Raw genomic sequence first — 144179 nt, 5'->3', positions numbered from 1 at the left:
GGCACTGGGTTACAGTGAGCAAAACTCCCTGCCCTCATAAAACTTCCACCCTAGAGGAATAAATAAAAATGAAAATCTATATTATCTTAGTGTTAAGTACAATGGAGACAAATAAACCATAAGAGAATAAGGAGTAGTAATATTAGGGCAGAAGTTCCCCAGGGGAAGTCCCACTGTGAAGGATGCTACTGAAGCAGGGCTTCAAAAGGAGGTGAGGAGTTACCTAACCCTTAGGTATCTGCGGAAGAGCAGCGCAGATGCCCTGGGGCAAGAGCACACCTAGAGAACGCATGAGAAACAAGCAAAAGGCAGACGGTTCCATGCCCTATAGTCCTGGTGCGGTGAAGGATTTTAGAAGTTCAGACATGAACTGGAAAAATAGAACCTGATGAACAAAATGTGGGACAATTGAAACTGACTTTAGGGAAAGGCTGCAGTTCCCTTAATGACACATTCTAGGATAAGACCAGGGGAGTGAGTGTCTGAAGTAAGATAGCAGATACAACCATTAAAGAAGATTAGGTGAAGGGCCTGAGAGACAGGGCCATGGAAGTCTCATTGCTAAAAAGCTTTTTTTTGGCCACACCACTCAGCATGTGGGATCTTAGTTCCCTGACCAGGGATCGAACCTGGGTCCCTTGCAGTGGAAGCTCAGAATCTTAACCAATGGACTGCCAGGGAAGTCCTGGAAGTTTCATCTATAGAAATGTTAGGGTCACCAGGAATTAGAGAGGAGTGGTGTTGGAGAGGGAACCAGGGCCCCCTCTATAAGGAATTAGAGGGAGGGCCTGGAGATCAGTAGATGGTGGTGATCAGAAGGGGGAGAGGTCTGATGACATGAAATTTACATTTAGTTCAGAGCAGTTAGGGAGAAGGGAGGCAGAGCGATCTGGAGGCAGCAATAAGGAGCAAGGAGAGCAGGCCCAGTAGGGAAGGGCTGTTGGATGGAAAACCACTCGATAGAAGTGCAGGTGAACAGGATCTTTCAGGAGAGTCAAGTCACAGTGAGGTTCCTTGTCATCTCACTGGCATTTGGTGTGCAGATGGGCCAAGGATGCTAAAAGCCCTGCAAAGCATAGAACAGTCCCGTGAGAGGACAATCCATCTCGTCCAATAGTGCCCCCATGGCAAAACATGTAATCTGATTATGGAGGCAAGAGCATTCAACGTTCAAAGGAAAGGCTAAGCGCACAGAGGGAATTGCTGAAACCAGTTCCGGGGACCAGCGGGGAAATCTTTTAGAATTTGGAAAGGGGAGGAGATGAGATCAGAAAAGGGGGTATCAGAGTGAAAGTCGGGGGCTGAGTAGTGCCCCAGCAGTCCTAGGCTTCCTGTGCTGCTGCTGTTCAGTCGCTTTAGTCGTGTTTGATTCTTTTGTGACCCCATGGACTGTAGCCCACCAGGCTCCTCTGTCCATGGGGTTTTTCAGGGAAGAACACTGGAGTGTTCCTCCTCCAGAGAATCTGTGGTGACTGTCATAACCATGGCTGAAGGGGCAGGGAGATGGTCTTGCTGGTCTCAGGGCAGGTGTGGTGATGCAGCCGTGAGCAGAAGGGAGGGACATGCGGTCCTGGATCCACCCTGCATCCTTCTGATGCAAGTGTGGAGTCTCACTAAGGCTCTTCTAATCTGGAGCACCTAGAGCTTGGAACTGCCTCTTGGCCCTGAAGACTGGAGGAAGGGAGGTCCTACAAGGGCATTCCAAATGTCTCGATTCCTGCCAAGGCTAAGCTCTGTGTCTTTGGGCAAGTTACTTAACCTTGCTGAGCCTGTTTTCTCATGCATAAAATGGCCCCCAAAACCTACCTCACAGGGTTGTTGCAAGGCTTAAAATCAAAGCCAGAAAGCGTCTAGCCCAGTGTGTCGTAGGCGCTCGCTGCTGTCAGGCCCACAGCCGGTGGCTCAGGCTGCACATGCCTGAGTCCAAATCCTGACTCTGTCGCTCACTGATCATCTAACCTGGGCTAGTTGCAGAACCTCTTCGAGCCTCAGTTTCTCGCACATGAGATTGGGAGAGTAATTCCGGAAGTATAAGGTGTCTGGAAGAAGTACATGAAAGATGATGTAGTGAACTGTGAAGTTTTGCCTTCTCTTCACTGGAAAAGACTCCCAAGCATAACACGGTAATGTTCTTCTAACAGTCTCTCGAGTCAATCAGCAGACCTCTGTGTTCAGAGCCCCTGGCCTCAGGGAGAAGCTGGAACTTCTTTTGGGAGTTTTCAGGGCTGCTACTAAGGCCTTCCCAGGTGGTGCTGGTGGTAAAGGACCCGCCGGCCAATGCAGGGGATGTAAGAGACATGGGTTCAATCCCTGGATTGGGCCAATCCCCTGGAGGAGGGCATGGCAACCCACTCCAGTATTCTTGCCTGGAGAATCCCATGGACAGAGGAGCCTGGGCAGGGGGCTAGAGTCCATGGGGTCGCACAGAGTTGGACATGACTGGAGCGACTTCACACACATGCACTCAGGCCTTTGTTTGGTAGGCCAGAGCATGTCAAGGAGGAGGGCAAGATGAGCAGTCTAAATCCAGGGAATGAGAGGTGAACGTCCTGAAACAGGAGGAGAGGAGGCCCAGGGTCTGTGAAGGAATGGCAGAGGCTTAGCCTCGTCCTAAGGCCAACTCGGGGAGGGGAGGACGGCCGCCCAGAGAGTGCATTTGGAGGCCTCACTCCTGTCTCAGCCCACCACACTGACAGCTGCTTCTGCAGCCTGAAGTCACATTTTCTGTAAAGGAGTACATTACATTTTCTTCCCTATCTTGTATTTGGCTCAGAGTGTAGCAGTCCACCCGCATGAGACACAGTCAGACTGTTCCAGAGTCCAAGTCATCCTGCACACGGGTGTCCCTAGGGGTCACTTCACCCTCTCAGCATAGGTGATGGGGTGATGGCAGATGCTGGCAGTGCAGCTGCCTTGCCAGATGGTTCCGGGGGGAAGGGAGGGGAGGGGAGGGGGGGGAGGCTGGGAGGAAGGCCCCAGCATCTGGTGTGTCTTGCTTCCCTACACCCTCCCTCCAGCCTCAAAATGTCACACCCTTGCTTTCTACTCATTCCTTGGTGACTTGGGACCAGTAATTTGGGAAAAACTCACTGAAGGTTAGGTCAGTTCCCTGGGAAATGAGAATCATTCCTATGGCTTAGGATTATTGTGACTCATGTGAATAACATAAACCCTTGAAATGGATGTGGCAACTAGTAAGTATGGAATGAATGGCAGAGGCAGTGGTGGTGGTGGTCAGAGAACTAGTAGTACTAGTAACACCACTAAGATGACAGGTAAAGTGCAGGCTGGCTCAGATTTAACCAGTCCCAAGAGGCCTGAGGCTGCTGTTCAGCTCCCAGCTTTGCCAGACTTCGCTGGGGGAGTTGGGTTGCCTCCCTTCTCTGCCCTGGTCTTTGCACCTGTCACATGGGGACAGTCCCATCCACTTTAGAACAAGATCTTGCAGCTGGAAGGGTCCTTAGAGAACATCTGGTCCAGCCCTTTCTTCTCTGCATCCCATCTCACAGAGGCCGAAAGAAAAGCAGCCTACCTAATTCATGCACAAATACTCTTTCCAAATCCACAGAAGCTCAGTTTATTTTGTTTTGTTTACTAGTATGGGTTGGGAGGATTGGGGACAGCAAGGGGCAAGTGATATAGAAATGTGACATTCTCTTCCTTTGACAGGCTTTTAATTTACTGGGAAAATGAGATTAAATCCATGACGATAAAAAATTTTTTTAATGAGACATGTATGAGAAGTTCTCTGAAAATACTAAATACTTGCACGGACAAACTGTGCGGACAGGCCTGCAAGACAGCTCCCACTGACCCCACCCCTTGCCTAGTCTCTCCCACACCATCCCAGCACTGATCGATGAGATCTACAGGACAGGCAGAAGCGATGCTATGTCACACCTGAGATCAGGTAACAGAAGACTGCACCTTCTGCCTTGGGCTGTCTCTCAAGTCACTAGCTCTAGAAGAAGCCAGCTGCCATGTTCTGAGGACCATCAGGAAGCTCAGTGGGGAGGCCTGCATGGTGAGGGAATCCGAGCCACTAGCCAGACAGCAAGTGAGGCCTATGAACAACCCCATCCCAGGAATGAACTTGGAAGTAGACCCACCAGCCCCAGATGACTGCAGGACTGGGGTGACCGCTTGATGGCCACCTCATAAGAGACTGTAAGCCAGAAGCACCCAGTTAAATCTTGCCTGCATTCCTGTCCCACAGAAACTAGGAGACAGCACATACATGTTGTTTCAAGCTGCCAGAGTTGGGCTAACTTGTTATGCACCAATGGTTTTCTAATACATAAAAACAGACCACCACCATTCTTCATGGAGCACCGCTGCATGCCAGACCTGTGCTCCCCAAAGAATAGATAGCAAAGACTCAAGACAGAAGCACCAGCTAGGAATTATGACAGCCCTGGGCTGAGGCATACCCTGGATGGGTCTCCTGGGAGCAGAGGGTGGTACATGCTGATGGGGAGGACGTAGAACCCTCAAGAGAGCCTATCAAATTCACATCATGGTTTCTTCCCCAAAGTGAGATCACAGGGCTCATGTGTGTGCCTGCATGAATGTAGGTGAGAGAGGAACGTACATACAAATGTCAGGATGGGGCAGGGATCATCACAGGGGTCTTAGAAGGAGGCGAATTCTGAACGTTTCCACAGAACAGGAGGAATCTTCAGTTGTTCCCACGGGAAAGCCTGGCTGCCTCTGTGAACTAGGTTTCAGTCCTACCTACATCACATATGGGGTGACATCAGTCTAGTGACTTCCCATCCAAAAGTGGAAATAAACTCTCCAAAGGATGCAGTGAAATTCAGATGAGAAAATATACTTTGGAAACTATAAAACACTGAGTAACTTAAGGAAAATAAAGTGAGGTGTTGTATATACAGTCCCTAGAACACGGCCTGGCTCACAATATAAGGTTCACAAATCGCAGTGTTTTTTTTCCCCCTGTTGATAAGCTCGCCTCTGGTAAAAGAAGAAACAAGCAAGACAAGTGATGGCAGCAGGTGTTTTCTGACTAGCAGCCTGTGCCCCGTTGACACAGGAAGGCCCATCAATGCCCTGTCCCACCTCCACCCACCCTGTCCCTTCCCCACCAGCAGGACTCACCCAGTGGGAATTGGCAGGCTCTAGATCACACTGCAGAGACCAAGCAGGATTCGCTTGCAAAGCAGGGGCAACAGGTTGGGAGGGTTTGACAACTTCCTCTCACAGGGATCTGAGGAGACTGAGACCGCCAGAAGGCATGGGATGGAGTGATAAGGAACAGGAAGACTGAAAGGGCAGGAAAAGAAACCCAGAGTTTCCTTTAATCCCTCTGCTAGGGCCTGGATACTGATGATTTCAATCTTCACCTCTAGGATTAAGGGGGCAAGGCAACACACAAATGCACACTGGTGTGTTTCCGAAGAACTGCAGTTGAGGTCTGCCCCAGGTGGAGGTCGTTAGGGTGGGCACGAATCCAATATGACCGAGTCCATGTACAGACAGGAAATCTGAACACAGCGCAGACGCACATAAGGAGGCGGCCATGTGACGGCAAGATCAGGGTGATGCTTCTGCAAGCCGAGGAATGCCAACGATTGACAGCAAATCACCAGAATCTCCAGTGGCTGAGAATCCACCTTCCGATGCAGGGCACACAGGTTTGATCCCTGGTTGGGGAACTAAGATCCCTGATGTCATGGAACACTGCATCTACAGAGCTCTTGCACTCTGGAACCACAGCTAGGGAGAAGCACACGGGCTACAACAAATATCCCGTTGGGCTGCAACTGAGACCCAATGCAACCAAAGATAAGTAAATATTTTTTTTAATATGAAATGAATTTTTTAAGAAAGAGGAGGAGGCATGGAACAGAACCTTCCATCATAGCTATCAGAGGAAGCCAACCCTGCTGAGACCTTGATCCTGGACTTCTAGCCTCCAGAACTGGGAGATAAATTTCCATTGTTTAAGTCATTCGGTTTAAGGCACTCTGCTGGAGTAGCCCTACCAAACTAATACAAGAGCATTTGGTGTCATCAGCACAAAACCACAGGGTCAGACAGACCTGATTTGAACCTCTGCATTTGCCAGCAGCATGTCCTGGGCCACTTAGGTGCCATAGTGGGCCTGGGGTTTTTAACTGTAAAATGGGAAATTCCATACACTTTATGTATAGTGATTGAGAAGCAAGTAACAAAAGCAAAGCACGCAGTTAACAATGCCTGGCTCCTGGTAGCCACTCAACAGTGGCTTTCACTAGCAGAAATGATAGCTCAGCTCAAATTCCTTCACCTCTCTCAACCCCTGCACCCTCATGAGCAACACAGAAGAACCAGCTATTCTGTCAGTCTATGAAGATACCGAATGCTGTGAAGGCAAAAGGCTCCAAGACCCAAGTATAGTGGTTTTCTTTGACTACATAACAGATGGCCACAAACTCAGTAGCTTGAAAAATTACCATCTCAATTCTACAGATCAGAAGCTCAGAAGAACTTGGCTGGAGTCTCTGCTTAGGGTCTCACAAAGCCAAAATGAAAATGCTGCCCAGGGTGGGCTCTTACTTGGAGATTCTGTGCATTAATTGCTTCCGAGCTCATTGTAATTGTTGGCCAAATTCAGTTCCTTGCCTTTGTGGAACTAAGGTTCCTGGCTTTGTCCTGGCTGTTGGCTAGGGATCACTTTCAGCTCCTCAAGGTCTGTGATCTGTTTCTAGTGACAGCACCTGGGTTATAAAATCTGTAGGTTTTCTACACCAAGCAATTCCCCTGTTTTCTGTGGACACCAGCTGGATGTCCAACAGTCTAATTTAATTCCTGTCTTACCTGTGGAGGACTCCAAAGACTAAGGGCTCAGCCCCACAAGATGCCTCCACTTCAGACTCCAGTAACTAGCCCAGGCAAGCCTGTACTTCTAGCCACCCAACTAGCTATAAAGTTGGGGGGTTCCCATAACCCTCTCCTCAGGTTTGATAATCTGCTAGAACAGCTCACAGAACTCAGGGCAACACTACTTGTGTTTACTGGTTTATTATAAAGGTTATAAAAATGATAAAAAGAAAGCAGCCTGAAGAGGTATGTAGGGTGAAACCGAGAAGAGCCCTGAGCACATAGGCTTCTGGAGGGTGAGTCAGTCTCCCAGTAGTGGGATGAGCTCACCAACCTAGAGGATTCTGGATTTGTATGGAGGTTTCATTACAGAGGAAGCTAGATTCCCTGGTGGCTCAGATGGTAATGGGTCTGCCTCTAATGCAGGAGACCTGGGTTCAATCCCTGGGTCAGGATGGTCCCCTGGAGAAGGAAATGGCAACCCACTCCAGTATTCTTGCCTGGAAAATCCCATGGATGGAGGAGCATGGGAGGCTACAGTCCATGGGGTCACCAAGAGTCAGACACAAATCAGCGACTTCACTTTCTTCCTTTTTCATTACAGAGGCATGCTCGATTAAATCACCAACCATTAGTGGGTAACTCGATCAGCAGTCCCTGTCTCCTCCCTGGAGGTCAGGAGAATGGAATTGAAAAGCCCAACCCTCTAATCCCAAAGGAACCTCCCAGCATCCTGATGCTATCCAGAGGCCCATTAAGAATCACCTCCAGTGTGGCTGAAAGGGGCTTGATTAACATAAAATACTCTTCTCACCCTTATCACTCAGGAAATGATAAAGGTTTTGGATGCTCTTTGCCAGGAATCAGGGATGACAACTAATATATACTTATTATATCATAACATTAAAAGATCCTTCCACAAGGCCCCCTCCGTCTCGGCAACAGAGAATTGCCCTCCTGTCAAAACTGCCTCGTATTTCAGTTTTCCTGACGTCTTCTCCTGCCCCTAGCTGGAGAAAAAATGCACTGCTTTTAAAGAGCTTTGGGGGATGAGATTAAGCCCATTTGGGTAATCTCCCTTGTGTCATGTGACACAACCATCACAGAAGTAACACCAGCAAACAAAGGTCATAGACATAATCTTAAAAATTCTGCCCATCTATACAGCTGTTCTTGGCTGTACCACTGAGTGACAAGTCCTTGTCCCTTTTGGACTACAAATTCCCTTTAACTCTAATATCCTATACCCCGCCCCCACAATCAAATTATACTTTCTTAACTTTATAGGATGTGTCCTGGTTAAGGGTAACAAAGAAACCTTTGCTCTCTGAGAAGGTTTACAAACTAAATGCAACACTGTTCACCCTTTATTGCAGGTCACAATTGTCTGCTATCTTTAAAAATATTGATGCTGGGCCCCCATCTTCAGAAACTCTGACTCTCGGGAACTCTAGGCAAAGGCAGACACGGAGGACACCGCCTTCCCTATGGTGGGAGTGTAAATGAGGAGGGATGGGAGTCTTCTGTTTGTGTTTCGAGTCTTTCAAGGATGCGGTAGATAGGGCTGAGGGCAGTGGCAGCCGGACCCAAGTGTGCATCATAGCACAAGACATTCCTACAAGGCACATGATTTCAGTTTTGTATGTCTGCTGCTAGTGGTGTCTCTAGGTGTGAGCTGAGGATGTAAGTTAGTAAACACAGTTCTACATGGACTGAAACACTGTGCTCCAGACACAGAACATTCTGGGAGAAGCCTGTCTGGCTCCAAAGCCTGAGTTTACACTGTCTTGGAGAAAAATGAATGGAATGCAATTTTTTTTTTTTTTTTGTCTAAGTACCCCAAGCAGGTATATATGTGTGTAAATATATATACACATATATTTAGAGACAGACTATAAAATTTATATTTGATAACAATTGGATAGTGAAACAGTTACATTCTCTACCAAGTTCTTGTTATACAGAATTTTACCTTGTAGATTTTAAATGCATACAATTTACATGCTAAAAAAAATTGTGAAAAATTGTGTAATGGGAAAAAGACTACTGAGTGTCCCTTCAAAAGAATGTGAGGTATTTAGAGCACCTTCCAGGGTTATCTGATTCTGAAGAGCTCTGACCTTCCAGTGCCCTTGACTATTGTGCAGTGCTGTAGAGAAAGATGTTAACTTCTGGAAGTCTAATAAAATACAGTGATCCTCATTAATAAAAATGCCAAATTCTGTTGGATGAAGATACAGCAAAGTACTACCCTTTGCATGTTGAACAGTTTTGTACCTTACAATCAACTTTTATGACATTTCATTGTATGAAGGAAAAAAGTAAGTCCCCTTTCCTTTCTCTGGAGGAAAAAAAAAAGTATTTTCCTTTGAAGAAAGCAAATGGGGGTTATAGAACCAAGTAAACAGGGGAGTCATAGTGAGGAAGGGTGCAGGTAGGTCTTAGAAACTGTGAGTACGAGGGTCCTTTACGGTATCCTTTTCCAGGGACACAGGGCTCAGATACAGTTCAGTTCTGTCAACACCACACAGCAGAATGCAGCAATAAGGGCACCATCCATCTCTCACAATAAAACCGCACTGAATTCTGAAACGAATACAACGTTGTAAATCCAATAAAAATTTAAAAAGAGAGCAAAAAAACAGATTAGTGTTTATCACACTGAAGAGGGGGAGGCAAGTTAGGGACATGAGAGTAAGAGACACAAACTACTATGTAGAAAAAGATAAGCAATATTTTGTATGGCACAGGGAATTATAGCCATTGTCTTGTAATAACTTTTAATGGCGCACAATCTGTAAAGATGCTGACTCATTACATTGCATACCTGAAATTAATATAAAATTATAAATAATCAACTATACTTCATTTAAAAAAAAACTACAGTGAATCCAAATTTTTGATCTAATGTAAGCTGGAACACTATCTATCATGATAGAAATCTTTATTTGGGGGAGAGTCTTCTTTAAAAATACCTATACCATAAACTTTTAAGTTACAAATTGATGTTTCTCCACAAATCTGAAAGTCCTTTGACACAGAATGAACCCAAAGTACAATTGGGCAGTATCATTTATAGCGTATGATTCATTTAAAACTAAAGAAAAGTACTTGCCATTTTTCAAATTATAAATTAATTGACCTTTGATATTATTAAAAAGGTCTTGAATTCTTTGAACAATTCTTTGTTTAATTCAAGATCTTTTAACTTTTATAAAGTATTTTTTGGCTTCTCATAATTTCCTAACAAAGTTTCTATAACAAATATTTTTTTAACCATTTCTCCACCTAAAAATATTTGTGTATATGTTTATGTGCACACGCAAGAGTTCAAAGTTACAAGTTCAAATCCTGTTAAAAATTATTAAAAAACATTTTGAACATTTAATTTTGATTTCAGATAACTAATACTGTAAGGGTTTTTTTTCTTTGACTCGTAAGAGGAAATTTCACTATTATTGGCTTAACATGTCTCTTTTTACACAACAAACATCCTTTTCATTTTGTTCTGCTGTAGCAAATTGCAACTGCCATTCTTTGTGAAATTTGCAACATACCTCCTTCCAGTCTTTTAAAAAAACTCTTCTAGTATATGCTATTGAAATTTAGACTTTGAAACCTAATCCCCAGTGTGATGGTATTTGAAGATGGGGGCTTTGGGAGGTGATTAGGCCACAAGGGTGGAGACCTCATGAATGAAATTAGTGCCCTTCTAAAAGGGAACCCAGAGATTTCCTTTGCCCCTTCTGTCATATGTGAACATGAACCAGAAAGCTGGTCATCTATGGACACCAAATCTGCTGGCACCTTGATCATGGACTTAGCAGCTTCCAGAACTGTGACAAATAATTTGACTGTTTAAGCCATCTCGTGCAGTATTTTTTGTTATAGCAGCCTAAACCAATTAAGACATCATAGTACTAGTTTCTCTGTCTCCATTCAGTATTTTTTCCCCTGTGAGAAAGTATCTTTTTATTGTTAGAATTTAAGTCAGTCACACATTATTGCAAACATCTGGAACAGAGAAGAAAACATTTCAATTTTATCTCAAAAATGACTTCAAGACCAAGCAACAGGATTCCATAGTCAAATGAACAGCACGAAAGTGCAATGGAGAAAGGCATAAAAACACTTAGATTATTTAAGGTGGTCAGAGTATAATAACATATTTCACTTTATGTGATGAATGTACTAATTCTCCAATTATCTTCAGTTCGGGATCACAGATTAATTTTTCTTTTGACAACTGTTATGGTATTTTTCAGGTTTACACAATCCAAACAAGGGTTTTGCACAAGTGCAACATCCAACTCAAATGATAAAATGACCATAGCACATATAAAAGTGCTCCAGAGACAGAAGACAAAAGTTAAAAGAAGCGTTGATGCCGTAGCCTTGCAATTCTTGTATTTATCGTTACGGTTGTTGTTTATTTGCTAAGTTGTGTCTGACTCTTTTGTGACCCCATGGACTGTAGCCCACCAGGCTTCTCCGTCCATGGGATTTCCCAGGCAAGAACACTGGAGTGGGCTGCCATTGCCTTCTCCAGGGGTCCTTTCAATTTTGTATCAGTAGTACATCTTTATTTTAAATTTAAAATTTTGTTGATATGTATTATTCTAATTAGAAAAATGATTTTACATGGGAATGACTATAGCTCATGTTGTCTGCATAAAATGTTAAAAAATCATACTATATCAATACATAGGAAAAAATTGGTTGAACTGAAGCAGTCCATTGTCACTGACTAGATCAGTGATATGTGCATGTGTAACACCAGAAAAAGTGCCCACCCACGCACCACAAACATCATATATTAAGTGATGCAACAAGTAAGAGTTAAATTTAGTCCTGCTGAAACAATACATTTGTGTCTAATGGCAAAATGCTTTACACTGTTCTGGTTTTTAAATTAAATTTTAAAAAATCAGGTTCTCAGTCAGCCTTACTAAATTTCAAGTGTTCAAAAGCCACATCTGGCTGGTCGATATCATATTGATTAGTGCAGTTTAAAAAAGGAAGAGAGATTTGGGGACCTACCAGGAGATGCAGAATTTTGAATATGGAAAAAACACAAAAGAAGACTTTAGTTTTGTTGCTGTGTTATATGGTATCCTCCCTTTGCTGTTCCCTCAAAAAAATATACTTAAGGCCTCTGAATCAGATTAGAGATGGCTTTGAGTTACTGTATTTGTCTGCTTGGACCGCTATAACAAAATACCTTATCTAAAGTCTTCTTATAAAGACACTGATCCTATCAGACCAGGGCCCCAACCTTACCTCCTCATTTAACTTTAATATTTCTTTTCTCCAAGTATAGCCACAATGGAGCTTAGGGTTTAAACATATAAAACTGGAGGGGACAAACATTTACTCAATAAGAGTTATTCAGACTAACATTAGTAGGCATAAAATTTTATTTTATTCATTTATCATTTCAAATTTTAGCCATTTTAAGAATTTTGCTGACTAGAGGGCCACAGAAAGCTGGACCCAATGAGAATCCAAAAGCTGGTCCAGGGTTTTAAAAAAATATAATATCTTTTTGCACAATTTGGGCTAGCTAATATGTAACTAAAAATGTAACTTTCCTTTATCACTGTATTGGCTAGCTGGTTTGAGGTAACTTGTGCACTTCTGATTTAAATCCAGTCTTAGTTGGGAAAATGTGGAAGTATGGATTATTCTCCTCCTCTCTCTCATCCTAAAGTGGCACCTAGGCACACAGGAGGTTATGTAACTTCATGATGTGGTGGATGGGGGCAGGGTGGGCAACTGGCCATAGTTGTTTCTCTGAAGGCACCTTTCACTGAAGCCAACTCATCCATCTGTTCTTTGCTCCTCATCCCCTAACCTAAGGAATCCACTGTTCAGGAACCCTTGTCCTCGGACATCCTGCCTCTGGTGGATGTAGGCTGTTCTGTGCCTTTCCCATGCCCGCCACAAAGGCCCCCAAGCAGCCCACAGTCATCCTGGCTGCTACCTGTCCCCTGCAGCACGACAGGGCATCAGATCTGGAGTGTCATCAAAGGCTCTCCTTGCCTCAACTTGCCGCTGTTGCCATTTTGCTGTGACCAGTGTCCCATACCTGGGGCTCCTTAAGACTCTTGCAGTCTCTCTCAAATACATCCTTAGAAATGAAGATAGAAATTTTGTCTACAGAGGTCAATTATCTGAGGTTTCGCACTCCCTTCAACCCAATCAGGTAAGAAGACTGTGGGTGTCCTTCTCAAGAACCTGTAGCAGTGGCTTACCCTCACTCTCCTCTGACAAATTGTCTTCCAAAGTAGCATATCATTTTGCATTCTTACCAGCAATGAATGTGAGTTCCTATTTCTATACATCCTTGCCAGAGTTAGGTGTTGTGCAGTATTTTGAATTGCCGCCATCCCAATAGGTACGTAGTAGTATGCTGCATGCTAAGTAGCTTTAGTCGTGTCCAACTCTTTGCGACCCCATGGACGGTAGCCCACCAGGCTCCTCTGTTCATGGAATTCTCCAGGCAAGAACCCTGGAGTGGGTTGCCATCTTCTTCTCCAGAGGATCTTCCTGACCCAGGGATTGAACCTGCATCTCCTGTGGCTTCTGCATTGCAGTCAGATTCTTTACTGCTGAGCCACTAGGGAAGCTCCTTCATGTATTCCTAGAAATGGTAGTATTTTCTTGTTTTAATTTGCAGTTCCCCAGTGACATATGATGTGGAACATTTTGTCATATGTGTATTTACCATCTGTATATCTTTTTTGGTGAAATGTCTTTAGATCTTTTGTTTACTTTTTAATTGGGCTGTTTGTTTCTTATTATTGAGTTTTAAGTGTTAGTTCTTTGTATATTTTAGATACAATTCCTTCATCAGATATGAGGGAGTTTTCCCCAGGCTGCAAGCTAACAACCATAGTTTTATAGATGTTGGTAGAAGACACAAGATTTTGGTGTCAGAGACAAAGGACTTTACTACTCACAGCATAGCAAGTGGCATGAGCTTCTTGCTCACATTGGCTTCTCTTGCCCTCAGTTCCCTGCGAGATAATAGAGTGGTTTGGGGGGAGAAGTACTGCACACACAGGTTTGTGTCACAGCTGAAGAACTCCAGCCTCAGGAAGCCCAGATCTTTTCTAATGGGCTGCAAGGAAACTTCCTTAACTTTCACCTGAGAGGGAGAATCTGCTTTTATTACACTACACTCTAAAAAAAACAAACCTTTCCCTTTGACTTGGAGACACTCTATCTTCCAAGGCTGTGTGCTAGTCAAATGTCATTGGAAAGATTGTTTGGCACCAAAGCTGTCAGTGTCTTTGCTCACAAGACTGTGCAGAAATTGATCAAGAACTGTCTCCCCCTAGTCATAACTCAACACCTCTAAATATCTTGGTATGTGTGCTCTAAATAAATTCTCATGTATAATTACCATAACATTATCACAAATGAGAAATTTGACAATGATTTCTTTTTTTTTTTTGACAATGATTTCTTAAGTCACAACTCCAACAACTCATTAATATCCAGGCCATATTCAAATTTTTCCAAGTATGCCAATAACCTATTTTATGGCTCAACAAACAAATCCAAAACAGAATCCTATCAAGGTTAACCAATACACTTGGTTGTTTTGTCTCTTTAGTATATTTTTATCTAGCACAACCCCTTTGCCTTTACATTTTGCTATGGGGAAAAATTCACATTCCGAATTTGTCTGATAGCTTTCTTGTGATATTATTTAACCAGCTCCTCTTTCCCATGTATTTCTGATAAATTAGAAATTGAGTCTAGAGACTAGGTAAGATGCAGACCAAACCACCTTGGCAAAAATACTTCTTAGGTAATGTTCATTTTAAATACAGTGAGAAAGTATCACAGGAGGAGGCATTTAATGTCAGGTTGTCTTGCTACTAGCTTTGATTACTTGGATAAAGTGACAACTGCAAGACGTCTCCTTCAAAGGTTCATTCTTCTATTTGAAATCTATAAGCAATCTGAGATGTAATCCTTGTGTGTGTGTGTGTGTGTATTTAGTTCACAATCATGTCCAACTCTTTGCAACTCCACAGACTGTAACCTGCTAGGCTCCTCTGTCCATGGGGATTCTCTAGGCAAGAATACTTGAGTGGATAGCCATGCCCTTCTCCAGGGGATCTTCCCAACCCAAGGATTGATCCCTGGTCTCCCGCATTGCAGGCAGATTCTTGGCATCAAGCAAATGGCCGATTCCCCAAGAGGTTGTAGCATCCATTGAAGTTTCTTCCCTGAATTAGTTATTCGCTAGGGTTAGGCTTTGCTACCGATCAAAGCCAACCTTTTAACATAAAAAGAAGTGAGAATGAAAGCAGGGAAGGAGGAAGAAGGAACATTTCTCTTCCGTAAAAATGCGTTTCCAAAGATGGAAGCTGTGGCTTTCAAGAGCTCATTTTGGAACACTAAGTCAAGAATTTTACTCTGTTCTGAAAGGTCGCCAGCATCCACCCTTCTCTGCAGGTGTTGAACCTTGGCCTTAGTCCCAGAAGGAAAAATACAGGGAATATTTCAAATATTATCTGGCTATACTTAAAGAACCAACTTTTCCAACAGTGGAAGTAGAAAATCATCAGTGGATGCCAGAACCCAAGGGCAAAGGTTCGAGAAGAAACAGAGTATTTACACAGTCTCAGCATGCATTCCTCCAAATCACTTACTAATCTAAGAAGAAGTAGTAGCTCAAAGTTAACACCACCAAAAACAGGACACACTGAAGAAGCCTCCTGATGTTCCTGGGACACAACATCATTTATGTGCTACTCCTGCCTGGACATGGAAAACTCTGGGTTAAATCAGGCAAATCAGGGACAGGCTGGAATAACTCTTCTGTGCTCTTAAACAATGTGACAGTCAATGATGGCAAAGGAATGCTGAAGAACTACTGCAGATTAAAGGAGATTAGAGAGGCATAACAGATAAATACCATATGTGATTCTGGACTAGATCAGGGACTGAAAAAAAGAAGCCATAAAGGATTTTATTGGGATAATTGACAAGATTGGAATATGGACTGTAGATTAGAAAATAGTGTTACATCTCTGTCAAATTTCCTGATCTTGGGAATTGTACTATAATTATCCCCTTCATGGACCACAGCCTTGTTGTGGCGAATGGGCTTGCATAACTCATTGAAGCTAAGAGTCATGTTGTGCAGGGCCACCCAAGATGGATGTGTCATACTGGAGAGTTTTGACAAAACATGGTCCACTGGAGGAGGGAATGGCAAACCCCTCCATTCCTCTTGCTATGACAACCCCATGAACACTATGAAAAGGCAAAAAGATATGATACCAGAAGGTCAGAAGGTGTCTCATATGCTACTGAGGAAGAGAGGAGGGCAATTACTAAGAGTTCCAGAAAGAATGAAGTGGGTGGGGCAAAGCACAAATGACTCTCAGTTGTGGATGTGTCTGGTGGTGAACGTAAAGTCCGACGCTGCCAGGACCACTACTGCAAAGGAACCTGGAATGGTAGGTCCATGAATCAAGGTAAACTGGACATGGGTCAAGCCGGAGATAGCAAGAATGAGCATCGACATTTTAGGAATCAGTGAACTAAAATGGATGCGAATGGGAGAATTTAATTCAGATGACCATTATATCCACTACTGTGGGCAAGAGTTCCTTAGAAGAAATGGAGTAGCCCTCATAGTGAACAAAAAGTCCAAAATGCAGTACTTGGATGAAATCTCAAAAATGACAGAATGCTCTTGGTTCGTTTCCAAGGCAAACCATTCAGTATCACACTAATCCAAGTCTATGCCCCAACCATTAATGCCAAAGAAGCTGAAGCTGAGCAGTTCCATGAAGACCTATGAGACCTTCTAGAAGTAACATAAAAAAAGATGTCCTTTTCATCATTGGGGACTCTAATGCAAAACTAGGAAGTCAAGAAATACCTGGAGTGACAAGCAAGTTTGGTCTTGGAGCACAAAATGAAACAGGGCAAAAGCTAACAGAGTTTTGTAAAGAGAACACACTTGTCATAGTAAACAACCTATTCTGATAACACAAGAGATGACCCTGCACATGAACATCACCAAATGGTCAATACTAAAATCAGACTGACTGTATTCTTTTCAGTCAAAGAAGGAGAGGCTCTATACAGTCAGCAAAAACAAGGCCTGAAGCTGACTGTGGTTCAGATCATGAGCTCCTTATTGCAAAATTTAGGCTTAAATTGAAGAAAGCAGGGAAAAAACCACTAGGCCATTCAGGTATGACCTAAATCAAATCACTTATGATTATACAGTTGGAGAAGGAAACGGCAACCGACTCCAGTATTCATGCCTGGAAAATCCCATGGACCAAGGAGCCTGGTGGGCTACAATCCATGGGGTTACAAAGAGTTGGACACGACTGAGCGACTTCTGTGTATGTATGATTATATAGTAGACGATAGGAATAGATTCAAGGGATTAGATCTGGTAGAGTGCCTGAAGAACTTATGGATGGAGGTTCGTAACATCGTACAGGAGAAAGTGATCAAAAACATCTCCAAGAAAAAGAAATGCAAGAACACAAAATGGTTGTCTGAGAGGGATTAACAAATAGCTGAGGAATGAAGAAAAGGGAAAGGCAAAGAAGGAAGAGAGAGATACTCAACTGAATGCAGAGTTCCAGACAATAACAAGGAGATAAGGCCTTCCTCAATGAACAATGCAAAGAAAGAGAGGAAAGCAATAGAATGGGAAAGACTACAGATCTCTGCAAAAAAAAAAAAAAACACAAAAAACTGGAAATATCAAGGGACATTTCATGTAAGGATGGGCATGATAAAGGACAGAAACATTAAGGACCTAACAGGAGCAAAAAAGATTAAGAGGTCACAAGAATACACAGAAGAACCGTACAAAAGAGGTCTAAATGACCAGAATAACCACGATGGTATGGTCACTTACCTAGAGTCAGACACCCTAGAATGTGAAGTCAAGTGGGCCTTAGGGAGCATTACGAAGAACAAAGATAGTGGAGGTGGTGGAATTCCAGCTGAGCTATGTCAAATCCTAAAAGAGGATGCTGCAAAGTGCTGCATTCAATCTGCCAGCATATTTGGAAAACTCAGCAGTGGTCACAGGACTGGAAAAGGTCAGTTTTCACTCCAATATCAAAGAAGGACAATGCCAAAGAATGTTCTAACTAATATGGGTTCAAATGAGTGCTCACAATTGTGCTCATTTCACATTCTAGCAAGGTTATGCTCAAAATCCTTTAAGCTAGGCTTCAGCAGTATGTGATCTGAGAACTTCCAGATGTACAAGTTGAGTTTAGAAAAGGCAGGGGAACCAGAGATCAAATTGCCAACGTTCACTGGATCATAGAGAAAGCAAGAGAATTCCAGAAAAATATCTACTTCTGTTTTGTTTACTACACCAAAGCCTTTGACTGTGAGGATCACAACAAACTCTGGAAAACTCTTAAAGAGATGGGAATACCAGATCACCTAACATGTCTCCTGACACACCTCAAGAAGCAATAGTTAGAACCGGACATGGAACAACGGACTGGTTCCAAATTGGGAAAGAAGTACATCAAGGCTGTATATTGCCACCCTGCTTATTTAATTTTTATGCAGGGTACATCATGTGAAATGCTGGGCTGGATGAAGCACAAGCTAGAATCAAGATTGCCAGGAAAAATACCAAAAACTCAGATGATACCACCTTACTGGCAGAAAGTGAAGAGGAACTAGAGAGCCTCTTGACAAAGGTGAAAGAGGAGAGTGAAAACGCTGGCTTAAAACTCAACATTCAAAAAAGTAAGATCACGGCATCTGGTGCCATCACTTCATGGCAAATAGAAGGGAAAAAAACAGAAGCAGTTATAGATCTTCTTTTCTTGGGCTCCAAAATCACTGTAGATGGTGACTGCAGCCATGAAATTAAAAGATGCTTGCTCCCAAGGAAGGCTATGACAAACCTAGGCAGTGTATTAAAAAGCAGAGACATTGCTTTGCTGACAAAGGTCTGTATAGTTAAAGTTATGTTTTATTCCAGTTAGTTATGCACAGATGTGAGAGATGGACCATAAAGAAGGCTGAGTGCTGAAGAATTGATGCTTCAAATTGTGGAGCTAGAGTAGACTCAAGTCACTTGGGCTGCATGGAGATCAAACAATCAATCCTAAAGGAAATCAATCCTGAATATTTATTGGAAAGACTGATGCTAAAGATGAAGCTCCAGTACTTTAGCCACCTGAGGCGAACAGCCAACTCATTGGAAAAGACTCTCATACTGCGAAAGACTGAAGGCAACAGGAGAAGGTGGTGGCAGAGGAGAAAATGGTTAGATAGCATCACCAACTCAGTGGACATCAATGTAAGCAAACTCTGGGAGATAGTGAAGGATGGAGGAGCCTGGTGTGCTACAGTCCACGGGGTTGCAAAGAGTCAGATATGACTTAGCAACTAAATGACAACACTATGATTATGTGAAAAAATGTCTTTGTCTAAGGAAAGATGTATCTACCAAAGTATTTAGGGATAAAGGGATTTATCTCTAACTTACTCTCAAAATGATTCCAAAATACACATAGGCAAACATATAGACAAAAATGAGAACATGGGGCAAATATAAACAATTGGTGAATCTTGGTGAAGAGTTTGATTCCTGCATCTTTTCATAAGCTTCAAATTATAATTCTTCAACAATCAAAATGAAGCCATTCCTGTTTCTTTCATTTTCCTTATTCCCTGCTGTAAAATCCCATGGGAGAATGAGAACTGGTCTGGAGAGAAGAAACCTGATGATAATCCTCACCTCCAAACAGAACTTGCTGGAGTATCTTGGGCTAGATCCTTTCTCTGGGGCTCAGATTTTTTATCTGCATAAATGTGAAGTTTGCCTTGAAGGTTTTAGGATTCCAGTACAGGTTGCCAAGATGGAAAGATGGTTTTTTTGTTGATCACCTACTGAGGTTGTGCCACTCACGTGTCTATATGCTGCCTTCATCTCCAGTGCCCATCACATCTTTTCAGCTGCCTCTGAAGCTCCTAGAGTAGACTGAGTTTGTTGCTCTTGAGTTTCTCATCTCAGGTTGGACTGGGAAGAGGGATGCTGTTTGTTTCAAGTGATCCTAGTACTAAAAGGACCACTTTCGAGTCTTGATTAGCCAAGGTATGTCAGAGTGCCCAGGACTTCTGTGGCTGCTCTTTGAAGGGGAAGGCGGGGGTCGGGGAGGCCAAACAGACATTCATTGTTATTTGCTGGAGAGAGCTTCTGACTTCAGGGCATCTCTCGAATGAGGCAGGGTTGGGGTAGTGGGTGAAAGGGAGACACACCACTGCTCTGATCTCAGAGTATCTGGGTGGCTTTCATTCGTGGCCCTTTCTTCAAATTGCCAGACTGAAGGTGTCTCTGATTGAACATAAGTGAGAATTCAGCTTTCCCAAAGTTCACCACCACTGACCATAGCTATATTGCTGAACTAGGGGGAAAAAAACATGCGGAGTCTGGAAATTTAGCATGAATAGTTAATAATTAATTTGAGTATTTGTGGAAACTGCCACAGCTAAACAAAGCAACACATCACAGAGCCTTCTAGTCTGTGCATGAACCTTCCGACGGGCTCTCACACTCGATTTCAAGACATTAAATGTTCACATGATAGAAAGTCTATCACTTGTTGACTCAAGCTTGGAAAAAAGGCATCTCTCCATTCCTTGAGACTTTATGAGTAACCCATGGATTCTACATGAACATTCTAACCAACCCATGTTGGTAAGTGCAGCAATTAACTTTATCAGTTGTAAATTACTGACATTAAATTACCAATATGAAAACAAACCAGTATTTTTATCTTTCCCCTGCCTCCTCTCCCCAGGGGTCAGGAATGGGAAGAAAAGTTTGTTAAAAGTGATAGCAAAGTAGTTAATTGCAGTACTTATCAGAGGGTGCTGTTTTATTTAGACCTAAAAGTGACATCAATTCTGCTAGTCTTAAAGTTCTGTGCTCTGTGTATAGCTGAGTGCCTCTGCTAGTAGAGATATCAGCTAAGATCAAAGGAAGATTAGAGAGTACAGCAGATAGATTAGTCTTGTTTCTCCTTCCACTGTGATGTTGTATCAGTGAAATAAGACCTCCTGATACTAGTGGACTAGTATCTCAACTAGTAAGTTGAAGTTTCACAAATCTGGTTCAGTTTCACATCCTGTATTTCACAAGAAGCCTTGGTCATGTAAATAACAGAAGCTTACTTGCGTGAAATGCTCCATTCACAAACTTTCACATATACCATCTTATTTCACTCTGAAGATAACCCTGAGCTATAGGCACCACAGGCAACTACCTATAACAGGCAACTAGTTCTACCTATAAAATAAAATTAAAAAAAAAAGAGCCCAGAGGTCTTAAAGTGGCTTGTCTAAGGTCACAGTGTCAGTGACTAGCCAAGGTGGGACTAGAGCCCCAAGAACAAAGACTCCCTCTCGACTGTCACAGCTGATATTCTCCGCTAATGATTGCATAGGTCTTGCTTTGACAGCTGAGGACTTGGTTGCATAGGTCTTACTTTGCTGTCCTTTTCCCCCGGGGACAGCTGGAGTAAAGAGGATTTGGGAAGTGAAGTTCTGGCTGTGTAGATGATGTTCAGGAACAGGATACCAGCTGTGAAGGCCATAGTAAAGCCATGAGAATCCTGAGTCCCTGGCCAGGGATGTGGTCATCAGATCACCATGGGAGCAGGAAGCATGTACCTGCCAACTCATGATATCTAACTTGAAGAGGATTCTTTAAATTGAAAGATGAAGGCATCAGAGAAAAACAACTAGATAAAATGGCAATCATTCCCACTAGGAAACCAGAGGACAGGTTCAGCTATGGTACTAATGACCTCGCATGTCTTCATACCGATTTACAAAAAACAAGGAATGACCATAGCAAATGTGGATTTTAATCTGAGGGAACTACAGTCTTACAAGTGTCAAGGAAATCTGGTGGGCTGAGGACTCCATGAAAAGAAATACTTAGTAGAAGAAAGGTCATATGAAATGTGAAGAGGGTGTAGACTTAGTTGGAAATCCACGGACCTAAAATAGACACAGTGAAAGGCATGAGGCTGAGACAAAAACAGAGAACCAAAATTCTATCCGTAGAAGTACACTTCTTATCCAAAAGGTCACAGCAAACATTATTAAGAGAGACACACATCAAGACTGGAGAATAGATGAGAAAAGAACTCTAGTTTCTTTACATAAAGCAGGCCTATACACCAATAGGAAACTGCAGATCTTTTGGAGGGAAAATAGATGTTGGCAAAATTACAGAAATAAAAATAACAGAGGTTAGACAAAATTCCAACTCTAGTTATTTCTGATTTCACCCAAGGCATACACCCAAAATAATCTGTGAAAGTGAAGACTGGACACAGATTATGTTCAAGTTTTCCAAGTGGGGAGAAGGACAGATTCCAGAAACAATTCAGTTCAGTCACTCACTCGTGTCCCACTCTTGGCGACCCCATGAACTGCAGCATGCCAGGCCTCCCTGTCCATCACCAACTCCTGGAGTTTACCCAAATGCATGTCCAATGAGTCGGTGATGCCATCCAATCATCTCATCCTCTGTTGTCCCCTTCTCCTCCTGCCCTCAATCTTTCCTAGCATCAGGGTCTTCTCAAATGAGTCAGCTCTTCACATCAGGTGGCCAAAGGACTGGAGTTTCAGCTTCAACATCAGTCCTTCCAATGAACACTCATGACTGATCTCCTTTAGGATGGACTGGTTGGATCTCTTTGCAGTTCAAGGGACTCTCAAGAGTCTTCTCCAACACCACAGTTCAAAAGCATCAATTCTTCAGCACTCAGCTTTCTTTATAGTCCAACTCTCACATCCATACATGACAACTGGAAAAACCATAGCCTTGACTAGACAGACCTTTGTTGACAAAGTAATGTCTCTGCTTTTGAATATGCTGTCTAGGTTGGTCATAACTTTCCTTCCAAGTAGTAAGTGTCTTTTAATTTCATGGCTGCAGTCACTATCTGCAGTGATTTTGGAGCCCCCCAAAATAAAGTCAGTCACTGTTTCCCCATGTATTTCCCATGAAGTGATGAGACCGGATGCCATGATCTTAGTTTTTTAAATGTTGAACTTTAAGCCAACTTTTTCACTTTCCTCTTTCACTTTCATCAAGAAGCTCTTTAGTTCTTCTCTTTCTGCCATAAGGGTGGTGTCATCTGCATATCTGAGGTTATTGACATTTCTCCCGGCAATCTTGATTCCAGCTTGTGCTTCTTCCAGCCCAGCATTTCTCATGATGTACTCTGCATATAAGTTCAATAAGCAGGGTGACAATATACAGCCTTGACGTACTCCTTTTCCTATTTGGAACCAGTCTGTTGTTCCATGTCCAGTTCTAACTGTTGCTTCTTGACCTGCATACAGGCTTCTCAAGAGGCAGGTCAGGTGGTCTGGTATTCCCATCTCTTTCAGAATTTTCCACAGTCTATTGTGATCCACACAGTCAAAGGCTTTGGCATAGTCAATAAAGCAGAAATAGATGTTTTTCTGGAACTCTCTTGCTTTTTCCATGATCCAGCAGATGTTGGCAATTTGATCTTTGGCTCCTCTGCCTTTTCTAAAACCAGCTTGAACATCTGGAAGTTCACAGTTCATGGATTGCTGAAGCCTGGCTTGGAGAATTTTGAGCATTACTTTACGAGCATGTGAGATGAGTGCAATTGTGTGGTAGTTTGAGCATTCTTTGGCATTGCCTTTCTTTGGGATTGGAATGAAAACTGACCTTTTCCAGTCCTGTGGCCACTGCTGAGTTTTCCAAATTTGCTGGCAAATTGAGTGCAGCACTTTCACAGCATCATCTTTCAGGATTTGAAATAGCTCAACTGGAATTCCATCACGTCCATGATGCCTGATGAACTATGGATGGAGGTTTGTGACATTGTACAGGAGACAGGAATCAAGACCATCCCCAAGAAAAAGAAATGCAAAAAAGCAAAATGGCTGTCTGAGGAGGATTTACAAATAGCTGTGAAAAAAGGGAAGTGAAAAGCAAAGGAGAAAAGGAAAGATATACCCATCTGAATGCAGAGCTCCAAAGAATAGCAAGGAGATATAAGAAAGATAGCCTCAGCAATCAGTGCAAAGAAATAGAGGAAAACGATAGAACGGGAAAGAGTAGAGATCTCTTCAAGAAAATTAGAGATACCAAGGGAACATTTCATGCAAAGATGGGCTCAATAAAGGACAGAAATGGTACAGTCCTAACAGAAGATATTAAGAAGAGGTGGCAAGAATACACAAAAGAACTGTACAAAAAATATCTTCCCGACTCAGATAATCATGATGATGTGATCACTCACCTAGAGCCAGACATCCTGGAATGTGAAGTCAAGTGGGCCTTAGGAAGTATCACTACGAACAAAGCTAGTGGAGGTGATGGAAGCGACACAGCAGCAGCAGCAGCAGATATGCAGATGACACCACCCTTATGGCAGAAAGTGAAGAGGAACTAAAGAGCTTCTTGATGAAAGTGAAAGAGGAGAGTGAAAAAGTTGGCTTAAAGCTCAACATTCAGAAAACTAAGATCATGGCATCTGGCCCCATCACTTCATGGCAAATAGATGGGGAAACAATGGAAACAGTGACTGACTATTTTTTGGGGCTCCAAAATCACTGCAGATGGTGATTGCAGCCATGAAATTAAAAGACACTTACTCCTTGGAGGAAAAGTTATGACCAACCTAGACAGCATATTCAAAAGCAGAGACATTACTTTGTCAATAAAGGTCCATCTAGTCAAGGCTATGGTTTTTCCAGTCATCATGTACAGATGTGAGAATTGGACTATAAGAAAGCTGAGTGCTGAAGAACTGATGCTTTTGAACTGTGGTGTTGGAGAAGATTCTTGAGAGTCTATTGGACTGCAAGGAGATCCAACCAGTCTCCTAAAGGATATCAGTCCTGGGTGTTTATTGGAAGGACTGATGCTGAAGCTCCAATACTTCAGCCACCTGATGTGAAGAACTGACTCATTTGAAAAGACCCTGATGCTGGGAAAGACTGAAGGCGGGAGGAGAAGGGGACAACAGAGGATAAGATGGTTGGATGGCATCACCGACTCAATAGAGATGAGTTTGAGTAAACTCCAGGGGTTGGTGATGGACAGGGAGGCCTGGGGTGCTGCAGTCCATGGAGTCACAGAGAGTTAGACATTACTGAGTGACTGAACTGGACTGAACTTGTCATTTAGAATGGAAAATGACGATCTTCAGGTTGCAGCATGGGTCATTTCGGCAAGTCATGACAAGGTGATTTCACTTCTTGCAATGACTGACAAAGCAAGAATGTAGAGGACTTGCCAATTGCAAAATTTCTGACATTTTCTCATGAAAGTGGACAAAGTAGAAACATGGGTTGAAATGTTAGCAAGAAGATTTAAATCTGTAGCTTGTTGGGCTTGCCCAGAGTGTTGACTGATGTTTCCATGACAACTGGGACAACAGAAGAGAGTTCCCTCGTTGACTTCTAAGCTTGATCTTTGGCTTGTTTTGATCAAAATTTTTATTAATAACTCAAGTAAAGATATAGAAGCTGTAGTGTGTTGGTTTATGGGCACAGATCATTAAGTTTTTAGAAAATTTGTGAACAGGTTGACACATTAGCTTGTAATTGGTCGTGGTGGGGTATTTAAACTATGGAAAACTAGCAAGCACTGTAAATCAGGGCCCTCCCTTTCCCTCCCAAGAAGAACTGGTTGTTAAACATTTACTACCACACCTCTGAACAGAAAATGATATATAGTCAGGATTCATTTGACTAGAGCTAAAATTGCTTTAAACAAACAAACAAAACTCCCCAGCAAATTTAAGGAATTAGAAAGTCCACGTTGGAGCCTTGGGTGGAGTTGGACACCTGCTCAAATGATGTCACAAAGACTCAGTCTCCCCCCTCTGCTGCCCTCCCTTTGCTCAGCTTTCCTCCATGTTGGCTTCATTCAGTAGTAACTCAAGGCTTTTATCATTCTGGCATTGCAATGCCAGTGGAAAGAGAGCCCCTTTTCCTCAATAATTTAGACAAAAGACCCACTCACTTTGATGAAGGGAATAGAGCACTTTGATTGTTCAGTCCTGGGTTATTTTCCTATATCTGGGTATAGAGATTGAAAATGCTGAAGTGGCTGGCCAAATCAGGAGCTATCAGAAGAAAGAGAGCCGGATGCTGGGCATCCAAAGAATGTGTAGCCACTAAATGCAAGAAAGACTGAGGAATTATAATCCAGTTAAAAAAAAATAATCTCAGGATGAAAGAATCAATGAGCATAGAGTGTCAATTCAAGAATTGTAAGAGCTATTCTATAATTATTTAACTACTACTCAGAGTATTGTATTCAGTTCTCAACACTGCATTTTACAAGAGACATTGAATATTCACAAGAAAGTCCTAAAACCATGTATTAATATGTAGAAAAATGTGTTAACAATGGCTGAAGAAATCAGAGAATGTTTGCTTTGGAGGAAAGCAGACTTAGGAGCATACAGGGATCTCTGTCTTCAAGTGCTCAAAGTCCTCTTCTAACCCAGCATGTTCTCATGTGACTCTGGAGGGCAGAGTTGCAGGACCAGGAACAGATTTGGTTCAATATAAGAAACTACTCTCTAACCATGAAGGCTGCCCAACAACTGGATGGGCTGACTCAAATCAGGGAACTCTTTGTCACCAGAAATGCTCATGCAGAACTTGGATGACCAAACATCTGGAAAGGTACCAAACAGCCTGCTTGGTATGCTGCATAATGGGACAGCATTTTACATGGAGGTTAGACTTTAAAGTCAGTAAGGCAAAAATCACATGTAGCCAACCTCGAAAATTACCTATATAGAATGGTTAATATAGATCATAAGTTTATATGTGTGATATATATATATAAGTGTACAATGCAAAATTATAATTCCAAAAGATACATGTACCCCAATGTTCATAACTACTATTTGCAATAGCCAGGACATGGAAGCAACCTAAGTGTCCACCGACAGAGGAGTGGATAAACAAGGTGTGGTACATATATACAATGGAATATTACTCAGCTACAAAAAGGAATGAAATTGTGCCATTTGCAGAGATGTGGATGGACCTAGATACTGTCACACAGAGTGAAGTCAGAAAGAGAAAAACAAATATTGTATATTAATGTATATATGTGGAATTAGAAAAAATGGTAGAGATAAACTTATTCACAAAGCAGAAACAGAGACACATACTTAGACAACAAACGTATGGCTATCAAGAGGGAACCCTGGGGGTGGGGCAAATTGAGAGACTGGGATTGACATATACACTACTATATATAAAACAGATTAACTAACGAGAACCTCCTGTATAGTACAGGGAACTCTACACAGTGATCTGTGGTGACCTAAATGGGATGAAAACCCTAAAAAGAGGGGATATATGTATACGTATAGCTGATTCAATTTGTTGTACAGCAGAAAATAATACAACATTGTAAAGTAACTATACTCCAATAAAAATGTTTTTTAATGTACAATATAATAAAGCGCACAGTCTTTTAAGCTCTAGCATGAAAAAAAACCCTGAGAAGTGTGTAGGGACCCAATAGAACCATGACTGACTCAAGTCTCTTATTCACATTCATTTTGGGCACATACTGATTAAGTGTAACAGTGGATACCCTGTTGATAGCACCTCACTCTTCCCTCCCACTCCTCTACAAGCACATTTAATTCAATCATCCTGCTGCGTAATAAAAAAATTGACTGGCCTTTGTCCCTGGTTCCTGGGAGAAAGGCTTTAACTCCTTAGAATTCCCCAAGTAATAGGAGCATCATTTTATTTGAATTTCTTGGGTCACACCTGAGTTTATGCTAAGAGATGAGTCAGGATGGGGGCCGGTTACCAGAAAGACCATATGATGAGACTCTGGGGACCTGGAGCCAGCCCAGCTTCCAGGAAGGGAACGGTGACTGCAGATTAAGTCCAAACCCATAGCCACTGATTCCACCTAAGACTCTCTTTTCCACTCTCATTGGACAGAACTGGATCATAGGATATCCTTTAACCCAGTCTCTGGTTAGTGAGTGAAAGTTGCTCTGTCATGCCCAACTCTTTGCAACCTCATGGACTGTAGCCTGCCAGGCTCCTCTGTCTATGGAATTCCCAGTAAAACTACTGGAGTGGGTAGCCATTCCTTTCTCCAGGGATCTTCCCAATCCAGGGATTGAACCCAGGTCTCCCGCACTGTAGGTGGATTCTTTACCAGCTGAGCCACCAGGGAAGTCCGATTCTATCTATCACACCCACTAAAGACTAGAGATCAGCTAGTGTAATTCCCGGAGTTGAAAATACATTGATGCACTGAGTGGTGTTCCACCAGGAAGAACACATTTGAGACTCACCCCCTACTCGCCCAAAGCATCTCTTCATTGGACCAGGCCTGATTTGTATCCTTTCCCCAAAAAACTGTACTCCCAGTGTGGTGCTTTCCTGAGTTTTGTGAGTCTTCTAGTGAATTACTGAAGCTCAGGGGTTGTGGAAACTTCTGAATTTGTAGTCAGTGGTCAGCAGTGCGGGTAGCACCTGAAGGGTAGTCTTGTTGGGGACCATGCCCTTAAGTCTACAGATGTGTCACTAACTCTGTGTGATTAGTGTCAAAAGTACATGGCAGTACTCCAGCTGGCATCGGAGCAATCAGAACTTAAAATGTGGGGTGTGACTGTACAGTACCTCTAACAGTAATAACACCAAAACCCCAAATTCTACTTTTTAACTACAGACTAAACAAAATTGATACTTTCATCTTGGCGCACAGAAAAGCCATTAGGCAATAATCTGTTGCATTATGAAATTTATATTTAAAAGATGCAAGAAAACTGGACCCAGAGAGTCTCTGGCTGGTGCAATTTCATGTTTCTGACTCAGGTTACCAGAGAGCAGCTCAGATCTGGTGATGGAACAGCTTGTCCAAGTGAGGTCTGGCCAGTTAAGGAAGGAAAGCAGAGATCTTTCTAAACCAGAAGATTACCCCAGAGACCACTAGCACCATGGTTAAGAAGATGCGCACGCCTAATGGCTTAAAAGGTTGGCGAGATTTTTCTTTGAGAGATATGAGAATCAAGAATATCCACTGGCCATTTCACAGACATTTAGAGGGAAGGAAATTTGCTCGCAAGCTCTCTCGGGGTGGAAAGGACAATGCGTTCTTTTCCCAGCGCCTTCAGTCACAGGCCAACAGCGGTAGTATTCATCCCATACACAACGGCTATTCAAATCCCTTACTGTGCCCCCAGAGATGCCTTTGTCCCCCAGCAATGGGGGTGCAGGGAGTGAATTCCCAGGAGGTAGAATTGAGATCAAGAGAAGTTACAGGGGACCTTCTTAGCTGAGTGTAAGGAAGGACTTTCTGAGTGGAGGAGACTGAGAAAGAACTCCCTGTTACCAGCAGGTCACAGGCACCTCACGGGGTCAAGGGGATACACACACCAGATAAGGGATGAGGACCTCAGAAGATATTTCAATCTCTGCAGCTCTGACAGCTTCTGGTTCTAAGCGACTATATGTTCAAGGTAAAACCAGGGAGAATAATCTCACATAAGTGGACTTGTCCGCTGTGTCCTTACTACAGATATTTCAACAATAAATCCCAGAGTACCTCCTGTATGATGTTATTTAGGGCAGTTAAGGGAGATTTTGGAACTACTTCAATGCCACTTAAACTCATTATCTACTGCTAATTAAAATGATCTGTTTTGCTGTCACCAAGGAAAATCTTGTTAGGGGAACTGATGAGCTACAGCAAGTTCTCTGTCACTGGGCTGGAAGTAAACGTATGCTAACAGAACCATCCATCCTGTGTCACCGACAATTCTATTCACCAGCAAAAGAAAATTAACCTGGCCTTGTACCTGGCCTCAGGCAGGTTTCCAGGGCCAGCCAGGCATCTGGACCAGTTGAGATCAACCTTTTTCAACCTAGGATTCACATTAGAATCACAAGAACTTTCAACAATTCAATACCCAAGCCCCACTCCAGATCAATTAAATCAGAATCCCTGGAGATGGGTTCCCGGCATCAGTATTTTAAAGCTTCTTGGAATTCCAACATGCAGGTGGACTACCACTGCATTCAATGGTCTGTAAGGACCCCTCTCTCCAGTCCTGTGCCCCTCCCCATTTCCAGACTGATGGGGAATCACTGGCTCTGTTCATCAGTCTCTTGCACACACTAGTTATGAGTCTGATTCAGTGAAATTCCACACGAGCATCAAATCATGGCAGTAACTGTTGTTAAATCATAACCATGTCTTAGTTATTTTTGCATATGCTTAGCTCATAGTAGGTGCCCAGTACTCATTTGACAGATGCAGAGGGCAAAAATTCCATTTGTAATTTATCTAATCTCTGCTTCACTTTGAGTGGCATTTTAATCATGTTCCTGTTCTTTCACTCAGCAGAGTAAGAAGCATTAGTTACTAAAGTTAAATAAGATTCAACTTTAATAACAAAATAGCCCCCAAATAGTGGCTTAAACAAGAGAAGTTTATTTCCCTCAACACATAAAACCTTAGTTTTTAAAACATGAACCTGGGGCCAGCATGATTCATGTCAACTGGGAACTTAAAAAAAATGTAGACTCTGGGGCTCCAAACCATTATCTCCTGAATCAGACATTCGGGATAGGGCCTATATATCCAGTTTTAACAAGCCATCCACATGATGTGAGAACCTTGCCTTTATAAGAGTGAGAGCTGCCGTCCAAGGCTAGTATAGCAACTTCAAGGACACAGGCTCCCTTCTGCTCACACATCTTCACTCACAGGGTAAAAAACCTTGCCTATGTGCTCCAGTATAGCTGCTTTAGCTCCAGCCATCACATCTGAGTTCAAAGGAGTAACAGAAAAGACCAGAGGAGGGCATTCTTTCTCCTTTAATGTGATTTCCTGAATGAGTACGGCATTTACTCTTACATCTCATTGGCAAAAACTTTTCTATGAAGAAGGCAGGAAATGTTTTTGAGTTGGACACAGTCCATCCAGCCAAGAACTTGGGTTCTATTTCTGAGGTAACAAGATAGGAAACTAGTTGTCCATCTCAACTAATCACTTAATGATAATAAGTATAACTAAAACTTATGAGTAAATTTCACATCCAGGTACTGTATTAACTACACTGTATGATAGTATTCTACGGGGAATTGTTACAGAGTATGCGTGGCTTAGCGTCAAAGCTATGCTACCCTGACAAGTGTTGGTGGAGATGAGTAATAATATTTTATATACATTCTTCATTAGCAGGAATAATACAGCACTAGTTTTTGCCATCACTTAAGGTTAAGCTTGCAAAGCAACCTCCACCCCATTCCTAATGGCTAGTCTTTCAGTTCACTAGGATGGGTCTGCAGTAATGTCTTTACTTTAAGAAGCTTGGGTCTAACTAATCTCAAAAATATACAAGCAACTCCTACAGCTCAACTCCAGAAAAATAAATGACCCAATCAAAAAATGGGCCAAAGAACTAAATAGACATTTCTCCAAAGAAGACATACAGATGGCTAACAAACACATGAAAAGATGCTCAACATCACTCATTATCAGAGAAATGCAAATCAAAACCACTATGAGGTACCATTTCACACCAGTCAGAATGGCTGCCATCCAAAAGTCTACAAGCAATAAATGCTGGAGACGGTGTGGAGAAAAGGGAACCCTCTTACACTGTTGGTGGGAATGCAAACTAGTACAGCCACTATGGAGAACAGTGTGGAGATTCCTTAAAAAACTGGAAATAAAACTGCCTTATGATCCAGCAATCCCACTGCTGGGCATACACACTGAGGAAACCAGAAGGGAAAGAGACACGTGTACCCCAATGTTCATCGCAGCACTGTTTATAATAGCCAGGACATGGAAGCAACCTAGATGTCCATCAGCAGATGAATGGATAAGAAAGCTATGGTACATATACACAATGGAGTATTACTCAGCCATTAAAAAGAATACATTTGAATCAGTTCTAATAAGGTGGATGAAACTGGAACCTATTATACAGAGTGAAGTAAGCCAGAAGGAAAAACACCAATACAGTATACTAACGCATATATATGGAATTTAGAAAGGTGGTAACCGTAACCCTGTGTATGAGACAGCAAAAGAGACACTCATGTATAGAACAGTCTTATGGACTCTGTGGGAGAGGGAGAGAGTGGGAAGATTTGGGAGAATGGCATTGAAACATGTAAAATATCATGTAAGAAACGAGATGCCAGTCCAGGTTCGATGCACGATACTGGATGCTTGGGGCTAGAGCACTGGGACGACCCAGAGGGATGGTATGGGGAGGGAGAAGGGAGGAGGGTTCAGGATGGGGAAAACATGTATACCTGTGGCAGACTCATTTTGATATTTGGCAAAACTAATACAATTATGTAAAGTTTAAAAATAAAATAAAATTAAAAAAAATAAATAGAACATGAAAAAAAAAAAAAAAGAAGCAGCTTGGGTCTAACACAAGGGAGGATCCAAGATTCATAAGGCCGAAAGCTTGTATAATTCAGGATCTCCCCTTAAGAAAAAACTTAAATTACAAAGGCAAAATGAGGTAGCAGGCTTTTTGGAATGCCCAGCAAGCATGGGGCCCTGAGGTTTAAACCTTGCTGGTTTCACAGGAAATCTGCTTGCAGCCTACTGCCTCCCATCTGGCCCTGCTTGCTGACTGCATACGGGATCGAGGACACAGTTCAGGTGACAGCAATTAGTCAATCATGGACCCCTTTATCCAGAAGGGACGCTGGAGATGACACTATCAGTGGATTTTTGGCTTTTAACAGCAGAACCTGGTTACAAAAAGAAACCAAACTCTTAAGTGGAGTTGCTCTCATTGGAGCCCAGGTGGCTGGCTGGTCAAGAGTCCCTTCTCTCTGCCCCCACCTCCTACCACACTGCTGCTCCCAAGGCATCTCAGGGCTAAACCGGGACTCGAAGGGTCCCATCCCAAAACCACCAGGCACACATCTATCCAACGCCCTTTTCATTCAACTGTAATTATACTGATTTTTAGGCCAGCCCTCAAAAGCATTTTGCTGAGATCTCACCTAATTCCAAATGTAGGACTTGTTGAACTGTAAAGTCACAGTACAACGGAAATCAGCACAAGCCTGCCTGTCCCACCACAACCATGGTGGAGGAGGGCTGGGAGCTCCTTCCAGGTAAACCACCCAACATTATTCCCGTGAACTACCGACCCTCTTTCTCCCCTCCATCCAGCCAGCACCTCTGGCCGAGTCTCTGGCACACTGCAACCGCTGCACTTGGGAACCAAACAAGGCAAGGAGTATCTAATGGGCACCATCACATACATGATCTTGTTGGATTCTGAGTTCAATCCTCTGAAATTTTCAGGTACTATCTCTGTTTTCTGGACTATAAAGAAAGTTGAGCACCGAAGAATTGATGCTTTTGAACTGTGGTGTTCGAGAAAACTCTTGAAAGTCCCTTGGACTGTAAGGAGATCAAACCAGTCAATCTTAAAAGAAATCAGTTCTGGATATTCATTGGAAGGACTGATGCTGAAGCTGCAACTCCAATACTTTGGCCACCTGATACAAAGAACTGACTCATTTGAAAAGACCCTGATGCTGGGAAAGATTGAAGTCGGGAGGAGAAGGGGATGACAGAGGATGAGATGGTTGGATGGCATCACCAACTTGATGGACATGAGTTTGAGCAAGCTCTGGGAGTTGGTGACGGATAGGGAAGCATGGCGTGCTACAGTCCATGGGGTCACAAAGACTTGGATGTGACTGAGCAACTGAACTCTGTTTTCACAAATAAGAACAGAGAAATTTCTAGATTGTGACTTACCCACATTCCTGGTCAAGAGTCAGGGTGGAGCTTCCAAGCCAGGTCTTCTGTAAGCAAACTCCAAGTGCTTTTCACTGTGGTAAGGCACTCAAAACCCCCTCCCATTTGCAGTGAAACTTCATGTTAAAAAAAAAAACAAAAACAATCACCTGGAGTTAACCCACTGGGTCTCCAGGTGCCGACTCACACCCACCTCTGGATGCCTAGACCACTACCCAAGTTGAAACCCTGCACTTCTCTGCAGTTCTAGGCTTCCTGGCCGTGGGGAATGACCTCAAACTACCCCAGTCCTTCCCAAGGAAACAAACTCCCTCTTCAACCAGCCTAGCTCCCAGCATTCTACCTGAACAAGCTGATAGACTCTGAAGGAGTGTTGATCACAGGCGGCAGCTGGAGGTGCTGTTCCTACCAGGGTTATTTGCATTTGAAAAGGAGCCAATTTGGGATGAGTGCTTTCACCTTTGCTTCCTAACCTGCAGGCAGAAGAAAAGCTGGGGGCCTGCAAACACTACCTTGCCCCAAGCATTAGCTACTAACGCAGTAAGAGCTTTTCAAAGGCACTCAGCTGTTTTAAATTGTAAAAATCTGTATTTAAAAGTGATGAATTCATGGGCCTTCTTAGGTGATTTCTTACCCAATACAAACTCAAAAGAACAAATGTAATATTGCGTTTTGGGGCAAGGGTTGCTAAAATGTTTGATGTTAAAAAAAAAAAAAAAAAAACCCTCAAAAATGGGAACTTACTATTTGACTTCCAAGTCACAGCTGTGTGACAACAGCAGCCTTTCCGGCCTTGTCCAAGCCTCCCATGATTCTTCCACTAGGAAGCCTGGCCAAGTGTGAGGCCTACTGTGTATTCAGGCCCAGTTCTCCATCCTTTTCACATATAGACTCAACTTAAGCCTCATAGTGACCCAGTGAAGTGAAAAGACCCTGATGCTGGGAGGGATTGGGGGCAGGAGGAGAAGGGGATGCCAGAGGATGAGACTGCTGGATGGCATCACCAACTCGATGGACATGAGTTTGAGTAAGCTCCAGGAGTTGGTATGGACAGGGAGGCCTGGCGTGTTGTAGTCCATGGGGTTGCAAAGAGTTGGACACAACTGAGAGACTGAACTGAAGTGTGTATCATCTTTTTACAAATGAGGAAATGGAAGCCAGTTAATAGCCAGGCTTCACATCACAACATGACTCTAGCTAGGCCAGCACTCCTAACACTGTCCTCTACCACCTCTAATTTTACGTGATGTTCATTTTGCAAAGGAGTTATTATTTTTGTGTAAATATATGGCAGGAGACACCTAGGAGTTCAGCAATGAAGTTCTGAGAGAGAGAAAAAGCTGCCACAGGAATGAAATCAGGCTCATTAAAAAGAGAGGAAAAGATGGATTCGGTTTTTTACCAACTGTAACACCACCTTGATGTTAAGAAAATGACCAGACTGAGATGCCACTGACTATAAGGTGCATCCTTGCAGATTTGTTAAAATGTATGTTCGATGGGCTTCCCTGGTGGCTCAGAAGTAAAGAATCCACCTGCAATGCAGTGGACACAGGAGATGAGGGTTAGAAACGGCAATCCACTCCAGTATTCCTGCCTGGGAAATCCCATGGACAGAGAAGCCCAGAGGGCTACAGTCCATGAGTCGGATGCGACACACACACACACACACTTGGTGGGTGGGCAGGGAGGTGGTGCACACATGCACACACACACACACACCTGGCGGGTGGGCAGAGAGGTGGCATGAGCCGGGGTGGAGAGTGCATTTTTAGAATTGATGAAATGTAACTACAGCCTGGTGGTGCTGCCTGGTGGTGCTGCCTGCGTAAGGAGCTTGAGACCCCAGGGAAAGGCGGACCATCTCTCACAAGCTGTCTCAGAAGCCCCAGAGCTCTAAATGCTGTTTCTGGTCTCATGCCAGATTCTGATTTGATGCAATTTATTAAAAAGAGTACTGTGCTTAGTTGCTCAGTGTCATTTGGGAGACTTGGGTCACATGCAACTGGTTAAAGCGGGTCATGATGGGTTCAGCCTACCTAGGGAGGATGGCTGTGAAATGTGGGAGGGGGGAACCCCCAAAGAGATGCCAGCCAGACCAAAACTCACGTCCACCAGGTTGTATCACATGCAGATATCAATATAGTGGGTTCCAACAGATCTACATTTAGAACTAGACTTAAGCGTTAAACAATAGATAGGACAGAATAGTTGATTTGGCAAGAAAAAATAAAACCCAAGACATGTTCAGTCCCTCAAAGGCACTTCCTTGCTGTTAGGAAGGTCTTTATAAATCATGTTTATTCTATCACCGTGTACTGTTGAAAGTAACAGCAGTAAGTGTCTTTACTGAAGGCTTATTAAGAACATGAGTTTTAAATGCAAGAGGATTTCTATGTAAAAGGAAAGTCTTGTTTTCAAGCATCTGGAAGTCATTTGAAATATCTAAATTATTCACTATGCTTAATTCTAGTCATCAAGAGCACAAAGTCAGATGATTCCCATAACCTTACCAGGTTTCTATCACCTTCCACATAAGTGTTGCACGTATCAGGCAGAAGAACTAATCATTTCCCCTAAGAAAGAATTAACTTCTCTAAAAACAAGAGCGCATGGGCCACAATTTCTCATTACTGTTTTTGCAGCTTTCTCTGTCCACTTCAGCAATAGGCATGGGTCCGTGTTTAAACACTAGAAAACATTTTGATGAAAGATTCCAAACACGATCCCTTCACAGGGATGGGAGTGAAAATATTGGCACCATCTTCCCAGTCACTGTTTTGGGTACAAACATGCAGAGTAATCAGTGTCTGTCTGTACACTCTGGGATGCAGAACAGAGGCCATTTAGTTACTATTCATAAAAGACACGTGATCCACAGAACACAGTGTGTATCTTCTGCTTAAGACTGCATTTACAACCCTAAGAATTCATCTGGGGAAAAAGGTTAGGGAATCTGGGGGCACTGTGGTGGTGATGGCTTTAAATTTAGAAAAGGGAAGATGGTGTATTAAGTTTGCTAGGGCTGCCCAACAAATACCACAGACTAGGGGGCTTCCCAGATGGCGCTAGCAGTAAAGAACCTGCCTGCCAATGCAGGAGACAGCGACATGGGTTTCATCCCTGGGTTAGGAAGATCCCCTGGAGGAGGAAACGACAACCCACTCCAATATTTTTGCCTGGAGAATCCCATGGACAAAGACTGGCAGGCGATCTTCCACAGGCTTGAAAACAGTCAAACACGACTGAAGCGACTTACCACCCATGGGAAGCTTAAAAAACAAGACGTTTATCCCCTCACAGGTTCTGAAGGCTGGAAATCCAAAGTGAAGGTGTAGCAGGGTTTGTTCCATTTACAGTCCTCTGTCCCTGGCTTGGGGAAGGACATTTTCTCTCTTTTCTCCTCACATGGCCTTTTATATGTTCCGATCTCTTCTTATAAGCACATACCCAGTCATACTGAACTAAGGCCCACTCATGGGACCGCATTGTACCGTAATTACCTTGTTAAAGACCCTATATCCAAATACAGTCACATTCTGAGGGGTGGGGGAGCACAGTTAGACTTTTTACACCCAGACTTGAAGGGGATACAATTAATTCAGTCCTTAACAGATGGAGATGGTTATAAACCTAGTTTCCTAAGGTTGAACAGTTCAGAAATGAAATAAAAAAAAGTTTAAGGGGCAGATTTTTATGTTTGTTAAGTCCATTAGCTTTTTTTTTTTTTAATGTTTATTTACTTATTTATGTTGCACTGGGTGTTAAGTTGCAGCATGTGGGATCTAGTTCCCTGACCAGAAATTGAACCTGGGCCCCCTACACTGAGAGAACAGAGTCTTAACCACTGGACTACCAGAGAAGTCCCAAGTTTATTAATTTTAATATAAAAATAGTTTTGATTAGTGGTTCAATGTAAATGGTTGCTGCTTTTTCTGAGACCTCGTCCTCTCTTAACCATTATTTTAAAAATAAAGATACATTCTTTGTAAGACATACTCTTAGGAGTGACTAACTTGCTTTAATTAAGATGTACCTTTTCAAAACTTCATTGCAAATAGAAACAGAAGTGCCATCACATTTTTTAAAGAACCTATCCTTTGCATGCAGGAAGCCTTATTCCACTAGGCTAATGCACATTACCCTAGTCTTAAAGGTCAGGAAGCAACAGTTAGAACTGGACATGGAACAACAGACTGGTTCCAAATAGGAAAAGGAGTACGTCAAGGCTGTATATTGTCACGCTGCTAATTTAACTTCTATGCAGAGTACATCATGAGAAACACTGGGCTGGAAGAATCACAAGCTAGAATCAAGATTGCCGGGAGAAATATCAATAATCTCAGATATGCAGATGACACCATGCTTGTGGCAGAAAGTGAAGAAGAACTAAAGAGCTTCTTGATGAAAGTGAAAGAGGAGAATGAAAAAGTTGGCTTACAGCTCAATATTCAGAAAACTAAGATCATGGCATCCAGTCCCATCACTTCATGAGAAATAGATGGGGAAACAGTGAAAACAGTGGCTGACTTTATTTTTCTGGGCTCCAAAATCACTGCAGATGGTGATTGCAGCCATGAAATTAAAAGACGCTTACTCCTTGGAAGGAAAGTTATGACCAACCTAGATAGCATATTCAAAAGCAGAGACATTACTTTGCCAACAAAGGTCCGCCTAGTCAAGGCTATTGCTTTTCCAATTGTCACGTATGGATGTGAGAATTGGACTACAAAGAAAGCTGAACACTGAAGAATTGATGCTTTTAAACTGTGGTGTTGGAGAAGACTCTTGAAGAGTCCCTTGGACTGTAAGGAGATCCAACCAGTCCATCCTAAAGGAGATCAGTCCTGGGTGTTCATCGGTGGGACTGAGGTTGAAGCTGAAACTCCAATCCTTTGGCCACCTGATGTGAAGAGCTGACTCGTTTGAGAAGACCCTGATGCTGGGAAAGATTGGTGGCAGGAGGAGAAGGGGACGACAGAGGATGAGATGGTTGGATGGCATCACCAACTCAATGGACATGGGTTTCGGTGAACTCCGGGAGTTGGTGACAGACAGGGAGGCCTGGCGTGCTGCGGTTCATGGGGTCACAAAGAGTTGGACACGACTGAGCAACTGAACTGAACTGAAAGGGAACAGGTTCTCCTTTCTTCCAGGCAAAGTCTGTTAAATCCCTGAGAAAAGGATGGAAGTGCAATCTGAAAACTACAAAAGTTAAAATTTTAAATTAAAAACATTTCTCAAATCCAGTGAACTTTTCCATGGAAAATACAGCCTCCATTCAGTCAGGTAGGTTGTTCTCAATGTAGTTAAAACCATCTGTTGATTTCTGCTAAGAATAAATAAAAATAGTATAAAGTTAAAAACAACAGAGGAAACAGGGGAGAAGTCATCAGTGACTGAACAATAGCAACAAATATCTGGAAGAAGAGGAAGCTGTGGAGAAAGTAGCAGGGCCAAGAAAGCTGAATAACAGGTACATGCAGAGAAGCAAGCTAATTCTCTCTGTAATTACAGAAAATTTCAGCAAGAAGAGGTGCTAAGTACTGGAAAGAGCTGGGGTAAGGCCTAGGATAAAAATGGTGGATTGGCTCAAATGGGCTATCACTCCACACAATGGCAAAAGACTGAGTTTATTTTGTGGATTCCAGTGGTTCAGTTTCGCCAAGCTATGGAGTCCCAGATACAAGAGAGCATGACAGATAGGCACTGTATGCAAAGCAGGTGGGTGAATGAAGCCTGAACAGTGCTGAGCAACCAGAATTCTGGCTGCTAGCTGGCATCCCCTCTAGAGGCACCGAGAGGTCCAAACAGAAGCCCTACAGATCCCGACATGGCGGACTCCAGTCCAGCAGCAGCCGCCACACCTCATCACCTGTGCAATGAACTGCCAACACTCCAGAAGGTCCTGCCATCTTTTCTCATCAGTTTTAGCAGTCTTATGTACATAAAGGGGGGGCTTTACATACATAAGGAGGAGATGCAGGTTTGATCCCTGGGTCAGGAAGATCCCCTGGAGGAGGAAATGACAACCTACTCCAGTATTGTTGCCTGGAAAATTCTATGGACAGAGGAGCCTAGCAGGCTATAGTCCATGGGGTCACAGAGAGTCAGACATGACTGAGTGGTTGGGCCCACACACGTGTATATAAAGGAAAGCCAAAGATCTCTCCCAGAAAGACTCAAACGTGAGAAACCAAAATAAAAAGTGCAGACACCAGAAGAGAGACAAAACAGGTGGGTGAATGAAGAGACAAAGCAAAGTAAAACAAAATGAACATAAAAGACAATGGAAGGGCGGAAAGAAAAAGTGGAGGAAATATTTCACCTAGAAAGCAAATCAAAAGGCCAAAGAATTGAAAGAAAAAATTTGCGGATCAAATCAGCATTCAAAATCTGCAAAATAGGAGCTTCAAAGAAAAAGAATAGAGAAAACAGGGTTGGAGGAAGTGGGGGTTAGGGAGATAATACAAACACAGCCCCTGGATGAGAGGGCTTGCCTTCTCCAATGAAAATCCTAAACAATTACCCAGTATGAAGAATGAAGAGCAGATAACACACAATAGATAGCAATGCCAAGATCCTGAAATACGAGGATGAGGCTGGTGATAAAGTCCTGAAACCTTTCAGAGAAAACCCTTTGATCCCTCCAAAAAAGGCCACACACAAAAGACTGAGAATAAGAATGGTACTGAATTTCCAAAGTCACCCTGCAAGGTGAAGGAAATACTGACCCATGTCTTCAAAATTCCACAGCAAAATTAATTTCAAACTAGAATTCTATAACCAGCTAAAATAGATGCCCAGATGCAAAAGGGTAGAATAAAGACACTCAGACTTTAAATTTTGACCACATATGCATTCTTTCTCAGGAAGTTACTAGAGACTGTGCCCCATTCAAAAGAGGATGTTAAGCAAGAAGATGAAATGCATGGGATCCTGGAAATGGGCTTTCCATATGAGACATGAAGGGAAGGCCCAGGATGAAAGCCAGCTGGCTCCAGGAGAGGTGTCTGCCGATGACTTGATGTACTGGACAGAGTGGAAATTACTATCAGTGACAGATAAGCACACTTTGGGCTGCAAGTTTCCAAAGATTCAACTCGAAATGGCCTAAGTGATAAATGAAAGTTAATTCTCTCACGTAGCAAGAAGTTCAGTAGTAGGGCAGGTGATTATTCAGCAGTTCAACATCAAAGTTTCAGATTCTTCAGCCTTCTGCTCCACCATCCCCAGTGTGCTTTCTGCATATACTAAAGTCAGTCAGCAGGAAGGGGACTCTGTTCTTTGTGGGTCTGAGACCAAAGCAAACTTTTGCAGGAATATACTTCTCCTCTGAGAAGCATATTGGTCAAGACCCTCCTAAAACCCATCACTGACTTAAGGGAAGGGTCCCTGGGATTAGTTTGCAAAAGAACATTGATGTGAACTAATCAAGGAGATGTGTGTAATGGCTTTGTGGAATAAGGGTTGAAGCTGTTAAAATCTCAGCACATTTCTGACCCACCCGAAGCACGAGGTGAGACATATCAGAGCCATGGGGAAAAGGGTAGATACCAAAATGACATGGGAGCCTTGCCAGGCTGAAAAAAACAGGAAACGGGGGCCTGCTGGAGAAGAGTTTAAACAATTCTGATGGGCAGTTTGAGAAAAATAATAGGAATGTAGGAAAGAAAGTAAATAAAAATAAACGAGGCAATTTATTAATCCCAGGAAAAAGAAATTAGTATAGGAAATGTCATGACAGTTCATTACTTCCTTCAGTATTTAAGAAGTGACGTCAGCATAATCATATAAACTGAACACCAATTTTTCAAAAATGATGCAATTCTACTGGGAAAATGGAAAGAAAGGAAGTAGGGGAACAGTGGTGGTAAAAGGTCTCACTCTGTATTTTGCCATGATAGGAAGTTAAAAGAAAATGTTTAAAACATATATATTTTTTAAAACCTCAAAAATTCTGTTTAAACACCTAGCAGAGCTAAAAAAGAACTGAAAGTTACTTCTGGGTAGGACAAGGCCAAGAGTGAAAAGAAGTAAGGCAGACGAAGGGTTTCTGGTTTTGAGATATGCTTCCTAATACTCTTAACCTTCAAACCTGCAAATGTTATTTTATTTTAGTCTTATAGATGGAACAAATAGCAGAGTTTTGTCCCCCTTCTTTGTAAATGGGCCAATTATATGGAAAACAGACTCACAATACACTCATAATCACAAAATTCACAATACAAACAAAAGCAAGCTTCTTCCCCATTATATCTCATCACCCCACCCCCAGACCCAGCAGTTCCACATCTCCACCCTTAGTTGGGAGTGGGGATAGGGGCAATCTACACAAAAGAGAACCACCGGGCATGGGCTCTTTTCAGGGCACCTGCCAGAAAGGGCAGCAGGTGACATCGCCTGCGTTAGAAGTAGTCCTGGGACCGGGCAGTCTGGCAGGAAAGGCTCTGCTGTTCTCGGGTGTAACCCTGGCGCAGAATCAAGTGGCTGTGCTGTCACAGCAGACTACTTAGAGAAAGCACTGAAGCTTGGTTTCAAAAGCAGCCAGTATTCATAGGCAGGGCTACGTGAACCTGACTACGAATCCTGCCAAGGTCTACCAATCCTTCCAAACTTGGTTCCTTGGGAGTCAAGTGTAGTTTTAAAATTCAAACACCCGACTTGTACTTAAATTCAAATTGCTGCATTATTAACAAATCCGCATAACCTTCCTTCTAACTCAAACCCTGGAGGCCTCAATTACTTTAGGGAAAAGTTCCAAAAGAGAGAGTCTCATTACAAACAGCTGGAAGGCCCAGTTTCAAAGACAGGAAGATCTTCCCTGTGACCCTGACATTCACACTGCGACCCAGTGTGATCCTTTCATTCATCCAGCACATTTTCCCCTACAAATCTTAATTTACTGCAGTCGCTTGTTTCCAACAAAATCTAACATGGTGTCCAATCCATCAGGCAGCTGGGAATGCAGCTGCCCTAGATGTAGAGAGGCCCCATCCCTGTGCCCATTGGGCCCCAAGGGTTCCTGAAGCACTGCTCCCACCAAGGACTCCCCAGGGCTCTCATCCACCACATCCTCGGGAAGATCCCCTGGAGGAGGAAACGGCAACCCACTCCAGCATTCTCACCAGAAGAATCCCAGGGACAGAGGAACCTGGTGGGCTACGGTTCATGGGGTGGGGTCACAAAGAGTCAGACGTGGTGCCCCTGAGCACCTGAGCACGCACACATGACCTCACCTGAAGCTCTGCGATGCCTCCTCCTCCAAGAAGCTCTCTCAGACTGTTCACTCAAGGTTCTTTCCCCCTGAATCAATGCATACAACTACCTTATATGAATTTGTTTGGTCCTTGTGTACGACTGTCAAACCTTTTCCACTGTGACTTGCTTACTATTCAATATGATAAAAGAGAAGGCTGAGACTGTTTTCTTAAAAAGGACGTTTTTAGAAACCATTTTATAAATAGATTCTTATACAAAGAAGAAACACATATACAGAGCACCCAGATTACCAGTAAGATGGACCCTAGCCCTTCTTTCCTGCACTGGGAGAACAGAACAAGAAAAATGATTCCGACTGGTTCTTAACTGTTTCCACCTAGGCAGTCAGTTTTTCAAGTAGCATTTCTATTCCTTTGCTGGTGTTTTTGCTTTTTTCCAAGGCAGGAATCAAGCTTTTCAGTCCAGCTTTGACTTTATTTGCAACTTCTTGATCAGAACTCTGGAGAAGGCTGAAGAGAGAAGACAGAAATAAACAACAACAAAAAAGTGTATTTCATAAAGCCTCCTAGATTGGTCTGCACATACTACCTTCAGACACTGTAAAAAATTCAGAGCAGATAGTCAAGAAATGCTCAGAGTAGCTGAGTTAACATCTACGAGTAGGTGTACATGTAGGGAGGCGGGCAGCATAAAAGGTAAGCAGTTAACGAATGGCCTTCTTGCTGAACTCTGTTGCTAAAACATTGACTGAAGGGGCGAAGAGGTTTACCTTATACCTCACCTGTCCAGATTTGAGAAATGCCTCTGACACTCTAGTAACTATACAACCAAGAGCGTGCATTAAAATTCTCAAAGACTGCAATTTCCTGGCCTATAGAATGGAATCAACAAAAGAATCCACCTTCTACCTCACAGGGTTGTTTTTTGAGGCTCACATGATCTCGTACGTAAAGCACCTAGCCAGAGCCTGACATGTAGTTAAGTACTCGATGTGAGTCACTGAATAAGATAAGGTCAGCTCTGCTCTCTGATTCCTTGCTGGGGCACTCTATCCCAGGTAAGCAGGGCCCTGCAGGCTGGCAACAAGTAGGCCCCTTTCTCTAGATAGGGGCCAGGTCATAGGGACTCTGTTGTCAAACACCAGGGCTGAATTTCTTATTCTCCCCTGACTTCCTCATGACCACATTTACTGACCACTGAAGTACATCCTAGAAAGTAATCACTTGGCACTTTTGAAAGACCTTGGCTGCAATATTTCCATAATGTCCATAGAGAGGAGGGGAAATGAGCAGCCCCCAACAGCATTCCAATGCCTGTGGGAGACAAGCAACAAGTACTGCCTGCCACCTGCAAAGCTGAAAGGTGCCCTCTTAACAGACTTGTGACTCACTAGGTGTTTTTATTTTATATACCTTGGCTAAACACACAGTCACATTGTGCACAATAGTAATACAAGTTAATATTTACTGAACATACGCATTAGACCCACTGCTAAGCATCACGTATGCATTATCTCATTTAGTTTTCCTAACAACCTAGGATTATTATTAATCTCATTTTACATACAAAAAAAATTAAGGCTCAGAAAAGTCAAACAATTTGTGCAAGGCCACACAGTGAGCTGGGAATGGAACCCATGCATTTCAATGCTAGAGAATAATGCTTCCCTGAGTTATTTTTCAGACTGCATACAAGGCTGTTTTTTTTTACCCAGAATGAGGCTTTTCCACTTACTCCTAAAAAGATTTAGCAAAACAAACAAACCAAAAATAAAAACACATACATGTACTGCATGAGTTTAAAGAAAAATATAAACAAGCAAAGAATCTTGCCAAACAAGTCAAGCACGTGACTGACAATAATCTATAACCAAATACACAATAATTATAACAATCAATTATTATCTACAGCTTCACTTCTCTTAGAACCTCAGATATTTCATATTTCAGTTTTAAGGAGTACTCCATAATAAACCTACAGTATCCTTCTCATGTTTGAAATCCATCCAAGGGGAGTTCTGATTGATGATCAATCTTAAAAAATTAATTTTATGGCACTGCCAGAATTTTTAGTTAATTGCATGTAATGAAAGAATATGTCAGTAGGTTGTTAATACTCCAAATGCCTGGTAAAGAAATCCATGTCAAAAAAGTTCATGTTTCAACTAATGGACTCCAGCTGCTCAACATCAACTGGAAAATAAGCTAATTTTAATGAGGAATAATCTAGTGATCAATATCACCTGTGCATCTGGAGACACTGATATACCAAAAAAAAAAGAATGCCCATTTGGAATGTACATACTTGTGAGTACATGTGTACCAAATCAAAATATAAACTGAAGAAATACCTGTGACGTATAAACAATACAAATTAAATTGCAGAGGATCTTGCATGTGAAATACTATGGGAAATTCAAGCTGAAACTGGTAACTGTTTTTTCCAAAGCTTGATGACACAGCAGGGGTAAAAATCAACTGTGATGGCTTTAAAACAACACAGAATCTATTTTAAAATGAATATCCTTAATAGAAGGGTTTTATCTGGGAACAGAATACATGGCAATTTCAATGCCCTGTAAATTATAAACTCAACCTATGTCCAGGCAAAAATATACAAGTTAACCACATGTCTCAATTCATAAGTCATTAATTTTCTATCACCTTAATTAGAAACAAAGATAAGCAGATAGACTATAATAGCTAATGCTTCTCGAATCCTTTCAGAATAGTTGAAAACAAAGAATTATATGTAAAGTCAGTTGTGATTTAAAAAAAAACCTTCATCAGATTCCACAGGAACAAAAAACTAATACATTAAAAAAAGCATACAATTATACTGTGGTCAAAACCAAAAATATGGTGAAACAATCAAATGATACCTTGTAAACGCCCTAATTTTATGATCCTTAATATCCAAAAGAGGGCATATGGAAAAAGTGACATTTACTCTCTAATATTTGGCAAATTAAGACCAAGGGTGACTGAGAGGAATGCTGGGCTACTGAAAACAGACATTCCAACTGAGAAATAAATGTGAAGGAACCCCGTTTTGCACCAACAGGCGTTTGGATAATAAGCCTCAGCAGGAAAGGCACACACTCTACATACCTAGAGAGAATAATGGCTCCTCGATTGACACTAGCCCAGGACTTCAGGTTCTTCACACCAACACGTTCTATGAGTGTTTTTGCAAAACAACCTGTAAAATAAACTGAAACTTCATGAACGTCATATACCAATATTTAAACTCCCAATCACTCTCTCTCTACTACTCTTAGAGTGGGAAACATGTTTTAATAAGAAAGCTAATAGAGTTCTCACCCAATATCACTTAACACGATATTGTTAAGCTAAGCTTGACAATGTTAAGCTCAGCTTGATACAATGCGTTTTTAATATAGCCATTTCTTTCAACTCTGACCCAAATCCCCAGCTATGTTTAGCAGTAATTACTCAAGAGAAACAATGAATTTTTATAAAATGCTCACTTGGTCAGGTTTGCATTTCTTTGTACTATTTAATGATTTAACCCTAATCTGAAAGTTATTCAGGAAGTAAAGGTTGTAATAGCAGTGTTTGGTTAAAATCAAGTTGCTCCTCAAGGAAAATGCTCACTCCAAAGGTGCCATGAACACAATTATGTTTTCTCTCTACAATACTAAACATTTGTTCTTCCATCAAAAATACCATTCATCTTTTGTTATTGCAGTACATCTGATTCCCAAGGTTTTAGAGTATATTACCGTATTCACTGGGTCATCTAAGCATGACTAACTCCAGGACAAAGGAGAAACTCTGAATACCAGGATCTGGTACAGATGGAAGTAGGGACAACCTATTTTAAAGGCAGATATCTTGGGTAGGTCCTAAGTATAATTCATTCAGAGATATCCAATAGTGAGGAACCTTTAAAAGCCAAGGGGTCTATGGCTATGTCACTCTGTGGCTTGTGCTCAAGATGGACAGAAACCAGCTGGTGAGGCAGATGACATTTTGCAAAGGTGGCCACAGCAACATCTCCTTTCCTGTGTCTGCTTCTAGAATAGTGCCACTTCCCCATCTAGAGGTGGAACTGGTATCTTCTGTGAACTGGATGGGCCTTTGTGACTGACATGAAAGTATGGGACAAGTGACCTTAAATCACTCCTGAGGCTAAATCATGAAGTCCCACATACCTACTTCATTGTCCTGAAACTCGACCACTATGTTGTAAGGAAACTCAGCACACCAGAGAGGGGGACTGAGACTGCTGGGCTTAGCCACTGCCAGTCATGGTGTAAGTGGATACTCCAGCCCCAAGCCAAGCAGCCCTGGATGACTCAGGGCAGAGCTCCACCAAACACCACCAAATGAATGCCGTTCTGAATACGACTAGGTTTTGAGGCAGCTCGTTCCACAGCAACAGATAACCAAGACTGGTAGCCATGCATCCGGTGCTACGTGAAAATGACGAATACTTCGAGTCCAAGCAGATGTGTTTCAGGGTTGCCAGTGCAAGTGAAATAAGGAGAAAAGTCACTAGAAAATTCTTCACATTTTAAAAGCAAGAAAACTTTTCTGACATAAACTCAGCTCAACTGTGTATCGACTTTTTAATAATGAAAAAGATGATTCAATATATTATTTTTTCTTCAAAGTTTATTACAAGAAGATTTCTTTTTTACTAAAAAAAAATTACAATGAGAAATAGGGCCAAGTCTATCTTCTTAAAGACAGAGTGAGAAGTGACAGCTCTACTGCTTCCGTGATTGCCTTGCTAGCCATCAGCACTGCAACTTGCCTCAAGACATAAATTCATGATCTGTCACTTTTTCCAGACACAGTAATAGAAAGGCTGAACTGTTTTAACTCAGTGGGAGGAAATCTCTTTAGTGGCTAAAATAGAGTCTGAATCGAGTTTGAATTTAGAAAGAGAAGGTCTGGTCAAAGAGACAGGACTAACAGGGGAAGGACATGCAACTTCTCACTTAGATAAAAGATGCCGTCGTCCTCCTGGGAGCTAAGTTTCTACAGAGCAGCTGTAAGGTTTATGAAAAACCGAGAAGTGCCAAGGACTGGCTTGCTCTTTGGTCATATGCATTCCAAGGCCAAACTGGCATCAGTTCAAAATTCTCTGATAAGGGTAATTTTCTTCTGGTTATCCTTTCCTCAAAACTAGAGATAAATATGTTTTTCAATTGGGGTGATGATACTCACAAACGAGCCCTCCTACTCAGCTCTCACCATCCTCAAATAAAATGGCATTTTAAAGCACTGGACAAGCCTTTTTTTTGAGGTCTGAAGTAGAAGAAGAGGGAGGGAGGGTGGGAAAGGGAAAGAAAATGGAAAGATTCAAGGAGACAAATCTCCAGAGGAAAAAGTAGTAACCACTAAATCATTTCTTACAGCTATCATGTCTCAACACTCAATAAGCTTTCATCTGAGCTCATAAAAGGCCAGCATAAAGTTCAAGGATGCCAGACATTACTGAAATTTCACATACATATCAGAAGAGGTCAAGTTGCATAGCCTACCTTCTCTTCCACGTTCTTTCATCTTTTTATCTTGCTCAATTAACCACTTCAGAACCAAATGTCCAGCAGGATGTTCTGCTATGTGAAGCTGTAAGTGGTCAAGAACACATTAATTAAGAAGCTGCCTTCATCCACCTGATATCACCACATACGGATAAGGTCTCAGGCGAGCTGCAAGTTCCACATGGCCTGCTGCTGCTGCTAAGTCGCTTCAGTCGTGTCTGACTCTGTGCGACCCCATAGACGGCAGCCCACCAGGCTCCCCGGTCCCTGGGACTCGCCAGGCAAGAACACTGGAGTGGGTTGCCATTGCCTTCTCCAATGCATGAAAGTGAAAAGTGAAAGTGAAGTCGCTCAGTCGTGTTTGACTTTTCGCGACCCCATGGACTGCAGCCTATACCAGGCTCCTCCATCCATGGGATTTTCCAGGCAAGAGTACTGGAGAAGGTGCCATCGCCTTCTCCATCCACAAGGCTTAAGAGGTCTTTATTGAGAATGACTACTACTCCTGGAGAGACAAGACCTACTCCAACCCCAACTGAAACAAATACAGTTATTCAAGATAACACAGCCACCAAAGCAGCTCACACTCAGCTTCGCGAGCTCCAGATTGAACAGCCTTACTACTAGGCTCGTCTTAAGATCACACAAACCACTTTTCAGATCATCATATGCAGTTCTGAGGAGCAACACAGTAGAAACACTGAAACCTGATGTTGAACGATGTTTAAGTACAGGTGCCTGAGGAGCACTGCCTGGTGAGCAGGATAAGAAACCATCTTTCTGCTTAACCTCCCTCCTTTTCAAGGGCCATATGAACTGTTTGCATAGAGATCAATCTCTCCATGTCCAGTGTGGGAGACAAGCTCTATCTTCTTACAGAGGAACTTTCAAGACACAAGCATCATCCCAATTTGTTCATAGGATCTGCTCCATGATGGCAGGAGTCAGGGCATCTCTAAGACCCCTGACCCATTTCTTTCCCCATCTCTTGTGTCAGACAACGGTCAGCTCCCCAAACATGTCTTTCCATCAGGAGCTCACAACCCTGCACGGGACGAGGCCCCAGCAGAACATGGCTTCTGCCTTCCTCTTCCCTCTGCTCACTGATTTCCAGCCCCCTGTGCCTGCTGTTCTCAAACATGCTGAGCTCTTTACTTCCTCCAGGAGGCTGCACATGGCTCTTCTCTCTGCCTAGAATCTTCTTCCTTCACTCAGCTACCGATCTTCTGGGTCTCAGCTTAGCTTTCACTGCCCTAGGAAGTCCTCTGAGGACAAGTTGGTTCTCATTCGTATACAATCCCATAGAACCTCAAGTTTTCCTTCACACCGCTTATCTCTATTCTACAATAAACAATCATTTGTGTACATATTTATTTAACTATAATGTTTCCCCAAGTGGTATTCTCTTTTTTAGGTGGGGGTAGGGGGAGTGTGGGCCACTGCCTAGCACGTAACTGATGCATGAACCGATACGCTTGAGATACAAGACAGAATAATACAAGGCCCAAATAACATAAGCAAGAGCAATTAGAAAGAGCAAAGAGGATTCTCCTGATGGTCCAGTGGTTAAAAGTCTGCCTGTCTATGCAAGGGACATGGGTCCAGTTCCTGGTCTGGGAATTAAGATACCACGCGCCAATGGGGCAACTAAGCTTGTGCACTGTAACTACTGAAACCCACTCACCCACAGCCTGTGCTCTGCAACAGGAGAACTCACCACAGTGGAAAGCCTGTGCATTGCAGCTAGAGAGCAGCTCCTGCTCGCTGCCACTGGAGAAAGCCTGCACACAGCAACCAAGACCCAACACAGCCAAAAATAAATAATAATTCAAAAAAAAAAAAGGAAAGAGCATAGAGTTTCTGCTTGAGAGGGAATTAAAAAGACTTCATGGAGAAGGATTCTGAGGACTCGGAAGAATAGGCAGTTTCTGCAGGAAAAGTGCGGGAAAATGGAAGTATGGGCAGCACTTGTGACTGAGAAAAGAAGTACATACAAATGAAGAAGTACAAAAGTCCGCAGCAAATTCTAAACAGAATTAAGAACACAGAGAATGCTGGAAAGGCAGCCTGGGTCAGTCATGGACAATATTAACAGGAGTCTGTTTTCACTCTGCAGATAATGTAGAATCATCAAAAGACAGTGAGTGTTAAAGTCAGTGTTAACAGCATTGGTGTTCTGAATTCACAATTTCCAAATGAACTATGGGTAAGGCGTGAGTGAACAATCATTAAAAGGCTCTTTCTAGCAGTGCTCCCAGAGACGGGGGTTTCTGTGGCCATGGCGGCTTTCTCGCCTGTCTCACAGTGGCATCTTACCTCTCCGTCCTTGCCGCCAGGATGTAGCTCTGCCGCTGCCAGGCTGGCAACAGCGTCCATGGCGGGCTGCACGTCTCCCGTGGCGGTGCCCAGGATGTCAGCCACCAGCACGCACGCGGACTTATCCAGGACCACCTCCTGGGCGTGTCCCTGCAGGTAGCTTAACAAGGCTGGAGAAATGGACTCTAAGAGCTCTCGTCGGCGGATCTCTGTGTCTTTCTTACTGTGGGAACATGATGAATGAAGAATCAAGGTAAGATGAATAGCAAAGTTAATGTGGTGCTTTGCTCATACAGAAACCTCTAAGGCTTTTAAGAGTTAATGTCCTGCTCTGCTATAATTGTCTGATTTCTGCTGTGCACATGGATAAGCAATTGGAGGCTGGGATATCTTTCATTTTTGGGTCCCCAGGATCTGAACAGTGCCTGGCACAGAATGGGCACTCAGTAAGTGAAGCTCGCCTTGTGTAACACACACACACACACACACACACACACATACCCCAAACCAAATAAAGACAACAACAAAATATCTCACAAGACAACACATGTTTAGATTACAGTATGGATTCTGCTCTCTAGAGGACCTGACTAACTGGTTGCTTTAAATATAAAGCAAAATCACAAAAACACCACACACCCAGCCACCTACTATGTGCTGGGTCCCAGAGGCATTCTTTTGGCAGGATACTTTCATTTCCTTTTCAGGATAAAAACTTTTAAGAATCTGCCACAACTACAGGCTTAAAAATGGAATTCACTTTTGGAGTTTGAGGGAGGAAGCATGAGATGTGGACACGTGTGCCACTCAAAATGAATGAACAACCAGAGTGGGCTTAAGCCCTTACCTGTGTGCATTACCGTCTCCCTTCTGCAGAACTTCAATGATCTCTCGTACCGTGTGGGCAGGATCTCTGGGGCTTAGTAAATACAATAGGACCTTCCTTCCATATTTGTCATTTACTATGTTCGGCAAGGAATTGATAATTTCCTGTAAAATTATAGAAACAGAAAGTGAAACTATACACTTAAACTATGCTTAGAATCTGAATGGAAAAGGATACATAACTTTCCCCCAACATAATGAAAAATGTACAGCTAGTTCTGAAATCGTCTCATTAAAGCTAAAGAAATTTCTTACACAAGGAACACAGAACTGCTTCTCTACTGGGACTAGCGTTACTGAACAATCCATTTATAGCTGACTGACCAAGCCCAAGGACTTAAGGAGCTAACTCATTCATCGTAACCAATATTTCTTAGGCGGCCATTACTTGGGACACTGCTTGCTGGGGCCACTGAGCAGATACAGTTAATTTGCAGCTGCACTTAAATGCAGCATCAGCATTGATCGGGACCATTCTTCCTAGAATTTCCCCACTGAGATGTATGTGAACGGAGATAAAGAAACTCTGTTAAATAGAACAAGTGGATAAAGGCTTTTAAAGTTAGGTTACTTATTCATAGCAAATGAAGTATCGCATGAAAAACAAAAAGAGGGGGGAAGGGAAATAACTGCAGAAAGACTCTATGGAGCAGCTACACATAATTGCTTTCTATGACATTTCCCATCAAGTTACCAAGAACAGTAACCTCCTTTTCTAGTTGTTTGAGTTTAAGGAACAAAGGCCATGTCATCCCCACCCGAAATGAGCTCCCATATAGATTTGGTGATGTCTACTAAGACAGAGAAATCACTGTGTAAAAATTCCTTTATTCTAAATATGAAACAAAAAAATCATTCGCCTTCCCCTAACATTCCTATTTGTTATAAACAAACCTAATAAATATTCAAAGCCATGTGCATCTGAACACCAGAGATTCTTCACAACTGGTTGGGGCCACAGAAAAACTCCAGCCCAACCACACACGTTTACAGAAATGAGGAACCCCGAAAGGGGGGAGGTGACCCACAGGATGACGCTGGGTGTTAGTAAAAGGGCCCTGACTAGTTTTGGTCCCCTGACTTTCCAACTCTAGTCTCTCTCAAACAGAACATGTACCCCCTCATCAGGAAAGGAATTCTCCAGGAGATGTTATACTCAGATCTGCTATTCTCTTTAGTGCCTATCAATTAGAATGAGATTAGTAATTTTAGTGGGGGCAAAAAAACAAGCTGGAAAATATGTACAATAGATATCACCACCTCAAAATGAATACAATTTTAAACCACTCAGAAAAAATGAACTTAAAATTTCAGTAAAAAAGGGGAAGACAGAAAAAAAAAGTACATAATTTACCACGGGGATGGGAGCTTTTCTCCAATTTCAAGGTAAACTTGCCTCAAAGTAGACTCAATATATGGATTTCTGATAAAGAACATTTAGTGCCACAAATATGGGCTATCTTTAATGTGGCTTTTTCAATTTCAATTTTAACTAAGGCATAAAAGAAAACAAATGCTTTAATCAGTTGAAGGAAGAGACTGAGAATTACATGTAGCTTAGGTGAATTTCTACAATCGTTAAAAGACCTCCATAACTTTGCTGTCTTTTTAAAAAACACTCTGGAGTATTATACCTTTAAAACATTTGATTTTTTGAAGGGAAAAAACCAAAAAGGGAAGGTGGGGGGTGGGGTATGCTGTCAAGAACTATAAATGGCTGCTATTTAGCTATTTTCTCTTGGTATAGGAAGAAAAGGGGGGTGGCATGAAGCCAGCATGTATTCTTCAATGGACTTGGTCTTCTCTACACTTACGGGCTAGTGCAGTGTATTTAGCTTAGGCAGAAATGGCTTCACTTTAACACAAGATGCATATAAAACCCATGCAAAACTACTACTCAAGGACTAGCCCCCAAATTCACTGAAATTTAACTACCTTTCAGTTTGCAATTAAGGAATTTAGAATCTACATTCAGCTTGGTCTGTTTCTTGAAATAGCATAATGTTTATAAACTAACAATCCTAAGAAACTAAAAAATGTTTACTTAAAAATGTGTCATTTAATTCTCCCCCAACTCCTACTATCTTGGGAAAAAAAGGCAGTCTGAGTGATGCTGTTTTATGGAATTCTAATTCATTTCTATTTAACCTGGGGTACACAAAGGAGAGAAAATTCTAGATGATCACTTGGGGAACACCGAGTGTCAGAACACGCAGAGACAAGAAGAGGGAGCTATAAAGCGCAGCTGATTTGTATTGAATTTGGTCTTTGAGTTCAAGTTGTGTAGCCTTTGGAAAAACCTTAAACCTCCCTACACATCAATTCCCTTCTCTGTGCAAAAGGAAATTGATATATCTGCCCAACCTGTGGGCCACTACCAGGAGTAAATCAAAGAATTCACTCTGCAAACTGGGAAGTGCTATGTCATTTTCTTCATATAAAAAACTCCTCTCAATGTACAGCACCTTTAACTATGGAGATTAAATAAAGCTGATGGGGTCATGAGTCTAGCATCCTCAAAAGAGAACTCCAACAACAAAGGTTCAAATGCACAGGTTTTCAATTCACTTTCCCTCTGACTTAGAGAAAATCAAAACAATTTTAATTGTTGCAACTTCTTTCCCTTATTTATTTTACTCTAAAGCAGGTATGCCCAAAGAAAGGCAATGCCAAAGAATGTTCAAACTACCACACACACTAGTATCTCACACACTAGCAAAGTAATGCTCAAAATTCTCCAAGCGAGCCTATAACTGTATGTGAACCGAGAAGTTCCAGATGTTCAAGCTGGATTTAAAAAAGGCAGAGTTCAAACTGCCCACATCCACTGGATCACAGAAAAAGCAAGAGAGTTCCAGAAAAACATCGACTTCTGCTTTATTGACTATGCCAAAGCCTTTGTGTGGATTACAACAAACTATGGAAAATTCTTAACAGATGGAAATACCAGAGCACCTCCCTCCCTCCTGAGAAAGCTGTATGCAGGTCAAGAATCAACAGTTAGAACTGGACATGGAACAACAGGCTGGTTCCAAAATGGGAAAGGAGTATATCAAGGCTGTATATTGTCACCCTGTTTATTTAATTTATATGCAGAGTACATCGTGCGAAATGCTGGGCTGGATGAAGCACAAGCTGAAATCAAGATTGCTGGGAGAAATATTAATAACCTCAGATATGCAGATGACACCTCCCTTATGGCAGAAAGCAAAGAGAACTCAAGAGCCTTTTGATGAAAGTGAAAGAGGAGAGTGAAAAAGTTGGCTTGAAACATTCAAAAAACTTAGATCATGGCATCCGGTCCCATCACTTCATGGCAAATAGATGGGGAAACAATGGAAACAGTGGCAGACTTTATTTTCTTGGGCTCCCAAATCACTGCAGATGTTGACTGTAGCCATGAAATTAAAAGATGCTTGCTCCTTGGAAGAAAAGCTATGACCAACCTAGATGGCATATTAAAAAGCAGAGACATTACTTTGCTGACAAAGGTCTGTCTGGTCAAAGCTATGGCTTTTCTAGTAGTCATGTACGGATGTGAGAGTTGGACCATAAAGAAAGCTGCTGCTGCTGCTGCTAAGTCGCTTCAGTCGTGTCTGACTCTGTGCGACCCAATAGACGGCAGCCCACCAGGCTCCACCGTCCCTGGGATTCTCCAGGCAAGAACACTGGAGTGGGTTGCCATTTCCTTCTCCAATGCATGAAAGTGAAAAGTGAAAGTGAAGTCGCTCAGTCGTGTCTGACTCGTAACAACCCCATGGACTGCAGCCCACCAGGCTCCTCCGTCCATGGGATTTTCCAGGCAAGAGTACTGGAGTGGGGTGCCATCGCCTTTTCCATTAAGAAAGCTGAGCACCAAAGAATTGATGCTTTTGAACTGTGGTGTTGGAGAAGACTCTTGAGAGTCCCTTGGACTGCAAGGAGATCAAACCAGTCCACGCTAAAGGAAATCAGTCCTGAATATTCCTTGGAAGGACTAATGCTGAAGCTGAAGCTCCAATACTTTGGCTACCTGATGCGAAGAACTGACTCACTGAAAAAGACCCTGTTGCTGGGAAAGATAGAAGGCAGGAGGAAAAGGGGACAACAGAGGATGAAATGGTTGGATGGCATCACCGACTTGATGGACATGAGTTTGAACAAGCTTCAGGAGGTGGTGACAGACAGGGAGGCCTGGCATGCTGCAGTCCATGGGGTTGCAAAGAGTCAGGCGCGACTGAACTGAACTGAAGTGAAAGAAGGTATGTACACAGAAGAAAAGTGAAGGAAGAACAAAAGAACTCCCTTGTGAAAACCTGTGGCCATTCTGACCTTGTGATGGACCCTTGTCAGACTCTTTGGCACTCCTGTTTCGCCACCCTCTTTTAAGAAGGAAAGGTAAAACTCAAAATGAAAGGTACACGCTGCAAGCAGGGTTAGAGCACACACGGATTTTCAATGGAAGAAAGAAACGCAAAATGCCCATCCATGGTGCTCGTTCCTCCATGGGAGGTTGTGTGTGGAACAAAAAGAAATGCAGGCTGGCCTTAACCTTAACGAGCTAAAATCTAGCAGAATAGGCAAGAAAACACAATAAAAAGTTAAAACTAAAAATAAGGGATTTAAATAATGAATAAAAACAGAAATGTAAAAAGAAAGATCACTGGCAGTGATTGAGTGTTTTGTTTAAAAAATACAGTGATTTATCCAGAAGTCCAACTTTTGGGCTGTACTCAAAAACTTGGGATGTGGTTATTAAAAGTAGTGTTTGGTTTTGTAAGATAGAAAAGCTATGGAGACTGGTTGCAGATCAATGTGAATATACTTAATATCACTTAACTGTACACTTAAAAATGGTTAAGATGGAAAATTTTATCACAATTAGAAAGAAAAACAAGTTGGAAGACCTAGCTCCATGGGGCTCACATTCCCAGAGATGGGAGCTGGGGATGGCTATTTCCTTGGACAAGGCACGGACACTCCCCACCTTTCTTCACAGTGTCCCCACCACCCCTCCAACTTGGCCTGCCTCACTCATTTACCTGCCTGGTCAATGAATGTTTCTGAGTCTGTAAGCCCTGGGTTAGATCACGACTAACTGCTAAATGAACAGACGGTAAGGACAAAAACCTGTAAGAATTGAGAGGATGTGGACAGCAGGTCCAGTTGGGAGATCAGAGAACACTATGTGGAAATTAAACTGGAGTTTGGTTTTAAAGCAAAAAGGAATGCTTGTTAGGCTACAATGTTAACCTGACATTTCAGGAAAACCAGTTACTCTGAATAGAGTGCTTAGCAACACTAAGCTTTCTTGGCTATTTTTATAAGCACTGCATAATGCAACAGGTTTCGTAGTGGCTGGGCGGGTAACACAGACACATGACTCTTTATAAACATATGGGCAGCATATCTGGCAAGCCTCAGTTCTGCTAAGGAAATGCCTCAGAGAAATGAGGAGACATGCAAGAATAATTATAGAACTGTTTGCAATAGCAAAAAATAATAACAGTGTTTAAAGTTTTAAACACTATAAACCACCTAAACATCCATCAACAGAAAAATGGAAAAATCAACTGTGGTGTATTCATACAGTAGAAAATTATTTGGCATTGAAAAACGAATGGTTTAGAACAACTGTGGGTAAACCATGGCCTGTGCTTCCTGTGAGTTAAGAATATATATTTTTGAACATTTTAATGTGCTGTTTAAAAAATAAAAAGCAAACAAGAATATGCTACAGAGACCAGATTTAGGCCCACAAATCCTAAAATAATTACTATCTGGCCATTTACTAAAAAAGTTTGTTGACCCTGATGATGAGTGACAAATACAATGCCAAAGCAAAGAGCAAGTTGCAGGAGAAAGCACACATCTCTTATATAGAATTTGTAAACATGTAAATACTGTAAACATTTACATATAGCAAAAGGATAAGGGAATGCATGCCAATAGTAAGTACCAATCCATCAGAACAGATATGAGAGGATGGGAAGGGGGGTGGCGTATATATAGATTATATTAAAAAAAAAAAGAGGACACAAGGGTCTTGAACTTCAACTCTATTTGCCAAGTTTTACTTCTGCATGCCCAATCAGTCGGGAGGCTGGGTGTTCACTGTTATTTTCCTTTATACCTAACTGTACAGCATTTTAGAGATAATACATGTAAAAGTATGCATCAATATTTATTCACTCTCGAAAAGCAACTGGTCAGTGTACTTACTTCCTTTCGAGAGACTCACTGCTCTCAAAGCAGCTGCACCACACCCACAATTCCAGGATTGGATTTTTAAGTCTGCTTATTTTGGAAAGCAAAATAGGTGGGAAACAGTGAGTATCCATTTTGAAAGGTGAGGGCTCAGCTGACCAGGCTGTGATTTCAACCTGCCATTTCAGAAGTCTGGTTACCCTAAACAGAATGCTTAGCAACACTAAGCTTTCCTGGGTATTTTTAAAAAGCACTGCATACTGCCACAGGTTTTGTGGTGGATGGGCGGGGGAAATGCAAGCACAATTAGCATTCCAGAATTTTATCGCTAGCCTCAGAGTTTAATGATACACAGAACCCAGTGAGCATTTGTCAGCTAGAGGCAGGACATCAGCAAATGAGGCCATTTTCAGCGTAAGCTACCGTAAGTATGAGAAAGTCACTAGGAATGTGGGTTAAACAGTTGTGGGAATCAAGCTGGTAAGCACCAGGAATTAACACTGCTTCAACAGCAACTGTAAGTGGGATAAATCTTTGGAAAAAAATAATCTAGCAGACAATCGTGGCAAATTCTGAAGGAAGCTGGGTTTCTCTTAAAATCCATTTGGAACAGTTATGCAAATTTTAGTTGTCATGAAAATATTAAACAAAAGCAAGTGTTCAATAGCCCAGTCTGTTTCCATTTTCATGAAACAACTTTATTCATTAGCCAATCTATGGCCTCACATTTCTGTCACTGGAATGAAAAACAAGCATTATTGATTGGAGTCAAAAGGGTAATAAAGTCACAAGGAACGTGTCAAAATACTCAGTTAGTGACATGAAAGTCTTGCCAACTTGTTTCTTCCCACAATCCTATTCCAGAGAAAGTCATCACAATCCTAAAACAGTCAAGGGAAAAGCTGGAAAATGACAGCAAGGGCATGAGAAATTCACACACTGGGACGTACAGCTGGCTTCTAAGAGAACAAATCTCCTGCCCCTTCACTAGTTGGGATACTCTCCCTGATCACCCAGCTCCACTGGTCCAGACAGGACTGAGAGAGGCCTCAGCACCACCACAGCCAACAGGGCAGTCCTCTTTCTGAACATTCACATGCTGCTCCCTGCAGAGTGTGTGGAAGCAGCTTCTGTCACTGAGATGTCTGCAATGACCCCCATCTATGTCTAACACCCTTCAGATGAACAACTGGTGTCTATACATAGGCGGCTTTAAAACCCTTCCCTTATCCCTTCCCCTACAACCTGTATCACACGCCCAACACCACTTGTCCGCTAGAAATAAAGGAAGGAAAAATAAAAGCAGATCACAGGATCAGAAGTCAGAAAAGTGGGCAGTAATTAAAGAACGAAGAAAATTATTTTATAATGTAGTTTCTATATTGGTGCAGGGTTTTTTTTGTTTTTTTTTTTTAAGAGAATATTCAGTTTTTCAGAGGGCAAATTTAGTCAGGACAATGTATTGATAAGGCAGGACAGATGTATTGATAAGCTATGCAGAGGTAGCTTCTCCAAAGGGCGAGAGAAAAAGGTCGTGGATATCTTCTGCCTGGGGGGACGTAAGTTCCTGAATAACTGAAGAATTACTATGTAAATAAATTTCTGATCAAATCTAAACACTGCATTGCTGATTTTTCATTTACTATGGGGTTGGCCAGAAAGTTCATTAGAGTTTTTCCGTAGTATTGTATGGAAAAACCAAAACGAACTTTTTGGCCAACCCCAAATCATATGGTCTAAGAAGTCATGCTATTCTAACTTAAGCAGTCTTTTACATGTTTAAAGCAATATTTATTAGTAATATCAAGTAACAAGATTATGGTTTGTATAGGAATAAAGCAACCCTCCAAATTAGGCTTAATTAAAGCAACTAAAAAATAACAAATACTGACAGAAAGCACACTTGACACATCTATGTGTGAAATCAAACTTAAATGTTAAAAAATGATATATCCATTTAACTTAAATTCAAGACCATGCAAATTACTTACTGATATGATTATCTGTTTCACAAGCTTCGTATCATCAATACAATCAAAGGCTGCCAGTAAAACCAAGTGGGAATATTGGCCCTGTTGGAATTAGAAACCAATAAAAGTTAAAAGATACACAGATTCTCCCTTTTCTTTCACCCATGGAGTTATTTTATTAAGGTTATCAACCTGACAACTTATCCAGCATAATAGAAATGGGATAGATAAAAGTCCCTCAAAGAAACGTGCTCTCTTATCAGGACCTAGTTAATTACATTCTAGGTTGAGTAACAAAAAGAAAGAAACAGAGGAGCACATTCTTCAGTATCAAATAGCTGAGACTCATTTTTGAAACTAACCAGATACCTCTTAAAAATAGGTATCCTGTTAATGAATAGCTACTTTAAGATTAAATTCAAAAGAAAATTACAGTCAAAGTGGGAGGAAAAAAAGGAATATAAAATAATACATTAAACTATGTATAGCATTTCAATTATGAAAATAAAAATAAAATAATATATATATAAAATATACATAATACACACAAAAAAAATCCTGGAAGGAAAAATCCTGTCACCTTTGGGTTGAAGGATTACAAATGATTTTTCACTTTCTTTTGAAAAATTACACAATTGCTTTAAAATAATCTTATATAATAAAAATAGAAACACTAAAAAAAACTAGAAGAATATACTTATATACTGCATATGAGAATAAGATGAAGTGAATTGCTTTTAAAAACTATAGCAGCACGAGAGTACATAAATATACATTAGGACTTTCACAACTGTCACTCTTTAAATAACAGAATTATTTTCATAATGCTGACAGTGTTCCAAAGATTTAAAGAATTTCTACTTTATGTTAAAGAAGAGTTTTCAAAGCTTGTGGCATATTTCTTTTCTATCCCAGATGATGATATCAATTTTTTTTAACTCTAGAGGTATTTGACTTTTGCTACCAACCAATGGATTTCTCTGGCGATATATAGATATATAGAGAGAGAAATAAAATGACCTCTGAGATGAATTAAGTGAAGGAAACAAAGTAGAGAACACTGTGCTTATAGTACACAACCACCGGTTTTCTGGTTCTTTAAGTCCCACACACGGAAGTGTATGCAGTGCAAAATATCACTGGGTGAATACAGAAGATGGAACAGAATTTAAGTGAGAAACAGACAATTCCACAATTATAGCTCTAAGTTTTACGACACTTCCTCAGCAACTGACAGAAGTAGACAGTGATAAATAAGTCAGCAAAAACATCCATGATCTGAAAACACTACCAATCATTTTGATCTAACTGACATTTATAGAGGACTATAGCCACACATTCTTTTCAAGACATTAAGACAGACCATATGCTGGGCCATAAGTCATAAATTTTAAAAGACTGAAACAATACAGAGTATATCCTAATATATGGAAATTAAACACTTCCAAATAACCCAGAGACCAAACCCATGGACAGTATTAGCTTATCTCACCTCCTTAGAAGCAACTCCTTAAGATAAAACAGGCACTGCATTGCTAATTTATTAACTTTGCAATGCCTTGCGGGGATTTGGCTCTCCAAAGAAAAATTATTGTTGATATAACAAAATTGGAAAACAATCTAACTTTATTACTGAAGACTTTTAATATCTTTCATAACTTTCTCTTTTGATGTCATTTTATTTTTAAATTTTTATTTTATATTGGAGTACAATCGATTTACAATGTTGTGTTAGTTTCAGCCGTAGAGCAAAGTGATTCAGTTATACATATACATGGAGTTCTCTGTGCTACACTGTAGATCTTTGTCGATTATTCACTGTCTATATAGTAGTGTGCATATGTTAATCCCAAAATCCTAATTTATCCACCCCTCCCAAATAAGGGAACTTTCCAGTAACATTCTATTTTTATTCATTTCTAAATCAAAATATTCAAATTAAAATGCTATACAAAAAGATTTAATGATGAATCATAAAAAATTCTCATACTTTGAAAACAACTCATTAGAGAATCTCTTACTCCATTTTGTTCCAAGCAAGTTGGCTGCCTTCTCCATGGTTTTATACTCTCTTCCTAGTCTAGAACCCTACAGAAGATGACAGGTATGTATATAATCTCAGAGCTCTAATTTATCTGAGTTTGAATTATCATTTACTATATCAAGTATTCATTAGATGCCAATAGTGCTTACTGGAATTTTTTATAGGGAAAAGTTGTTGATATCACTCATTTTTAGTTCACCTGCAAATTAGAAGCTATAAAACATAATATAAAAAACAATTAAAAATTGAAAATTAATACTTATTACTACATATATTTTAGAATTACTATGGAAAATGACTTAGTTTATTTAAATACAGAGATATTATTTTTTGAGGTAATTATTTCCTCAGAAGAAACACATTTTATATCCTCTAATTTCATTTGAAAAGCTGTTAAAACATCTCCAAAAGATTTCAAAGAATGAAAAAAAAAAAAAAGATTTCAAAGAATTATAAAACTTAGAACTAAAATTTTCTTTGACCATACTAAAGATTTAATTGAAGAAAAAAGAGAGACAAGTTTCACTTTGTTATGTTTTTGATGATAATGAAAACAGGTAACAAGTTTCTGAAGTGCAGTTTCCCTAAAGACTAAATATTAAGGTCTTCAAAATTATCTAATAAAAATGGAAAACTGCCAAAGTACAATGTCAAATGAAAAACAAACTCATTTTGTATAAATTTAATAATATGTAAAAATACATGTATATGCATATATTTAGATTATAATGAAATAAAATAACAAGTAATTTTCTTGATAATTTTCTAAATTTTTCTAATTTCCTATAATTTTACTATTCAAAAGTATTAAAAGAAATATGCAGTTTTTATACTTACATTAGCCACCTTTTCAATGTAAGTCTTCATTGTTTTCACAATCACTTTTCTGTCCTTAAAAAAGAAAAATTGTCTCAATGAACTTACAGTTACAGATTTAGTTATAGATAGCTATAGATTAAGGTATTTCGTAGTTAGAAATTTTATATAATCCTAAACTTCCACTGGAGTGGCATACTTTTCATTAGTGAAAACAGTTATTTAGCCAGAACAAAAAAATACAATATACTATAAGAATTCCTCTCAGAGCTACTATAATCTTAGACTTCTTTGTGACATTCCATTGAGACATAAATATGGAAGCATGAAATTATCAGCTGCAAGGCAAGCCTGGTAAAACTACTTTCCTTTATACTAAAAACTGAGATCCCTCTTCCAATATCTGAGCTGTCTTCAAATGCATAAAAGTCAAGCATACAGATGGCATTCAATACATTATTTATTGAATAGAAATTAAATTTGTATTAAAAACTGGACAAAGTACAACTGTCCTTTAAAGGAGAATATACCAATTAAGGAAATGAGGATCATTTCTATTAAGCTTCTATAATTAATATGGATCTGTAGCATTTCCCTCAAAGTACTTGAGATCCAGAGGAGCAATGCATGGCTGTACATTTTCTTTTCTTTCCTCTTCCTTCCCAGCACTAAAATCATTAAATAAGGAATCAAAGAAACTGACAGGTATCAAAACTTTTAAAAACCCGAACATAAACACTGTTTGGGCTTCCCTGATGGCTCAGTGGTAAAGAAACTGCCTGCAACGCAGGAGACACAGGTTCAATCCCTGGTCCGGAAGATCCCCTGGAGAAAGAAATGGCAACTCACTCCAGTATTCTTGCCTAGAGAATCCCTTGGACAGAGAAGCCTGGCAAGCTATAATCCACTGGGTCACAAAAGAATTGGATGCGACTTAGCAACTAAACAACAAATACTGTGTTTATCTGCTTGACAGATCCCTTCCCATACAATGGCAACACAAGGTTTTCAAACTTGAAGACTCCAGCAGAGAAGCAACAAGAAGCTCAAAGAGGAGCCGGTTTCTCTGAGGCCTTGAGGTACAACTTTGCAAAGACAATGCTGTGCACAACAGGGCAAGACCCCAAGGAGACTGAAAATGCAATTCCTGACTGACCCTTACCTTGGGCGTGCCATGCCAGAGGCAGTACATGGCCACTCTGGCGCCATCGTGCGTGTGTGCCAGGTACACCACTGCTTCTCGGATGGCTTCAATCATTTCCTGGGGAATAAATGCAGTCAGGGCTTTGGTTTACTCTTTCTTTTTGCTTTTCACAGTCTGTCTAGTAAGGAGCAGTAATGCACAGAGAATGAAAGGCAGAGAGTATAGGTAGCAAACAACTTAAATTTTAATTTTGTAGACAGGCATGCATATATATAACTGCTTCCTAGAAACATTCTTTTTCTATCAAACGCAGTAAACATTGCCCACAGGCAATTTCTATTAAAATACCTAAGTTTCATCAAAGTCTATTCAGAAAAGTATGTATACAGTGGACCCCTGAGTGTGATTTGAAGAAGGTTCACTTACACATGAATTTTTTTCACTAATATGTACTACAGCACTATACCATCTACAGTTGGGTAAATCCCCATCCCTGATAGGGTAGGGATGATTACAGGTGGGTTTCTGACTGAGGACAGAGGACAGGAGTGTCAGTACCCCTAACTCCCATACTGTTCAAGGGTTAACTGTATATGTATAGTATATTCTCAATGACTTTTCAAGAAAAAAGAAATCTAAGAACTGGCTGTGGTATAAGAAGAGAGCTTTTAACTTAAAAAGCCAGATAAATAAAACGTTCTTCCAAAAAAGTCAAAATAATAATTTTGTCTGAAAACATTTTTCTTTTTTTAGTTTATCAATGGATTACCTCTGGAAATCACATTAATAATTCACCATCAAGACACTTAAGTAACATTTCTCTTAAGAAAAATTAATCTCTATATTGACATTTAGACTAGGCCTTCACTTAAATAGATGGGGAAACAGTGGAAACAGTGTCAGACTTTATTTTTGGGGGCTCCAAAATTCCTGCAGATGGTGACTGCAGCCATGAAATTAAAAGACGTTTACTCCTTGGAAGAAAAGTTATGACCAGCCTAGATAGCATATTGAGAAGCAGAAACATTACTTTGCCAACAAAGGTCCATCTAGTCAAGGCTATGGTTTTTCCTGTGGTCATGTATGGATGTGAGAGTTGGACTATAAAGAAAGCTGGGCGCCGAAGAATTGATGCTTTTTAACTGTGGTGTTGGAGAAGACTCTTGAGAGTCCCTTGGACTACAAGGAGATCCAACCAGTCCATTCTGAAGGAGATCAGCCCTGGGATTTCTTTGGAAGGAATGATGCTAAAGCTGAAACTCCAGTACTTTGGCCACCTCATGAGAAGAATTAACTCATTGGAAAAGACTCTGATGCTGGGAGGGATTGGGGGCAGGAGGAGAAGGGGACGATAGAGGATGAGATGGCTGGATGGCATCACTGACTCGATGGACGTGAGTCTGAGTGAACTCCGGGAGTTGGTGATGGACAGGGAGGCCTGGCGTGCTGCGATTCATGGGGTTGCAAAGAGTTGGACACGACTGAGCGACTGAACTGAACTGAACTGACCTTTTAGTAAAACCCAGTCATTAATTACCTTTTAGTAAAACCCAGTCATTAAAGTATTATGAAGTAATTTTAGCTATTTTTAGTCTTTATTTTCTGTTTTCAATGTATGCATATATTTTGTAATTATATTTGGAAGACAAGCATATAGGACAAGATGAGTTCTGCCAGCTAACAGCTGCAGGGCCAGTTTAATCCATTCCCAATTTTAAAAATTTATATTAAATAAATACAAAGTCTCCTGCCAGGAAGGAGAAAAGTAGCCTATTTTTATCAATAAGGAACAAAAAATTCCACTTATAACTATCTTACAACCCTTTTCAAGAGTATAGCTTTCAGCTTACATATCTAAACTTATGAATCTCTTCAAAGCTATCCAGTTGGGGAGTTACACATATATTCCAATCATGCTTCTTTCATCTCCAAAGGTTTTTCTTTGTTTTTGTTTACATCTCTCTATTGAAAATGCCCCAGGGCCCACAAAGATTTGTCTGTTTACTTTATATTCACACTAAGTTCCCAATGATTTTTTTTGCTATTACTAAAACACATTCAACACTAAAGATAAACACTTTATGGAATATATTAAAATGATCATTTTCTCAGTTCTGAAAATAAAGTCCTGCCTCAGAAAATCCAGAACTATGAGATACTGTGCAGGAAACGAGAGCTCTTCTCCAAAGAGAAGCAGCAACTGCTACGTTCACTAAACTACGTGCTTAGATAGGTGGCTACACTTGGAAAACTAATTTGCATGTCAATTTTGAGAGGGTCAAAATTCCTATGTATGTTCAATCTGGCATATTTGTAAAAAAAAATGTGAATCTCATTATTTGGTTATTGCTTATTATTAGAATGAGAACAAACGGACAATGAATTCACAGTATGATGAAGCAAGCAAAATTCAAGGGACTAAATGAATTCTCATCTATAGTCCCATCATTGACTTGAAGGGCAGTGCAATTTACCTTCACTCTTATATAAGGTCCAGTCTTTCACGGTCCATTTAGTTTTACCTAAGTATCCTCCAGTCACCTTTTAACACCAATATAATTTCTTTTTCATTTTTTTTGGTATCAATAAAGGTGAATTTCAAACTCCTTGAATGCTGAATATTCCTCCATGTGTTAGTTAATTTTCTGATTATGTTAAGCTAGAGTATACTCTCCAGATTGTAATTAAAATATGAAAATTCAATGGAACTGATAAAACTATGGTCAGGTCTACTGTCTTTCTAGCAAAAGTCTAAATGGAATTTAGTCTAAATTCCATAGACTAAAAAGTCTAAATGGAAGAAGTAGACTTCTTCAAAGGAAGTAGAGAGCATTATATTTTCTAAATACGGAAACAATTCTTTAAAAATTTCAAAAACCAATATACATGAAAGAAGTATTTCACATTTTTACACAGCACTCAATGTTTCAGTTTAAAAACTAAAACCAAGAACTTACTGATCTTAGCTTTGGGGGTGCATAGGTGAAAAAGTCCAAAAATACTTTATGTACCAGTGAGTGCTTAATCACAGCTTCTCTGAAAAGAGAAAAAAAAAAAAAACGGTCAGAAATGGTAGTATAATAATACAGAGATAGGTAACTTTGGTTGTCCTAAGATAATCAAAACAACTGAAATGGTTTTAGCAAATGTTATTTGTCATAAAAAGACTACCTTCAGCAACACCAAGACTTGAAAAAAAACTTACAGACCTCTAAAAATATTAGTGCCATCTACAACCAAGACCAGAATACAAATTTCTAGTACCTAAACAGCAAATATGAAATTATTATTCAAAACACACTCAATTTTCTTCAATAAAGCCATTAACTTTCTTTTACCCAACAATGGACACGTGATTAGAAATCCACATGTGGACTACATTTTAATGGCTATTTTCTTTTTGTCATGCCTCCTTTATAATGTACCCGTTTAACAAAAACATTTCCGCAGTTAAAACCTAAACAGATCAAAGTGAAAGTGAAGTCACTCAGTCGTGTCCGACTCTTTGCAACCCCATGGACTGTAGCCTACCAGGCTCTCTGTCCATGGGATTTTCCAGGTAATAGTACTGAAGTGGATTGCCATTTCCTTCTCCAGGGGATCTTCCTGACCCAGGGATCGAACCTAGGTCTCCCGCATTGTAGACAGACGCTTTACCGCCTGAGCCAGCAATTGCAACAACACCTAATTGATCCAAGCCTCCTAGCGTGACACATGATGAATTCAGATGTACAGTGTAGGTTAATGATCAGGCACCAAATTTAAGTTCACATGGAATTTTCAAGTAGAAGGCAAAAATAAGCTGCTTTTAATGGCAAAGCACTATTCTGAGCGCTTTAGAAATATTAACTCGTTTAATTTTCATAAAACTCTATGAAATAAACACTGTTATTATAATTATCTGGATAGGGAAACTAAGGCACAGAGAAGTTAAGTTGCCCAAGGGCACAGAGTCAGTAATTGAGGAAAGCACCAGGATTCACAACCCAGGAAGTCTGGTTTCAGAGCAACGCCCTAATGCCAAGTAGGCCACATGCATGGACTTTTAAGTCTCACAATCTAATTTATATAGTAGACCGTAACTGGCAAACTATTCACCTTTCCTATGCAAAGGCTACATAAAACTTTCCCCTTTCAAATGCTATTTGTTAATAAAACACAAAAAAAGTTTTCTTACTTTTGGGCCATTGGAGTTAGAATCTGTTTCATTTCATCCATGATAAGCTCTAATTTTTCTGGCTGTACCTCTAATACTTTGTCCAGAGTTGGGTGATCTGCTGACTGCAACAGAAGAAAAATCAAGCCCCTCTAAATTTGATCACGTTTCTCCAACTTTAGACCAAAGAAAATCAATTAGAGTCATTTACCATAAACTTAAATTTTTAGATTTCCCATATTTACATAATAAAAGCACCTCTGTGGATATATTCAGAGTAATTCCTGATTACCTAATTCTCATTTGATGTACACCATTGTACTTTCAGGCTAAACAACCAACCAAATCAAAAGCTAGCCAGTAAAGACCTGCCAAGCACTTAATAAGTGCCTATTCACAAGACCAAGTAGTCAGTTAACAAAGTCTTGCCACCATGTGTTCTGTGATTAGCTGGATATTCCTAGAGTGACTGTGACAAAGGAGCACTAAGTTCAAGCCAGGAGCGGAACCTGACTAGCAGAAGCAACCCAGGAACCAATCCATCTCCCTTGAGATAAATGTGTGTACTTGTGTCTAAGGTCTGAACTAGATCCCTTAACTGTCCTAGTCCCACTACTAGCCTTGTAGTACACCCAGGGTTGGGTCTCTCCACTCTGCGTCCTCTCCACGTAGGACCCAGAGAAGGGTCAGCCACAGCCAACAGGGAGCTCGATGCCCTTCAACCAGGGCTGGTTAGCCGGTGTTTACAAAGCTCCATTAAGAATCTTCCTAGGTCTATCTGACTACTGTAGCAACAGAAGTATTGAAGCAGTACACAAGAGTACTTGCAAAGGAGTAATGCAAGCAGTTTTAATTTATAGGGGATTTAAAGATAGTGCTCAGGGAAAGAGAAATTTAAGTATGATCCCTTGCTCAATACACCAGAGACAAAATAGTCCAAGAGGATAAAGGCTAGGAGACAGTCTCTTTAAAGAACCACCAAAGGAAAAATACATTCTGAATACAGAGCACTGGAAGGTAAGGAACAGCACAAAGGAAAAGTAAATCTCGAGGAAAAAACTGTCTTGAAGCATCACCTTGTAAAGCTGGAACGTGTTCCCATAGAGTTCCTCCGTCAGCATGTTCCTCTGCTCCAGGATGGCTTTGTCATTGTAGGCGTACTCCACAATGGCGGACGCTTCCGCGTGCCGCAGGAGCTTCCTCACGTGGCCCTTAAAGCTTCGTATTATCTCTGCGATCTGTGCTTTACTCCTAAATCCGATGTGACCACAGGAAAAGTAAGTGATACAAGGAGAAAGCTGGGTGGTGACAAAACACACACACTTCTCCTGAGACCCCTCATCACTGTGTGTGTGGGAGTGACTACCCCAGAGAAATGCTGTGAGAAGGAAAACCAAATTGCCCTGTATTTCTACCTTGTATTTCCTTGCCTTTTTTCTTCTTTTTGGCCATGCTGTGCAGCTTATGGGAATCTTAGTTCTCCAACCAGGGATTGAACACAGGCCCTCAGAAGTGAAAGCATGGAATCCTAACCACTGGACCACCAGCAAATTTTCTCTATGACTTGAGGCGCAGCCTGCCTAGGTTTGAAACCTGGCTCTGCTGACCAGCTCAGACTGCCTGAGCAAGATATTTAACTGCTCTGTGCTTCAGCTTCTTCAGTCATAAAATGGAAAGAATAAGGTTACTGTGAGGATAAATGAGTTAAGGCACACTGAGAACTGTAAGCAGCACATAGTAAGTGCTCCATAAATGTCCGTTCCCATCAGGAAACTGTTTAGCTTGAAAGAAGTTGGGTAGAAGGAGAAAAGGAGAAGGTAAAAGTCAAAGTGCAGGATAATATGAATAAAATATATCCCAGGATTCTCTTTTAAAACAGGACTTAATCACAAGTATTTCTATTCTATCCTAAAATAATCAAGAGGCCAATAATTCCAGTCAGGAATACAGTTTTTAGGAATTTGCCAGCTGTACTGTTTGGTTGTTGGTTAGCACATTTTGGCACATTATTATACTTGGGAGGGCAAGACGAGTATTAATCCCACCTGGTTTAGGAAATCCTCCTATCTTGCCATTTCCTAACCCACTCACCCTGGTTTGGTCTACTCACCTGCCCCTCCCACCACTCCAACCTCTAAATAACTTGTGACGAATTACAAGTTCATTATAACCATTTCTCTTCTTCCAGGACTTCAAGATACACTTGTAAGGTCAATGAAGGCAATACTACTTTTACATTTTTTCAATAACTGTTTTTTAAGACCATATTCCTTGCAAACATTACCAGCATCTGCTTAAGGCTACTATCATGGTCACAGATTTTTAAGAAACATTTGCACACAATACGTTATCCAAATCTTAAAAAACTAATTAAAATATTTTATAAATAAAACAACTCACCCATACATGAGAAACTTCTTAACAATATTTCTGGAATATTTAGCTTTACTTAACTCAACCAAATCACCTGAAAAACAAAATACATTACAATGATTGGGTAACCTCCAGAAACAAGGAGAGAACTGAACGCACAATCCTGGGAACACAAACAAATCACTCCCTATTTGTCCCAGGCAAAAAACACACAAAAACAGAAAAGGTCCTGCCGAGGACACTCTGCTATTCCTCAACAGAATTCTTTTTCAACACAGTGTTGGGTATTTCAAGAGAAAACAAGCAACTTTATACCAATGATTACAAAATACATATAAGAAATACCTCGCAATTCTTCAAAAGCCTGTTTCCTTTGCTCTTCATTGCCGAACTGAATGTAACACTGGATCACTCGAGTTGAATCGTGTGCAAATGCAATCTGTAGGAAAACAGTTGGGGCCTTTAGACAAAATCTCCCTGAAAATGTATGTTTCTATCATATTACTTATGTTGTATTGCTCCCTCTTTTACAACTCCTTGTGAGAAAAAAAAAAAAAGGAGTCTTCATGGCTAATCAAATCTACATTACTTGGGAGTACAATTCTTTATTTAATTGTTCAGAGTGGCACTCTTTGGTTTTGCTGGCTACTGTATGGCATTGAGATAGGACTGGATTTAACTATTTTGTAAGATTTTATCATTATAATTAAAACCAAACCAAATCTGTACAATGATTATACATATTGTATTTCTCATTTCTCTGACAGTTACTTTACCTAAAAGAGGAATTTTCCAGGGCAAAAATTCTATTATGCTATGTTTTTTTTTTTTTTTTAATATAAATGATCTAGGAATGTTTGGCTTTGCCAACCAAAGTCTTGCTACATAAATAATTATATCCTGATACACACTGCAATTACATTATGAGCTAATCACTCCATTTCTCACATTTTCATTATAATTCCTGAATATACATCCAGTTATATTCCTAGAAAAGTATTTCAAATCTGATTCTCCAACCTTAACCCCCTCACAACTACTGGATGGATTAGATCCTCATTGATGGACTTCCTGATTAATTTTCTAAAGCAATAACCACAGATAATCAGTCATGCACTATTACTTTTTATATACTAGTCTATTTTAATAGTGCTTATTACCTGTTGCTAAGTCTGTCTTTAAATTTTTAAATTCTAACAAATCTGAAGGTAAAGGTGTATCTTCATCAAAGTCACAGGTTGTAGAAGAATTTGCTTAAGGGAGATCTGTATAGACATTTTTGATAAAATTTTTTAAATAATTTTAAAAAATCAGTCTGAGATTTCCCTGGTGGTCCAGTGGTTAAGAATCCACCTGTCAATGCAGGGGACATGGGTTCAATCCCTGGTTTGGGAAGATCCCACACACTGTGGGACAACAAGGCCTGCGTGCGACAACTACTGAGCCTACATTCTAGAGCTGAGAGCTGCTACTACTGAAGTCCATGTGCCTAGAGCCCATGCTCTGCAACAAGGAAGTCACTGCAATGAGAAGCCTTTGCACCACCACTAGAGTAGCCCCTGTATGTCCCAATAGAGAAAGCTCAGGTGCAGCAACGAAGACCCAGTGCAGCCATAAATAAATAGTTATTATTTTTTTAAATTAGGCTGTTTTGTGCATATATTGATTACCTACTATGTAACCAATGTATGTGGTTTAAATTATTTTTCCGATGTCGAGTTAAAAGTGAGTTGGTGTTATTAGATATTTATAGATGAAAGTAAGTTTATGAGAAATTAAGAAACTTGCTATCCTTACGACTCTGGAATGAATTTCTTTGAGCCCAGATGCTGTTGTTGTTCTCCACTCCCTGCCCACCCACCCCCCCTCCCCATTTGCCATGCAGTAATGGGGCCAGATGCCATGATCTTAGTTTTAATATTTAGTTTTAAGCCAGTTGATTCACTCTCCTTCTTCACCTTCATCAAGAGGCTCTTTAGCTTCTCCTCGCTTTCTGCCATTAGATTGGTATCATCCACATATCTGAGGTTGTTGATGTTTCTCCCGCCTGTCTTGATTCCAGCCTGTAACTCATCCAGCCTGCCATTTCTCATGATGTGCTCAGCGTATATCACGTCTCATGATGTGACAGCAGACAGCCCTGTCATACTTCTTTCATAATCATGAACCAATTAGTTGTTCCATACTTGCTTCTTGTTCTATACCGCATACACATTTCTCAGGAGACAGGTAGGATGGTCTGGTATTCCCATCTCTTTAAGAGCTTTCCAGTTCGTTATAATCCACATAGTCAAAGGCTTCAGAGTAGTCAATGAAACAGAGGTAGATGTTTTTCTGGAATTCCCGATCTCTATGACCCAGCAAATGTGGGCAATTTTCTCTCTGATTCCTCTTCCTTCTCTAAACCCTGCTTGGACATCTGGAAATTCTTGGTTCACATAATGCTGAAGCCTAGCATGTAAGATTTTAAGCATGATCTTACTAGCATGGGAGATGAGAGCAACTGTCTGATGTTAGCACATTCTTGAGTATTACTCCTCTTGGGAATTGGGATGAGGATTGACCTTTTCCAGTCCTGTGGCCACTGCTGAGTATTTCAGATTTGCTGACATATTGAATGTAACGCTTTGATGGCATCATCCTTTAGGGTTTTGAATAGTTTTACTGGCATTCTATCATATCCACTAGCTTTATTAACAGCAGTACTTCCTAAGGCCCACTTGACTTTGCTCTCCAGACTGTCTGGCTCTGGGTGACTGACCACATCATCACAGCAATCTGGTTCTCTTAGATCTTTTTTGTACCGTTCTTCCGTGTATTCTTTCCATCTCTTCTTGATCTCTTCAATGGCTACTAGGTCTCTACCGTTTCTGTCGTTTATTGTGCCCATCTTTGGGCAAAATATTCCTTTGATATTTCTAGTTTTCCTGAAGAGATCTCTGTCTTTCCCCTTCTGTCGCTTTCTTCTAGTTTCACGTACAGTTCATGAAGGCTTTCTTGTCTCTCTGTGCTGTTTTTTGGAAATCTGCGTTCAGTTGGATATGCTATTCCCCTTCTCCCTTGCTTCTTGCTTCTCTTCTTTCTTTAGCTATTTGTAAGGCCTCCTCAGATAACCACTTTGCCATCTTGCTTTTCTTTTTCTTTGGGATGGTTTTGTTTGCTGCCTCCTGTACAATATTACGGACCTCCATCCATAGTTCTTCAGGCACACTGTTTACAAGTTCTAATCCCTTGAATCTATCAAATATCTAATAGGGATGAAGACTAAGCTAAAGGATACAAAGTATGCACTTGTTACCAATGCTGCTGGCACACAGTAAAGAATAAATGGGCTGTCTTGTCTAAAAGCACAGATTAATTCCCAAGTCCATGGGCATCAGTAGTCACAATAACCTAAGGGTAAATGAGAAGGATCTTAAGCATGCATGATTTATAAATTGAGCATAAGAGGTTACTGTTAGAGATGAGTAGGTCTATCCTAAAAAGATCTTGCTGGCTTTAAGAACGCAGCAGCTGGGAACTTGCTATTGGAAAACAGTCCTTCAAATTTCAATACAGCATTTGTTTAGACCTATGTACATGGTTCGACAAAGGCAGGCCCCCAGGGTCTCCAAAGATACTGAGTCTGTTGGCTTATAAGTGAATATCACTAAAAGTGTAAAAGTGTTAGCATTCAGTTGTCTCCAACTTGGCAACCCCATGGACTGTTGCCCATCAGGTTCCTCCGTCCATGGAATTCTCCAGGCAAGAATACTGGAGTTGGTAGCTGTTCCCTTCTCCTGGGACTGAAACCACATCTCCTGTGTTGGCAGGTGGATTCTTTACCGTCTGAGCCATCAGGGAAGCCCAAATATCACTAAGTATTTATCCAAATATACAAGAATCAATAGAAGTTTACTATAAAACAGGATTAAAGAGCAATAATGAAAATCACTTTAAAACTCCCAAATCTACTATATTTTAAAGATCCTTTGTACAATGCTTATAAAAGCAAGGAAGAAAGTAATGTTTGCTTTGCACATTCAAAATAGCCAGCATTTAGAACTTACAGAGTTCACAGTAAGAGATTATAACAAGCACTGTTGAACTAATAAATTCCCTGAGATAACTTTAAGAGAACATTGAGTGAATGAAAGTCACTCCGTTGTGTCTGACTCTTGGCAACGCCATGGACTATATAGTTCAGGGAATATTCCAGGCCAGAATATTGGAGTGGGTAGCCTTTCCCTTCTCCAGGGGATCTTCCCAATCCAGGAAATCAAACCCAGGTCTCCCGCATTGCAGGCAGATTCTTTAACAGCCGAGCCAAGAACACACTGATTTAAATAAATTATTTTAAAATGAACAGCCAAATACTTGATAGTCTTTTGGTAATTTCCCAGCAGTAAGGTCTCTATTAAATTTTTCAGAGAGATTATAAAAGGTATTTGAAAACTGAAGCCAAATATATTAAAAACAGAAACAATTTCATCTGTAATAAATAATCAACTACCCTTTACTGAGAGTGAGTCAATTTAGTTCTTAAAATTGCAACTATGAGTACGCCCTACTTACAGTTTTAATCTTCCCTTGAATCAACTTCTGCAAATCACTCATCAACTTCACTCTTTTCTCTTTGTCACAATCTTTTCTATAAAAGAGTCAGGAAACATAGCCTAAGTAAAGACATTATTTTAAACACACAAAACTAAAAACCGTACCAGTGTACGTTCATGCAGTTCAGTATGATCTTCCCTTCAAAGAAAGCAAATCTTTGACATTAAAATTACTATTCCAGAGCAGCTAGAGAAAAGTAATTTTCTCAAAGGCAGAAACTCATCTCACAAGGTATAATTTCATGTATCAATCTAAATCTTAACAGCCAGAACTTAAAAGCAAAGCAAATAATAAAACAAGTCCAAGATACCAAATACTCAAGTATTTCAAAACCTAGCCAAAAAGAACTATCCTCCATTTTCTCAGAAATTTCTCAGGAAGGACATCAAATCCATTTTAACTCTCATACCGTTTCCTAAGCAGATCTTGATGCCATCCTAATGATTCCACGCATTTCTGTAAAGGGCACACATCCAGACAGTGATGCCTTTCTTGGTGTGTTATGCTGCTGCTGCTGCTGCTGCTGCTGCTGCTAAGCAGCATCAGTCGTGTCCAACTCTGTGTGACCCCATAGATGGCAGCCTCCCGTCCCTGGGATTCTCCAGGTAAGAACTCCGGAGTAGGTTGCCATTTCCTTCTCCAATGCATGAAAGTGAAAAGTGAAAGTGAAGTTGCTCAGTCGTGTCCAACTCTTAGCGACCCCATGGACTGCAGCCTACCAGGCTCCTCTGTCCATGGGATTTTCCAGGCAAGAGTACTGGAGTGGGTCGCCAGTGCCTTCTCCGGGTGTGTTAAGAAAAATCCCTAAATAACCAAAGTGCTATGTGATTTATTTTAGGACATCTCACTATTTACAAAGTATACTGTTACTCCTCCATCATCTCCAAGAGCTCAATAAAGATGTCATTAACTAGCATTACCTTCTTAAGATCTCCCAAATCTGCTTTGCCCGAATGACGATGTCATAGTTGGTTTTATCACTGAGTTGCCTGCTCTGCTTCAGTTCTTTCTTCTTTTTTTTGAATTCATCCCATTTGGGTTTCTTGGCCGCTGACTCTAGTCATTACAGAAATTATTTTCAATTACACTTAACATTCTCAGTGCCATAAACACAGAGCAAATTTGGTACCTATGGCAATCAGTAATCAAGATCAATACTCATTGTGGGAACTAGAAGGGGGAAAATCATTCCCTATCAACTTAAACTTTATTTCATTTTCCGAGCAGTTTACACATTTTAAATTTGGTTGACACCAACTGTTCATTCACTCAACAAATTGATTCTTAATAGAACACCTATTAGGGAAAAAAAAGGAAACTAAAAGGATTATAAAATCAATTACAAATTTTTAAGCATCTTTTTCCATTGTAAAATTAAAATTTTACTTTAGAACATAAAGATCATTGGACATTAGGTATAGTCAGTTCTCAATGAAAACAGAAATTAGTCCAAGTTAACATAGGAAAAACAATAGTCACAAATTCACTGAGTGCTGTTACGTATTAAGTAATTTTTACAACAGCTCTGTGAAGTGGGTACTGTTATTATTCCCTCTCATGTCAGGGAAAGAAAGATACTGGGCAGATAAGCTCCCTATCCAAGGTCACGTAACTCCTAAGTGGCAGAGACAGGATGTACACCCAGATATGGCTCTGAAACTTTATTCTCTGCTGTCTGTTACTCATGACAATGCACAGTGAAAATTTCTAAGTTCTCTACAATTAGGGTCATGCTATAAAAGTATCTTTCTACTGCTTATTTTTTTATCTTCACAATCTAAGCAACTTATTAATTGGATTAAAAAAAAAAAATCCCAATGAGGCCAAACAAAGAACTTAATAAGATGGGTATTATTTACATGAGTACCCTGCAAAAAACCCTTCGGAGAATTAGTTATTTCTAGATATTGCCCCGTCTCTTATTAGAAAATATATTCAAAAAACAAAATTCTCCTATAATCTTAAAACCTAGAGACTAAAATTTCATTTCCTTCTTGTTTTTTCCCCCCACACATATTTTATATTAATTTCCTTGATGTCTTTACTTAAACATCATTATACTCTAAGTATTCCTCCATGAAACTAAATATTCTCAAGAATGTAATTTTTAATGGCATATCATATACTACAATGTATTTTACTCCCCTTACTGCTCACTTACTTATTCCCAATCTAATAACAGAAGATTACAGGCAACAGAAGCATATTCACTATTAATATTAGGACATCGTGTACTACACAGCAGAGGATAGTAACCGATCCACAGTTCATTTAATTGTGAAAATATCTGGGCACCCTCAACATAAGCCATGTTTGGCTGCAGGAGATATAACCAGTTTTGGGAATGACTTGTATCCAGTCCCCCTCAGTTGCTGGTATTAAAATGAGAAAATCAGAGTTCCACTTTGAGATGCAGGGAACTTATCTTCTATAGCAAAAGGAACGAGGGCCACTCTTTAATGAGAATGTGTGTGCACTTAAAATGCAGGTATCAAGAAAGCCAGTGTAGGGACATCCCTGGTGGTCCAGTGGTTAAGAATCCTCCTTCTGATGAAGGGAACGCGGGTTCGATCCCTGGTCAGGGAATCCCACGTGCTGTTGGGCAACTAAGCCTGTGAGCTGTAACTGGATAGCTCATGCTCTCTAGAACGTGGGCTGCAACAAGAGAAGCCTGCACATCACAGCAAAGACCCAGCACAGCCAAAAATAAGAAAATTAAAAAAAAAGAATACCAATGTGGAAAGGAAGAATTAGGATCTATGAGAGAGAAGCAAGGTAAGAGTAGATAGGCCTGGAAGAAAAGGGGAAAAGAGAAAAGGGCTAGACCATGAAAAAATCCTTCAGGCCTCATGAAAAATAATGAAAATCTCCCTCCTTTCCTCTCTCCCTACGTCTCTGTCTTAAGGCTGCTGTCCCTCCAGCAAGCAACCCTAGGCAGAGCTGAGAGCAAGGACCAGGGCTCAGGGACTGGACTAAGAAGGCCCCTTGGCAATGGTCTCAGTTGGCAGCAAAAGGGCAGTGTCAGGCTCCAGCATGCTGGAGAAAAAGGGAATGAAAGACAGCAGAGAAAGTCTCCTGACGCTGCACAGAAGGCACCTGCAGGTCAGCAAGACGCACAGCAAGGGCAGGTTGTACAACAGACAGCAACGCTCTGAGTTAGAGACCACCCCTTGAACATCATCATGATGAAGAGAGTAGTAGTTTGTTTCAACAGACAAAGAATAGCCAGGCCAGCACTTCTAATCAGTTAGCAACCTAGCCTGCACCAGTTCAAGTCAAATCTATGACATATTATATACCTTCTCTGGAACGGTTTACCAGGTCTGAGCCGTATGATAAGCTAATACTCTTAGAATGGCCTGAGCTCTGTGAGAGCAGTATCTACATGTATCTCGTTCACCAGGACACTGGTTATTTAAGGCTGGCTTCCATGCTGATTACCTGGGGCTTGTACCCTCACTGGTTATTAATTTCTTTTCACTGTCTCTTGATGACAGTGTGCAGAAAACTCAAGTATTTGTTTGCTAAATGAATGAGTTCATTAATGTAAGCCTACAGAAAGGAATGCTTCATTGAGAGTCCAATGTATAAAGCCCATTACAACTTAGCCTAACTCCACAGCCAGGGGAATTTAGCAAGGGCCTAGGAATTCTAAGCACTAGAGGACAATTTTGTAAAAATAAAGAAGACAATAATAGCAACTCTCGAAAGTAAAAATAAAGACACCAGTAGCAACCCTGGAAAATGGAGAAGATGCTTTCTGTTGTTTATTTAATCCCATCTACCACCTTCCCATCTCCACCCGAGATACTGCCTGTCATGGAACAAGAACAGGAGGTCTCTAACAGACTTCAAGAGTCCCTGTGCACAATGGTTCAGGCAGGGCAGTTCAGGTCAGTTCAGTTCAGTCGCTCAGTCGTGTCTGACTCTTTGCGACCCCATGAACTGCAGCACGCCAGGCCTCCCTGTCCGTAACCAACTCCCAGAGCCTACCCATACTCATGTCCATTAGTCGGTGATGCCATCCAACCATCTCATCCTCTATCGTCCCCTTCTCCTCCTGCCCTCAATCTTTCCCAGCATCAGGATCTTTTCAAATGAGTCAGGTCTTCACATCAGGCAGGGCAAGCTTCTGCAAAAACCACACTGAAGAAATCAGTGCTTACCATCACTTTTACTGTCTGGCTGGAATTTCCTCTTCTGGTTGAATTTATTTGCCTGCTGGAATTTGTTCTTTGGTATTCTATCCCCTTGCTGCTTATTCTTGAACTGCTTCACACCTTTTTTCCCAGGTTTTGTGGCAGTTTTCTCAAAGTTCTTAGATGTGATTTTAGGTCCACCTTCCTTAACAACTTTTTTGGGGAATGTCTTTGAAGAACCTGAATCTAGTGACAATAATAAATAGTTATTAGTTCAGTGATCCTGGGCCTGGATCTTTTATCCACTGGGCTGTATTTGTTACAGAAAATTACACATTTTTTAGTGAAACATACTTTGTCCTTCTCTCAAAATGGAGCACAGGAGGACTTAAAAAATTACAACAAAATTTAAAAACTTCCTCTGATTATAAAATTATAACATAGGTTCATCATAGAAAACCTACAAAGTATAGAAATACACAGTAAAAACTGCTCATAATTCTAGAGATAACCCACCACTGTCAGGTGTATTTCTGTTTTAAGCACACATCACAAGATGAGATATTATTTATGTCTTTGTGTGTGTGTGTATTTTGGGGGTTAACGACATAATAGGAGTCTAAGAATAAAATGAACATTTAGAACTTAGGAAGTACATCATATAGACAAATTCAAAATGTTTATACCTCAAAATTTCTAGCTGAAAGAAAAAAAAAACATAAAGACTGCTTAGGAAATTCGTCATTGACTTTTCTATTTTGTAATACTGACACCTGATGGAACAGTAAAGACATCACAATGAGAAATCCTGAAGATCTGGCTTGCCAGTAAACATATCAATCACTCATACACAGTGACACTGGGTCCGCCATTTTAATCCTAACTCTAACCCATGAAGATTGGAATCTGCTACATCCCTTCTCATCCCACCAAACCCTCCCTCCAAGAGACAAAACCACCACAAGGGAAGCATGTTTTGAGTATCTTACCATTGTTTTTATGAAATTTGCTTTTTTCTTGTGACATCTTTGTACCTTTACCTGTTAATTTTTTTTTCCCTTTGACTTCCATTATAGCAACTCTGGAAAACAAAAACAAAATCCAGAAATGATCACTAAATTGCTCTCATCCAATGAAGGTCCTTAGTCATCACGGCTCCATTTACTCCTTGACCACAGATGCAGGAGAAATTATCTGTGCCCATGAGGAGTCCAGGAACTACACAATCACTATTTCTAAGATTGAGAAAGTAAAATTAGACACCAATACAGAAACTAAGAACACACACACACACCTTGACTAGTGAGTGATGTTTTGGAGGCAACATTATAGTGACAGTAAAGGTTACAAATAAATCATTATTTTCACTAAGCAGGCTACAACTGTCAGTGTTTGCATTTCTTACAACAGTGGGAGGATTTTTGTGACAAGAAACTGAAAATATTACCATTTCCCCAGCCAGGAACAAACAATACATTACACTTAATCACATTCAAATTTAATGAAATAATACAAAAGATTATCTAAAAGTTTCCTATGTAACCCAATGTAGCTAAAACAAAAAACAACTTCAAATGTTTGTTATTCTTTGAGAGGCAACAGATAATTTTCAAAGACCTCCAAGATAAGACTGTTGACATACGGAATATTTCATTTGAAAGGAATCTGGCTAGCAGGTCATTTCTGGATTGAGACCCCACTGTGCACAGGGCAAATACCAGCTAACCCTTCCGCTGCCCAATGCTCCTGAAAGCAGAATGTATCAAGAACAAAAGTTACTATGTGTTATTTGTCTATTTCTGTACCTTCCAAAGTTGCATGTTCAACTCATTTCAAAATATCTAAAGCTGACCATCTAGGGCAGATGTTAGAAATATCTGACAATTCCAGATATTTCTAGACAAGAATTGTCCATTGAAGAACACATTTCTCAAAATATTAATAGGTACACGAAAATAGGTTCTGGAGTGAAAGGCATTTGGGAAACACTTAAATGAAAATAATTAACGAGGCTTCTTTAAGGAAAATCAGATTCTTAGAGTCTTTTAATTTGCTAATTTAAGCCATTAATCACCAAGCACAAGCTAAAGTAAGCATGATTTTCCAACCAGGTTGGACCACTTTTTCCTGGAACATCACAAGGGACCAGTAGGGTCCCAAAGAATACTCTGGAAAATGAATGGCCTCTGACTTAGTTTCCTTCGGTCATTTGTAACTGCACGGTCCCAGCCACTTGGCTGAAGCCTTCATAACCACTTCTGCATCCCTCAGCTCCTCTATGCAGGAACTTTCTATTTCCATATGTTTAGTTTTAGAGAAGAGTTGGGAAAGATACACAGAAAGTTACAGTATATCCCTGTTTCCCCTAATGTGAACAACTTACCATGATGCATTAACCAAAACTAAGAAACAACCTTAATATAATGCTAAATTTGGATTTTGATAGTTTTTCCACTAATATACTTTTTCTATTAATATTCCAGAATTTGTTGTTGTTGTTCAATCGCTAACTGGTCTCTTTTTTGACCCCATGGACTAGGGCCCACTAGGTTCCTCTGTTCATGGGATTTTTCCAGGCACGAATACTGGAGTGGGTTGCATTTCCTTCTCCAGGGGATCCTCCTGACCCAGGGACTGAACTTTACTTTCCTGCTTGGCAGATAGATTGTTTACCACTGAGTCACCTGGGAAGCCCATGCCTTGCATTTAATTCAGTCTTCTTTTAATTTCCACTAATCTGTGACAGTCTATCAGTTTTCACTTGTTTCTCATGACCGAGACTGGCACTGTGCAGAATGAATATCCCATATTGGGGGTGGGTCCGACATCTTCCCATGAATCTACTGATATTACGGATTTGAGGGAAGAATACCATAAAGAAGTGCCCTTTCAACCCATCACATTAGGGGAAGCATGATATCGACATGACTAGTGTTAGTAACCTTGATCGCTTGGTTAAGGGTAGGGTTTGCCAGGTGTCTCCACTGTAACGTTAGTGTTTCCATTTCTATACTCTGTTTATTCAAAGCAAGTTACTAAATTCAGCCCAAGCTGAAGAGGAGGGGAATTAAGCTCCACTTCTTAGAGTGCGGAGTATTAACAAATTGGAATCAATAATACAATAAAATCTCCACAGCAATTAATAAATATTTTGGATGATACATTTTAAGAGCATGCAAATACCGTGTATCTTCCACTGATTATTTTTTAACTCTCTCCACTGGATCTTGCCTGCAGCAATTACTGTGGTGTTTTAATGGTGACTATTTTCCTACTTACTTTTACCTTTATTATTTTGAATTCTTCTGTATGTAAACTTTATTCCTTCTCTCCATTTATTCAATCATTTATTTACATCAGTATAGCCTCACAGACATTTTATTACTTGGGTTATGGACTCACAGTATCTTTATTTTGTTGCTAAAATTATTCCAGTTTTGACATTTCTAAGTTTCTGTGTCCTTTTACCATGGTCCATCCTTTTTTCTTCTTAGCATGTCTTTAATTTGTGGCACTTCTTTCAAGTTTACCTTTTCTTATCTCTGCACAAGTCCTAAAGTCAGTCATTCTTCAAGGAACCCTGATTCCTCTTATTGAGATCTGAGTGCTAGGTATGCCTGTCACTGCGGTGCCACTGCTTCTTGGTCTTTTGACTAGACAAGGCTAGGTAATATATGTATGTACATTAGTCTTTTGTGTACAAAGAAACCTGTATTTCTGTATCAAGTTCACACTAATGTCTTGAACACTAAACATGTACCACAGGGTTATGGTTGGTAAAAACAAATTTATCAACTACAGTATTTATTTACAGTTTGTCATTTCCTGACAGTATCCATTCAAAACACTGCTTTTCAAAGTTAGTTAGGTTACATCTTTTCCCTTCACTCCTTCAGTGAGGTCATTGGAGGCGTGGGGTGGGGTTGGCCAGGGTGGGGTGGGGGGGGAGGGCGGAAGCAGGCGAAGCATAGCATGTGGGATCTCAGTACTTCGAACTCAGAGTCCCCTGCATTGGAAGCTTGGAGTCTTAACCACTGGATATACATCTGTACTAGTTAGATTCATTTTATTTAGGTCTGCATTCCATTTCCAGGCATGTCAGTTGACTTTCTTTTCATTCGCCTAGGGTCGATCATTCTTCTTGATGCACAGTGCTGATTTTGACAAACCCACAGTCATGTAGCCTCCACCACAGCACCTTACAGAACTGTCCACAACTCCCAGAGGTTCCCTGTGGAGCCCCTTTGCAATCATCCTCTTCTGGCTCTCTTGGCAACACCTGATCTTTCTTTCTACCCTCCAGCTTTGTGACTTTTCAAAAATGTCATGCAAATGGAATCAGACAGTATACAGCCTTTGGGGTCTTGCTTCTTTCATGTAACAAAATGCATTTGCTTGTAGACCCTGTGCCATAACATCCAACCATCACATTCCAGTGTCTTGGAATCATCTCCTCTTTTTCCCTTCCATTACTCTATTCAGACACTTTATCTCTTGTTCAGATTGCAGTTAGAGTCAATTTGCTATGATTCCACTCCCTGCTGCCTGATTAATCTTCCATTATTACATCTATTCCATGTTATTTACCTGCTCCAACACCTTCAGAAGTTTCCCACTGCTTACAGGAAAAATTTCAAACTCAGTCTGTGTGCTGTGTCCGACTCTTTGGGACCCGACAGACTGTAGCCGGCCAGGCTCCTCTGTCCATGGGGATTCTCCAGCCACGAATACTGGAGTGGGTTGCCATGCCCTCCTCCAGGCGATCTTTCCAACCCAGTGATTGAACCCAGGTCTCCCACATTGCAGTGCTGAACTCACTGCCTCTGGCTGAACGTAGTTTTCCCTGGGTCTCCAGATTTCAGGGGTGCCTCTAGCCACGCTCTGCGTCTTGGCTTAAAGATCAGTTCTTTAGACTCCCCTATCCTCTATCTCGGCACCTAGTTCATTTCTTCCTAGCGCTAACAACTTTCAACTGTACATTCAGATTGCAAACTGGGCATCTGGCCCTGACCGGGCGCAGAGTGAGTGAGTGTCAAACATACAACAGAAAGGCTGAAAGCGAACTAGCCCGGACCCGGACTTTAGAGGCTGAAGGTAATAAAAGCTAACCCAGCACTCTCTAGGCAGCGTGGCAGGGAGAGGAGCTGTACACCCGCCCTTCTCCCCAGGCTCCCGTCAATCCCCAAACTCCCACAACAGAGACGGCCACAGAAAGCCGCCCGGCTGGTGACAGGGTGAAACCTCTACCTCAGAAACCCTCCGACTCCAGCACCGGGCAGGGAGCTAGGCCCTCCAGAAGCACCGCCGAGTCCCCCCTCACTCACCGCACACGTGTGGCCCTGGCAGGCGCGGGTCCCGGCTCCGCCGCTGCGGCTTCCGCTTCCCCGCCTTGCTCCGCCCCCTAGCCTTTCCTCTTCCTCCTCAGCCGAGCTAGAGTTAAGGGGCTGGCAGTAGCCGGAAAAACGAAAATTCGGCATTTCTACTGGTCCGCGTCTAGTCATACGTCATCTAGAGGCGCGAGTGCGGCGCCACGGGAGTTTTGGCCCTAGAAAGTATCCGTGGGTCAATGACGTGATGGTGGCTACTCAAAGTGACGTAATTAACCCTTTCCCTTGCCGGTTGCAGAGCTGGCGGTTTCTAGAGGAGGCTGACCGATTGTGGAAGTTTGGTTGGCCGGGCTTCTCCTTGTTCTTCAGTCGCTAAGTCGTGTCTGACTCTTTGTGATACCAATGAACTGCAGCACGCCAGGCTCCTCTGTCCTCCACGATCTCCTGGAGTTTGTTGAGTCGGTGATGCTCTCTAAGCATCTCATCCTCTGTCGTCCCCTTCTCCTTTTGCCTTCACTCTTCCCCACCATCAGGGTAGCAGGGAGCATTACAGGGACATCTCGGTAGTTGGCTAGGATTGCGATCTCGTTTCTTTCAATTTCTTAGCTGGATAGTTTTGGGAAAATCACTCAATTTCTCTGAGCCTTGGTTACCTGATCAATAAATTATAGATGGCATCACTGACTCGATGGACGTGAGTCTGAGTGAACTCCGGGAGTTGATGATGGACAGGGAGGCCTGGCGTGCTGCGATTCATGGGGTCGCAAAGAGTCGGACACGACTGAGCGACTGAACTGAATGAACTGAACTGAAGTCATACATGGAAAGCGCCTAGCACAATAAATGATTTGAACAACCGCTCAAGAAATGCTTGCCATTTTAAACCTCTGCGAGTTCCTCCAGACGGTAGTTAGCCCACTTAAGGCTTTAGGAAATCAGACTAGTTAGGATGTTATCCCCATCTCACAGATGAAGAAACACACCACAAACTTGCTCTGGTCAAACAAAGCAATTTATTCCCTAACAGTTTTGGAACTCATGCTAGTAGCGAGGTTGTGCACCCTCTGGAGGTTCTAGGGTAGCATTCTTTGCCCCTTCCAGCTTCTAGCGGTTCCAGGCATTCCTTGGCTTGGACTGCATGACTGCAGTCTCTGCCTCTGTCTTCACATGTCTTTCTCTTCTATGTCTTCCTGTCTTCCATATATTATAAAGACACATGGCTTTGGATTTAGGGCCCATCAGGATAATCAAGGATGCTCTCATTCAGAGGTCCTTACTTAATCATACCTGCAAAGATCCTGTTCCCAAAAGCAGTCTCTTTCATAGGTTCTGCGGGATGGTATACTGATATATCATTTGGAGGGCCACTGGGAAAGTTGAGGAATAGGACTTGATCCCAGGGGTGTCAAGCATCAGATTTTACTGTCTTCCAAATCACATTTCCCACCTCTTAAGGCATCAGGCTTGAGACTGGTATTTCACTAGACTTGGCTTCTTGAGGACAGGGACCATCATTACTTCCCAAACACCTATGGCACTATTCAGCACATAGACAGTTGCTAAGTACGTTCTGTGAGCCTTAAGAATTACGTTTGGATAAGCTCTTTTAAGTCTCATAAGAACAGTTAAGCAGGTCTTTCCCCTCAAATTATGTAGAAAGGGGAAACATTCAGTAGTTTTGATCCAGTCAGTCTGACTCCAAACTCAAAATGACTGACTATGGACTACTATCTCTAATTCACAGATCCTCCAATGAAAGCTCAAGAGGAGAGAATACAAAACAAGAACGGCAGAAGGTCCATTGCAGCACCTATTAGGCAAACAGAATGGTATGTACTAGCCAATAATAATGATAAAATCTTCTTGTACACACCCTACCTGAAAGAGATATATTTATATTTTCAACACCACAGTTTGCATCAACCACATCCTCTCAGACACATCCATGTAGCTGTCAAACGTATTGGGTTGGCCAGAAAGTTCATTTGAGGTTTTCTATCTGATCTTACTGAAAAACCCCAGAGAAACTTTCTGGCTAACCCAATACATCAAACTCTGTTCATCTGCCTTCTCACCAAGAAGAAAAAAAAAAGTCACATACCTAAGTCCTAGATTATTATTAATGATGTTATTTATCCAATCTGTCTGCTGTCAAAAATTTCACAGTAAGATTGACTTGAGTGTTTGATTTGTTTGGAGTCAGTTGGAAGTATCTTGTGGTTTCACAGGACAACAACAACAAAAATTTTCTATAATTTTACAGTTAACCAAGTTAATTCTTCAAATATCTAATATCTGTCCATTTCCCCTATGCTCCATGCCCTCCCTTCCCTTCCAACCTCTGACAACCATCAATCTATTCTGTTTTTATGAGTTCAGGTTTTTGAGATTCCACATGTGAGTGAGATCACACCGTATTTGTCTTTTTCTGACTGACTTGTTTCTCTATTGTTTCCTGACTGCAACATGTAACTCTCAGTTTCCAGATCTATATCAGAGTTCAGGGCTGGGAGAATGGAGAAAAGATGAATGGAGAAAAGATGAAACCCACTTTTTTCCTCCCAATAGGGCTCTATCCTTTCATACCAGAGGGAGAAGACCTGGCAGTGTTTCCCGTCTATTTAAATGCCTAGAACTCAGTCACACGGCTGCTCCCTGGACTGGAAGACCATCAGACATACTGTTAACCAAGAATTTGGATTCCATTCCAGTACTGTAGTAAAATTACAGGTAACTTGGCAAATATGCTTTCATCCAGCAACAGAGATTTGTTATTTAATCTGGTTTAAAACTTAAAATAACTCTAGTTAAGCTAAAACTTAAAATTATTGTGGTATCCAAGGTAGGGGATCTCAATCTTGGCCACACATCAGAATCACCTGTGGATTAAAAAAAAAAAACAACCCAACAACAGTAATTCTGATTTAATTAGTCTGAAGTGGGACCTGGCCACTGAGAATTTGGAAAGTTCCCCCAGATCACACTAAGGTGTGGCTAAAATTGAGTTGCTTATTTAGGGAATGGAGTTCAAGTTGGTGATTTCATTTGATTTTCCAGTTAAATGAGGATTAAACCCTATAACCTTCTGGTTCCTCTTTTTGTGGTCACCAGAATTAGAGAATTAAATATAAAGTGCACTTGTTTCTCTAAGTAGAATTTCTTAGATGTAACTGTATCTCTCGTATTGCTTGAGGTCTCCTGCAGTGAGTTAACATCATTATATACTGAAAATGGTTTAAATTTGAACTATATGCTTTCAAATGTATTCTGGAAAAAGTTCTTTTTTTTTTTTTAATTTGTCACTATTTTGTGCAATTTTCCTCTTTTTCATAAAAATAAAGTGTTAGGTGTCAGCTCCCATACATCTCTCCTCCCTCCAAATCAATTCTTTAAAGTTTTAACTAATGGATTTTTAACTAACGATGTTCTTTTTGTGTCTCCCAATGCATAAGCAGGGATAAAGGGCATGTTATTGATGTAAAACATAAGTGGGACTTTGGCAATGATTGGGTTTTATTTTCAGGACCTATTAGAATCATAAATCCATGGAAACGGAGCAGTTGCCAACACATTTTCCTTTAGTAAAAAAGAACTGCTTCTGAGTAGAGCGGATTATGTCTTTCAATACCACATATTTGCTAAAAAGTGCACAAATATAAACATTAATTGTGCATTCCGAATTTCCAGTTACTGTGTAGTAGACATAAAATTGACCTGGTCCTAGTTTTACTTTCTTTGATGACATTGTTAAGAGCCACAGAAAAATCAGATCAATAAGATGGTGGCTCCGTTGGTAAAGAATCCGCCTGCAATGCAGGAGACCACCTGCAATTCAGGAGACCCAGATTCAACCCCTGGGTCGGGAAGATCCCCTAGAAAAGGGAATGGCAACCCACTCCAGTATTCTTGCCCGAGAAATCCCATGGACAGAAGAGCCTAGTGGGCTACACTCCATGGGGTTGCAAGAGTTGGACATGACTTAGTGATCAAACCACCAGCACCACCAAACATAAAATTGACCTTGTTCTAATTATACTTTGTTTGGTGACACTCTTAAGAGCCACAGAAAAATTAGATCAATAAGATAAAAGTGTATCTGATTGTAGTATAAAATACCACTTTTAATGAAAGATCATATCAAAGATTAGTTCGTATCACTTAAAGCCCATGAGTCATACTTAACACTGCACTATCATAGAACAGAACTCCTCAAGCAATAGGTACCAGCACTAGGTTTTAGCAGGTGGGAACAATGAACATGTTTTTGGTTTAACTTTTTGCTGAACTTGTTTGCAGGCTTTATGAAAGGTATTTCCTTTGCAAACTCGTGACTGGTTTTGACTTGTGATTTCCTTGACTTCTGAGCAAGCTCATTAATATATGAATCATTTTCTATTTCTCCCATTTTACTTTTAAAAACTATAGAAATGTTAAGTCAGGACTTAACAGTGATGTCTAGCTCTATATACCTACTCAGTTTTCCTCCTCATTTTAAGATGGTGAAAAGATTAACCAACAACCTAAGCCCGTTATGTCACTTTGAATTTTCCAGCAGATGCCGAGATAGTATTAGAAGGCCAAGACATGTATTGGGGGTGGGAAGCCTGTGAAAGACAAGGAGAGAGAGAACAGGATTAAGTCAGAAGCCTCAGGCCATAATACTGATCAAATCCTGATCTGAAGGGACTGATGGACAGGAGAAAGGTGTGGTAAAAAGATCTGTTGATTGAGACTCTGGTAATCATACCCTTGTAAGGTGAAGAATACTACAGAGATCCTTTTGCACTGACCATATCTGCTAAGAAGTACTGAGAGGCGCCTGAGTGGATCACCTGGGCTCTACAGTGATCCCACGCATCCCCCATGTAGAAAAGCAGCCTTAGCTCTTCCTGCTGATGTGAGTTCATCACTCTTGCCAACATGGTTGAGGAGTTCCTCTTCTCACTGTTGGTCCTGGACACAGTGAGTCCAAAACATCCAGGAGGCATCTATAGCTCAGTGGAACTCTTGCTCTATCCTCTGCCAAGAATGTGTCTCCTTTGCAGAGCCCAGAGCTGTAAGAACAGAAAGCACAAATTGCCCAGAGGACCATTTAGAATGATGGCAAGTGGGGCCATTCCTGCTTCTGCTCCTTAGTTCCAGGCCTGTGTGGTTGTCATCTTATAGCACCGTATAGAGATCTCTCACTTGGATTTATTCTGCATTCTGGAGGACAGCATCCCATTTTTGCAGATTACGGCCTCTGAGTTGGTGCTTCGGCTTCACCTTTAAAAAGCCAATGCACAGCTGTGTCACATGGCTGCCTCTGGGGGAGCAGTGTGAAATGTGTCTTGTGGATCACATGACCTCCTTTGCTGTGAAGTGTGTTCCCTATTCAGATGCTATGTTGTGTAGTTTTCCATGACTATAGATCAGGTACTTCTTAGCTTCTGGACAGTGGTCCTGGCCGAGGCTCTTGGGCAGGAAAAGCAAGTCCATACTTGAAATAGGACTCTATATTATGAGGAGAAACAGCTGGCCCTTCCAGAGTAATAGGGGCCCAATGTCATCAACTCATCAGTAGGTGACCTGCTGGTCTCTGGGAAACAGTGCCAATTCAAGGGCTCAGCACTGGTTTCTGTTGCTGGCAGGTCTACATTCAGAGGAATCAGTAGTTAGACTGGCTCTGGTAAGTGGGAGTTCACACTGCTTGGCCCACATGTAGCCTCCGTCACTGTCACTGTGGCCGCTACGTTCATGTACCCACCAGGCCAGCTCTAGAGTGTCTAGTGTTGCAAGCTCACCAATGTCAACTGGCTGAATCAGCTTGTCTTGTTGGTTGTTCCGTGGTTATTGTGGATGCCTTTTGATTGGGCTTCCTTTGTGGCTCTCATGGGAAAGAAACTGCCTGCCCTGCAATGCAGGAGACTTGGGTTCGATCTCTGGGTTGAGAAGATCCCCTGGAGAAGAGAATGGTTACCCACTTCAGTATTCTTGCCTGGAGAATGCCATGGACAGAGGAGCTTGGTAGGCTACAGTCCATGGGGTTGCAAAGAGCTGGACATGACTAAGAAACTAACACTTTGTTGGGTAGTATCATGTGAAAATGGTCACCTGCCATGTCCATTCCCATCTGCCTTTACCCTGGACCTTGTTTCCCACCGTCCTTTTCCTTCCAGGTGCTTGACTGGTTGGGGCATTGGCCAATGATAGCAATTTCTATATGCTCTCACCTTGGGCCATTTCTCCTTCCACATAACCTGGATGACTAGGTATACTCTTGCCCACTAGGAAGATTCCCTCCTCTACTGTCTCTCACCTGAATGAGGTTGTAATGCTACTATTTACTTTCAGTTTATACCCCCAAACCTTGCCAATTCACCTGTAAACTCTGCTGGAGCTTTTTCCTCCTCCATCAGCTATTTGTAAGGTACCCTGCTCTATGGCCACAGAAAAGAGCTGAGGAAGCAGGGCTGATGCAATCATGTGGGTGATGCAGAGATTGAGGCTTCCTATTTGTGCACCCGACTCATGCCCTCTGGTCTTACTTGGGCTCAAGCCAGGACATGCCATTTCCACGTTCTAATGGATTGTTGCTGGGCCCTTTTCACTTTACAGAATGACGGGTGAGACAGAACCCATCTCCCAGTGGACAGCTGTGGGAGGATGCTCATTGGACACTATAGTCAAGCACTGCCTCTCTCAGGTCTCAGTAACATGCTAGGAGATGCGTATAATTCCCCATTATAGATGATCTGGCCTTGCTCTAGAACCCCAAGGCTCTAAGCTGTGATCCTCCTTGGGCTTACCATGAACTCTGTGCTGCATTTTTTCTCACCACTGACACATCCTACACCACAGGGTCTACCAGATGCTCTGCTCTAAGTGGGGAGGCTGCTTTTGCTACATCTTGGCCCTGCTGTATAGTCCTCCCTGCTCCGGGTTCCACTCAAAGCTGGCAGTCTGTCATGCCCTCCAATGCATGGACCAGACAGAGCAGGATTCCTAGATGTGAAGTACTTGGCCGCCAGAATGTGAAAAGGCTCCCCGGGCATTGTACTTCCTTCTTTGTAATAGGGAATCTGAGATGCAACCATGTCTCTTCACTTTGGAGGGATACCCTGACATGTCCCTGACCCTAAAAATGTGCACCTCCTTTTTTTCAGTCCTAGTCTTAGGAATCTGTAAGCTTTACTGAAGTGGCCTGTCCTTGAAACTCTTCAGCATTTATTTCCCATCTTTTTGAACGCACATTTCTTACCAAGGTCTTGAGCGTACTAGTCGTGTCTTTATTTCACAAATGTAATGAATTGGTGTGCTGTTCTGCGGGATGTCCAGATGGCCCAGATCTCTTTGGACTATATTAAGACAGAAGGTGGGCGAGCTAACACAGCCCTGGTGCAAAACTGTAAATGAATACCGTTGTTCATTCCAAGGAGTGTGAACTGTTTCTGATCCTATTTTCCATCTACTTTTTCTATCCTGTTTTGCCATCTGCTGCGGTAACTCAGGCATTTCACCTCTGCTCTGCGACTGGAATAAAAACTTAGTGTTCGCCTCCTTCTTCCAGGGTCCATGCTGGAGTGTTAAATCCCATGTTCCTAGAAAGTGAGTCCAAGTCAAGGTTTTCCCATTTGTTCTCTTTGGCCTTCCAGCCCCCTCACACCCCAGTCCCTCGGTGGGGTTCTCCCCTGACAGTGGATGCTGGCCAACTCCTGCTGGTCCTCTGGGAGGTAATCTCTCCTCCCTCAACAGGCTCAGCATGTCCTCTGTTGGGTTTAACCCAAGTGACTGGCCAGGCAGCCAGGAGAGGCAGTGGGGGCTGCTCCTGAGGGCAGAGGTCGGGGAGCAGATATTGTCTTGAAGGGAGAGGCCTCTACGGTATCTTCCTGCTCAAGCAGAGTCTGGATCTTAACAAGGCAGTGCGGGCTACCTCTGCAAGTTCGCATGTTCAGGGCCGTCAGCAGAGCCAAACCGGGGGCACCCATTCATGCACCCATTCCACAGCTCATGGTCTCAGGTTGTCCCAGTCAGGTCTTTGGCTCCATTGTAACAGGATGCCCTGGCTAAGCACTTGAAACATTCTGGAGATGCACACTTCCTGAAATCTTGGGCTTGCTTTTCACATCATCCCCTTCCCCTGCCAGAGATAGCAGCCTCTTTGCAAGTAACCAGAGATGGCTCTGCCTCCCCCATGAGCCTTTAACCATCTGATTCCAGTTCTCATTGTCACTCTGCAGGGAATCCTCCATGTCCACTCTCCTTGTAGATACCTAACCGCCCTCCAACCCCCAATAACTTTCAAATCCCTGACCCACTGCACTGGCAAAGGCATTCCTCTCCACCAGATGACCCCATGCTCAACAGTAGTGACTGCTTTTTTAGCAGATGAACAACCATCTGTGCCAAGGACTAGCTGTGCCCCACATACCACTTGGACTGGGACCCTCCTTGCCAGCCTGGGATGAGTGATCTGGTCTCAAACCCCATCTTTTCATCAGCTTTCTGGAACCACTCCTGGTACCAGTGGCATTGTTTCAAGTTCTCTGGGAAACAAGAGCAGAGTTATAAATGTAAGATTTATACAAGGAATATTCCATAAAGCTAAAGGGAAGAGGCAGTGGGGTAAGAGGGAGAGCCTAGGACAGGGATGTGGGAAGGATCGTACAGGAAGAGCCCCCAAGAACAGCTTTGAGGATTCTTTGGCCTGGCTGGTGTGAAGACTCAGAGCCCAGACTGGCCATTACAGAGGTGGACAGGAATGTCCTGTTGTTGGCTTGGAGCAGCCCCAGAGCCCATGGTCTTGGTCTGGACACTGTGGATGCTGGAGGTTTGAGAGCCTGGAGACCTTCAGCTAACCCACCTCTCACCTGCTGCAGCAGGTGTCCTCCTGAAGAAAGACCTGAGCTGTATACTCTGCCTTCAGTGTTATATGACTGGTTCAGTGGCAAGGTCAAGACAAGAACCAGGATGGTCACCAGGGTTTTGGAAGCCTAATCTTATGTCTTTTCTATATTTGGGGGGAGGGGACAAGATTAATTTCTGCCATATATTCTTTGATGTAGTATCTAGTATTTAGCAACTCAGTGCAATAGGTCCTCAAAAAGTCTCAAAAAATAGCTCCTTGGACAGTAAATTATACTATACAATTAAAATATGACTTCACACTGAGTGTAGAAGTCAGGGTTTGGGAGCTACACAATCCAGTGTTTGTTTTAAGACACCTTATTGGTGAGGTTGACTATGTGCAAGACAGGGCGCTCGTGGGGACTGTCCTCGAGACAGGGAGGTGAAAACAACAATCGAGAATTTTAAATTTGGTGGCCGAGTATCTCAAATACATTAACACCTGAATTTTTATAACATCAACATATCATTTCACAAGGATTAGCTAGGATTAGCTATCTGAGAGCAAGGAAACTGTCCTTTGTTTGTTGTAGTATCTCTAGTGAAAGTGAAAGTCACTCAGTCGTGTCCGACTCTTTGCGACCCCATGGACTGTAGCCCACCAGGCTCCTCTGTCCATGGAATTCTCCAAGCAAGAATATTGGAGAATGTTGCCATTCCCTTCTCCAGGGGACCATCCTGACCCAGGGATCGAACCTGGGTCTCTTGCATTACTGACAGATTCATTACCATCTGACCTGCCAAGGAAGCCCACTGTATCTCTAGGGCCCTATACATTGCCTGGCACATAATTAGTTGTCGATAAGATTAGTTAGATGGGTATCACTGTTAAGCTGTAACTGCACAAGTTTAAGGATCACAGCTATTTTATTTGCGGGCACACAGTGAGAACTTAAGTCAACAAATTCAGCAACTGTATTCATTCAGTGGCTATTCTGTCCCAGGCACTGTCCTGGGCACTTGGGATATCTATTAGTCAACAAATCTAAGCGTTCCTGATAATAAACACCAAACAACCACAAGCAATAAACAAGGGCATGATAAGATATGTTAGAAGTACTACAGTAAAAAGAATGGAATTGAGTAAAGAGAGAACCAGACCAGGAGAATAGGTTATAATATCAAATAGGGTGGTCAGTGTAGGTCTCACTAAGGAGAGATTTGGAGAGTTTGGAAGTTTGCCAAGCACACATCTGGAAGAGGAGCCTTCCAAGCAGAGGAAAGAGCTGAAGCAAAGGACCGAGAGCAGGAGTCATCACCCTCATGACTATGTCTTTGAGGAACACGGGGAGGGGTGGGTGGCTGGAGTCAGCCAGGGAGGAAAGTAACAGGAAACAAGTTCAGGAGGAAGGTGGGAGTGGTTTGCAGGTGGTGAAAGGGTTTTTTAGGCCATTTTAAGGACCTTGGGTTTTACTCTTGAGTGAAAAAGAAGCGCCGTCTCAGGGTTCTGAGCAAAGGAGAAAAATGATCTGACATCCAAACAATAAACTTTTGCAGGATTAATGAATATATGAAGTAGATAGAATCATGCTATTTTATTGCTCATGAACTGGTTCTATAAAACTCATCATAATGATATATTATTTTTTTGCTGGTTTTTCCTGACACTCATTCTTTATCTCTAAGGAGCTGCTTGTCTTACGTAACTTGATCGTTCCCACTTCCAGCAGCAGCAGGAGGAACTATCTGCCAACCACTTAATCATGGCTAACTAGACACCATTTGATAGTTTTGAGAGCATTTTTCACATGTATTGTGTCACTCAAATCATCCAAACTGTATGTAGTATTACATTACAGATCTATCACAAATACAGAAACAAGCTCCAAGAGATGATGTATATATACTGCCCACAGTCACACATTTAATAATGGCAGAGTATGAATTTTGTCTCCTCATCTAGTATTTTGTAGAGCTACATTCCAGGTCCTGAAGACAGAAAATGGCTACATTACTCTAAGAGGGGTTTAGAGTTCAGGTGGGAGGCCAGGATGGGAATAAACACAAATATGGTAAATATCAGAATAAAGAAGTAGAGGTGAAGTACCAAAGTTTTGTAGTGTGTTCAGCAAAAACCCATAAAGAGGACGATGGTCACAATGGTTGGTGGCCTTAGATACACTGAAATGGGGCGCAGAGGGGGTGGTGGCGGTGGTGTACTTGGGTAGTGGGAATAACGCTGGCACATGCTTGGAGGTCCAGACGAGCACTGTGCCCCTGGGAATGGTTGGACGCTCCATTCTGAGTGGAAGGAAGTTGTAGGAAACAGGATTATAGCCAGTAGAAAAAAGCCACATTATATAGAATCTCAAGCCACAGACTAAGACCATATGTACTTTATCTACTGCAAGTTGCCAATGATTTATGAGCGGAGATGATGTTAACAAAGTTTTTGTTTTTTAACCTCCTTGAACTTTTTAAAAGTTCAATATAACACGACTGTTTAGTGGGAGCTGACATGAGAGGCAGTGTCTCAGAATGAGTTCCTTCAGAAGTCAACAATGAGATGAAGATTCAGGTGAAAATCCCTGATTATGGGGGTGATGCCAGGAAACACCAGTGTGGGACTAGTGGGGAGAGGTGGGAACCAGAGGCAGCCAGAAGCGTGTTCTCTGTCAGGCAGTTCACCACTCTGGGTAACTGGAGATTAACCTTGTTGGGGGACTCTGGGGGCCAGTGTGGAACACAGAGAGCCAAGGGATCCCCCCCAAGGGATGCAGGAGCCGGGGTGTTTATACGTGAGCTCCCAGCAGTCACTGATTGAGGCTGCTCTTGGGGGCGGGGATTTGAGGTTCCCCAGAACTCCCAGCCTGACACCCAGGCACTGTGATGGCATCTGGTAGCATCAGAGAAGCCCTCAGTCAGAAATGCATCTGCTGGCAATGGGGGGCTGGATAGTGTGCAAAATAGATAAGGTGCGTGGTCCAGACAGGCTGGTGGCAGGATTTGCTACAGGCAGCAACAGTAGTAGATTGAGACCTCTAAGCCAGAGAGTCACATGGGTTCAGACCAATGTGCTGACAACAGGGAATGAAAAGAAGGAACAGCTTAAGAGCTTTTATAAAGGGAGAATTGCAAGCCTTGGTCTTATAGACCTTTGTCTTATAAGGTCACAAGTAACTCAACCTATTTAATGACTGGAGTTAACCTCTGAAAAAAGTCTAACTGGTCCCACATGCATTCTTTTGAACATATTAGGCAAAATAAGTATCTATAAGACTAATCATTTAAAAACACCTATGAAAGAGAAAAGTGAAAGTCACTTAGTTATGTCCGACTCTTCATAGTCCATGGAATTCTCCAGGCCAGAATACTGGAGTGGGTAGCCTTTCCCTTCTCCAGAGGATCTTCCCAACCCAGGGATCGAACCCAGGTCTCCCACATTGCAGGCAGATTCTTTACCAGCTGAACCACAAGGGAAGCCCCAAGAATACTGGAGTGGGTACCAGTGGATCTTCCCAACCCAGGAATCGAACCAGGGTCTCCCGCATTGCAGGCATATTCTTTACCAAGTGAGCTATCAGGGAAGCCCAAAAACACCTATAAATTACACTTATTAGGGAAGGATCTGGGCAAAGGTGTGATAAAGTTTATATACTTATGGGAGAGCAACACACATCCAAATTCCAGATCTGCTCATTTTAGCCAATTCCTCTTTTTCATGGGAACACAAGGAAAAGTAATGAAGAGATAATGTAAATCAAGAAACATTACCTATGAATAATGGAGATAAAAAACAGTAAATACATGACTTCCCTAGTGGTCTAGTGGTTAAGAATTACCTGCCAATGTAGGGGACATGGTCGATCCCTGCCCTGGGGAAATTCCACACGCTGCAGGGCAACTGAGCCCACGTGCCACAACTACTAAAGCTTGTGCGCCCAGAGCCTGTGCTCTGCAACAAGAGAAGCCGCCACAGTGAGACGTCTATGCACCACAACGAAGAGTAGCCCCCATTCATTGCAACTAGAGAAGGCCTGCGGGCAGCAACAAAGACCCAGTGCAGTCAAAAATAAACACATAAATAAAAAAGAAGGCAAGTACAACCTAATCATTTGTTCACATATTTCTAGCAGGAGCTTTTGAGAAAACTCATCAAAGAATGCAGATAGAAAATGGAAACATGGGAGAGTAATTTATGGAGGCATTCATTCCGCTTCATTCTCATAGTTGTCACTAATAAGATAAGAGGTATTACCTCCTTTTCTCACCCCTCTGCTCCTTGGCTAGACGGTCAGACTTGGAAAGGAAAAGAAAGAGAAGAATAGGAAAAGGAAAGGGATATGCTCCTGGAAGAAAGGAGCTGAAATGTCCAGGAGGGAAAATGCTGAGGTACCAGAAGAGCAAAATCAGGGAAATATAACGTGCAGTTCAGTGGAGGTGGGTTCAGGGGCTCCAGAGATGCGGGGGATTCAAGGTGAACTGGAGGGACCTGCCTCAGAAGGTCATGAAACCTGGGAAATGGGCATTTCCTCAGGCACTGTCACAAACTAAAGATTAAAGTTCCCTTCCTCATTTTTGCGGGTGGCTAACCCTGATTCTGGGAAAGACTGAGGGCTGGGGGAGAAGGGGGCAACAGAGGATCAGATGGTTGGATGGCATCACCGATCAATGTTTGAGCAAACTCTGGGAGATAGTGATGGACAGGGAAGCCAGGCACGCTGCAGTCCATGAGGTGGCAAAGAGTCAGACGCGACTTAGTGACTGGACAACAACGATGTCCTATAGGACTCGTTAGGATGTATGAGGGAGGCAGAGGTTTCTAAGATCCAACTGAAAATATTTACTACCTTTGACGGGTGGACATGCAGCCAAATCAAGCTGATTTCAAAAGAAAAAATGCTGATTCTTGCAGCAAATTCATCCCTGCAGTAGAAGAACTATATAAGCTTGACTTTTCTTTCTCTGTTTGCTTTGTTGAAACTACATGTCCTGTCCTGAGACTCACATGGGAGGAGAGTGAGTGATATTCTGCCGAGTGTATGGATGGAACCATCCTCCGCGTGACTCTTCCCAGACCTGGTGCCTTTGTGGAGGCCTCTCCATGCTGACATTCTCATTAATGGAAGAAGAATCGATCTTACCCCCTTCTCCTAAATTTTTCTCTTCTTTCCATCAAATTTGATAGAAAAAGAATGGGTACATAAGCACAACGGGATGGAAATCTTTGAAAGGTACATATTTGAAAGGAAGAAGGAGAAAACAAGGAGATTAAGGAAACCAAGGAGGAGGCTGGGATGTGTGGGATGGAGATTGATGGGAAAAGGAAGTGGAGAAAAAGGCAGAGTAGAAAGGTGGAAGGAGGAAGGCAAGGAGCTTGGTAACTTTGATCCCTTTGCCTTTAGAATGCCAAGGATGCTGACTATTCAGGGTTCCTTCCTGTGTCAGCAAGACAATTTGCAAAAATACATTTGAGCCAAATTTATAGATAGAGGGAACCAGTCAAATGTCTCCTTGTGATGTTAAATTTATTTAGTGACATGAACAACTCAAAGGCACATTTAAAATAAGATACAAATTTGGAAATACTGTTTGCTTCAATTCACATTTCATTTAATAAAGCCTTCATATTCATTTTTGATGGAAGTATCCTTGTCATCAATAGAGGTACTTTTCAGTTCAGTTCAGTCACTCAGTCGTGTCTAACTCTGTGACCTCATGGACCACAGCACGCCAGGCTTCCCTCTCCATCACCAACTCCCAGAGTTTACTCAAACTCTTATCCATCGAGTTGGTGATGCCATCCAACCATCTCATCCTCTGCTGTCCCCTTCTCTTCCTGCCTTCAATCTTTCCCAGCATCAGGGTCCTTTCAAATGAGTCAGCTCTTTGCATCAGGTGGCCAAAGTATTGGAGTTTCAGCTTCAATATCAGTCCTTCCAATGAACACTCAGGACTGATCGATCTCCTTTAGGATCAACTGGTTGGATCTCCTTACAGTCCAAGGGACTCTCAAGAGTCTTCTCCAACACCACAGTTCAAAAGCATTAATACTTCGGTGCTCAGCTTTCTTTATAGTTCAACTCTCACATCCATACATGACTACTGGAAAAACCATAGCCTTGACTAGACAGACCTTTGTTGGCAAAGTAATGTCTCTGCTTTTTAATATGCTGTCTAGGTTGAACATCTGGAAGTTCATGGGTCACGTATTGCTGAAGCCTGGCTTGAACTTCCAGATGTTCAAGCTGGTTTTAGAAAAGTCAGAGGAACCAGATATCAAATTGCCAACATCTGCTGGATCATTGAAAAACCAAGAGAGTTTCAGAAAAACATCTATATCTGCTTTATTGACTATGCCAAAGCCTTTGACTGTGTGGATCACAATAAACTGTGGAAAATTCTTCAAGAGATGGGAATATCAGACCACCTGACCTGCCTCTTGAGAAACCTGTATGCAGGTCAGGAAGCAATAGTTAGAACTGGACATGGAACAACAGACTGGTTCCAAATAGGAAAAGGAGTACGTCAAGGCTGTATATTGTCACCCTGCTTATTTAACCTATATGCAAGGTACATCATGAGAAATGCTGGGCTGGTGGAAGCACAAGCTGGAATCAAGATTGCCAGAAGAAATATCAATAACCTCAGATATGCAGATGACACTACCCTTATGGCAGAAAGTGAAGAAAGAGCCTCTTGATGAATGTGAAAAAGTTGGCTTACAGGTCAATATTCAGAAAACTAAGATCATGGCATATGGTCCCATCACTTCATGGCAAATAGATGGGGAAACAATGGAAACAGTGGCTGGCTTTGTTTTTTTGGGCTCCAAAAATCACAGCAGATGGTGATTGCAGCCATGAAATTAAAAGATGCTTATTCCTTGGAAGGAAAGTTATGACCAACCTAGACAGCATATTAAAAAGCAGAGATATTACTTTGCCAACAAAGGTCCATCTAATCAAGGCTATCGTTTTTCCAGTAGTCATGTATGGATGTGAGAGTTGGACTATAAAGAAAGCTGAGCACCAAAGAATTGATGCTTTTGAACTGTGGTGCTGGAGAAGACTCTTGAGAGTCCCTTGGACTGCAAGGAGATCCAGTCAGTTCATCCTAAAGCAGATCGGTCCTGGGTGTTCATTGGAAGGACTGATGTTGAAGCTGAAACTCGAATCCTTTGGCCACTGGATGTGAAGAGCTGACTCATCTGAAAAGACCCTGATGCTCGGAAAGATTGAGGGTAGGAGGAGAAGGGGACAACAGAGGATGAGATGGTTGGATGGCATCACTGACTCAGTGGACATGGGTTTGGGTAGACTCCAGGAGTTGGTGATGGACAGGGAGGCCTGGCAAGCTGCAGTTCATGGGGTCACAAAGAGTTGGACATGACTAAGTGACTGAACTGAACTGAATTGAACTAGGTTGGTCATAACTTTTCTTCCAAGGAGCAAGCATCTTGTAATTTCATGGCTGCAATCACCATCTGCAGTGATTTTGGAGCCCAGAAAAATAAAGTCAGCCACTGTTTCGACTGTTTCCTCATCTATTTGCCATGAAGTGATGGGACTGGATGCCATGATCTTCATTTTCTGAATGTTGAGCTTTAAGCCAACTTTTTCACTCTCCACTTTCACTTTCATCAAGAGGCTTTTTAGTTCCTCTTCACTTTCTGCCGTAAGGGTGGTGTCATCTGCAAATCTGAGGTTATTGATATTTCTCCTGGCAATCGGGATTCCAGCTTGCAATTCATCTACCCCAGCATTTCTCATGAGGTACTTTTGGAGTCACCCAATGCTGTTTTCAGAAAGGACTTACAATATTCAAGTTTACCACCCAGGAATAATTGAATAATATTTCTTTGCCCCCTTAAACAAAACTGATTATCTCAGGATCCTTCTACTCATATTTAAAATCTATATTGATTTCAGCTAATTTATGGCTCATCTTCTCTAAATGATATGCTATTTATCAACACAAGATAACTGAGAGAAAGTCTTATAAATGAGAGTATCTATAAGGACTGGTGGAGAAGGCAGTGGCACCCCACTCCAGTACTCTTGCCTGGAAAGTCCCATGGATGGAGAAGCCTGGTGGGCTGCAGTCCATGGGGTCACTAAGAGTCAGACATGACTGAGCAACTTTCCTTTCACTTTTCACTTTCATGTAATGGAGAAGGAAATGGCAACCCACTCCAGTGTTCTTTCCTGGAGAATCCCAGGGATGGGGGAGCCTGGTGGGTTGCTGTCAGTGGGGTCACACAGAGTCGGACACGACTAAAGAGACTTAGCAGCGTAAGGACTGGATTTAAAGTTGATATGCTTTAATTTTTCTTTGAAGTAAAACTTAGGCAAATATGATACAGTTTTTCTAGAAGAGAGAATTTAATGGCTCAAGGCCAAGTTGACTAGTTTAAGCTCAAGATATTCCAGAGGTTCCTTGAAACCTCTGCTGTCAGACCAGGCTTGGAACCACACATAGAGAACACCTTCCAGAAAGTATTTTAGCCTCCATTTGGTTCTGGACTATTCTAGCCAGGTCAGCCTTTTCAGGAACTATGCCGCAAAAGAATGCCAGCCTCACCTGTCAGCAGCGGTGGTTCTCAACTGGGACTATTCTACCCCCTGGGAGTCACCTGGCAATGCCTGGAGATACTCTGGGTTGTTACTACTGGGTTGTATTTGTCAGAGTTCTCCAGAGAAAGAATCCAAAGGATCTGTGTATATATATACACACACACAGAGAAATTTATTTTAGAGAATCAACTCACATGATTATGAAGGCTGGAAAGTCTGAAACCTGTAGTTCAAGGTGAAAGGCCATCAAGACGGAGACCCAGGGAACAGCTGGCGTTGCAGTTCAAGTCCAAAGGCCATCTGCTGGCAGGATTCCCTGTTGCTTGTAGGAGGTGAGTCTTTTGTTATATTCACCCACCTGATAGGGGCAATCTGCTTTCCTCAAAGTTAACCAATTTAAATGTTATTTCATCCATATGTCAGAGCAAACCATAATTCAAAAAGATACATGCACCCCAATGTTTATAGCAGCACTATTTACAATAGCCAGGACATGGAAGCAACCTAGATGTCCATCAGTGGATGAATGGATAAGGAACATGTGGTACATATACACAATGGAATATTACTCAGCCATCAAAGAATGAAATAGTGCCATTTGCAGAGATCTGGATGGACCTAGAGACTGTCATACAGAGTGAAGTAAGTCAGAAAGAGAAAAACCAGTATCGTATAATATCGCTTAGATGTGGAATCTAGAAAAAATGGTGCAGATGAACTTATCTGCAAAGCAGAAATGGAAACACAGATGTACACAACAAACTTGTGGTTACCAAGCAGGGCAAGGGAGGGGTGGGATGAATTGGGAGAAGGGGATCGACATACATACACTGCTATGCATAAAACCAGTCACTAATGAGCACCTGCTGTAGAGCACAGGAAACTATTCAGTGCTCTGTGGTGACCTAAATGGGAAGGAAATCCAAAAAAGAGGGCATGTATGTAAAGGAGTACATCAAGGCTGTATATTATCACCCTGCTTATTTAACTTATATGCAGAGTACATCATGAGAAACGCTGGACTGGATGAAACACAAGCTGGAATCAAGATTGCCGGGAGAAATATCAATAACCTCAGATATGCAGATGACACCACCCTTATGGCAGAAAGTGAAGAGGAACTAAAAAGCCTCTTGATGAAAGTGAAAGTGGAGAGTGAAAAAGTTGGCTTAAAGCTCAACATTCAGAAAATGAAGATCATGGCATCAGGTCCCACCACTTCATGGGACATAGATGGGGAAACAGTGGAAACAGTGGCAGACTTTATTTTGGGGGGCTCCAAAATCACTGCAGATGGTGACTGCAGCCATGAAATTAAAAGATGCTTACTCCTTGGGAGCAAAGTTATGACCAACCTAGATAGCATATTGAAAAGCAGAGACATTACTTTGCCAACAAAGGTCCATCTAGTCAAGGCTATGGTTTTTCCTGTGGTCATGTGAGAGTTGGACTGTGAAGAAGGCTGAGCGCTGAAGAATTGATGCTTTTGAACTGTGGTGTTGGAGAAGACTCTTGAGAGTCCCTTGGACTGCAAGGAGATCCAACCAGTCCATTCTAAAGGAGATCAGCCCTGGGATTTCTTTGGAGGGAATGATGCTGAAGCTGAAACTCCAGTACTTTGCCACCTCATGAGAAGAGTTGACTCATTGGAAAAGACTCTGATGCTGGGAGGGATTGGGGGCAGGAAGAGAAGGGGACGCCAGAGGATGAGATGGCTGGATGGCATCACTGACTCGATGGACGTGAGTCTGAGTGAACTCTGGGAGTTGGTGATGGACAGGGAGGCCTGGCGTGCTGCGATTCATGGGGTCGCAAAGAGTCGGACACGACTGAGCAACTGAACTGAACTGAACTGATGCATATGCATAACTGACTCACTTTGTTGTACAGCAGAAACTAACACAACGTTGTAAACCAACAATACTCCAATAAAAATTGATTTAAAAAACCAATTAATTTAAAAAGAAAACATATACAAACTACTATACATAAACTAGATAAGCAACAAGGATATATTATATAGCACATGGAATTATAGTCATTTTCTTGTGATAACTTTTAGTAGAGTATAATCTGTATTGACTCACTATGCTATATACCTGAAACTACTATCTTAAATCAACTAGACTTCAAATATTACACTTACTTAACATTACATTATTTTTATTAGTATATACAAATATTAAATATGTTTATATAACATAATAAAAAATCGGGGCTTCCCTGGTGGTCTAGTGGCTAATACTCCACGCTCCCAAGGCAGGGTACCCATGTCCGATCCCTGGTGGGGGAACTAGATCCCACATGCTGCAACTAGAGTTAGAAGGCGCACCTAAAGATCCCACATGCTGCAACTAAGACCTGGCACAAGCAATGAATAAATTAAAAAAATATATATATATAATAATAAATAACAGGAAAAATAATAAATGTTATCTCATCCAAAGGACCCACACAGAAACAACCAGAATAACATCTGAGAGCAGAGCTGGGCACAGTGCCCCAGGCAGAAGCACAAAATTAACTATGACGGGATGGGGGTTATTGGCCTCTAGCGGGTAGAGGTGAGGGGGGGCTGCTACAGCCCTGTAACACACAGGACACACCCCCACAACAAAGGCTCATCCAGCCCCAACTGTCAATAATGCCGAGGTTGAGAAATGCTGTTCCCAGCTCCAGTCACAGACTTGTAATGTGACTATAACATCATTGAATGGAAGTGATGAGACTTTTCCTGTTTGTAGGGAGCTGTCAGAATCATCTAGAAAGAAAGTAACTCATGGATATGAAACCTCTTAATGAAGATCATCCTCCCCTTCTCTTTCCACTCTGACTTGCTGGGAAAGACAGCTAACTCCACGGAGGCCTACCTGTAACAGGTCTGCTGGTATGGGACTCTTGGGCAGACAGAAATTGAATTTCTTCATGCCAACGCCTCAGTCAATGTTTCAGCTGCAGAAATGTGCTGAGGAAAAGGGAAGAAAAGAGAGTTTGTGGCAGCTCCTCTGATCTAGATAAAATGTGAGCTCAGGTGTTTCTGGAGTAAAACCAGCATTTGAGTCCAACAGTCACTGGCCAGTGCAGCCACCAAAACAGGACAAAAGCACCCAATCTGACAATGAACTTGCTGAGAACAACAGAGCAAATGGGCCAGTGGTGCAAAGGCTGCATTCATTCATTCACTATTCATTTACTCAACAAATAACTTGCGCTAGGCTCTAAGTCGGAGAAGACAATGGCAACCCACTCCAGTACTCTTCCCTGGAAAATCCCATGGACAGAGGAGCATGGTAGGCTGCAGTCCATGGGGTCTCGAAGAGTTGGACACGACTGAGCGACTTCACTTTGACTTTTCACTTTCATGCATTGGAGAAGGAAATGGCAACCCACTCCAGTGTTCTTGCCTGGAGAATCCCAGGGACAGGGGTGCCTGGTGGGCTGCCGTTTATGGGGTCACACAGAGGCGGACACGACTGAAGCAACTTAGTAGTAGTAGGCTCTGAGTGAATAAAGCAGCCTGGTTTCTGTTCTCAAGTTTTGCAGTCTCATGGAGAATGAAACATAGAAACATGTCATGAAGGAGAAGGAAGTTCTGGATGGATTTACAACCTCATTTAGGGGTGACTTTTGCTCTGGTGGGAAAGAGTCCTGGATTTGGGGCCAAAACTGGATTCAAATCCTAAGTTAGACATCCTGGCTGGCAAGTCAGTTATCTTCGTGGATCTTCTATAAAAGGGGGCAAAAATACCTGCCATCCCATCTGTCCTGGACTTAATGTGAGAAGCAAATACAGTAATGCATGATAATGCTTTGTCAGTTGTAAAGTCCTGAATCACCGTTTTTGACCCCTGGTTGTACATTAAAATCACCTGGTAGTTTTTTAAAATTATCAGTTTTGTTGCTGTGCACTTGACACTGTCACACCATTGTTAATCTGGTATGCTGCTGCTGCGGCTAAGTCGCTTCAGTCGTGTCCAGCTCTGTGCGACCCCATAGACAGCAGCCCACCAGGCTCCCCCATCCCTGGGATTCTCCAGGCAAGAACACTGGAGTGGGTTGCCATTTCCTTCTCCAATGCATGAAAGTGAAAAGTGAAAGGGAAGTCGCTCAGTCGTGTCCGACTCTTAGCGACCCCATGGACTGCAACCTACCAGGGTCCTCCGTCCATGGGATTTGCCAGTCAACAGTACTGGAGTTGGTTGCCATTGCCTTCTCCATAATCTGGTATAGTCCAATAAAAAAAAATAAAAAAACTACTGATTCCTGACACCTTCCTCCCACTCCCACACCCACTACCCAGTAGCTCAGACTATTGGGGTAAGAATCTCTTGGAGGAAGAATCTAAAGCATTAGTATTTTTGAGACGCTCTCAGGAGAAAATAAAATGAAGCCATCATCTACAAGCATTGTCAATTTATATACTGTTACTTTCCCAAAGTAATCATAGTAAAAAAACTGTCACTTTTGTGTGATAGTGATCCTTGCATCCCAAGGTTGGTCAGACTTGACATAAAAAGTGGATGTGGGCTCTCTGCCCTGGGGCAGGGGGTGGTCTTGCTTTAATGCTATAAGCAGAAGCCTGCTACAGCTCAGGACCTGGATGCTATAGGTCACCAGTGGCCTCACAGGCCAGGAGAGTCTTGAGTGGCAGGCAGGCAACAGATCGCACTGCAGGTGCACAAAAAAAGGTCCATCTACCAGGTAGGGTGTGATTTTCTTTGGCGGGAAACTGGACTCATACAACAGACATGGGCTTTTCTGCTCTGTGACGGATCCTTTTTTAGATATTTGGGACATTATGATAACCTTAAGAGACAATAATCACTACCTTCATGGAGATAATGTTCTAGTAGGAGGAGGAAAACAATAAAAAACAATAAAATGCAAGTACTACAAGTATGACAAGCACCACAGAGAAAAGTAAAATAAGGAGGGGAGGGGTCTCCGGTCTTGAGAAAGAAGTGAAAAAAATGAGCCATGTTGGTTCCTGGAGGAACAGTGTTTGAGGCAGAGGGAACAGCAAGTTCAATGTTCTGACGCAGAGACATGCCTGGTTTGGTTGAAGAACAGCAAGGAGGGCAGTTTTGCTGCCAAGGGTAAGGACAGGAGGAGGTCAGATAAGAGTTAAGGGTAGGTCTGTATACAGAGCCTCAGAGGATCCCGTGAAGACTTCTATTTTGACTTCAAGTGAGAAGGATTTCGAGCAGAGGATTTGACTCGTGTTTTTATAGGATCACTCTTGGCCACATGGAGAATGGCCTCAGGGTACAGAGGAGGAAGGGATCCCAGTTAGGAGGCTGTTATGGCAAGCTGAGAGGCAAGGCTGTGGCTTGGCCCAGGGAGGGCGCAGCGGAGGTCATGAGAAGTGGTAGGCGAGCGGGGAAGAAGTAGTGGAGCCCGTGGGAGGAACCAGCATCACAAATCGAGGACAAGCTGACCAAAGCAAGAAAGCAAGCCCAGACTCGACGTGTCAGAAACCCAGAATCCACTAAGACCGACGCCACCTGAAGCCTCCGGACAGACAGGAAAGGACTCCCCCGCAGCCCTCCTATCTCTCTATGCACCTTACATTTGAAATGCTCCGGCTCAGATGGTAGAGTCTGCCTACAATGCGGGAGACCCAGGTTCGATCCTTGGGTCAGAAAAGTTCCCTGGAGAAGGAAAGGACAACCTACTCCAGTATTCCTGCCTAGAAAATCCCATGGATGGAGGAGCCTGGTAGGCTACACCCCACGGGGTCGCAAAGAGCTGGACATGACTGAGCGACTAACACACACACACAAGCACTATTAAAAAATGAAAATGCTTTTTTGAGGAGACTGTCACCATGACTGAAGCTCCATGAACACAAGAATTTAAACACTGCCAATTACTGCACGCTATAGAACATTTCTTAAGACATAAAGTGATTCTTCAGAACCTAGCTTTATTATTATTATGCATCAAATCTGTGATACTGGAATTGACAAGACTGGACACATGCAGTGGAAACAAATGGAGTAGAGCTATGCACGTGTGTGTGTGTGTGTGTGCGCGTGTGTGTGCGTGCGCCCGCAGGCGCGTTCACTGTGTCCAACTCTTTGCAACCCCACGGACTGTAGCTGGCCAGGCTCCTCTGTCCATGTAATTTTCCAGGCAAAAATACTGGAGTGGGTTGCCATTTTCTCCTCCAGGGCATCTTCCAGACCCAGGGATTGAACTCACATCTCTTTTATCTCCTGCACTGGCAGGTGGATTCTTTACCAACTGTGCCACCTGGGAAATCCCAGAGCTATATGCACAGATCATTCTAAATGCTAATATGTTCCACCTTGAAAGTTCCCTACCTGTAAGACAGAACAGTGTGGCTGAGGAAGAACATTAGCCACTAGATGGCACTATTTCCCCTGAAATGTCTGACAGTCTCTAAACCCACAGGATGGGTGGCTCCCTAGCAAGCTAGAGTACAGTCTTCACTATCAGCCTCACCTAAAGTCCAGTGCCTGGAGCCCCAGAGGCAAGGAATGAATGTGGCCAGATCTGTTCTTAGGCAATTCTGCAGGCCCTCTTGGCGTGGAATAACTTGAAGGATTCTCTTCTTCCCAATCAAGCTCTTCACAAAGTTTAATATGGGAGTTATTAGCCCTCTGGCAGTCGGCTAGGCTTCTGAACTCCTCAGCATCATGTTTTTAAATGCACAGGATTTAAAATGAAATGATTATAAACTAAGCCAATTATACTGAAATGCAATCATAAGACTATAAAGAAAATGTGAGATACACTAATGCATGTGCTTCTTTAATAATGCAATAAATTAGATCCAGGGTGAGCCTCCTGTACATTGTAGTTCTGAAATAGCAATGAGCAAAAACGGTTATTTCAGGGACTTCTCTGGTGGTCCAGTGGTTAAGACTTCACCTTCCAATGCAGGGGATGCTGGTTTGATTCCTGATGGGGCAGCTAAGATTCCACACGCCTCAAGGACAAAAAACCAAAACATAAAACAGAAACAATATTGTAATAAGTTCAGTAAGACTTTTAAAATGGTCCACACTAAAAAAAAAGTTAATTTAAAAATAATATTTCAAAGTATTTGCAACAACTGTATGTGATGTTTGTGGTGATTATTTTTGATAAAATAGATTCATTTTAGTTAGTGGTAGTTAGTTACTAAGTCGTGTATGACTCTTGTGACCCCATAGATAGCCTTCCAGGCTCCTCTATCCATGGGATTTTCCAAGCAAGAATGTTGGAGTGGGTTGCCATTTCCTTCTTCAGGAGATCTTCCCAACCCAGGGATCAAACCCAGGTCTCTTGCATTGCAGGTGATCTTTTGCACTACAGGAAGATTCTTTATCAACTGAGTCACCACATTTCAAAGTATCTGCAACAACTGTAAAGTGATGTTTGTGGTGATTATTTTTGATAAAACAGATTTTTAGTTTAGAGGCCGAACCTAATGAAAATAAAGTATATTTGATTTTGCTCTCTCTCGCTATTTCACTTCATGGACTGCTTGAATTCTATTTAAAGACCTCTCAGAGACTGGAAGTGGAGAAGGCAATGGCACCCAATTCCAGTACTCTTGCCTGGAAAATCCCATGGATGGAGGAGCCTGGTGGGCTGCAGTCCATGGGATCGCTAAGAGTCAGACACGACTGAGCGACTTCACTTTCACTTTTCACTTTCATGCATTGGAGAAGGAACTGGCAACCCACTCCAGTGTTCTTGCCTGGAGAATCCTAGGGACGGGGAAGCCTGATGGGCTGCCGTCTATGGGGTCGCACAGAGTCGGACACGACTGAAGCGACTTAGCAGCAGCAGCCGCAGCAGAGACTAGAAGACCCCAGGTTAACAATCCTTGTTCAATGACTCTAACCAGTCAATCACACATATCGCCAACTGAAGAAAGCAAAACTTCATTCAGTCTAGTCAGGTTCCAGTTGAAGCAGGAGTGAGTTCATGACAACCCTTCCTTTCCTGGCCCTCCTTTCTGGTCATGCCTCTGAAGCACTGCAATTTCTTGACCACATTCTCTTCCTGAAGTCTCTCCTCTCCTCTTTGGCAGCTAAAGCCAAAGCCGCTTCCTGGCCCCCTTGGCTCCTCTTTTTCTTTCTTCATCCAAAATCAAGATGAGTCTCATTCAGTCCCAGAATCAACGCTCATTTGTCCTTTGCTTTTTCTTCCCTTTCTTCCCATTCCAGAGGTGGAGGAGGAAGAGGGAGGGTGTAGTAATTGATGAAAGCCTGCAAAGTCCAACTGTTAGAGTAACAGAAAACAGGCAGTTTTCAAGTCTCAAAGTTGTTCTTCCCTCATCCTGTTAATCTCTGTCTCTCATTCTGCTTTACTTTCTTCATCTCGCTTATCCTTATCTAAATCATCTATATACTTATTTTATTGTTGTCTGTTTCCCACACTAAAACTTGACCTACAAAAGGACAGAGACTTGTCTGTTTCATGGCAGTGTCCCTAGTGCCCAGAACAATAGGGCTGAATGTAGAGTAGATGCTCAAATAATACTCATTAAAGGGATGAGCCAAGCTGGAATGGAATGGGAATGTAAGTAATTCCTGGATTTCAATTTTTCAGTCATTTTTTCTACCACTGTATGCAAGAAGAACAAAAATACCCTGGGTAAGTTTCTCAGAGGGTGACTTAAGAATTAGATGAGTCCAACAGAGAATCTAAGTTTTGGTTTGGTCACATCCATACATGACCACTGGAAAAACCATAGCTTTGACTAGACAGACCTTTGTTGGTAAAGTAATGTCTCTGCTTTTTAATATGCTGTCTAGGTTGTTCAGAGCTTTTCTTCCAAGGAGCAAGCATCTTCTAATTTCATGGCTGCAGTCACCATCTGCAGTGATTTTGGAGCCCCCCAAAATAAAGTCTGTCACTGTTTCCATTGTTTCCCTATTTGCCATGAAGTGATGGGACCAGATGCCATGATCTTAGTTTTCTGAATGTTGAGTTTTAAGCCAACTTTTTCACTTTCCTCTTTCACTGTCATCAAGAGGCTCTTTGGTTTTTCTTCGCTTTCTGCCATTATGGTGGTGTCATCTGTGTATCCGGAGAAGGCAATGGCACCCCACTCCAGTACTCTTGCCTGGAAAATCCCATGGATGGAGGAGCCTGGAAGGCTGCAGTCCATGGGGTCGCTGAGGGTCAGACATGACTGAGAGACTTCACTTTCACTTTTCACTTTCATGCATTGGAGAAGGAAATGGTAACCCACTCCAATGTTCTTGCCTGGAGAATCCCAGGGACAGGGGAGCCTGGTGGGCTGCCGTCTATGGGGGTCGCACAGAGTCGGACACGACTGAAGTGACTCAGCAGTAGCAGCAGCATCTGTGTATCTGAGTATTGATATTTCTCCCAGCAATCTTGATTCCAGCTTGTGCTTCATCCAGCCTGGAATTTCACATGATGTACTCTGCATATAAGTTAAATAAGCAGGGTGACAATACACAGCCTTGATGTACTCCTTTTCCTATTTGGAACCAGTCTGTTGTTCCATGTCTGGTTCTAACTGTTGCTTACTGACCTGCATACAGATTTCTCAGGAGGCAGGTAAAGTGGTCTGGAATTTCCATATCTTGAAAAATTTTCCAGTTTGTTGTCATCCACACAGTCAAAGGCTTTGGCATAGTCAATAAAGCAAAAATAGATGTTTTTTTTAATTCTCTTGCTTTTTCAATGATCCAACGGATTTGATCTCTGGTTCCTCTGCCTTTTCTAAATCCAGCTTGAACATCTGGAAGTTCACAGTTCATGTATAGTTGAAGCCTGCCTTGGAGAATTTTGAGCATTACTTTGCTAGAGTGTGAGATGAGTACAGTTGTACGGTAGTTTGAATATTCTTTGGCATTGCCTTTGGGATTGGAATGAAAACTGACCTTTTCCAGTCCTGTGGCCGCTGCTGAGTTTTCCAAATTTGCTGGCATATTGAGTGCAGCTCTTTCACAGCATCATCTTTTAGGATTTGAAATAGCTCAACTGGAATTCCATCACCTCCACTAGCTTTGTTTGTAGTGATGCTTCCTAAGGCCCACTTGACTTCACATTCCAGGATGTCTGGCTCTAGGTGAGTGATCACACCATCGTGGTTATCTGGGTCATGAAGATCTTTTTTGTATAGCTCTTCTGTGTATTCTTGCCACCTCTTAATATCTTCTGCTTCTGTTAGGCCCATACCGTTTCAATCCTTTATTGTGTTTATCTTTGCATGAAGTGTTCCCTTGGTGTCTCTAATTTTCTTGAAGAGATCTCTAGTTTTTCCCATTCTATTGGTTTCCTCTATTATTGCTAAATAAATTTAGGTTGGAATAAATTTTATACAAACACACAATCTCTTAACAGTGCAAATGAAAGTTGGTACTTTTATTGTTAATACTTTCATTCCTTTGTAAGTCATCTTACTTCAGCATTATGCACAAGATGGGTAAGGACATTTTATCATTTTACCTTTGTGCCTTTTGGCCTAGGCAAATCAAGGATATGTACTGAGATCTGAATTGCTGCTTGTGGGACTCTTGTAACCTCATGAGTAACGTGGCTAACAAAAGAATGCCAATGGGAAATACGTATTATTTTAATTTTCTAAGAAGGGAGAAAATAAATTCTGCAAGCTGCAGAGTAGGGAGCTAAGTCAGTTCCAAAGAGACAGGCAGCCTGGAGAAGCTGTAAGACACCCTGGTGCCAGTGGGTAGAGCAAGTGAGCAGTGCCCAACCAAGGACAAGTGGCAGATAGGTAACTTCATTTCCCTCTTCCTGCAGCACTCTACACTGACCCGCACACCACAACCACGCATGAGTCCTCTGCAAGATGTCTAAGGACCTCACTAACAGTATACTTTGGCCAAGTGGAGAGATGTGGGCTAAGCACAAATTAGGTGAGTTTGGAGCATTTAAAAAATTATTGACCATTCTCATATCCTATGAAATTGTTAAGATTCACTATCCTATCCTTTCTACAACCAACCAATTTCTAGATTCACACTGAATCACATATAAGATTATTTTTTTTATCAAATGAGTTAATAACAATCAGAGGGTTGATTTAGGCAATTTTAGGCTACATTAGGTAATAAAAATGAAAATAAACAAATGGGACCTAATTAAACTTAAAAACTTGTACAGCAAAGGAAACCATAAACAGAACGAAAAGACAACCCATAAAATGGGAGAAAATACACGCAAATGATATAATCCACAAAAGATTAATTTCCAAAATAAACAAAGAGCTCATATAACTCAAATATCAAAAAATTCAAACAATCCAATCAAAAAATGGGCAGAAGATCTAACAGATATTTCTCCAAAGAAGATATACAGATGGCCAAGAGGCACATGGAAAAATGCTCAACACCGCTAATTATCAGAAAAATGCAAATCAAAACTACAAAGAGGTATCACCTCACTCCAGTCAGAATGGCCATCACCAAAAAGTCTACAAATAATAAATGCCAGAGACTGTGGAGAAAAGGGAACCTTCGTATACTATGTAATGTATAGTATTTACTATACTAATACTAATTACTAGTAATTAGTAATTGCAGTGGCACCCCACTCCAGTACTCTTGCCTGGAAAATCCCATGGACGGAGGAGCCTGGTAGGCTGCAGTCCATGGGGTCGGTAAGAGTTGGACACGACTGAGCGACTTCACTTTCACTTTTCATTTTCATGCATTGGAGAAGGAAATGGCAACCCACTCCAGTGTTCTTGCGTGGAGAATCCTAGGGATGGGGCAGCCTGGTGGGCTGCCGTCTTTGGAGTTGCACAGAGTCGGACACGACTGAATCGACTTAGCAGCAGCAGCAGCAGTAATTACTAATTACTAATGTAAATTAGTAATACTAATTTACATTCCTAGTAAATACTAATGTATAGTATTTACTAGGAATGTAAACTGGTCAGCCACTATGGAGAACAGTATGATGGTTCATTAGAAAAATAACAACTAAAAATAGAGTTACCATATGATCCTGCAATCCTACTCCCAGGCATATATTTGGAGAAAACTGTAATTAGTCTACATTAAATGAAGAAGTATAATGTCTAGAATAAGAGAGATAAAGAGCTTATTCTTCTCTGAGTTAGTACACCTAGAAGGTCATACTCAGTTTGGAATATCACATTTATAAGTGGATACAGACAAATAGGAAAACTGCCAGCAGAATGACAAGGATGCTGATGATGTGGGATGTGTGTATGAAATCTGCACCAAAGGTCTGAGGCTGTTTCAACATGAGAATGAGGAGCACAGGCAAAGGTATAAAGCATGTTGCTCAAATCTGGAGGGAGACAAGTGAAACAGCGGATAGCGTGGCCAGCATGTGCAGTCACTGCTCCAGGACCGATAAGCCCAAGTTAAAGACCTGGAGTTAGGTCCAGCAGACAGAGGGACATTCAGATAGGAGAAGCTGTTCAAAGATGAAGAGGTGTCATCAGGAGGGAGTGAGTTCTCATTCACCAGAAGTATTCAGGAAAGCAGCACATCTCAGGGATTTGGGAAGAAGGCTCAAGTATTAGAGGAGAGGTTGACAAGGGCAAGGTTCACCATATGCTCATCTAGGGATGGCTGATGGTCCACTGCAAAACTTTTTACAAAATGCCTGGAAAGATACAGCCAACATGGTTCACAAACCTTCAATCTATTCAATGTAAAGGACTACCATTTGTTCTATTTTTTACCTCTTACTTTGTAAGGTGAAATGCCATTCCTTGAATGAAATCATGGTAATGATAGGGCTGTGTTTTTAAATATACCTTCCCCAGCAAAATTAAAAGTCTGGTAACCCTCTTTTGAAATCTCTAAACTGTCATGAAACATAATAAAAATTGAAATGAAAAAAAGGGCTACTTATTTTTTTTAATTGCAACATTCATATGAAGTTTAGCTGATTTACTAGAATATATGCTTTTCAGGGGGGTGAATAAAAACATAGAAAAAATTATAAATAAGACATTTAAAAATATGAATGAATTTTAGTGAACTTTTAGGACTCACTGAGAAATCACACAATCCAGCCTAACTGCTCAAAGAGCCATGAGTAGCAAAGGGCTACTTATATTAGTGACCTTTGAAGATTCCTTCCAACCCTGAGATGCTACATATGATTCTAGAAACAAAGTATTCTGCATCCTTAAGGGAGTGAGATTCTCTTATACTTGATTTCTATCCCCAGGGAGCCTAGAATGGCTTTAGTGCATGTGAGCCCCGACCCTTGCCCATCTATTTTAGGCTCATCACGTCCTGGGTTTTCTTCTCACTTTTACTGTGTAAACCTGTACCTCTAAACACTCACAGTGCAGATTCTGCATGTTTTCTGATTTAATGAAAATGGAGTCATAGAAAACCTGTCCTTTGTGTTGGTCTTCTTTGGCTCAATATTAAAAAAAAGAAATTGATCCCAACTACCTTATGTAGCTTTTATTTTGTAGCTGAATACAGCCAAAGTATAGTACAATTTATTAATTTCACTTTGATGGACACCGTTTCAGTTTTTTTTTTTTGCTATTTTTTGAATATGCTTCTCTGAACATTCTTGCCCATGTCCCCTCATGCAGAGTGAAGACGAACTGATGTAAAATGAGTATTTTATTTGAAATACAACTTTTGTGAAAATCAACTATTCTTGCTACACAATCATGGATTCAAGTTATTACTGCCTAGGAGGAACACATGATGAAAAAACTTACAATGTCTTAACAAAGTCAGAAACAAACATCCCAATGTATGAGGGACATTATTTGAAGTATGAAGAGGTCATTTATCAACTTTATTACTTTTCCCTGATTAATGTATCTGCCTGAATTGAGCCTCTTCAGTTCTGTCAGATTTTTTTAAAACTTCATTTGGAAAAAACAATTACACATGTACGAAAATACATGAAACATAAATATGCAGCTTAATGAATTAGTGTAGAGTGACCATCTGAGTAATTACCATTCAGGTCAAGAAATAGAACATCTCTAGCATCCTAAAAGTCCCCACGAGTCCCTCCTGATCCCATACCCCCACTTTTGTGCTCTTCACTTCTTGATTTTCTTCCCTTTCACCACATAAGCTTGCATCCCTCAACACTGCATCTTAGTTTTTTCTTTCTTTTCTTTTTCTTTCTTTCTTTTTTTTTTTCCGTTTTTGACTTCTGTAAAAATGAAACCAGAGGGAATTGTTATGGACTGAATGCTTGTGTCCTCCCAAGGTCCTGTGCTGAAACTCGACCCCACAGTAGTACGGTATTCAGAGGTGGGGCCTTTGGGAGGTAACTCAGAAGAGGTCATAAGGGTGGAGTCCTCAGAGTGATATTGGGCCCTTCCCTGGTGGTCCTGCAGTCCCAATGCAGGGGGCCCCAGTCTGATCCCTGATCAGGGAACTAGATTCCACCATACTGCAACTGAAGATCCTATGTGTTGCAATTAAGACCTAGTGCAGCCAAATAAATAAATAAAAATATTATTTTTAACCCCCCCCCCAAAAAAAAGAGTGACATTGGTGTCCTGGTGGAGTCAGGAGAGAGTTTGCTTCCACTCCACTCTGCTCTCTGCCCTGTGAGGAGACAATGAACAGCAGCCCAGAAGAAAGCGCTCACCAGAGCCCAACTGTAACGGCCCCTAACCTTGCACTTCAGCCTCCAGACCTGGGAGAAGTAAATGTCCATTGTTTTCATGACACCTGTCTGTGGTACTTTGTTAGAGCAGCCTGAAGGGACTAAGCCAGGACTCACTTTGTGTTTACCTTCCTTTGCCAACATTAAGGAAAGAAACAAGATTTACTCTTATTGTTCGTAGCTGCTGTTCACTCACTTTTCTTGCTGTATGGAATGCAATAAAAATTCTGCTCTCAGTTTTCCTTTGGTCATTTTTTTCTGGTCTTTTGTTATTATGACTAGTGCTGCCCTGGATATTCTTCTACATGTCTCTTGATGCTTATGCAGACCTTTTCTAGGAGTAAAATTGCTAGATCAAGATGACGTGCGTCTTAAGCCATACTAGATGGTGTCAAGCTATTTCCCGATGTGAAAATACAAATGTATACTTCCTCCACCAAGGCATATGAGACCTCCTTGTTCCATGTTCTTACCAACTTTTGACATTATCTACTCGCTAGTGGTGGTACACGGGTTTCTCATTGTGGGGGCTTCTCTTGTTGCAGAGCACAGGCTCTAGGCGTGCAGGTTTAGTTGCCCTGCAGCTCGAGGAATCTTCCCAGAGTGTGCATCAAACCCATGTCCCCTACATTGGCAGGCAGATTCTCAACCACTGGACCACCAGAGAAGTCTTGCCTTTCATTTTTAGATCTTCAGTCCCTTAGAGCTGATTTTTGTATATGGTTTGAAGTAGTAATCAAGATCCTTTCCATTCTCCTTCCTTCTCTCTTGCCTTTCCTCTTTTTTCACTTAAGGATATTCAACTGTTACAGCACCATTTATTTAAAAAGACATCTTTCCCTATTACTCTATAATGGTTCTTTAGTTAAAAAGTGATCTTTTATGTATAAATCTGTGTCAGGGTTTTTTCTTTCAATTGAAGTATAGCTGATTTATAATGTTGTGTTAATGTCTGCTGAATAGCAAAGTGGTTCAGTTACATATATACGTTTTCATATTTTTCCACTATGGTTTGTCACAGGATACGGAACATAGTTCCCCGTGCTATATAGCAGGACCTCGCTGCTTATCCATCCCATGTATACTAGTTTGTATCTGCTAACCCCAAACTCCCAATCCTTCCCTCCTTCCCCCATGGCAACCGCAGGTTTGTTCTCTATGCCTGTGAGTCTGTTTCCGTTTGTAGATAAGTCCACGTTATATAAGTGATATGGTACCTGGCTTTCCCTTTCTGACTTACTCTGCTTAGTATGATAACCTCTAGGTCCATCCATGTTGCTGCAATTAGCATTATCTCGTTCTTGTTAGAGGCTGAGTGATAGTCCATTGGATATATGTACCACATTTTCCTTATTCATTCCCCTGCTGATGGACATCTAGACTGTTTCCATGTCTTGGCTATTGTGAGAAGTGCTGGTATAAATACAGGGGTGCATATATCTTTCTGAATTGTAATTTTGTCGGGTATGTGCCCAGTAGTGGGGTTGCTGAATCATATGGCAACGCTATTCTTGGTTTTCGAGGAACCTCCATACTCCATACTGTTTTCCATAATGGCTGCACCAACTCACATTTGTCTGTTTGGTATTTTGTGTGTGTGTGTGTGGAACTGTCTACTTGTCCTTCCTTGCACCCACACATGGCTGTGTCTCCAGCACAATAACTGGTCTTGACATACAACGGAGAAAGTTCTCTTGTCGTCTTCTTCAGCAGTGCTCTAGCTATTCCTTGCCATTTGCTTTTGTACTGAATCTTCAGTGATGAAGACACAGATCTATTTAGTCTGATTTCTTTCCTCCCTTTACCACTGTTTGCTCTTTTCACTCAAACCTATTTTATAGCAACATCTTGCTTACATAATTCTTGTCTCCTCCTTTAGGTTCAGAAAATATGAATTACAAAAAAATTATCTTCTCATATTTCTTTTCAGTAAAAAGCAGCATTTCTACTTATTTAATAGAGTGGGAAAAGAGATTACAGACAGACTCTCCTTTATGTCTTTATAGCTCATTTATAAATGAACTCAGTGTATCAAACTAACTTTATATTTCACGTGAAATTTAAACAAGATGACATAAAGCTGAGTGCCTGTGTTCCATCACCCTTATCCCACCTATGCCAGCCTCTTTGTTGGTCTCAGGCACCCCTTTCTTTCTTCCCAACCCCTCCTTGGTAATGTTTGGCCTCATTTATGTGTAAAATCTATCTTACAGATGTTCTTTCCATTTTAACTGCTAAGCCCTTTAACATCTGCTCGCTCTCGTGTATTACTTGGACAAGACCTCGCCATGCATCATCAACCACCTGCTCTAGAGCTGCCACAGAAGAACTGGATTTGAAAAATGTAAGTAGAAAATAAACTGCTCAATGATTAATGAAAGTCTCATGGCATTTCAGGAAATGGATGTCAGAATCACCCAAATGCCTGCAACCAAAGTTTATGGCAAGTGTGCTTGTGAACAGAAGTAACTAAACTCAATTTTTTATTAAAAGTCTTTTGATTTAAACTGCATTTGATGGCTGGTAATCAGAGACCTGATCTGAGTGGCTTCAGCAGATGAGGGGTATATTTTTTGACATAAAAAAAGATCCAGAGGTAGGCAGCCCAAGGCTAGTATGGCAACTCGGTGCCGCTAGGAATATAGGCATCTCCTTCTTTTGCCTCCCTACCTGGGCTCACGGCTGCATTCCCAAGGATGCTCCCAATCCCAGATGGCTGCCAGAGGGTGACTGTTCTCTGTGTAGTTTAGCAAAGCCCGAATGAAGTGAACAGGTTACTGTAAGAGCCAGAATGAAGGGGTTTTGCCTTTGAGAAGAGAGGAGTGAAATTTCCCTGACTAGGGCAGAATTTGGAAGTCAATGGAGATCACAAATGTTTGCTCACATTTGTATATAGATCTCTGGACTGGTGGCTCAGGTGGTAAGGAATCTGTCTGCAAAAGGAGACCTGGGTGTCATCCCTAAGTCGGGATGATACCCGGGAGGTGGGCCTGACAACCTACTCCAGTATTCTTTCCATGGATTCCATGGCGGGCTATACTCCATGGGGTCACAGAGAGTCAGACATGACTGAGAGACTAACACTTTCACTGGGCTAACGAGAGGTCAAAACATTTAATTTGTGTTTTAAAAGTGTTCCTCAGAGAAGCTGTGAAGCAGCCATCTGCTAGAGTACCTACATCACTTGGCCTCATCACTAAGTAGCCAGCGCACACATGCTCCCTCTTCTCAGTTTTCTATCAGGCCCAGTTCTAGGCATTAGACTAAAATCTGTATCACTGATAAAACCCATAACTCGCCCAGTGATATTTCTATTTAAACACTCATCAAAGGCATCCAAAGTTGATCACTGTAATTGTTTTATATTTTTTCCAATTTGGGATTAAAAGAGTATATCATTGCTTTATTTTATATTTATTTGATTATTGGCAAGCTTGGATTTTTTTCATGTTTATCAGTCATTTTTGTTTCTGTTGAGAATTTTTGCTCATATCTTTTGCACATTCACAAATTGGAGTGTTAAGAGGTTTTATTTTTAACTTACACAGTTTCCTTATACAGTCGGGTTATTAGCCCATTGTCTATATTTATTACAAACTAATCTTCCAATTGGGCTTCCCTGGTGGCTCAGCGGTAAAGAATCTGCCTGCCAATGCAGGAGATGCAGGTTTGATCCCTGGGTAGGGAAGATCCTCTGGAGAAGGAAATGGCAACCCACTCCAGTCTTCTTGCCTAGAGAATTCCATTGACAGAAAAACCCAGCAGGCTACAGTCCATGGGGTCACAAAAGAGTCAGACACAACTTAGCAACTAAAACAACAACACAACAACAATCTTCTAATTCCCTGCTTCATTCCTCAGCTATATCTGCCCTATTATTTACTCCATCTATTATATTCTCTTTAAAATATCATAGTTTTCACCTGGTTCTTTTCTGATTTTTTGTTTCGTATATCTATCACCCCTTATCACAGGCATTTCTTGTGTTCATTTAAAAATACCTGTGGCAGATTCATTTCGATATTTGGCAAAACTAATACAATATTGTAAAGTTTAAAAATAAAATAAAATTAAAAAAAATAAAATAAAATTCTTTTTCCAGCAATGCTGCTTTGGATGGAGTCTGAAGCGCCTGTCTACGTGAGTTCAGCTAACTTCGAAGAGAGCAAAGGACAAGCCCCATGGTGGAGCCTGGGCACCACAGAACCACAGCTGATCTCTGCCACTGGCTGCTATGGCAACACCTGTGGTCAGAAAGTCATCTTTAAAAACTGAGAGAAGCAGCATTTTGGGGAGGGCATCTCTTCACTACATTATGTTCTAAGCAGTGGCTCTGGGGTGGAGGCGGAGGAGGAGTGGAGTGAATCCTTCAAGACTGCCCTGACCTGTGGCTCCTTTCCTTCAACACCTTCCTCTGCAAGGCTTTGGGGCCTGCATCCATGTCACATGGACAGAGGAAATCTGAAGGGTCGGGCAGTGATTTCTCCAAGTTGCTCAGAGGAGAGGAGGGGCAGGTTAAAAGGCTTTCCCCCAACTTCTCACTGTGGCCTCAGGCCACCCTCTGACTGCAGGTCCCTGCTGAAAGATCTGAGTGAGAACCCATTCACTGTCTCTCTCCTAGCTTCTGGTGACTCTGGGCCATTCTTGGCACACACTGGCTTGTAGTTGCATCACTTCAATCTTTACACAGCCATAGTCTTTATATGGCCTTTTCCCCTGGGTTCGGGTCCTCTCTTCCTTCTACAAGGACACTGATCACTGGATTTAGGGGCCACGTGGATAATCCAGGAAGAGCCCATCTAGAGATCCTTAATCATTACATCTGCAAAGACCCTTTAACCAAGGACCTCCTGTATAGTACAGAGAATTACAGTATTTTGTAATAACCTACAAGGGAAAGGAATCTGAAATAAATAAATCTATCTATCTATATATATATATATAGAAACAATCACTTTGCTGTATCTGAAATTAACACAATATTGCAAATCAACTATGTGTGCATGTGTCCTAAGTCGTTTCAGTCGTGTCCGACTCTTTGTGACCCCATGGACTGTAGCCCAGCAGGCTCCTCTGTCCATGGGATTCTCCAAGCAAGAATACTGGAGTGGATTGCCATGTCCCACTCCAGGGTATCTTCCCAACCCAGGGATCAAAGCTGCATCTCTTACATGTCCTATGTATACTTCAATAAATTTTTTTTTTTTCATTTTTAAAAAGCCCCCTTTCCCAAATAAGGTCACATTCACTGATGTCCAGGACCATCATTCAGGCCACTATGGCCATCGTGGCAGGAGACACAACCTCCGAGGACAACTGGTTCAGCTACATCTATTTTTAGGAACGCATCCAAGCAGGGCATTGGTGCTATTCTGGTATCACCTGTCCCTCTTATAAAACATGCCTTCTTTAGCCCAGAGGTCAAGTTCTTCCAGGATCCACCAAAAGGTCCCTCTTTCTTTCTCAAGTCTTTGGGAGGTCAGAAGGATTCTTGTTAAGGAGACACTTCTCGGTCTGGCTTGGAGGAAAGCCATGCCTGTGTCCCAGGCCCTTTGATCTTCTCCAGTCTCTGACAATCTTAATAGAAACTTAACAGACATGCCTGGAGAGGCCAGACTCTAAAAATCTATAAGCCATTAACCATAGCTATATTAAACGAATAAGAATCCATTCCCACTCATGCCTTCAAAGCATGCCAGGCTCTAGAAGGGGCGAGAAGAGCGACAGTCTGCAGCCAGGCCCGTCATCTGTGGAGGGGCTGGTGGGGGATAGCCTGCAGGTCACTCTTCACAAACTGTCCGACCCTCAGAAGACTTCACCTGAGGAGACTTCACCTCAGGTGAGCTTCACCTGAGGAGACTATTGAGCAGGAGTGGAGAAGGCCATTCCTTCACCTGGAGGCAGAACGGAGGGCCGGGAAGGACTGAACAGGGAATCAGCAACGGCCAAGCTCCTGAAATCAGTGGGCTTTGAAAATCCTGAGTTTTGCTTTCCGAAATGACTCCTGGTTGCATGATGCCTATTGATGTTCCTGAGCTTCCGCGGCTGGTAACTGATGAGCCTTTTATCGCACTCCATGACTGAAGGGCACGCAACTGTGAGAGCAGCTCATTTCATTTTTTTCGATTTATACAAAAGATGTTGTGGCCCGAGCCCTCTAGGCACCCATCTCAATACATAAATATGCCAATTAAGCTAAATGGAAATCCTGCAGGTTAAAAGTGCCTCATAAAAGGAGGAGGCTTTTTCCAGAGCCAGAAAGTTGATCCATAGAGGAAATACCAGATCAACAAAAGTGGGTTTGTGCCAAACCCTGAAGATTAAAAAAAATAAAAAGAATTCTGCAATGCAAAAATGGAGAAAAATCGTTTTCCCCTCTCAAAGCCAATTGAGGGGGGAAATATCTTGAAGGTACCTTGAAGCTGTGAATTCAAGATTCTAAGCAACTGTTATTACTGAGCTTTTATTTATTGCATTTTCCTGGAGAGGGCTGGTAGTGTCGGGGGGCAGGGGAGGGGGAGGAGACCAGTGCCAGAATCAAACAGATACCAAGAATGTCTCGGGTATCCCTCCAAAATGTCATAGTGATGGGTGTGGGCAAACCAGGGTCAGATATGTTGATGGTTTTGTTACCCAAAGAGTGGCTCATTGAACTGATGCCCAGCAATACAAACAGCAGCACCAACAGGGAGCTTGTGGTTTATTTTTTTGGGCCATGCTGTGCGGCACGTGGAATCTTAGTTCCCAGACCAAGGATCGAACACATGCCCTCTGCACTGTAAGCACATCTTAAATTAACCACTGGACCACCTGGACAGTCCCTGGGAAATTTGCTAAAAGTAGAGACTCTAGGACCCCACCCAGATTAATTTGGGCAGAAAGGATTTTTTTTTACCTAATGCTCTTAGTAAAGATATATACCTGTGGCAGATTCATTTTGATATTTGGCAAAACTAATACAATTATGTAAAGTTTAAAAAAAAAAAAAAAAAGATAAGCAGGGTTAAAAATACTGTGTAATCCTTGCAAGTTTTCTCCCACCAGTAGTACCAAAAGGCACATAATGCCACAGACTAAACAATGTCAATATCATCCACATTTAATCAAACCGCAAGCATCTTCACTCACTCAGTTGCTCTCTCAGCCCCCAATACTCAGTGAGTATTTATCAATCTTACACTTGACAAAACCCACTGCAGTTGGATTGCTGCCTCCTCTGATTTCTTTTTCTGCCACACTTCATGAAGAGTCCTCAGTACTACTTGTATTTTCTTAAGACCTTGCTCTGTTTCTCTGTCATCTGTCTGTCTCCCCTACTGCTTCACAGAAACAAGCCTTGAAAGCCCCCTGCATCTCTTTGCCAAATACAAGACAGTGATTCTTGAATGTCCATTAGGAGGCAGGACTCTGAGAAAACACCTCCTATTTTTGACTTCCATGACAGTGCCTTTTATTGCTCTCTTATCCCCATGACTTCTCTCTCCCTCAGCTGCCTGCCTTTCCTCTGTTTATCTACTCCAGGACACAGATTTTTCAGTTTTCCACTGCAGACTGATAACAGCTACGAATTTTGAGCTGATGTGCTATGGGGCAGGTACCCTGTTGGACATTCAATTGACACTCTTACTTAAACCCACAATGTAACAATAAGTACTCATTCCCTCCTTAAAGTTAAGAAACTCAAGAATCAAAGGAGTTCAATCACAAGGTCTCAGAGCTGGCGGATAGGGAGTCACCTGCATCTAAATTACGGCCATCAGGAGTCTGTCATCCTCTGAAGGAATCTGGAATAATGGGTGTGGGAAGGGCTGACTGAGACTTTAGGAGACCGGGAGTCCTGTATGGACGGAGTGCTGAGCAGAGAAGGCTGCAGGGCGCCCATGCCACAGGGGGAGTCCACGAGGAGTCACCATCGGAGCTGCCAAGCCGATGAATAAACCTGAGAAGAGGGGTGGCTCCACCGATGCTGACACTGAGACTGAGAAAAGGAAGAGTCAGTAGCACCAACTGGGAAGAAACTCGGGTCCAGAGACAAAGTCCTAACTGCATTGTCTATAAGCTCTGTGGTCCAGATTGCCAACTTTCAAGTAGGTGTTATCACTTTGGTTCAGTCCAGTGGGCAACACTATGGGTCTTTTCCACACCCCGTGCTGCCTATAGACAAAATAGGTAGAATCACGTTGACTTAGGGCCCAGACTTTGGTTATTAGAGAGACACGGATGTCAAGCTGGACTCTATCCATGCTTGCTATGTGGCTTTGTGTAAGTACCATCTCCCTCTGAGCCTCAGTTTTGTCATCTGTAAATGGGGATAATAATGATGCCTCCTCACTCTACTGACGCACTGTCCAAAGAGACCATGCAAGCAGAGCTCTCAGGACAACAGAAAGCCTCCCTAAAATGAGTGAGAGCTTGGAGGCTGGGGAGGGAGGGGAGGCTGATCAGGGGTAGGGGAGGAAGAGAACACACCTTGAACTGGGTAACTGAAGCATTTGACCGTAGTTTTCTCAAGGGATTTTCCTGGAGACGCATTTGTTGGGAAAACGTGTGAGGTAACAGATTCTATCTTTACAGCACAGAAAGGCAAGATGGAGAAAATGAATGGAGACTGTGGGGAAGCAGATTTCAGCTCATTATAAGTAATAGCTTTCTAACAATAAACACTGTCAAACAATTCTTGACAACGAAGGACTGAGTTTCCCAACACTGGGATTCAACAAGCCAAGAAGGGTAGCTGTGAAAAGGCCTTCAGGGCAATGAGTGACTGAACTGAAGTTGTTTCAGTCCTGCCCATCTTCCTAGCCTTTCTGTCTGAGAGACCCTCAAGGTTCAGGCATCTTCCTCCTCCTCCTCTTTACTTTCATTCACTCCTACCTCCCACTCCGCCACTTCTCTCTGAGGTCTCGCTTCTGAACTCCAGACAGGTGTCTCCTGTTACTAGCCTGCACTTGGATGGCACCAATTCCCCAAGTCCCAAGCGGAACTGGTCCTTCTCCATCAGTGAGCAAGGGCTCAAAGGCATTTCACAGGCCTGTCACTTTCAAAGGACTTCCCTGCTGGGCTTCGAGGGAACAGCGAGAGGAGGCCTTGTCAGTAGAGGGAGATGTCAGCTAAGAAAAGACTCTCAGAGGCCCTGTCAGTAGGATTTTCAAGCCTTTTTTTTTTTTTTTTTTCCTAAACTCAAAAAAAGCTTTTAAAATTGACTAGTTTTTGAACTCTGAAAAAAATGAGTGTTGTTTTATAACTTCTGACATGGTATTTTCTGTAGGTGGGAGGGTTCTTTCTGCTAGTTTGCCTTATGCGAGTGAAGCGATAGTTGTGTCTGGTTCTTAATGCAAACAAGCCTCACCATGGCACATGCTTATTTAGGACTACCTTCCCCCTGCCACCCACGGCATAGAGATGCTACCCCATGAAGTCCAAGCCAGTGTGCCTAGTCCAAGCAAGACCCACGCCACAGGCCAGAGCTCCAGGTCTGGCAAGATGCTCACTTTGGTCACGAGTGTCCCTGCCTCTCACTGTCACAAGCAGCACTTCAGAGAGCAATCCAGTCCAGCAGGTGTGTGTGTATGTGTGTGTGTGTGTGTGTGTGTGTGTGTGTGTGTGTGTGCGTGCGTGTGCGTGTGTGGTCAGCCCGGCTCTTGGCGCTGTATTTCCCCATCCTTGTATTTCTCTGTTATTCTACACAACTATAGTTTCTACTACTATATCATATACAATTTATCCTTGGAAACCCACTTAAATTCTTTTGTAAAAAGCCAGGGTGCATGGACAGATAAGTGGATGGAGGAGTAGACAGATGAATAGGCAGGAAGACAGGCACTCTGTAACAGCCACCTGGGCAAAGGCTACTGATAAATCCCTACTGTCTCCACGGATTCAGTTACAGTTCCCCTCTCTTCTCTTCTCCCTCTAATTCACCTTCTCTTTGCTCTCAGTCTCCTCTCATGCTCTCTGTGTCCCATCCCCACCACTCTCCTCACCTCTGAGCCAGGATCGGGTCTGGGGTAACGAAGACTCAGCACTATTCAAACTTCCCAGGAGAAAAGCCCCTTCAAGTGTGTTCCAGAAATGCCAGGCCAGTGTTCACCTTCTTGGCAGCATTCCCCTTCTTGTCCCATTCTCTCGTCCACCCTGGTCTTCATTTTGGAGTGCTCACCCTCTACCTTGCGTCTGGCCCATTTTCACCTGAGGCTTTTGGGGACAACTGTAGTTAAACAGATGAGTTACGGAGGGAGGGGAATCTTGAGAACAGAACTGTTGGAGAAGAAAGAATTCTGAATGCTGGCTCCTGGTGAGAAGGATGCCCTGCTGGGAACTCCTACAGTCCTCGAATAAAGTAACGATGCCTTAGACACAGGCGGGTACTCAGACTCATCACACCTTAGGGATGCCCTCAACCCTCACACCTTCCCATACATTGACCGCTCACCCCCATGGTCAGGGGATAATCAGTCTTTTCAACAGTTCAGCTCCCATCAGGACCATGGCTTCACACAAGGGGAGTTCATGGGAAACAAAGCCCACTGAATGCGTTCAGCAGTGGAGCCTCATCATGCTCTAAGAAAGAGACTTTTCATTTGGTAAACATGTATTGAGCACCTACTGTATGCAAGGGACCCCGGTAGGCCAATGGAGAGAGAGTAGGGTACAGAAACACAAAAATGTGTTCAACTCAGCTCTCCAGGACTCTGGGGGAAAGGACCACAAAGGAAATATTTACTCACGATTGGCCCATCAAAGTGACCAGATGTGGCAAGTCACGCTTTTGCTCAGCATTCATCAAGCTGAATTCTCTCACAATTTATATGGACAGAGTGTGCATTTCAGCCTCTGAGACATTGGTAATTATGAGCACCAACCCTCTAGGACATGCAGTTATCATCAATTAAGTCCATTTCTGAGTCATCGACAGCTAGGAAAATGCTGATTCCCAAACCACTGGAAGAGAGAACAGGTTGGTAAAGACTTTACGGGGAACAGGGACAGAAGCAGAAAGCTGAGAGTATCAGTGGAGATGAGATTCAGGCAAATGCTTCCAAGAATGGGTCTGTAAGAGGAGCTAGACTGGGAAGCCTAAAATTTACTACTATTTTCTTTTGGGTTCATCTGTACTTGTTTAATACAAAGTTATGTATTATGAGGGCTTCCCCAGGTTGTGTCAGTGGTAAAGAATCCACCTGCAAATGCAAGAGACACGGGTTTGATCCCTGAGTCCAGAAGGTCCCCTGGAGAAGGGAATAGCTACCCATTCCAGGATCCTTGCTTGGAAAATTCAAAGGACAGAGGAGCCTGGTGGGCTACATGCCATAGGGTCACAGGGTCAGGCCTGACTGAGTGACTGAGCACACATGTATTATGTATGCGACAAATAAAAGAACAAGCAATCTACTTTGGCCGAACAGTTGTCTAATAGCCCTCCATTCTGACACTTGGTTACACGAGCTCAGTTTGGCTTGACCCTCCTCCCATGATGCCTATCTTAAGCTGGCAATGTTTTCATCTCAGCCTCTCTGGGTTTTGGTGCTGGTAATGCTCATTCTTTTGTGCTTAGCTCTGTGGTCTGCTTTTGAGATTCCCTTTTGTAAGAACCTGGCTATTTCCTCCCCTTTTCTGCGCTCAGGAGGAAAATACTTTAGTTTTTTTCTCCCCTTAGAGCCTCCATCACTCCCTAACATACATGATAACAGTGTACAAAAAAAGTGTTTTATCCCCAGTAAAGCGATGGACAACGTCAATAGATGTGATTCGAAGTAGCTGCTCTACATGTCTCAGGTTGATTTTCAATCACAATTTCTGCTACCAGATTAAATCTGAGATAAACTGCCCTCCTTGCTTCTGTGGTGACAGAGCCATCCAGGCACAATGCTATTGTGACAGCTGGGAATCATCTGAAAATGAGCTTCGCTTGGAATGTCAGATGGTAATGTAAAAAACACTGGGTCCTGTTTTGTTTTTTAATATTAGGATCGATTCACATTCAAGAGACACACACCCCCTGCCTGGAGAGGGGCTCAGATATGCAGCTGGTGGTGGGACATCAAATCGGAAGCACGGGGACCTGGTCACACAATAAACCCTAATGGAGGCATTGCAGGGATGGCTAGCCAAGAGGGAGGCGTTTGCGGTACCAGGCCAATCTTGACGGGGAACAGCTGGTGATCGTCGTAGCTGACTGACTTCAGAGGGAGCTGGCCAAGGACCCCCTTGGGTGTGCTGGCAGGAGGGTGAAGCCTTCACAGAAGTGCTGGAAGGGATCGGTGATGGCAAGGTTCCATGACAGTCCTGGGAACTTGGATGAGATTCTTAGGCACAAATGTCACATTTCCTATCTTTGTTCTCTCAGGCACCTTCCACCTCCTCATGGGTCCACCCCATTCAACGGATGCTCCCAGACACAGATCTCAATTTAGGCTCTGTTTATTATGCCTACTACTTCATACAAAACTGCTTTCCTAAAAAATGTTTATCACAAATTTCGTGGCTGTTTTGTAGTTGTGAGGCTGCAAAAATCCACTTTTTTCCCTGTGGCCACACTTCTGGCTTTGTAGAGGAAATGGCAACCCACTCCAGTATTCTTGCCTGGAGAATCCCATGGACGGAGGAGCCTGGGGGGCTACAGTCCACGGGGTCGCAAAGAGTCGGACATGAATGAGCGACTTCACTCTCTCACTTTATTTTGGCTAAAGTACCACTTGTGCCGAAAGGTGAGGGAGGGAAGAATGGGTGCTCCTGGCTCCCTGTCTACAGGATCAAGTCCAAAGTCACCACAGCACACATTTGGGGCGGAGCCACTGAACACTTGCAGAGAGCAATTAACCTCTTCATTGTCTAATTTCTTCCTCATCCTTGTAGATAAGCTCACGTATTCAACCAGCTTTTGTAGAACAGGATGACTTAAAACGGCACCTCTCTTCTCCATAGACAGAATTCACATTTGAGCAAGGGCCTACACCTCACTTCGACGGCCAGGGCGTGGGGTTAAGTGCAGTCTCACAGGTTCCTGTGCTGAGTGTTTGTGGTTTAATGCTCTGGAATCGCTGTCCTGAGATCTTTATTTTTATCTTTGAATCTGTGTTTTGTTAGTGCAGTGTGCTGGGACTTCAGTGCACGCACTTGAGGCTGGCAGCTTCAGTTCACGGGGACAGGATTCTGCCTTCCCTCTGCCTCTCTAGGATACAGCCACGAAGTCCCAGGTTCTGCCGGGCCTCCCCCTCCTTGCCCCTGCCCCTAGGACTACAGTAGCAATAGGTGGGGGTGGCCTGAGTTCTGTTACACTCTGTACCCATGGGGGTTCCTGGCAAGCCACAGGCAGAACTGGAATCAGGCATGTGTCCAGCTGTTTCTTGGGTGGGGAAGAGCAATGCTATTTCCTGCGCAGGGACTGAGGTCAGTGGCAAATCCAAGGGTCCTCTCATCCATTCTCCACCTCGACACTGGGAAGCTGCAGTCTTGGGAGTCACCTGTCCACCACGGTTTGGAACAAGGGGCTCGAAAGGGGAGACTGACTCATTTACCCAGCCTGGGTCTCTGCATCTTCTTTTTGCATTGGGTGGTACAAATTATGTAGCCTGCTCTGACTGTGGCTCTCTGATGTGTTTCTTTAAATGTAGTGGAAATGTCAAGTCATAATAAAATGGGACATTAATATTACTTCCAAGGGTGCTGAGTGCAAGACACTAACAATTTAATAAGTTTGGGCTTCTGCACTGACCTATGTTAATGTGTGATTTCACGCTATTTTGCATGGCAAGGGAAGTTCCCCAGAATTTATTTGATTGCTAGATCAATGTGAAAATGCATTATCTGTCTGCCTTGAGCATGGCCAACTGTTGACCTCTCCAATTAAGTAGACTTGAGAATGAAAATTCAGTTACAATGAACAAACGTTTCTTGAACACTTTCTATGAGCCAGGCCCTATGCCAGGCCCTGTGGGGAATATGCAAATTTGTGAGATCTGTTCCTATCTTTGGAGTGCTTGCAAGCAAGTGGGAAGAGGGAAAGATACGTATGTGGATGACTACGGTGCAATACACCATCTTACCTTGTAAATGCACAGGGAATGGAATTAGTAGAGCAGCTGGGCTATTTCTAGGCAGCCCCTCATAAGCAGATGACAGTGGTTCCTTGCTGCATGTCCATTATCCTTCTTGGGAAACAGAACCCTTTTTTTTTCTTTTTTTTTTTCCAGAGTCTATCTCTTGGGAAAGATGAGTCTATCTCCAGCTTAGTGATAAATCCTAACCAGCTCAGCTCCTCTGCAGTGATCCCATATCTCTTGGCAGTGACTGAGTTAGAGGTGAGCATGTGACTCAGGTCTGGCCACTGAAACAGGAAGACAAGTCTGTGGGCTGCTTCTGGAAAGGTTTTCTTGCAGTGCAGAGAGCTTTGTGGTTCTGCACGGACTCTGGAGTGGATTGAACTCTGGAGTAGACTGCCTGGTTGATGATCCTGGCACTACCACTCACTAGCTGTGTCATTTGGAAAGTTACTTAACCTTTCTGCCTCCATTTCCTCATCCGTTCAACAGGGTTAATAATAATACATACCTAACAGAAGTGTGGAGAAGGCAATGGCACCCCACTCCAGTACTCTTGCCTGGAAAATCCCATGGACGGGGGAACCTGGTGGGCTGCCATCTATGGGGTCGCACAGAGTCGGATATGACTGAAGTGACTTAGCAGCAGCAACAGGAGTGTTGTTAAGGATCAAAATTAATGTTTGTAAAGTGCCTAGAACATAGTAAGTGCTACATAAATGTTAACTACCTTTATCACCAAGAGGGGACACCAGAGGTGACAGCCTCTTCTTAAGACTCCAGACACTGGTGTGTCTACGTAGATGTGGCTCCTGTTACTTCCACAGTCACTTTGTGCCTCTAAGGGGAGTCTGACCTAGGAAGGGGGATGGCAGAGCCAAAGGAGGGAAGAACCTCAGTCCTTGAGGAAATCTCCAAGCTACTCAGTCACCAATCGTGGAGACCACTCTACCTCAGGACTTCTTGTTCTGTGATATGATGAAGTTACTGGTTATCTTCAGTCAGGGTCTTGTGTTACTGGCAGTCAAATGCACAATTTAACATCTACACCAACTGCTGGTATACATCCTGGAGCTCCTTAGCCTGTGCAACATCCAAGTCCCACAGCTGTCTGGCTAGATGCAGGCTACCTCAGAGCAGCTCCTGACATCAGCCCCTGACCAACTTGCTGACTTGCGAGGGCTTTGGACTTGTCTTTTTTTAATGTTCCAAATGTGATGGGTTTATGATGCAAAACCAAAGATTCAACTACTGCACAGGGACCAGTATGTTACCAGGTCATGAAAAAGTGGTGTGGGACATGCAGGAGGTGATGGACAACCGGAGGGTCGGGTCATCTCCTTTGTAACATGACACTGCATTGTCACGAGGAACACATTGAAAATAACACTGCAGAACTGAACTGAAATGAGACACGAACATGACAACTTTCAGGCATGCCTTCAAGCACCTCCCTGAAGATGGGCTTGGTGTCTAGGCTTCAGAGTGGGGAAGATTACAAATCTTTGGAAGAATAAAAAGTTCACCCTTTTGAAATTTCACAGAAGAATTTAAAAGCCAGAACATACTGGGTTCATTTCTCTTCACGTTCAGGAACAAAAATGATGCTTTATTCAAAACTCCATTAAGCTTCAAGTTCAAATCTCAGCCCGATCTTGTGCCCTCCTGCACTGAAGTTCTTTCCATCGATGAGAGCTGACAGAGTCAGTTTCACTCCTGGTTTGAAGGGTCTGAGTATAGCCCAGTCCAATCAGGCTGGCATTATTTACTTTACCAGAGAGAGAAGTTCTACAGTCCAACTTGTACTCAGCAGACATGCTGATACAGGTGTTCCTGCCGGCTATCTACACAAGGTTTATTGATGTTCTGATCTTCTCATTCACCTTCTGGTAGACCAACCCTCCAAATTCAGTGTCATAGTTCATGTAAGGGTGCAGCTAGAAGTCTGAAGCCTTGTAACCCAGAGTGAAATTACTCTGTGACAGTTTGGATTTGGCTGTGTCAAAACTCATGTGATAGCCAGCAAGCCAACCTTCAAAGATCAACACAGCTCAGTCATAGATAACTTGTCCAGAAATATCTATACCAACATTATTGCCAAGATGGAAACAAGCCCACTTATAGGAGGCCTTCAATTTCCTGCTCTTCTTTCCTATGTTTGATATAAACAATCTTTTTTCCAACTTGTACTCCAAAGAGATTTCTGTCCCAAGAGTACTGTCTGTGTTTCACTCTTGGGTGAAGGTCAGTCCACAATTACAGATCTTGTATTTGGTCTCTAGGTTGCCTGATGCTTTCCCTGAATCAGTGTAAGTAAGCAAGGCCAGAAGTAGGAAATTCCACTCCACTACATGACCTGGTTCTCTGATCTTTTTCAGTCATGCCAAATCCATATCCTCTGTTGAAGGCATTGTCGGTAGTCTTTAATGGGTCATAGTAAGTTGGGGTGTTATACATATCTCCTACTGAAGGGCCTGTCTACTCCACCAGGGCACGGCTGAAGGTCTTCTGCAGACCACTGATCTGACCTTGTCTTAAATATAATGTGATGGCTTCATGAAGGATTGAGGTTTCCAAGGTTTCCCTAATTCATTTTCTCTTGATATTCAGGGGAGACATGCTCTGAGGTCACTTTCAAACTTGCAAATACTATGGTAATGTAATTTCCTCATAAAACACGGTAAATTAGCACTTAATAAGTAATTCCCTTTGATTCTTAAGAATTCCATAGATACATGACTGAGATAAGAAAAAGTTGTTAAATTCCTCCATTAAAATAAGCTCTACCCTACATCATTTGTTTAGTGACACTAAGAGCTTACATTTCTAAAAATAAGGTGAAAGTGTTGAAAGTGCTAGTTGCTCAGTAGTGTCCAACCCTTTGCAACCCAATGGACTATAGCCCACCAGGCTCCTCTGTCCATGAGATTTCCCAAGCAAGAATACTGGAGTGAGCTTCCAGGGGATCTTTCCAACTCAGGGATCGAAGCTGGGTCTCCTGCATTACAAGCAGATTCTTTACCATCTGAGCCACCAGGGAAGTCCCAAAATAAGGTGAAGACAATGACAATTTTTAAGCAATACCTCAGGAGAGTTACTGATTACATGGAGGTGCATCCTCTGAGTTACCGACAAAAAGACACTCCCCTCATACTGACCTTGTAGCAGATATCAGTATCAAATTTGTGCTTCAGCAAAATTATAAATCCATAATAATACAAATCTTTAAGACTGTTCAAAGATTGGGAAATAGTATCAATGTTTAGAGTCATTAAAAGTGATTGGATTTCATCTCTTGTGCTCACTTCTACAGACTCATAATGGCTTCCCAGGGTGTCAGGCTAAGAACTGTGAGGTCATATCAGGGTTCAGTGGGAAAGAGTGCAGGGATTGATTACAAATGCCTGCCTTGGGTTCAGGTGGAGGCAGCAGCATCAGCCATATTGTTTCTATAATCCAGGTTAAAGTTTCTTGAAAAGCAATTAGAACATTATCAGGCTTCATAAATTGTACCAGTGTTTTCTTAGGTCAGTCTCCCAAGGCAATAAAAATTAAAAAAAAATAAACAAATGGGCAAACTTACAAGTTTTGCACAGCAAAGGAGACTATGAACAAAATGAAAAAACAACTTACATACTGGGAGAAAATATTTGCAAATTATGTGACTGACAAGGGCTTAGTTTCCAAAATATACAAACACCTCATATAATGCAACAACAACAAAACACAACTCAATCGAAAAATGGGCAGAAGGCCTAAATAGACATTTCTCCAAAGAAGACATACATTTGGCAAATAGGCATATGAAAAGATGCTTGACATCACTAATTGTTAGAGAAATGCAAATCAAAATTATTAATACAATGAGATACCATCTCACACCAGTCAGAATGGCCAACATTAAAAAGTCTACAAATGTGTATGGAAATACAAAAAAACCTTGAATAGCCAAAGCAATCTTGAGAAAGAAGAATGGAACTGGAGAAATCAACCTGCCTGACTTCAGGCTCTACTACAAAGCAACAGTCATCAAGACAGCATGGTACTGGCACAAAGACAGAAACATAGATCAATGGAAAAAAATAGAAAGCCCAGAGACGAATCCACACACCTATGGACACCTAATCTTTGACAAAGGAGGCAAGAATATACAATGGAGAAAAGATAATCTCTTTAAACAAGTGGTGCTGGGAAAATTGGTCAACCACTTGTAAAAGAATGAACCTAGAACATTTTCTAACAGCATACACAAAAATAAACTCAAAATGGATTAAAGATCTAAATGTATGACAGAAACTATAAAACTCCTAGAGGAAAACACAGGCAAAACACTCTCTGACGTAAATCATAGCAGGATCCTCTATGACCCACCTTCCAGAGTAATGGAAATAAAAGCAAAAATAAACAAATGGGACCTAATTAAACTTAAAAGCTTTTGCACAACAAAGGAAACTATAAGTAAGGTGAAGCCTTCAGAATGGGAGAAAATAATAGCAAATGAAGCAACTGACAAAGAATTAATCTCAAAAATATACAAGCAACTCCTGCAGCTCAATTCCAGAAAAATAAGCTACCCAATCAAAAAATGGGCCAAAGAACTAAACAGACATTTCTCCAAAGACGATATATAGATGGCTAACAAACACATGAAAAGATGCTCAACATCACTCATTATCCTGCTAAGTTACGTCAGTCGTGTCCAATTCTGTGCAACCCCATAGACGGCAGCCCACAAGGCTCCCCCGTCCCTAGGATTCTCCAGGCAAGAACACTGGAGTGGGTTGCCATTTCCTTCTCCAGTGCATGAAAGTGAAAAGTGAAAGTGGAGTTGCTCAGTCCTGTCCAACTCTTAGCGACCCCATGGACTGCAGCCCACCAGGCTCCTCCGTCCATGGGATTTTCCAGGCAAGAGTACAGGAGTGGGGTGCCATTGCCTTCTCCTCACTCATTATCAGAGAAATGCAAATCAAAACCACAATGAGGTACCATCTTACACCGGTCAGAGTCAAGAAGTCTACAAGGAATAAATGCTGGAGAGGGTACGGAGAAAAAGGAACCCTCAACATTCCCTCTGTTGGTGGGAATGTGAACTAGTACAGCCACTATGGAGAACAGTGTGGAGATTCCTTAAAAAACTGGAAATAGAACTGCCATATGACCCAGCAATCCCACTGCTGGGCATACACACCAAGGAAACCAGAATAGAAAGAGACGAGTATACCCCAGTGTTCATTGCAGCACTGTTTATAATAGCCAGGACATGGAAGCAACCTGGATGTCCATCAGCAGAGGAATGGATAAGAAAGCTGTGGTACATATACACAATGGAATATTACTCAGCTATTAAAAAGAATGCATTTCAATCCATTCTAATGAGGTGGATGAAACTGGTGCCTTTATACAGAGCGAAGTAAGTCAGAAAGAAAAACATCAATACAGTATAATAACGCATATATATGGAATTTAGAAAGATGGTAATGATGACCCTATATGCAAGACAGCCAAAAGAGACACAGATGTAAAGAACAGACTTTTGGACTCTGTGGGAGAAGGCGAGAATAGGATGATTTGAGAGAATAGTATTGAAACATGTATATTATCATATGTGACATAGATCGCCATTCCAGGTTCAGTGCATGAGACTGGGTGCTCGGGGCTGGTGCACTGGGATGACCCTGAGGGATGGGATGGGGAGGGAGGTGGGAGAAAGGGTCAGGATGGGGAACACATGTGCACCCATGGCTGATTCATGTGACTGTATGGCAAAAACCACCACAATATTGTAAAGTAATTAGCTTCCAATTAAAAAAAAAAGTCTACAAATGACAAATGCTAGAGAGGGTGTGGAGAAAAGATAACCTTCCTACACTGTTGGTGGGACCAGAAGTTGGTGCAGCCACTGTGGAAAACAGTATGAAGATTTCTCAGAAAACTAAAAATAGAATTGCCATATGACCCAGCAATCCCACTCCTGGACATACATCCAGATAAAACTCTAAGTCAAAAAGATACATGCACCCCTATGGTCACAACAGCACTATTTATAACAGTGAAGACATGGAAGCAATCTAAATGTCCATCAACAGATGAATGGATACAGAAGATGTGGTACATATATGCAATGGAATACTACTCAGCCATTAAAAGACAACAAAGTAATGCCATTTGCAGCAAACTGAATGCCACTAGAGATAATCACACTAAGTGAAGTAAAAAAGAGAAAAACCGTATGATATCACTAACGTGGAATCTACAATGTGACAGAAATGAACCTATCTTTAAAAAAGAAACAGAATCACAGACATAGAGAACAGACTGGTAGTTGCCAAGCAGAAGAGAGAGATTGGGAGGTTGGGATTAGCAGATGTAAGCTTTTATATAGAGAATGGATAAACAACAAGGTCCTACTGTATAGTACAGAGACCTATATTCAAAGTCCTATGATAAGCCATAAAACACTTTAAAATGTATATATGCATAACTGAATCACTTTGCTATACAGCAGAAATTAACACGGCATTATAAATCAACTATACTTCAATAAAATATTGATCAAAAAAAGAACATTGTCAGGTCTGATTCCATAATTCCAATTACTCTTAACTTCAGGATTAATTTCTTTCTTTTATCCATGTACATTTCTTGAGCACATTCCATGTATGAGGTGTACCGTTAGGCACTGTGAAAATTAAAAAGTGAATCGGTCTCTCATCCAACCCACAAAGAAGTAGTTAATAAAAGAGAAAGACGTGTGTGTGTTTAGGGTATGAAGTGATAAAATGCTGCATGAAGAGTTAGAGAAGGAGAAGGGCTGGAGGCGCATCAGTGGTAGGGAGGGGTACTTTGAGAGAGGCGTGCTGGTGAGGGTGTGGCAGGGAAGCCTTGCAGTGATGTGAGACTGTTGGAATGGATTCTAGGGGAAGGCTACTTCAAACTGAGTTGCCAGAAAGAGTGGAAGCACCAGAGTGGAAAGCTGACGGTGGTGGGTGACCGACTGACTGATGAGGATATGGAGCTGCTTTTTATCCCAGCTTCCCCCACAGAGCAAGCAGGGTGCCTGTTGGGCTTCTTTAGATGGTATGCTGACATGACTGACACCCATTTCTATAAGGGTTGTTCAGGTCCGGGGAAAACCTGCTCTCTGGAAATATCATCTTTCATCACCATTGGAAGCGGGACATAGAACAGATGTCTTCAGTAAAGGACAGGCCTCACTGGTGTCTCACACTGTACATTGTTTATTGTAAATCTAAGGGGACTGACGAAGGTTCCATCTTTATTCTCTGAACTACACACCGAGTCATCAAATGCGACCAACGAAGAACATTCCTGATGTAGTATTATTCCTTTACCTGGATAAGCTGTTGATTTACTGAAAATATTTGCCAGAATAGATTAAAACTGAAAATAGAGGATCACCCCTCACATGCTCTTATGTCATGATGTATATAAGCATACATTATAAACATGAGATAGCATTTCATTCAATTTCTTTTTTAAATACTTCAAAAATCAAACAACGCTATTGGCTTTACTTTAAAATAAAGAAACCAGAAAAGAAAATCATTTTTCAGCTACACGCAGAAAACTGTAAAGGGCCAGTCCAGGTAAAGAAGTACCAAGAAATAGATTTGTCCGTAAAATTAGGATGTGCATTTTAAAGCTAAGAAGGGAGAAAGGAATTTAAATAAATCTAACATCCTTGTAAAATTTAGAATGCATGTCCAGAACAGGAAGGATAACTTGCATGCCAGGGGACTTCTCAGGCCTTCACTTACTTATGGCTTGGCTTGTCACTATCTTCTAAGCAAACCTAAAACACAGAAGGTGATACTGTGATACTGAGTAAGTTCCATCAGGTCCAAAGCTACAGGCAAGCTGATTGTTCACGTCCCTCCCCAGCCCCTCCTACTTCCCTCTTTCCACCCCATGCCCTTCTCTGGAGTTTTTATGGGCAGCCTTAGATCTATATTTATCCACTATATTTAGTGAGTTTGATTATGCATAGCCTAAATTCAGATCTGAGATGACGATCCAGATTTTTGTTCACTGAAAGAACTTTTTTTTTTTTTTTAAATAGGTTTATAGCAAAGACTAAGCACTGACTTATTTCTCTCTTTTCTTGCTTTTCAATAGGCTCGTTTTGGCTCAGAGCCCTTCCTGTTCTCTTCTAGAAAGCTCTGTGTGCACACCTGCCCAGGCCACTTCCTTCCGGATATTTACCTGGCCACTCTCCTGCTACCTCTTTGAAGAGGCCTTGAAGATCACCCCACATAAATGACACCCACCCCCAGTCCCTGGCCTTGCCACGGTCCAATAGGTCACCCTGTCCATCTGTTTACTGCTATCTTTTTTTCATTCTTCTAAGTTTTTGTATAATTGAAATATTTTTATAGATATAGTAAAGTTCACCCTTTTTAGTGTCCAGTTCTGTAAGTTTTGACAAACACATAAAGACACACTGCCACAACCACAGTCAAGATTTAGAAAAATTCCAGCACCCTGCACAACATTCCTATGCCCCCTTTATAGTGAACCCTCTCCCAGCCGCAGTCCTCATCTGTTTCCTTATCTAGTGTTTCCTTTGTCAGAATGTCACAGAAATGGAGTCATGGAGTACGTAACCTTTTGAGTCTGGCTTTTTCACTTAGCATAAAGTATTTGAGACTTAAGTGTATCATTACATCTGTCAGTACTTCGTTTCTTTTGATTGCTGAAAATGACTCCATTGTATGGATGTTATTCATTCTCCATTTGAAAACCATTCGTTTCGAATTTTTCGTGATTATAAGATACAGTAAACATTCAAATATAGTTCTCGTTTCACTTGCGTAAATATCCAGAAGTGGGATTGCTGGGTGATATAGTAAGTGAATATTTAACTACAGAAAATACTACTCAACTGTTTTTCAAAGCAGCTGTACTGTTTCGTATTCTGACCAGCAATGAGTAAGAGTTCCAGCATCTTCCTCAGTGCTTGGTATTTTATTCCAGCCATTCTAAGAGCTGCACAGTAGAATGTCACTGTGGTTACAGTTTGCATTTTCCCTAATGACTAATTATGCTGAACATCTTTTCATGTACATATTTAATATTATATCTTTTCCCTTTGGAATTAATTTTTAGAGATGGTGTGAGATATGGAAGGAAGTTTGTGTTTCTAGCACCTAACATGTAACACTGCCATTACAAACTGCTGTAGGTAAGACTTTGTGCTCAAAGTATGAGGGGATGCAGACAAAGAAGATAGTAACTAATAATAACTGAGACAGAGCCATCCAGGTGCCCTAAAAGTGGTAGCTGCACACGGCTCTTTAGGTGATGTGGGAGGGGCACCTCGGTCAGCCTCAGGGCTGGAAGACTTCTCTGAAGAGAGCAAGCTTAATCAAAGTCTCAGGTTTCAATAGGAAACCTTGGGTCCCAGCTCCTCTTGGTGGGGCTTGGCAATCCTGTACCACAGAGCTCTCTCTCTCCTGGTGCTCTTCTGCTGTTTCTGGATTTGGGGTCCCATGGTGGTGGGATTACAGATTAACACTGTGATGGCAACCTCTACTTCTCCTTCACGCCACTTACGATGACATCATTAATTATGCAGTTAAGTATTTAACACCCACTTCTCTCCCACTACGAGGGCTTCCTGGGGCCCAGGGCTGCACCTGCCCTGGTCACAGCCGCACTTCCACAACCCAGCACAGCGAGTGGCCCAGCCAGGTCCTGGGACAGAGTGGGACCCAAAGGATGAAGGACCAATCTCACAGTTCCTGGAAAAATCGACTAGGTTACTGGAGAGTTTTCCCTCCCTGGTGGGGTAGTTTTGTACCTTTGCTCACTTTTAGAACCAGCTGTTAGCTCTTTATTTTCAAATTACTAAAATAATTAATAGTCAAAATAAAGGTCCCCCCACCCTGTCCAAGAGAAAACAAACTTTCACATTGTATATAATGGTGGGTGCTCATGCCTTAAGTAATCAATCTGTTGATCCTGGGATGTTTTCAGCATGTCACTGGTGGTCAGATGGCATTGGGGATTTGCCAAAACAAAAAATCTTTCGTCAGAAAGGTCTATTGTGCCCTAAGAATGGGTAGAACAAAAAGCAAATGGAGAGAAAGTTATTTTGAAGCTACATTACCTATCATTCCTCCACGTAATGCCATTCATTTTAATTCTCCTCAGTATTCACATACAACACACACACATACACACCCTTGGGCTGCTTCTCATTGATGCAGGGAAGCAGAAGGAAATGATCACTTTGGAACATTCAACCGAGCATCTACTACGTACCAAGTACTCGTCCAAGAGTCTCACTTAGCCCACACCTCCACTGAGGATGCTGAGGCCTAGACAGCAGGAAGTGGACGGTAAAGAAATAGAATCAAGCTCTGGAATTTCCAGGGGAGTCACATTTTTAAGCACAACATTGGCTTAATTAAATACATGAGTCAGACTTGCTGCTGAGTTGGGGAAAAGGGGAACAGGTATGGCACCACCGCTGGCTCCGCAGTCTGTCTGTCTGACAGGGCCGGGGCCATCTTCAGCATCACCAGACCTGTGACGAACTCTCACGTTGACCTTGTGGCCACTGTGTCTATGTCATCCTGCAAAGCAGGGGCTGGTCAAGGCTCAGGTCTTCTCCGTACGGTTTTCTGGTTCAGATTTTGTTCTTGTGTGATGAAGTGTAAGTGGGACTCAGGGTTACCAGTTGACATGGTTCTTGTATTCAAAAGGGTAGGTTTTTCTAAAACCCTACAAAAATTCATTTTTTTCCCCAAAACCCAAATGATTATGTTTGGAATGAACTACAAGTCAACATCTATTTACTCACAGAGAGAACTGGTGAGCAGAGAACAGGAAGAAAAGAAAGTGGCATTTATTGAGCACCAATTATGTGAATTATTAAGTATCTGGACATGTTATAGAAATCTTTGCAATTGTCCAGTGAAGTATGTTGTTTATCCCATTTTACAGATGAGAAAACTGAGGCCTAGGAACATTTAATAGTACAAGTAAGTAGTCAATCTGTTCTCTCTTGAGGCTAAAACCTACACCCTTTGCTTTACATGGCAGGACTATGCAAGGGGATGGGAGTGAGGATTTCTCCCTTCTCATGGAATTAGAGATAGACCTCTATCCCTAGTTGGCAATAGGTTTCAAAGAGTCATACCACGTGTGACAGCCTGTTCACAATGTACACAGTTATAGCCTCACCTGTTTTATTTCCTTCCCTGCTTCAAGGTCAACATCTCATTTTCCCAGCGTTGCCAAAGAGTTCTTGGTTTGGTTTCTTGAGTTTCCTCTTCTCTTCAAGTTTTTCAATATTATACAGACATGATGCTCTGAATTAAAGCCTTGGAAAGACATTAAAATATGGGGGGGAAGTCACTTTCTAGCCAGTAGCTTTATTTGTGTGCTTGACTTCATGTATGGATTTTTAATTCACTCATATTGAATAGATACAAAGATGTGGAGTTTTTCCAGAAGCATTTGTTGTATCCAACTCATTGTGGCAAGTTCTTCATATCAGACAAAATCTGCATAGCTCAAAGAGAGTTATGCCCTGACTCACATGATCTCAAAAAACATTCCAAAAATGGACCTTAAGTGGACTCATGTTTTAGGTGTTTTGGAATCACTGCTACATAAAATCATCCCATAGTGAATGAAGGTCAAAGGAGATTAAACTCTACATTTTGCATATGGGAAAACCAATGCCAGAAGGAAAGTGACTTTGCCTGAGGTTACACAGCTCATTATAGCTCAGCTAGAAGGAGAATTCACTTTGTAGGACTCTCCTGCACTCTCTGTTTTGAGATCGGATTACTATATATTGAATTCTGTTTAATGGAACATAAAACACTCAACTACATATCAGAATACAAGTCTCCTTAGAGAGGGAAGGATAGATGCTTTTTCTCCTCTTAGGGAAGACAGATTATTCTAAAGCTCTTTACCTTGTCATATGGGCAATTGAGATTCACACCTATATACATAGGTGTGAAATAGATGAGGGATTTCTTACCTAAAGAAAGGATTCTTTAAATTGAGGGTGTTCCCAGACCTGAAGCCTGTCTGGTTTACCAGCACCATGATCTGAATGTCACAGCTCTGTCTGCAAGGCAGGAAAAAAAACACATCATCTCACAAGGCTGGTGTCAGCCAGTCACATACATTAAGGGCATCTTCTACACATGCCTACTTCATGAAGGTTTTAAGAGTATGGGCTGGACATCTTATATGTGTCTACATCTGTTTAAACTTCCCTGGTGTCTCAGATGGTAAAGAATATGCCTGCAATGCAGGAGTCGAGTGTTTAATCCTGGGGTTGGTAAGATCCCCTTGAAAAGAGAATGGCTACCAACTCCAGTATTTTTGCCTGGAGAATTCCATGGACAAAGGTGCCTGGTAGGCTACAGTCCATGGGGTTGCAAAGAGTCAGACATGACTGAGTGACTAACACTTTTTGTTTTCAACATTAGTAGAGGCAACTGAAGGCTTGTTTGCTTGCAAATTGTTTGTTACAAAAGTTTGATACCTGTAATTTCTTGGTTTAAATATTGGAAATGTAATGGTGTTTCTGGTTGGTTAAAGTGATTTGTTTTTTTTTTTTTTTTTTTTAAAGCTTTACCAATATCAATGGCAGAAATGGCTTTACATAACAGAGACTCTTTATGGGTCACCACTGACGTACCAAAACAATCCTAATCATGTAAGAATTGGCTAAGCTAGTATCTCAAACGGACAAAAAGCAGCTAACAAATATGACTGATTTAATTTAAGATACCCCAGATGAAGGCTTAAGTAATTACAAGAAATGGCTAATAATAGCAAGTAGTATGCTATACCCTTAAGGACTAATCTGAAGGGGTGTGATTTGGGGATTTTAATTATTCATTCTTAAGAATATATGTATTTCTTTTGGTTATAAAAGTGTCACATATTCGCTGTAGAAAAATAAAGAAACGTTGAAATAAAATAAAATAATCCATAATATTATTAGACAGATTCTTTCAACTAACATTGTATAATATTTCCCTTCTGTGTATTTTTCACTCTATGTATTTATAAATGTAAATTTTTAGTAAAATGGTGCTTAAGTATTCCTTCATCTCTCTTTATTTAATGTTAGCAGTTATTCTATAATTCTTAACAATGAACTTTTCAATGGTATAATGTGGGTATAGCACAATTTAGCAATTCTTCATTATTAAATATTTATGCTTTTAAAATAACATATTATTACTTATGGTAACAAATATCTGGTTTTATGACAGAAATTCTGCTGTAAAAGACATTCTTATAATACATCTTTATGTGCTATCAAGGATTATAGTTTTTGGAATAAATTCTTAGAGGCAGACTCACCAGGCTAAAGCATATAAGGCATATTTAAGGTTCCCAATACCTGCTGCTAAAATGTCTTCCAGAAAGTGCACCAAATTACTTCTTCACCTACAAAGTATAAAAGTGCTAATTTCATTATACCTTTCCCAATCTTTAATATTTAAATGTTTGGGATTAGAATATTATTATCTGAATTTGAATTTCCTTCATAACTAGGCTTCCTTTTTAAATTCCACAAGTTAGCAAGGGACATACTTCCCTCCTACCAATAGTGGCCTGGGTAGGTTTAAATCCAACATCAAATTCTGTGAAACCAGCAACTCAAGGTCTAGCTTTTATTGAGGACAAACAAGAGGAAGATATATTCCAAATGGTTCCAAATTGGGCAAGGAGTACGTCAAGGATGTATACCGTCACCCTGCTTATTTAAATTATATGCAGAGTACATCATG

General features: G+C 41.9%; 1 protein-coding gene, 1 long non-coding RNA gene and 1 pseudogene across 11 annotated transcripts; 1 reads left to right on the top strand and 2 right to left on the bottom strand.

Annotated features, from left to right (window-relative positions):
• Positions 1-43086: 43086 nt before the first annotated feature.
• On the bottom strand, positions 43087-84429 carry PUM3 (pumilio RNA binding family member 3). 8 transcript variants are annotated; one of them, XM_059889068.1, is made up of 18 exons: positions 83614-84429; positions 80016-80107; positions 79054-79272; positions 75808-75943; positions 74846-74921; positions 70637-70730; positions 70319-70385; positions 68995-69169; positions 67940-68043; positions 66720-66798; positions 63781-63879; positions 62640-62693; positions 59780-59860; positions 51565-51707; positions 50718-50940; positions 48399-48486; positions 45994-46096; positions 43087-43392 (listed from the first exon to the last, which is right to left on the bottom strand). In XM_059889068.1, exons 2-18 carry the CDS (start codon positions 80095-80097, stop codon positions 43260-43262), a joined length of 1956 nt encoding a protein of 651 aa, XP_059745051.1. In that variant the 5' UTR covers positions 80098-80107; positions 83614-84429; the 3' UTR covers positions 43087-43259. The 8 variants fall into 8 exon arrangements, with proteins under 8 accessions (XP_059745051.1, XP_059745048.1, XP_059745049.1 ...); XM_059889065.1 differs by having other exon boundaries at positions 84274-84429; XM_059889066.1 differs by having other exon boundaries at positions 45994-46084; positions 84274-84429.
• Positions 84430-84513: 84 nt separating this feature from the next.
• Positions 84514-103727, top strand: LOC101905770 (uncharacterized). Of its 3 annotated transcripts, none has more exons than XR_009495554.1 (5): positions 84514-85259; positions 86098-86182; positions 86922-87083; positions 98182-102087; positions 102755-103727. It is a non-coding gene; the product is annotated as an uncharacterized lncRNA (long non-coding RNA). The 3 variants fall into 3 exon arrangements; XR_009495555.1 differs by having other exon boundaries at positions 97313-102087; XR_009495553.1 differs by having other exon boundaries at positions 86922-102087.
• Positions 103728-131535: 27808 nt separating this feature from the next.
• Positions 131536-132885, bottom strand: LOC100139044 (voltage-dependent anion-selective channel protein 3-like; annotated as a pseudogene).
• Between the last annotated feature and the right edge of the window lie 11294 nt (positions 132886-144179).

Source organism: Bos taurus, chromosome 8 (assembly GCF_002263795.3).
Source record: "Bos taurus isolate L1 Dominette 01449 registration number 42190680 breed Hereford chromosome 8, ARS-UCD2.0, whole genome shotgun sequence".
In the NCBI taxonomy this organism is placed as follows: Eukaryota; Metazoa; Chordata; class Mammalia; order Artiodactyla; family Bovidae; genus Bos; species Bos taurus.
Note: the sequence above shows the minus strand (reverse complement) of the source record. Positions and strands in the feature narration are given on the sequence as shown.

Bases quoted from the DNA above. Each gene is read 5' to 3' on its own strand.
- PUM3 (XM_059889068.1), bottom strand. From the start codon at position 80,097: ATGGAAGTCAAAGGGAAAAAAAAATTAACAGGTAAAGGTACAAAGATG. The intron at 79,273-80,015 runs GTAAGATACTCA...TATTGTCACTAG, and splicing joins CAAATTTCATAAAAACAATG to ATTCAGGTTCTTCAAAGACA. The intron at 70,731-74,845 runs GTAAGTAGGGCG...GTTTTCCTACAG, and splicing joins TTCAAGGGAAGATTAAAACT to ATTGCATTTGCACACGATTC.